This window comes from Castor canadensis, chromosome 15 (genome assembly GCF_047511655.1).
Source record: "Castor canadensis chromosome 15, mCasCan1.hap1v2, whole genome shotgun sequence".
NCBI classification, from domain to species: Eukaryota; Metazoa; Chordata; class Mammalia; order Rodentia; family Castoridae; genus Castor; species Castor canadensis.
The window spans coordinates 82,844,350-82,966,245 of NC_133400.1; the positions used below are offsets into that span (position 1 = coordinate 82,844,350).

At 42.2% G+C, this 121,896-nt stretch overlaps 1 protein-coding gene across 1 annotated transcript; it reads left to right on the top strand.

The window, feature by feature from the left end:
- Nucleotides 1–30,451: 30,451 nt before the first annotated feature.
- Nucleotides 30,452–117,628, top strand: Ccdc3 (coiled-coil domain containing 3). The gene is made up of 3 exons (XM_020185051.2): nt 30,452–31,308; nt 34,229–34,403; nt 114,668–117,628. Exons 1-3 carry the CDS (start codon nt 30,935–30,937, stop codon nt 114,938–114,940), a joined length of 822 nt encoding a protein of 273 aa, XP_020040640.2. The 5' UTR covers nt 30,452–30,934; the 3' UTR covers nt 114,941–117,628.
- The last annotated feature ends 4,268 nt before the right edge of the window (nt 117,629–121,896 follow it).

Here is a 121,896-nt window from a genome sequence, read left to right on the forward strand (position 1 = left end):
AGACTTTGATATGCAGATTTTATTGTAAATCTCTAATAGGATCCTTTTTCAAATCTTTTTTGTTTGGAGAGTCTGAAGAACACCATTTGGAGATGTCAGGGAAGACACAACTGCCCAGTCACTTCTTCCACAGAGGCTCAGCTCCCTAGCAGGGACATTCCAAGCTAGGGTACTTCAAATTTGGCTACTCACATCCTTAGGGGTACATGGAGACTTGCTAAGGGCACATAGGTATGTTAATTTTTTTAAATCCTAAATCCACAACTTCCACATGTTCTTTACTAAAATAATTCTGCTGAGAATTGGACAGCAAGGAACTGCTCCAGCAGAATGGAGGCTGTCTTTCCTGGCCTCCCTCTTTTCATAGTCACTTCACAGACAAAAGGCAGACCTCTCACTCCCTGTCATCTTCAGCATGTACTGTCTGGGTAGACAGATCTCTGCGATGCCAGACCAAAACATATTTTATTTTGAGCAAGTGAATGATAGTATTGATGAAGTAATAAATCTACTTGCAACTTGGGTGATTCCTAATTCTTCCCTTTCATGAAATTGGGTTGTCAGAGAATTAGATAATTAAATAATTTTGATGATAGATAACCATCCCAGAAAGAGCTGGAATAATTAGCATTGCTATGATAAAAATCCTTACCATAGTGACTTACTTATTTTATTTAGAGGGTTTCATAGTGCGAGTAATAGTAGCCTCACAAGAATTGTAAAAAAGGATTAATGTGACTAGGATCCCTGTCTATTTCAGTAGGAAGACTGATGAAGAGTGGGGCTTTTTTCCCAATAAAATTCTACTTTTTATGTTTAATAATTATTTATAAAAATTACATCTTTATGTTGTTTTGCTAAATTACATGCTAATAGTACTTATAATTAAGTCCTGAGACATTTCTTTCATACCTTGAACCTCAAGGACATAGGAAATTTTAAAAATTAATTTCAATCTATATTTGGATTTTTATTTGTAGATAATTATGGTGACCAGTATAAGAATTTCAGATGTAAAATATACCTCATTAACATAAAATTATATATAGGAAAGTAGAATGGAAATTTAAATTTAAGGATCAAGTTAAGGAAGTATTTTTTGGCCTCAAAAATGAGAGCATATTTAAATGAATTATGCTCAATAGGAAATTGATATGGCATTTAGACTCCACAGGAAATATTTTTTTGAACTTAAAATTTTTTGGTGAAACTTTAATTTTTTTTGGTCAATACTGGGGCTTGAACTCAGGCCCTCATACTTGCTAGGCAGGCATTCTACCACTTGAGCTACTCCACCAGCACTGCCTGAACTTAAATTTTTTTTTTGTTCATTTGCTTATGGGTTTCAGTATGATATTTTCACACATGCATAGAATGTTTTTTAAGTCATCCTCATCCTCTACACCCTTTTCCCCCTGCTCCCCCTCCTGCCTTTGAAAGTCATATAAGAATTTTATTTTTTAAATGTTTAATATTTCCAATTCACCAAAAGTTATATCCTTTGCACCTATGTAACATAAGGAAGAAATGTTTTAGATATTATCTTAAAAGCTGTGAAAAGCCACATACTTTTCAAAAATTATCTTAGGGCATAATAAAGCGAGATGTTGAAGGTCTAAGGCATCCAACAACACACAAGAAGAACGAAAATAATAAAAAGCCAGGCGTGGTGGTGTGTGCCTATAATACCAGCACTGGGAAGACTGAGGCAGGAGGATCTCGAGTTCAAGGTCAGTTTGGGCTACATAGTGAGACCCTGTCCTCAAAAAGAAGTAGTGAAAAAATAGGGATTCTGAGATGGCAGCAACATTTGGCCTAAATCAGGCTTTGACCTGATCTTATATTTATTTCATATTTGATAACCACCCTTGTTGACTTGGCCCTGGAACAATGCTCTGGTTTCATTGTGTTCCCTGAAAAACATGCATTGGAAACTTAACCCCAATGCAACAATACTGGGAAGGCAGTCCCGATGGAGGTGATTAGGCCAGAAGAGCACTATCCTCATGAATGGATTACTGATGCTGCTGTGGAGTGGGTTCAATGTAAGAGGAAGCATTCAGCCTTCTTTCAGCTCCCTCTCTCGCTTTGCCTTTCAGCCATAAGATGATTTAGCAATTAGACCACCACTAGGTGTCACCCACTCAATCTTGGACTCCCCAGTCTCCAGAACTGTGAGCCAATACATTTCTGTTCATTATAAATTACTCAGCCTCAGGCAATTTGGGATAGGAGCACAAAACAGATTAAGATTAACCACCTCATCAAAACTGTCCTAGGGGCGGAGTCCCTTGCCCCACACTTCCTACCTCATTTTTGCCTCCAGTCCTAGAAGGCCTCAGACCTAGAGAGCCCCAAATTCATCCTGGTTCCCAACCATATGCACCATCATCTCAACAATTGACACTGATTTGTGGATTGCGGTTTTCAAAGTGCTTCCCCCTGTGTATTATTGGATTTACTCCTTACCACAACTTACTAAGATAGATGAAGAAACTGTTTCTCAGGGGATTTAAGTGATTGCCTATGATTACACAGCAAGAAATGGCAGAGCTAATATTTGGATCCAGAATATCAGTCTTCATCTTTTTGCTTCTAGGGAGTCTATTGTAGCTCAAGGTCAAAGAAAATCAATTCAGATCTCTGAGACTGGGTGGTCCACTCAGCATCCTTAGCAAGCCCATCTTCTGAAGAAGGTGGTTCCCAGTTGTTTTGTCTGATGGCCAGGCTCTCTGGGATCCTCCATCGAGGTCCTCTCTCAGATACTTGGAATGAACTTGCAGACACACAGAGAGAAATAAACACAGACACTTATGTGGAACAAGATATCGTGGTGTGGAGCCAAGACAGGAAAAGTATAAATAAACATTCACGTAAAATGTGCAAAATTTGCCTTAAGTGGTGTTTTAGTCTGTGTAGTTGTACCAGAAATAAGACTCAGTTGGATAGCAAAACACTAGTCACATCAGTTTTTATTTTTAATTGAATGCAAAGAACTTTTTTATTGGCATGAATTAACTGTACAAAGGGATTTCATGATGATATTTCCACACACACATGTAATATACTTGGATCAAATTCATCCTTTCTGTTACTCTTTCTTCCTACCCCCAACTCTGTAATAGTTTTTAGTGGTTTCATGATGGTATTTTCACACACACACAATGTACTTTGATCATATTCTCTCCCCATCACCCTTTCTTCCCCCTCCCCGTCCCTTTGGTTCCCGTCCAAAGCAGTCCCGCTTTTGCAATTGTCATATTATCATTATTTCTTAGGACTATATTCTGCATATGAGCAAAAATGTGATATTTGTCTTTCTGTGCTTGGATTATCTTGCTTAGCATGGTGTTCTCCAGTTCCATCATTCTCCTACAAACAATGTAATTTCATTCTTCTTTATAGCTGAACGATACTCCGTTGTGTATATGTATCACATTTCCATCCATCCTTCCTTCCTTCCTTCCTTCCTTCCTTCCTTTCTTTCCAGTACTGGGGTTCGAACTCAGGGCCCACACCTTAAGCCACTCCACCAGTGCTTTCTTGTGATGGGTTTTTTCGATAGGGTCTCTCGCTACCTATTTGCCTGGGCTGGCTTCGAACTGCAATCTTCCTGATCTCTACCTCCTGAGTAGCTAGGATTACAGGAGTGAGCCATCGGTGCCTGGCTTGTACCACATTTTATTAATCCGTTCATTGGCTGATGGGCACCTAGGCTGATTCCATAGTTTGGCTATTGTGGATAGTGCTGCAATAAACGTAGGTGTTCGGGCATCTCTATTGTAGGCTGACTTACATTTCTTTGAATATATGCTCAAGAATGATACAGGGCCTCAATGCAACTCAGGTTGGCCTCAAATTCATGATTGTTCTGCCACTACCTCCTTCCCAAGGGCTGGGAGCACTGTCGTTACAGCTGTGTGCCACCATGCTCAGTCTTACAAATACTTTTTAAAACCAAGGTAAGTACTAATTCGGTTTCAACCTACTTCAAAGGACCTGAATGAATAATTACCCCTGACTGAATAAGTCGACTTCATGCTTTGTGCATTAGTTTTTGGAAATTTTTGAGACTTTTTTTCGTGTTCACTAAAAGGGCCACTAGACATCTATATTAGAAAAATAGTTACTCAGTCTGAGGACTGTTTACAGTGTGAGGCATATCATTTGAGTTGGGTACTTGAGAACATTATAAGGTCAATTGGGATTTCTAAAAAGAATTGATTCTCTAGGTCTTAAAGGAAGAAATCTGTACCTAAAATTCACAGTAACCAAGTTTTGTTCACTTAGTGCACACAGGAAATAACTTATGAAAGAAAGGGGGCTGGCAGAGGGTCTCAAGCAGTAAGAGCATCTGCCTAGCAAGTGGGAGGCCCTGAGTTCAAACCCCAGTATCACCAAAACAAAAGGAAGAAATGATGACAGCTTTGTACATGGTATAAAGTCACTGCCAGAGCTGGGTTGAGTGATGGTCAGGAGTTTAGTTACTTGACCTTCTCTCATGTATCCTTGGAGGTTGGCTTTCATTATTTCCTTCTGAGCACAGCTGGTTAATCAGACTCCACTTGGACTTACTTGGGTCCAAGTCTTTCTTGGGTTGGTGAATGTGTTAAGGCAAGTGGACAGTGTTACAAATACAGGTGCCCTTTGAGTTATGATGGGGTAATGTCCCAAGAAACTCATCATCAGTTGAAATTGTTGTCAAAAATGCATTTACTATGTCTACCCTACCAGACACCACCCTTGGAAGCATTGGCCATTCCCCCCATGACCATTTCCTTCCATCCATGATTATCTATCAATCATCTATCTATCTATCTATCTATCATCTATCCATCCATCCATCCATCCATCTATCTGTATTTCCCAGCTATAGCTAGCCTAAGAACAGATCAAAATTCCAATTCCAAGTTTGGTTTCTACTGAACGCATATCACTTTCACATCATTGTAAAGTCAGAAAGTTGTGAGTTGTTAGTTGAGCCATAGTGAGTTGGAGACCATCTGTATTAGATTCTATATAGCATTTAAAAGCAAATCTGTGTTGAAATAGTGGGGCTTTTCCCACACAAAATCTGGGTAGCCTGAAAACCTTACAATTAGCACCCTGTCTCCCTTTTCTCTTTTTCTCCTCTGGTTCTGAAACATCCTCATGCCCACCACACACGGGAAAGACAGTCTGCCCTCAGAATTTAATCTCTTTGTGACTGGATCTGTAGGGACTGATAGTCATAGACTGTCAAACGGGCAAGATGTTACAGATCACCTACCAGTGTCAATGACTACCCAGGGGTCACTGCATTTCAAGCAACGAGAAACCTTTCTGTGTAGGACATTTGTTCTTTCGTGTGTGTGTGTGTGTGTGTGTGTGTGTGTGGTACTGGGGTTTGAACTCAGGGCTTTGTGCTTGCTAGGCAGGCCTTCTACCACTTGGGCCATGCCTCCAGCCCCTTTTGCTCTGGTTATTTTGGGGATAGGATCTTGCTTTCTGCCCAGGCCAGCATGGACCATGATCTTCCTATTTGGTGGCTCCCTGTCGTCCTAGCTGTGATAATAGGTATGCACCACCACACCCAGCTTTTTTTCTATTGAGATGAGGGTCTCAAACCTTGTTTCTCAGGCTGACCTGATACCTGATCCTCCCCATCTCAACTTTCTGCATAACTTGGATGCTACTGCATTAGCATCCCAGTTATGCAGAAAGTTGAGATGGGGTCTTATGAACTTTTTGCCCAAGCTGGCCTTCAACTGTGATCCTCCTGATCTCTGCCTCCTAAGTAGTTAGGATTACAGGCATGAGTCAGTGCCACATTCTACCCATCAGCAATGTATCTGCCATAGTTACGACAGCTAAACCTACCCCTCTAAATAACGTAGAGAGAGGATGTACAGATCCCATAGCTTTCAGCTGACAACAATGCTGTGCACAGGGGAAACAGATTCAGGGAGGGACAGTAGTTTGCCTGAAGCCATAGTGAAAGTTTATAGTGAAGTGTCTCTTCACTTCACAGAAATGTCCCCCTGCTGCTATCTGAAAAGTAGGAAATAGCCTAACTTATATATGATGCCCGGTCAGTATTTGTGAAATGCTTTAAAATTCTTTTGTTCAAAAGATACTAAACAACTGTCTCAAATTATGCTATTTCTTTATACCTCAAGGCAGTATCAATATGACTATAAATCAATTATTATTTATTTATTTATTTATTGGTGGAGCTGGGGTTTGAACTCAGGACTTTGCACTTGCAAAGCAGGTCCTCTACTGCTTGAGCCACACCTCCAGTACACTTTGCTCTGCTTATTTTGGAGATGGGGTCTTGGGAACTATTTGCTTGGGCTGGTTTTGAACCTCGATCCTTCCAATCTCAGCCTCCCCAAGTAGCAAGGATTATAGGCATGAGCCACTGGCACTGAGCTGACCAATTAAGAATTTAAATTGTAGTCTATCTGGGAGTAGTTTATTTTTTATTTTAAAATTTCATTTTACTTTTAAATTAGCATACATTGATAGAGTGAGGGGGTTTTATTGTGATAATTCCATAAATGGGTACAGTGTGCTTTGAACAAGTTCACCCCTCCCTTATATTTCCTTGGCCCCTTTTTCAAAGTGTTTGGTGGGTTTCATTATGTAACATATGAAGTCATTTTTTTTTTAATCAAGAAATCAGGGATGGCTGGAAGAACCTAACTTTGTCCTTGGCTGAAAGCCCCTGGAAGGTAGGATGTAGCATAGTCTCCTTGTGCCTCCCAAGCTGGCACAAAGCTGTCACAGACCATTGTTTGCTGGACCAATGCTTGTGCATGTTGGCTTTGGGCTGCTCTCCCAGGGATTTTGCCAAGTGGCTTCACTTAGTGTTTCTCCTTAACCGCCACAGGCACTCCTCCTGCTTGGGCTCTGCAGGATTGAACCGGGAAGCTGAATCTTCTAAAGTAGCCCAGGGCAGAATGGGAGCTCAAGGTGCCACCTTGAGCAGGTGTACAAGATGGGGGGGCATAGACAGGTGCTGCTGGGCTGGGTGGTGTAGGCGGAGCCCCCTGTGAGCCGCAGGCTCTCCCTCCCAAGAGCAATAGAGGCTGCCTGTTCTGAGCTGCCGGCACCACAGGGCTGGCCCAACATCTGTGCTATGGCTTCCAGTCTCTGATCTGAGCTCCCTGTAAACACAAGAAAGGAATGGGGCTGGACAGAGGGAAGCCAATGCCTGGAGCACCCCAGCTGCTTCTTGTTGTGTGCTTTCCAACCAGAGACACTAAACCTCTTCAGTTACGCTTCAACAAGTCCTCTGAATCTGCCCATGGTCAGAGCTTCCTCTTCTGCAACATAAATGCTGTTGGGTCTTAAACAATCTGCTTTTGTTCTTTCCTCACCCAGCACTTACACCGCCCTAGGCTTCTCCTCTTTGGTGAGCCAGGGACTACTACCATTTGGGTTTTACAGATCTCCTTTGAAATTCTGTTAGAGACCTCTTCAGAGATGCTCTTTCTTAGGGTTCTAGCCATCAGTTCCATTCCTCTACCATGGATCCCAGGGAACACCAGGGTAGTGTGCACACTCACACTTACGTTGTCCAGTTTCACAGCTAGGAGGTGCCAAAACCCCACAAGATCAAAGGATGCTCCTCTGCAAATGTTAGCTAGCAATGGTGTTCAAAACTTGAGGAATGTGTTTGCCACCAAATTCAGAGTGTGTTTAGTTGGTCAAGATTAACGGACCCAGTTTCTTTAACTACCCAATGACATAGAAAGAAAAAGGGAGGTGGAAAAGGAATGTTCTAGTAATTTTAGTATGAAAAGAGACTTCAAAGACACAATAACTAATGTTTCAAATAAGTCCATGGCAAAAATTTATTTTAACTGGGCATGATGTCACAAGCCTGAGAACTCAGCACTCATGGGGCTGAGGTAGGAGTATTGAGCATTCTAGGCCAGCTTGGGCTAAATAGTGAGACTGTCTCAAAAACCAAGGGCTGGGGGTGTAGCTCAGTGGTAGAGTGTTTGCCTGGCATGACCAAAGCCATGGGCCTAATCTGTGACACTGCAATAAAAAATTATTATAGATATTTGGGGGATTTTTATGAAGGGTTGGGTATCAGATGATAAATTTTGTTGGGTATGTTAATGGCATTAAAATACTCCCTTCTTTTGAGATGCCCAATGAAGTATTCAGTGGTAAAATGACTGCAAAACTTGGATTGGCTGTAAAATCCAAGCTTAAAAATGCAGATGAAACAAGCACAGCAAAATGTTAATGGTTATTGAAACTGGATAATTGGTACCTCAGGGTTTATTGTACTCTATTTTGGGGAATGTTTGGAAATTTGTTTTTATTTTTAATTTTTTGGCAGGGCTTAATGCTTGCTAGGAAGGCACTCTACTATGGAGCCAAACATCCAACTGGAAATCTCTATGTAAAAATTAACAAGGAAGAGCCAGGCATGGTGGCTCACATCTGTAATCTCAACTATTTGGGAAGTGGAGGTAGGAAGATCCAAGTCCAAGACTGGCCTCAGCAAAAGCACCAGACCTATCTGAAAGGTAAAGTAGAAAAAAACAGAGCATAGGTGTGGCTCTGGTGGTAGAGTGCCTGCTAAGTAAGGCTGAGGCTCGGAGTTCAAACCCAAGTGTTGCCAAAAAAAGAAAAACAAAAAACCTAAAATCTGACCAGGAAGAAAATCATGCATTTTAATTTAAAAAATATTAGAATTAGTTCTGTGAGGATCTCAGTACATAAGGTCTTCGTTTTCAGTCTAGCTTAGAGAGAACACAGTTTTCTAGAAATTGCATGACTTCAGCTCTTTAGAAAAGAGAGTTCTATTTGCAAAGTTTGGTTTATTTGAAGTTTTATATATATATATACTTTATGATTTTTTGAAGGTTTTTGGGAAAGCTGCTAAATTCAGTGATGTCAACAGGTTATTTTTAATCTGGGCAATATTTATGAGAACATCTCTTACCCTCAAAGCAATATTTCTTCTATGTTGCCCTCTCCTTCTTTATACTGAAGTAGGCAACCTCTTCTTTGTGTTAGCAGACACCTCAGCTCCTTTCTGCTTCTTTCTCTAGATGAAAAGATTTTGCTTGCTGACCTGTCTGTTCAAGCTTATTTTCTGAAATGTCTTTCCAAGTGGTACCAATTCCAAGTTGATTTAAGTCAGGGAACCATAAATTGTATATGAATGGTGACCATAAGACCTGAATCTTTTTTTTTTTTATATTTAAAAAATGCCTTGGGATAATAAGACTCTTTCTCTAACGTGAATCAAACAAGCAGAACATGCTTGGCTCAATGAAACATGTACAAACACGAGATGGTTCCTTCCCTTAGCCAGCTCACAGGTGTAATAAAAAAGACAATGTAGAACCATACTACAGTTTTGAATGTATCATGTAGACTAGGAAATCTGTCCTGGCAAAGTGTTCCTGAAGATGTTGTTATTCATTGCAGAGCCAAGTTGAGACTTATCATCTATTAGGTAGGTTTTTTACTTGTTGTTGTTTTATCTCTGCTATTGATTATATAACTGCTAAGCTATAAGACCTAGCAACACGTTCACACCAAAAAGTGTAAATTTCTTTGGTATCACTTTCAGAAAGTTAGCAGAAAAAATCATGCAAGACATGAAAGAGCAAATACAGCAGAAAAACGCATGGAGGCCAAGAAGAGGTCACTTGTACTTAGTAAGGCCTCTGTCTGGAAGATTACCATCCGGAAATGGAGAAACGGTGCTCTCTAGTTGGGCATCCTGAAATGACACCAACACTGGGTTTTCTAGTGACTTCCTCTAGTCCTTTTTCTAACTGAATTGGATAAAATGAAAAGGGTTTCTCAGGTAGTGTCAAACAGCTTTCCTCAGGACCGGGAAGCTTGGGACCTGGAGATGAATCAGAGAGAACGTTACAGGGGCACAGGGCAGAGGCCAGCATGTCCCACCTGTACCCTGGTCACACCTTGGACACCCTGGTTAGTTGTAGAACATGCTGCTGTGAGTCAGAGGGAAACTTCATTTACTGATCCAATAAATATCTGCTGAATGTTGATGACACATCTGTTGTTTTGCAGGCACTGTGGTCTGGTAGGAAAAGAAGCACCATGCTTCCTGTCCTTGTGTCATTTATAGTTCAAAAATGTCTATAATACATTATTTTTCAAGAGGCAGTGCCTTGGCCTTGGTGGATTTGGCTATTGAACAATCTTATACATTTATTTATTTTTGTTTAGTGGTGTTGGGGATGGAACCCAGGGCCTTGCACATGCTAGACAGGCACTCTGCCACTGAGGTGCACCCCAGTCCTGACTGTTAGAAGCAGAGATGACACTCTTTGGCTTTGCCACTACAGTCCTTCTATTTCCTTAATATGTATATTTGAACGCCACCAATTCATCCTCCTAGGACTCTAACCCAAACCAGTTGTTTAGTGTATAGGGCTAAAGGGACACGCAAGAGGCTATATACGTCCACCAACATCACTTATTTTTTTCTGGTGGAATAGAATAATCCACTCACATCCCTAGTCTTGGGGTTCTGTGCTGTCACCTGTGGGTACTCTTGGAACTGAGAATTGAGTAGTTCTCACATTAGAAAAAATGAACTTAAATCCCAGTGAGAATGCTCCACTCTCTAGGTGCTCGGGTTTACTCACTTTCTAGATTCTGTTGTGAGTTATGCCATTGACTTTCTGGCATTGTGACACTAATATACTATGTCAGCTTGGCCACTATAAACCCAAGAGACCTGGTCAGACATGTGGTAAGCACTCTACTGTGGAGTAATAATATTCCCCAAGGCTAGCACTAACATTGGTTTTGATCATTAATTGAGGAGATGGAATATGGGATTTATATCATAGCTCCAGCATTTATTAGGAGTGGCCATAAGAGTGTAGGCAAGCTAATATAAGTGCTCTGAATATCATTTTAATTCATTATCGACAAGGTGTGTCTTGGTGGCACACACTTGTAACCCCCGCTACTCGGGAGGAAGAGACAGGAGGATTGCAAGTTTGAAGTTGAGGATCAGCCTGGGGAGTTCGTGAGACCTATCTCAAAAACAAAATACAAACTTTAGGGCTGAGTCTGAAACTGAAGTGGTAGAGCACTTGCTAGCAAGTACAGGGCCCTGGGTTCAATCCCAGTTTACCACCAAAAATCAACAACAACAAAAAAAACAGGGCTAATCACAGTCACGAGTAAGGCTGTAGTGATGAAATGAGCTCAGGTGCAGAGGGCAGATTGTTGCTGTATAACCAGGTTATTGGTGGCTGCTCAGTGAATGATAGCTCTTGGTGATTAGTGTCTTAATTAGTGTCTCAGTGCAGTGAGAAGTTAGAAAGCAAAGGACAAAGGGGAAGACTTCATATTATTAAATATGATACATCATGACAAATGAAAACCCTTTCTGATGGAATCTGCTCAATCTCTTTCCCATTAGGCTCTTCAGAAGAGTACAGCATTGTTCGTTGGAAGAGTTCATGTGAGGATATTCCCTCCCCATGTGTGCGTTGCATTCTGGGAAATGTGTTAGCAGCGGACTTGACCAACCTATACACTGACCCTTCTTCTAAACACATCTCTGATTATGGCTTCACCTTCCAACTGGCTGCTACACCAACTCACCGCCCTCCAGCAGTTTTGTTTCTAAGTTTGACAGAAGCAGAGCTAATGTCAAAGCAGCAGTTATAAGTTCTCTATAAATTACCAAGATTGCCATGGAAACGAAAGGCAACATGACAAAACCCCAAAGAGAGGGTGTCTCTTGCTCAATTGCTTATGAAGATGTGAGAGGAAAGGAAATTTCAGGGCTGATAAAATAATAGATTTGTTCAAAAGGAGGAAACATAGGTAACAACACTGTTGGGGAGATCCTAAACCTCACTGCTGAAACCACAAACTCTGTTGAAGCATCTTGATTAGAGAATTTTAATACCCAATTGTATTAAATAGAAGAGTGATCATTTAATTCTTCTTAAAGAGTAAAGTGTTGTTTTTTTTTTAAAGAAAGGTACCTCTCAGGATGAAGGATGGTATTTGGTGCTATTATGATGATGTCATTCCCAGAAACCAGTGATGGCCATATTCTGTTTTGTGACTCATTCCTTCTCTTCCAAGGTTCTTGATCTGACAGTGAGACTCAAAAGGTACAAGAACAAAATGGAAAACAAGATGCATGACCCTCTTCATATCTGAGGATAACTGATGCTAGAAAAAGACCACTTAAGTGAAGTTCACTTGAAGTGGGACCAAAATATCATAGCAAACAACATAAAACAGACTTGATAGTATTTCTGAAAAATAAAATGGTATTTTGTAAAAATAAGCTTGTTTTCCCTTATGATTAACAAAATGGTTTTATAATGATCATTGTGACCTAAATCATTTGCTCAACGAAAAATAAATCAGGCGTTTGCTTGAAGGATATGCTATAGACTTTGGTGGGTGTCAATGAACTACACATCTTGGCTTTTGCACACTGAGTCCCTTCACATACTGACTCTGGGGGTGGCTATGTGGCTAGTGACTAGCATTGGCCAATGGAACACTAGCTAGAGTGATGCTGTGCAGGATTGAGAAGTCCTCGCACACTGGAATTCTTCTTGGAACCCATCCATCGTGTTATAAGAAAGCCCAAGCAACCATGCAGAGAAGACCGTATGAAGAACTGAGGTCCCCCTCACCAACTCCACATGAGCTACCAGCTAGTAGCCAGCTGTGTACGCAAGGCCATTAGGATCCTTCTGGACAGTCCCCCTCCAAGTCAATAATATGTGAAGCACAATTACCTCCAGCTCAGGCCATAGAGTTTTGAGAAGTCATAAATTGTGATAGCCATTAAGTTATGGGGTGGTTTATTATGGAGCAATAGAAATGTACCTAAAAGCGGGGTCCTCCCATAACATGTGCATTGGCTTTGAGTCTGGCGGAGAGAAGGAGAAATTTGGAGGGAGAGGAAGGACACTGTTGGTGGGGGCTAGAAAGGAATGAGGAAATTCTTACTAGCAGCTGAAGAAAAGAGAACCCAAGTTAAGTGCTGGAAGAACAAATAGCACAAGAGTGGCCTATGGCAATATGGGAAATAAGCATACTTAAGACCTTGTGGACCCAGCAGAAGTTTTGTACCAGTCAGCTGGATGGGGTCCTTTTGCTCTACTCATAGCAATTGTGAGTAGGCAGGGAGTAGCTCTTCTAGCATTGGCACACCTGGGCCCTTGAGTGCTAAAGGCTTGTGGGCTGGGCTGACAGACTCCGAGGCTTCGATCTCCAAGTCCTTTGATTGCCAGTAGCCTGGCACTCAGCAGCTATGTAATCCTCAGCTCTTAGTGCCAGATAGAGGTAGCAGTAGTCAGGGCCAGCTAGTGTTATAGCTTCCAAACCTTGGGGTGTCAGGACCCACAGATCCTAACAGTGGCTAGTGTCACAGCTCTCAAGCCTTGGCTGTCAGGACTTTTGGCCACTATGGTGGTGAGTGTTAGGCTCTTGGGGCTTGGGTGTCTCTGCTCCCCAACCATTTCTGCTCCTGGCCACCCTCTGATGCCCTTTTGCTATTACTGCCACTAACACTGCTACTTCTGTTGCCTCTATTGCTCTGCTGTCCCCTCCTTATGTTACCAATTTAGCCTACTATATGATAAAAATCAAAAGTGGGCAAAAAAAAGGCCATGTTGGGGCAAATATTTTTGGGGTCCTAATGTTGCAGCATCAGGGGGTAGCTCAAAAGGTTATCTGCCTGCTGACTCAAAAAGGGAGCTGAATAGCCTGGTTACATAGCCTGGTGTAGCAAGAGTGTGATAAGCACAGGAAGAATTATATTTGCACCAATCACAGCCCAGCTTTCAGTTCCACCAAGCACAAGCCTTATATAAGGATCGATCATGGGTATAATATTGCACCATTCACCAGCTTGCTGATGAGCCATCAGTGGAAGTGCTTCCTTTCCCCCATCCTGGCCTGAGTAAGAAAAGTTGCAGGGTGAGCGGGGTCATCTAGAGTTTACTGAGCCTTGTCTTGGAGTGATGTCTGCCAAGACAGGTACAGGCTGTCCAGAGTGGTCATGACTCAATCAAGTCCTCCTCAAGCAGGAGTCCTGGTTGCAGTGGTTCCCTGCAGCTTCTGGAGCATTCTGAGTGATCATAAAGTATCCAAAGAAGAGAAGGGGCCACTTAGCTAATAGGTCCTCATTCAAGGCTGCCAGGCATAAGGGAAGGGTCTAGCCATTGCCATTCAAAGACCTGAATGGCCTGCTCTCAGGAATTATGCTCATTTACAGGAAAAACAAACAAACAAACATTATAGAATGCTTACAATAAAGCCCAATGCAAACTAATATTCTCGACAGCATGTAACAGTGCCTAACCCCTGCCCTAGTGCCCTAAGGACACTCTGAACCCCTGCCCTAGTGCCCTAAGGACACTCTGAACCCCTGCCCTAGTGCCCTAAGGACACTCTGAACCCCTGCCCTAGTGCCCTAAGGACACTCTGAACCCCTGCCCTAGTGCCCTAAGGACACTCTGAACCCCTGCCCTAGTGCCCTAAGGACACTCTGAACCCCTGCCCTAGTGCCCTAAGGACACTCTGAACCCCTGCCCTAGTGCCCTAAGGACACTCTGAACCCCTGCCCTAGTGCCCTAAGGACACTCTGAACCCCTGCCCTAGTGCCCTCTGATCTGACTCATGTTGGCAGTGTCATCTGGTTTCTCTTCAGCCAGCTATAGAAAAATACAGGAGGAGAACTTAAGCTAAAGAAGGAACTGTTCAGATTTCAAACGGAATTTAGAAGAACTGAAAAGGAGCTAGAATTGTTGGGTTTGACAGGAAAATTCCCATGCTTTCAAGAAAATATTTTCAAAATAAAAAGTGGTTTCATTAAAAGATGAAATCAGGGTGCTGGCAGTAAAATACAGAATTGGGGTTGGGATCTCTGTTAAGACATGGGGAGGATTTAAGAAGTATCTGGAAAATCCTCTTAGCCAGACAAAAGACTTGTACGAATCTTAAGGGTGTTCCCCCTTATTTTTAGTTTCCAAAGATGATGGTCTTGGAGAGACTGGGGAATGTACTGTTGTCTAATAGAGTGGATTATAGTTTCTTTTTTGTTGTTTGGGTTTTTTTTGGCAATATTGGGGTTTGAACCCCAAGTCTCATGCTTGTCAGGCAGGTGCTCTACCACTTCAGCCACTCCACCAGCCCTTTTTATGTATGTGTGTGTGTTGGGTATTTTTGAAATAATCTTGCTTTTTTTTTGCCCAGACTGGTCCTGAACTGTAAACCTCCTGATTTCTGCTTCCTGAGTAACTAGAATTACAAGTTTGAGCCACTGGTGCCCAGCATAGAGAACTACAAACAATTTAATGTAGTCATATCAGACAGGAATAGTTTAAGATGACAAGATTTGCTGGGTGTGGTAGCTTACACTTGTACTCCCAGCACTGGGGAAGCTGAGGCAGGAAGATCCTGAGTTTGAGGCCAGCCTAGGCTACATAGTAAGACCCTGTCTCAAAAACTAAACAAAACAAAACAAAAACTTGCCCCAAACCTCCATAAACCATTGACACTATTTTGGACTTTCTTGTCATTCTTGTTCCCCATCCAACAAGTGAAGCAAACTGGTGATCAGCTGACAGAATTGTGAGCAATACCACATCATTATCATTTGAATCACTTAGTATTGATTTTGTTATGCAGCATGAAATAAGCCCTATTGGAGGCTAATAAATTTTAGATAAATTCATATAATAGTAGGATAAAGAAATTTTCTTGGTGGCACTGGGCTTTGAACTCAGGGTCCTGTGCTTACTAGACAGGTGCTCTACCACTTGAACCACAGTGCTAGTCCTTTCTGCTTTAGTTATTTTTCAGATAGGATCTCATGTTTTTGCCCAGGGCCAGCCTCCAATTGTGATCCTCCCACCTATGCTTTTCACATAGCTGGGATCACAGTCATGTACCACCACACCCAGCTAAGTGGATGAGATGGAGTCTCACTAACTTTTTGCCTGGGCTGGCCTTGAAATGCAATCCTCTAGTCTTTGACTTCCAAGTAGCTGGGATTATAGGTATAAACTACATGAATGGCCAGGATAAAATACCTTTCACTTCACATTTGTCTTTTCCCATGTAATCATAAAATGACTGTGTTTTTATGAAAAAAATCAAGGATTTTCCAGTGCTTGATGATCTTTTGACATTTGAATCACTTCCCTTTAAAGTATCTGCTGTGCAAACCCTTGTTGATTTTCTCCTCACTTAACTAGCAAAATTATGTTATATCCTCATTTATTAATGGCTTGGCATATATGTTAAGCAGCTCTGTAGTATCATTTCTGTCACCTTAATAAAATATTGTATCTTTTGCAATATTTCCAGTTTCCACAGTAGGATTCCACTGTAGTTGAATTCACTATCTGCTGCAATATCGTAAGAGAGATGCTAACATTTTGAGATACTTGGCTGGGGATTAATTTTCTAAGCAGTAAACTCAACAATAAACAGTTTTGATTGATGATGACTTTGTTTCTGTTAAACATCTTCGATAATGGGTTCTCGGAGGAAGGGTCCCAGTACTACCAAATTTATAGCTGAGCAATTCTGGTACCAGCTGATGCTAGGCTTTCTGGTAAACATAGAGCTGAAGCCTGTGATTTGGGCTCTAGGTCTGAGAGAGATTTCTTACTTTTTGTCCTGAATCTAAATCTTGACATCAACCAACTTGGGTATAAGACTAGGGAGGGAGTCAGAGAGAAGTCTGAATTGGTCCTGGCCTGTTTTAGCATGCTGTTACAGGTACAGAAGGGGTGAAAACGAGAGAGTAGATGGTTCTAAGAAAACAGCTTCAGCATAGTTTGGGGAGCAGGTTGAAGACAGGACAGCTCACCAATGTTGTCCTGGCATCCTGAGCCTCTCTATTAGCAGATGTGACCTAGTAAATGTCCTTGGCTCTTGTCAGTAAAATTAGTCATTGTCGGCCAGGATGTGGCTCCGTTGTAGGGCACTTGCCTAGCATGTGCAAAGCCCTAGGTTCCATCCTCAGTGCCACAAAACCAAACAAAACAAAGCACAACAAAAAAGAATAAGCAGTAACTGATACGTGTAAAAAGAGAGGCTGGACATGGTGGCTCAAGCCTAGCAACTCAGGAGGTAGAGATCAGGAGGAGCAGAGTTCGAGGCCAGTCCATGCAAAAAGTTCACAAGACCTGGTGTCAACCAGAGGCTGGGCTTGATGGTTCATGTCTGTCATCCCAGCTACAGAAGCACAAATAGGAGGAGCATGGTCCAGGCTGGCCTGGTCGTAAAGCACAAACCAATCTCAAAAATAACCAACACTAAAAGGACTGGTGGAGTGGCTCAAGCAGTAGAGCAGGTGCCTGGCAAATGTGAGGCCCTGCGTTTAAACACAAGTACTGCCCTACTCCCAAAAGAGTAAAAAGATGGAAAGAAAACAATGATACCTTTAATTGGTTATTTTAAATTTAATTGAATTGGTTAATTTAAAAAAGTTTTTGCAGAAGTGAATCTACTTTTCTTAGTAAATGTTAAACTCAGTTATTTCCACAAAGAGTGACATTTTTGCAAAGAATGAGAACATTTATAGCGCTATAGCTATAATCTACTTGTCAAAGCCTACATTTTTTAGTTTGAACACAGAAATGAAGTACACGGTAAGAGAACATTTAAGCAGAATAAGCAGTTTTAATGCTGAATAATCCTCCCAAAGGCTGAAATTGTACTTTAATGGTCAGGGCAGAGCATTCATTGATTCATTCAACAAATAGTTGAGTGCCTATTCAGAACTAGTCGATAAGTGTAGTGTTCATATTATCAATGCAGGGTTAGAAAATTTACTTTAAAAAGCTGTAGTGTTTAAGTGGGGTCGCTAACACTAAGTTACGATATTTTTTTGAGCAGAACAAAGTAATAGAAAATTTGGAAAAAGCAGATCCTCTACAAAGTAATTTACCTTAGGGGCAGAAGTTGGTGAACTACCAATCGTAGGATACCTGTGCAAGGAGAGTAGAGACAGAAGGCTCCTAAATGATGAACGCAAGTGAAACTCACTTAGGAAAAAACACTAACTCTGATGCCTTTAGGCTTTGTTATGAATGAACCAGGTGAACTTTTTCATGAAGCCAACAAAAAAAAAAAAAAAGAGGAAGAAATCAGCATTGCCTAGTTTTATTTACGTTTCAAGGTAATCTTTATGAACTCTGTTAATGCATGTTTTTACAGTAAACATAAGAATGCCCAAATGTCTTCTACACTTTGTATCCCCATCACAATGTCCTAACTAACTACAGATTCTGTGGGATCCATCCTCCCAGAGGGGAAAATCTTCCTCTGCTGGGCTCCTGTGTGGTTGGTCAAAGCATGAAGCAGCAAATTGAACACACACAGCAGTATGTATGCTTGGGGTCTTTCTCACATATGCCATTTATTCTACTGGCATTCTTTGCACATTCCCTAAGCAGATTCTATGTCAGAGGTGAAGGCTGGTCTTGGATGCATAGTTTGTGCATTTGTTGGTTACCAAGTGGGCCCAGCTGTGGGTCCTCCCTCCAGCAGGAAGATTCCCTTCTTTTAAGAACTTTGCTCCTCTCCTCCTTTGGTCACTGCTCCTACCACGTCCCTAGGAGATATCACTTCCTATGGGAAGGCCCTGTTGGCACCATGCATGTCCCCTTCCTCCAGGTCTCTTGAACTTTGCCTTCCTTTTTCCTTTTTTTCAGTTTATTCCAAGGGCATTGTGGGGAATGGAAGGCCAGTGGGATCTGTCTTGCTCTTGGTTTGCAGGCTTGTTATGATCTCACTTAGGAGGGACGCTCAGCTTTTTAGCCCCGCCTGAGGCCCTGGCACGTGGAGCTTGGGCTTGTTGATTATGTGGACATTTAAATGAAGGCATTTCAGAGGATGTTGAATGCAATTTTCCAGGCAGTCTTTCCTAGATAAAGGTTATGTCTTCAAAGCCTGGTTCAGTTCTCCCTACCTCAGCAATCATAGCAATTTGACTACTGGTGATGCAAAAAGGTCAAAGGTCTCTGTCTTTTCTATTGCTGTCTCCCCAGTGCTCCACACATATTAGGCAATATTGAAAGTTATTTGTTGAACAGTAATCATAAAGTGTGCACGTCTACTTTTTCCATGTGCTGTGTAAAAATTTGAACAAGAAGATATCGGGAATTTGGTTTGATGGACTTAAAATTAAAACAGGAATTCTTAGCATTTCATCTCACTTCCTCAAAAAATCAACTAAGGCCCTGCTTCCATTTTGCCAACTCTGAAAAAGGCTTTAGCCATATCTTCATCCGGGTTGCTGAGTGAGGACAAAGTATATTGCTGAACCGAAGGGCTTACAGCAGTTGACAGTCATGCATTTCTGTGAGGTGCTTGGCAACTCCAAACCTCATTCATTCTTTGTGTGAAATGCAGTTGCTTAAAATGGCAAAGATTTGGTGTTAGTCAAGAATTCAATCACCTTGCTCTTATCCTCTCATGAAAGAACAGAATTATCATGGTCTTGGCACTGGAAATATGAGCTTGATATCTGTTCCCAAGCTGGATGAATCTGGAACTATGGTGTCTACCATTGTCTAATGGTCATATGTTCTAAACCACTTCTGAAAGCATACCATGTGTTAATGTTTTAGGGTAAGAAAAATGCATGTTTGGTCTCAACATTCCCCAAACAATCCTACTCTAGAACAAGACTCCATTGAAGGCTTAACGTACAATGTTATCCCTTAGGAAGGAGGCCCCATCTGGGAGCCAGGGGACCCCAGGCAGGGAGTTCTAACCTCAAATCCCATTCCCAGAACCCCCAGCTGCCTATAGTTATGTGACCCGGGGCAAGGCACTGGACCTCTGGGGACTCCAGCGTTTTTATCTATAAAATAACACTGGCTTCCTGCCTCCCAAGGATACCAGCAGAAGAAGGAGTTAAAGTTTACATTGTACACTGGGAGCTTCCAAGAAAGGTCCCACAGGACTAGGAAATGTGATATAGTAGAACAGAAAGAATGTCCTTGTTTCTGAGTTATTCATCTCTGCTTAGGTTTTCTTGGCCCATTTCTTATATACAGTATTAAAATATTAGGCAAAGGTAATAGAAAATATGAATTTAACACAGGATAACTGTGACTCAAAGATACTAGGGTTTTGTTTATTCTATTGTTAACTCTGAGGGCAGAGAACTTTGGGGTAGATAACTTAGTTACTACTGGAAGAAGTACCTGAATTGCACTGTTATGTAGACAACAGTAGTACAGAGAGATGGAGTGGCCTAAATTTAGAGTTCATCAGGATGTCAGACTCCTGGATGGTAGGAAGAGTGTCACGTGTCTTTCTGTCTTCACTGACTGACATGCAGCTGCTACTGTTTGGTCTATTTAATGAATGAATGCACTGGAATCAGAATTGCAGCTTCATTTCCTGCCAGCTGGGTGTCACTTTCCTACATTGTAAATTGAAGGTGACAATGCCACCTTTGTGCCTTGTTTGTGTGGGTACCAGGAGTGATCAGTGTAAATCATCCCATATGTGACTCATGATGTTATTTGTTCTCCCATCACTGATGCTGGGGGACCCAGCATGGACGGACAGACATCTTGGCCTTGTTACATATTGGCTTCTGGAAAACAATGATTTGACCCTTTGGCACTGGCCTCCTCATTTGTGTAAGAAGGTAAGTGTTGTATGTCATTTAAAAATCATTCATTGTAACTACATTAGGAGAATATATATTTATGGAACAAAATGAATAACCACATGCCTCCCAGCAAGGCCAAGCCATTGCCAGTATCCCACAAGTCCACCATGTGTTCATGGATCAATTACATTCCTTTTTCACTTATATACATGTATTAATGTGCTACAGTTCATGTACCACTCCCTGAATTTTGGCAGTTAGAGTTGTTGTTATATACTATGTTAAGTTCTTATAAGCAAAGGTCAATTTTGTTTTCTTGATGACTGTTCATTTACCAGGCTGTTTTAGGCATTGTAGCTCTATGATGGCAGCTATGTTATGGTCTTTCTTTCTTCTTTTTTTTTTTTTAACTATCTGAAAGGACAAATTATTCCTGTCAATTCTCTTTCAAAAACTCCTTAGCTATTCTATTTAATTATTACTTTTTCTTTTGTTTTGAAGTAGTCTCAAGCTTACAGAGAAGTTGGAAGTTCTATTCCCAGATTTTTTTCTTCCTGCTCTGTTTGAGAGTAAGTTGCTAGCGGTATTCCATCATCTGCATATTCTACAGTGTTTCCTACAATCAGGGCACACACATGAAAATTAGCATTGGTATATCACCATTGTCAAAATTTCAGATCGTGCTCAAATTTTGCAACTAGTCTCAAGAAAGTCCTTTAGTGCAAAAGAGTACAGCTCAGAATTCATTGCATTTAGCCTTTTGCATGTCTTTTTCATGTTCTTCAATCTGCAATAGCTACTGGCTGTTTTATTAACTGGTGAACTTGAGCCTTTCCAAGATTACAGGCCACCTATTGTGTAGAACATTTCTCTATTGTGTTTGTCTGGTATTTCTTCACATTTATACCTAGATTTTTGCATAATTTGTGGGAATGTCATGAAAATGATGCTATACTTTCCTGATTTCATTTTATCAGGTGGTGCATGATCCATTTTGTTCTATTTCTTGCGATGTTTAGTTTGGTGTAAGTGGTATCTGCTAGGCTTCTTCAACTGTAAGATTGTTCTTTATTACCTTGTAATAAATATTTTGTTGGAAGCTATTTGCAACTCTAAATATCCCTAAACTGTTCTATTTATTCATTCACACATTTGCTAGTATGGATTCATGGTTTTGTTATTTTATTCTATAGGTGATAATCCATTACTATCATGATTAATTTTAATTGATCAGTGGAAGGCCCTTCATGTGTGTGTGTGTGTGTGTGTGTGTGTGTGTGTGTGTGTGTATGTTGTTGTTGTTGTTGTCCTGTTCCACTTGTTCTTTGAGCACTCTCTCACCTTTTGGAAAAAAAATTGCCTGGTCTATTTGAGAATTTACATCTCCGCTCCCCACCTACTTTCTGGAATCAGTTCTTTCTCCAAGGAGCTCTGGTTCCTCTTAGTGATGAAGGATGTTTAGAAATCAAAGGGCACACACGTGAAAATTACCATTAGTATGTCACCATCGTCAAAATTTCAGATTGTGCTCAAATTTTGCAACTAGTCTCAAGAAAGTCCTTTAGTGCAAAAGAATACAGCTCAGAATTCATTGCATTTAGCCTTTTGCATGTCTTTTTCAAGTTCTTCAATCTGAAATAGCTACCATCTGTTTTATTAACTGGTTTCTTATTGCTCCTGCAGTGTTGTTGCTCCTCCACCTTGGTGAATAGAGCTAGGGAGTGTGTGTGTGCGTGTGTGTGTGTGTGTGTGTGTGTGTGTGTGTGTGTATCGTGGTGTCCCAATAGTCTTGGTGTACTTTTAGGTTTTAATAACATTAGAAGTATAAAAGCTATAAATTTACCAAAAATGATTAGGGAGTTAACTTTTTTCTTTTCTTTTTACTGGTATGATTTTCTTTTTGGCAGTACTGAGATTTGACTCTGGGCCTTGTGCTTGCCAGGCAGGTGCTGGCAATTCTTCATTTCTGGGGGGATATCAAATCATAATGCTGCTATCAGAGACATGAAAGAAGTGCAGGAGTGAGGTCATCTGCCCTTATCACATCTCATTCAACCTGCCGGCTTGGCCTATTCAAAAGTCATGTGGATCTTAAAGAATGAGTAAGTCCTACTGTAAACTTAGTGAGGTGTGACTAAAATCCCAGGTACTGTTCCTGATGTGGTGTCTTTTTAAAATTTTTATTTTATCATTTTTACATTTACTCACATGTGTAAACATTGTGTGGGCCACTCCCCCCACCGTGGTGTCTTTTCTGGAACAAATCAGCATGTCCCTTTGTCTTTGCTTTGTAGCTACTGACCTGACCTTTTGTCCTATACTGACGTGAAAAGACCAGCTTCTACTTGTTGGGGAGAGAGATCCACTTTCACACGCTTGCCTCAGTCACTTGCTGTCTATCATATTTATTCTGCAGAGATCTTGTCTTCACATTCCATGAAGATCCCATAGGGCACTCACTGATAACAATATGATGAATGGATCTGATGTTAGTGAATTGCCAGGTACTGTAGAGGCCTTTGGAAGACAGATATACATTAGAAGGTGGGAACATGCCATCCAAAGGGAAGGCCTGGTGCCTCAGTGCAGCTACTGTGGATTCAATGGTCACTCCTCAAAGATAAAAGTAAGGTGGTTGTTCTTTGCATCACCTAGAATGGAAAAAGAGGAAAATGCTTGGTAGCCTTTTTGTATTTGGGGGGCAACATGTGCCACATTCCAGTGTGCCACTGGCATTGCTCCTTCAAGTAGAGATGACAATGGGAAGATGTGCAGCCAGTCCAAGCCATCATAGCACTTGAGTCTCACTATCCTGTAGGTCCAGTGAACTTGGAGTGTCTATGGAAGATGGGAACACTGTGTGGGGTCTCTTGCAAGCACCAATAGGGTGATCTCAACACTGACCTCTAGGATTTTGGTGCAAATTCATGCCCTATTCTGAGTATGAGTATTTTCCTTTTGAAAAAGAGCATCTGTCTCGCCACCAGGACTTCGTACAGACTGAATGCCTAACCATGGTATGCAGGGTGATCATGGGAACTGAGCTGGGCTCAGGTTCACACCTGGCCATAGGTTGTGTGTACACAGCAGCAATCTATCACCAATGGAAATGGTATATGAGAGCTTGGGCTTGGGTACAAGTAAGGGTACAAGTAAGTTGCATGGGCAAGTGGCTCAGATTCTTTAGATTTCAAAGGTGCATTGCCCTCCTTCCTCCTGTAGTCAATGGTCTCTTGGAGATGTTCCTTATGACTGTGTATTAGTCCCTTTTCTGTTGCTATGACAAAATTCCAGAGGCTGAGTATTTTATTTAAAAAAACATTTATTCAGCTGAGTGCCAGTGGCTCACGCCTATAATCCATTTACTTGGGAGGTTAATATTGGGAGGACCAAGATTCAAGGTTGCTTGCAGGGAGTTCATGAGACCTCATCTCAATCAATAGCTGGGCATAGTGGGGTGCACCTGTCACCCCAAGCTACCCTGGAGGCTGAAATAGGGAGGGTCATGATTCAAAGCCAATCTGGGCAAAAAAAGTTTGCGAGACCCCATCTCAATGGAAAAATGCTGGGCATGGTGGTGCATGCCTGTCAACCTAGTGAGGCAGGAAGTATAAAATAAGAGGATTATGGTCCACGCTGGCCCAGTCAAAAAATGAGACCTGCTCTCATAGCAAAAAAGGCTGGGAGTGTGGTTCAAGTGGTAGAGTGCTTGCTTAGCAAGCATGAAGCCTTGAGTTCAAACCCCATGGCTGCCAAAATAAAATAAAAGAGCATGTATTCACTCACAATTTTGCAAGTGACAAGTTTAAGATCAGACAGCCTGGTAGGTTGAGCGTGTGGTGAAGGCCTGATGGTGATGCATCATTGTAGAGTATGTATATCAGGCGATGATCACATGCTGATTCAAGAAGCCAGAGACCAAGGGAGAGCAGTCCACTCTTAAGAGAACTTCCTCCCTCCTGGGGACCAGCATTAATCACTCCTATGACATAATTACTTCCCACTATGTCCTCTCTCTTACAGATTCTACCACCTTCTAGCACCGCTACATTGGGACCACACATCCAGCAAGGGAACCCGAGTAGGACAAACCACATCAAAACCATAGCAGACCATTGCCTAAGGAAGCACTAACTCAAGCCTTATTTATTGATTGTTCTGTATTACACACAATCCCACGTGGTTCCATTTGGGATGAACCTGAAGGACTATGGTGCAAGAAAATTCTCCCAGTGGATAGAATCTCAAGCAACACATTTAGTTGTGTGCAACTATTAGGTCAAATGACACTAACTCATGGGCAGTTGCTAGTGGTTTATTTGGATCTCTGGGAACTTGAAAGAAATAGCTCAGAAAATTGGAGACAAGGACATGTGGGGAAAAGAGATATGAATGGATCTCTCAGAATGGTCACAGATTGTGAGGACATTTGTGTCTCATGTGAATGATGACCAACGTGCATTTACTGAAGAGGAAGTTCTTAATAATTAGGTGCACATCTTGTGTGCTCAGTGGATGTAAGTTTCTTTTCCCAGCCACCCTTGGGAGCCCATGAACACAATGAGCCCACAAACACAATAGTCATGGTGAAAGGGAGACAGGCTATTCATTGGCTCAACCACATAGACTTCCCCTCATCAAGACTGGCCTGCTAACTACAGCTGAGAGCCAAATATATCAATAATAAGGACCAATAATGACCCCCCAATATGGCCCCATTCACCTGGGGAACCAATCAGCTACCTGGTGACAGGTAGGTTTCATTGAACTACATCCCTCTCAAGGGAGGCAGAGGTTTGTCCCCACTGGAATAAATACTTTCTGGATATGCATTTGCCTTCCCTGAGCATAATGTCTCTGCCAGCAGCACCATCTTGAATCCTAGAATACCTTGTCCACCATGATGGATTTTTCCCACAGCACTACTTCTGGCCAGTGACTCCCACAGTGCCATCCCCTCACAGCAATGAAGTGCAGCGATGGGTTTACGGTCACAGAATTAACTGGTCTGATCACGTGTGCCATCATCTGGAAGCATCTGGGCAAATTCTAAAAGGCGTAATGGTTTAGGGAAGTCTCAGTGACAGTGTCACTTGGTAGTGAGTGATGGGGTGCTATCAAGTATACCGTATGTTCTTTGGCTGGGCACTGGTGGCTCACGTCTGTAATCCTAGCTACTCAGGAGGCAGAGATCAGGAGGATCTCGGTTTGAAGCCAGCCTCGGCAAATAGTTCTCAAGACCCTATCTCAAAGAACCCCTCACAAAAATAGGGCTGGTGGAGTGGCTCAAGGTGAAGGCCCTGAGTTCAAGCCCCAGTACTGCAAAAAAAAGATACTTTATATTCTTTGAGAGAGAGAACAATATGTGCTGTAATCTCTCTCATATCTAGCATATATGAGTCTTGGAATCAAGGATGCAACTGGCTTGACTCACTATTAAATTGAATTAATTCATGGAATTTTTGCTTCTCTTACTGGCTACCTTGACCTCTGCTTATTTGGAAGTCTTAGTCCTCAGGGGACACACCAATGGCTCTACCAGGAAAGAAGCCCATTGGTGAGGCCCTCTGCCAGATCTTACAGAGAAGGAAAACGTGACCAACATGTCTGAAGAATCCAGGAGGAGGACAGTCTCTGGAAGGGGCTTCTGGAAAATACATTCTGGGTAGCACTGGAAGAGTTTTGATTGTCAAGTTTGTACAAGAAGAGAGAAAACAGCCATGCATACTGCTTTTTATTTATTTGCTGTCTAAATGGCAAAGTTGAGGCTTTAAGGTCAATAGAAGTAGACAAATCTTTTCCAGGCCTCTGCGGCACTTGAAGATGCAATTAAAAAGGAAACTTTCTTACTATCTTGTCTGCAGAAGTTATAACACAGGACTAAAATAGAACAGGGCTTCTGGACAGTACAAAATTAATGTCAGGTCAGTTACACACTCATTGAGCTATCGCTGAGGACTGTATTAATTTTGCATAGCTGTGACCAAAATACCTGAGAGAACAAGTTAAAGGAGGCATTATTTATTTTGGCTCATGGTTTCAGAAATGTCAGTCCATATGGCTCTATTGATTCAGGGCCTGTGTGAGGTAAAACATCAAGGAGGTGGGAGCTACAGTTGGGGGGGCATTGCTCACCTGGTGGTGAGAGGAAGCAGAGAGAGACTGGAAGGGGGCCCTGGGTTAAGACACAGCCCCAAGGACACACACCCCTGGTGACCAACTTCCTCCAGCCAGGCCCTACCTCCTAAGTTTCCAGAACCTTTCAAATTAGTACCACCAGTTGGGAATCAAGCATTCAACACATGAGCCTATGGAAGACATTTCACATTCAAACCACAACACTAACCATATTCTCTATGTACATCCTAGACAAAGGGCCAATTTGTGCCTTTAAAACATTTCCTATTTCTGTCCCTGTTCTAGAGTTGTTGTTCAGTGCATGGACGCCAGAGTGTGATTGCTGGAGTTTGAATCTTGGCTTGGTCAATTTCTCACTCTGTGATCATGGGTAAATCAATTAATCCGTCTATGCCTAAGTTTCCTTTTCTGTAAAATGAGGGTAATGGTAGTATCTACCCTGGAAAGCTGTTTGGAGACGTAATTAAGATAACATATAAAGTCCTTACAACAGTGTTTGGCCCATGGTAAACTGTGAATAAACACTGACAATTGTTAATATTATAATTTGGCAATGCTTGCTCTAAGTCTGCTTGCCAGGAATATAAACCATTTAATATTTTCCTCCTCTCAGTCTTTAGCACACTTGAAGAACAACTGCTAAGAAACTGTTATGACTAAATTCTGTCTGCCCTTTCATTGACATGCTAAAGCACTAACTCTACCAAATGACTATATTTGGAAATTGGGCTCTATGGAGGTAATTAGGGTTAAATGGGTTCATAAAGGTAGGACCCTAATCCATTGGACTGATGACCTTGTAAGAAGAGACACCAGAGATCTCTCTCTGCAGGGCACACAGAGGAAAAGGTCACCTCTTGCTGCGAGGACACAAGAAGATGGCCTTCTACATATTAGGAAGAGAGGCCTCACTAGAGACCAGTGTTTGATCTTGACACTTTGGCCTCCAGAACTGGGCGAAATCAGTATCTATTGTGAAAGCCACTCAGTCTATGGTATTTTGTTACAGCAACCCTAGCAGACCAACACAATAACTTCATAAATATTCGTAATTTAAATAGTCAATAAGAGACAAATTAGCAGTGCTGGTATCCTTGAATAAATACCACTTACCATAGAAACTCTGGTATCTCCCATGGAGGTCACAGCCCAGGAGCCATATATAACCTTGGATTGCTGTCCCTGCATTCACTTTGACAATGACTTAAGTTTTTCCTATAGTATTTATTGAGACCCCACCAGGCCAGTTGGTGCGGTCTGTGATCAGAATTTTTCCAAATTCTTTGTGTCCCACGTGGAAGCATCAGGCAGGACACCTGGGTGTAGTAAGGGAGTTAATGAGTTCATTAAAGATTAAGGCTGGGGTTGGGGATTTAGCTCAGTGGAAGAGTGCTTGCCTGGTAAGTTCAAGGCCCTGAGTTTGGTCCCTAGCACCGGGGGGGGGGGGGGGGGGGGGAGATTAAGGAAAGGAGTTACTGAAGGCCATGGTGGGCAGGTGGGAGCAGGAAGCAGTCTTTCTCTTCCCAGATGGTTTTAAAACTTAGGCTAACCTATGGGAAGAGAAGTACCTGGTGATTCCCAACCACCAATAATCAGTGGGTGGGGAGGGACGTGGGTGGTCACCAGGCTGGGTGTGTATAACTTATACACATTTGCCACTGAAAAGAAGGCTCAGAGAAAGAGAAATGTTCAACTTGAAATGCAATATTAAGTCATATATGTTTTAAGAGTCCTGGGCTTTTCCTATCCTAGCCTGCCTCCGTCCCAGCACTTGGGAGTTTGAGCCAGGAGGATTGAGAGTTGGAAGCCAGTTTGGGTTATGTAATAAGGCTCTGTCTCAAAAATAAATAAATAAATAAATAAATAAAGACTTTATTGAGGCTGTAGGCTCAACACCCAAAAGGCTGTTGAGGAACTTTCCTTCCTTCCTTCTGCTTTGGGGTCCATTACAGGGGTTGTGAGAATAAAACCTGATAGAGTGACTGAAGGAGTCCCAGTTCCTGTGACCCTCATGTCAGCTGTAGCCTAAGTCCTTCAAGAGGTGGGTTAGGCTGCCTAGAGTCACATGATCCCTCCCTTGTTTGAGGACCAAGTTTGTTTCCTCAGGATTCCTTGTCCCTGAGTCCATCCTAAAACAGGCTGCATTTGTATCCCAGAGTTGCCTTTCAAAACCACATCGTAACATCCACAAATCAAATCATCCTAACTAAAGTTTCAGGACTCTCAGGAAGATTTGGGGAGCCTGAGGTGGTGAGGCTAGCTTGGAATTTTCACTTCTACTTATGTATCTCCTTCCAGATTTTCCCAGGGACTCTCTTCCCTCCAAGTCCTGGAAGCACTTAGCTCTGTGTCAAGGCTCAAACTTGTAGAAAACCAAAATAATAGGATGCTTTCCAGAACCGTCTTTCATTTTAAGGCAATTTTGCTTATAAATCTATTGTAAAAATGTATTATATAGGGCTGGAGATGTGGCTCAATGGCCAATGGTTATGAGGCAGGCTAAGTTAGGGACTCAAGGAAACAAATTACATCTTGGACTAACCATGTTTTGGCTCAGGAACCACCCTCACCTGGCAGAGAACTGCCCATGCTCCTCTCCAATCATTAATTACTGGGTGGGAATCCTGTTCTCCCCTTCCCATGGGTTATGGTAGGTTTAAAAGCACCTGAAGAGCAGAAACAGCCTCTCTCAGCTTCATGCTTCCACCTAGGCCCTACCATGCTTCCCTTTGTATTTCTCTTCCCTAACTTTTAATAAACTCCCTTCACACCCACGTGTCCTGACATGGATTCTTCCTAGTGGGATACAAAGAATTTCGAAGTCTTCTGATCACAGACTGCACCAGTGCCATTAACAAAGTGCCTGCTTAGCAAGCACAAGGCCCTGAGTTCAAACCCTAGAACTGTCAAACTCCTGCCCCCAAAGCAACAACAACAAAAATCCACTCATGTTTCTTCTTAGTATACTAGGAGTAATAAAAGCAATTTAGAAAGTGGGAACGATGGAGTTTGACCTCCTCAAATCCACTCATTGACTAGTGAAAAGCTGTTTGGAATTTACTGCTAAATTTATTTCCCAGGTGTTAGATGTTCAGAACATGGAAGTTGAGATTATGTAAATCATGTAACAAAAAAAAATCAGGGGATGGGTTTTCAAACCTTTTATCAAGGCTTTCTGAAGATTATTAAAGAATAGTCAGAAACGGAGAAATATAGAGATATATAGATGAGAGAGAGAAGAGAGAAAGAGAGAGAATGAGTATGAGTCTATCTTCAAAAGTTTATCAGCGCACGCTAATTTAGGGGAAGATGGAGACAGATTTGACTTCTATGCGTTCTGACTCCTGATGAACTGCATAGAAAACGTAAAGACTTCTCCAGAGAGCACGCAAATTAAGCGCAGAACGGTAAAGCGCGGAGTCCGGAGCAGAGGGTACACCTGGCAGGCTCGTGCGGGCGGTGGTGGGCGCAGGAAGGTGGCTGGGCCCAGGCTCTCCTTGCAGGATTTAGTCCCCGCCCGGGGACTTCGGAGGCTCCGTGCGCGCGAGTCCCCCAGCCGCGCGCGGACCGCTGACTTCCCGCCCCCGTCGCGGGGGCAGGGCGAGAGGCGGGAGCTGGTCGGGTCCCCGCCCCGCGACCCTTTTAAAGGGTGGCGGGCGAAGGCTGGCCATGCAGAGCGCGGCGGCGAGAGCGGCGTAGAGTTTCCCCCAGCTGCGCCCAGGAGAGCGCTGCCTCTCCCCTCCTCCCCCACGCCGGGGAAGGCTCTCCAGGCTCCCCACGTCCCCTGAGCGACCAGCCAGGAGGGATCCGCGAACTTCCCGTGGCCCTGAATACCCTACCTGGAGGGATTTCCGCCTCCCCCGAGGGACCCGCCTGAAGGGATTCCCGCGACCCCCTGCCCCGAGGGCCCCCACTGAGTGATCCCCGCGTCCCCCGAGAGCCCTGCCAGAAGGGATCCCCGCGCACCACCCCCGCCCCGAGGGTCCCGCCTGGAGTGATCCCCGCGACCCCCGAGCGCCCTGCCAGAAGGGATCCCTGCGCCCCCCGAGCGCCCCGACGTAAGGGATCCCCGCGATCCCCCGAGGGTCCCGCCTGGAGGGATCCCCGCGCCCCTGAGCGCCCCGCCGGGAGCCCCGGGCCATGCGCCCCGGTTAGCGGCCGGTCGCCGGCATGCTGCGCCCGCTGCTGCTGGCCGCGCTCTGCCTGGCGGGCCGCCCGGTGCCCGCCGGCGCCTGCCAGCTGCCGTCCGAGTGGAGACCCCTGAGTGAGGGCTGCCGCGCAGAGCTGGCCGAGACCATCGTATACGCCAAGGTGCTGGCGCTGCACCCCGAGCTGCCCGGCCTTTACAATCACCTGCCCTGGCAGCATGAGGCCGGCCAGGGTGCGCTCTTCTACTCCGCCGAGGTGGAGATGCTGTGTGACCAGGCGTGGGGCAGCATGCTGGAGGTGCCAGCCGGCTCCAGGCTCAATCTCACTGGCCTGGGCTACTTCTCGTGCCACTCCCACACTGTGGTGCAGGACTACGCCTATTTCTTCTTTCTCAGGTGAGCCCAGCCTGTCAAGGCCGCCACCACCTTCTGCGCCACCTCTCAGGTCACCGTTACCTGTTGCAGGTCAGCAACTGCCATGCGCTCCTGTGCGCGCAGCACTGGAGAATGAATGCCTCGGGCTCCTAGCCCTATGCTTAATTCGCTCCTGCTCTGATTTCTCTGCAAAGATCTGAGCACCCTGCTAAGGCTTATTAAAATACAGGGGTGACTTGGGGCTCCTGCATCCACACAAGGGGAGGCCAGAGTACTTTTCAACAGCCCATGAGACTTGCCTCTCTTTAAACTGGCTTTAGTGGGAGCGGGTTGGGATGTGGAGAAAAACTGTGCGTGAAGGCAGTTCTTGGGGTTCTGCTGGGCCCTTCCTAAGTGTGATTTGGGGGCCAGTCGCTTATCAAGATCGTCCACATCCTCACCTGTATAAAGGGAAAAGCAACATTGGAACTCATGCAAACCACTTGGTGCAGCCAAGTTGCTTAACCAATGTTCACTTTCTCCACCCACTTCAGTGCCCGGATGCAGTCAGCTGCATTCCGGTTCACTCATTCCTACCAGATACCAGGTTATTCAAAATAGCAAAGGTTTATTGGGGGCCTGCTAGGGCTAACCCGCCCTCCCCGCCTCCCCGGCCATAATGTTTTAAAGAATATAGAGATAGATAGGGCAGGTAGAACTCTGATTCTGGACAAGGGCAGGCTTGTGAAGTTCCCTGAAATTCACCTGTGGTCTTAGAATCCAGTCAATTCTTATGATTGAATTCCCTCGAAATTTGAAATAGAGAACAGCAGGTGGAACGGTAAATTTGTTGATGCTTCCAGTTTAATCAACAGTCATACAGAGCCTGGCATGGTGGTGTGTGCCTATAATTTCAGCTATTCAGGAGGCAGAGGCTGGGGATCTGGAGTTCGAGGCCAACCCAGGCAAAGGCTACTTCCATCGTGAGGCCCTGGCTCCAAACCCCAGCACTGCAAAATAGGTAATAAAAATAGATGCAGAACTTCTAAGAGAAACATCAAGATGGGTGGAACCTAACCAGTAGGTTAGTTCAAGAAAGTGAATTAATCCCAGTGATTGTGATCAATAGTAGGTCCCATCTCCTGCCCCATGAAGCAGCCTATGGGTTTTGGGAATGAGGACTTTGATCTGGGTGGACATCTCATTTTTAGCTACCATTGCTCTGAGAAGAGAAGGGCTCCACAGAGGGGTTATGGTAAACTCATGGCAACATGTGTTTTCCATATTGGAGCCAGAAGCTAAGTTTAGAATTCATGCCCTGCTTTGTGTTGGCTTGAGTGGTTTAGCTGGATTATGTGTTTTTCTTCTTTTTTGGTTGTCTGGACAGTATAGTTTCTAACCAAAGTCCTCCAGAGCTGAGAGACTGTCCTCCTTGATTTGGGGAAACTTGACAGATTTTTCATGTTTTTATTTAGGAAAAATATTGAGAAACCAGCTATGAAACTATTCAACACTTTTTTTTCCCCCCAAAGAAAAACAGTTCAAGTACTTGAGCAGACATTGTTTTTTTTTTTTTTCTTTTTAATCATGAAATGCAGTTTTGCCCATTGGCTGTATGGTTGTCAGCCAACTCTTTCATCTTTCTTTCTAACATATTTACAAAAGTCAGGACAGATACAAAGTCAAACGGCAGGCTGAGACATTTTCACAGGGCTGGGTTCCCTGAAGTGTGTTAATGACTACGTACAAATCATTCCTCCTTTGTTCTGGGCGCACTGGATGAGGACCACTCCCCCTCTGTCAGCATGTGAGAGTGTGCCTACAGGTGTAGGTGTTGCAGTGGGGATTCTCTGGGGAGCCCACCATGCCCCCTTCTGCCTGGATTGTCATTCCTGCCTCTCCTTTTTTCCTGACTTCTTTATCTTTCTTTCCATCATCATTTCTTTGTTTTCATCTTCCTTTCCTTTTTATTTTGCCTGTTTTTTTTATTAGTGTACATTAATCAGACAAAGGTGTCTGTGGTATTTCCATACCTGCATCTAATGCACTTTGATTAAGTTCATACCTTAGTGACTTTCTCTTATCCCCCTCACCCGTTTTTGAACAATTTTTAATGCATTTCATTCTTTATAGAACAAGTGATTTATAGTTGATTCTTAAAAGGTACCCACTCTGTGCCAAATGCTTTATCTACTTATATTTTCTAATGAACTCCTATGATACCACCAATAAAGTAGGCACTGTTATAATCATCATTTATTTAACTTTTTTTTTTGTGGTACTGGGGTTTGAACTTGGGGCCTTGCTTTTGCTAGGCAAGCTCTCTACTACTTTGAGACATGTCTCCTTTTTACTTTTAGGTGGTTATTATTATTTTTAAAGATAATCTCACTTTCTGCCTGGGCCTCTAATCTGCTCACCTATGCCTCCTGCATAGCTAGGATTACAGGCACCCAGCTTGTTTGTTGAGATGGGGTTTTGCGAACTTTTTGCCTGCGCTGACCTTGAACCTGGATCCTCTCCATCTCCACCTCCCTCGAAACTGCAATGACAGGTGTGAGCCCATTGAGTTGGTCCTACAATCGTCTTTTAACAGATTTGTTTCATGTCATACTGAAGGTAAGACAATGGCAGGACCTGAACTCAGGACATTATAACTGGTCTGCCTCTCACTAGGAAGCAAGGAACACTCTGTCTGCAAGAAGGGAGGCCCTGGGTGACTTGGAAGACACAGAGTTAGGCATGCACACACACTTTCATTCCTTTTCCCAGACTTATTCTTTTGAAAGCCTGCAAGGTGAGGCAGAAAAACAGCTAGAAGTACTAGCTGCAGGGACTCCGTCATGAGAGCCAGGACAGACATCCTGAAATTGAAAGAACAATCCCTGTCCTATGACCTTGACTGAAGTCAGTCTGCCCGCAGCGGTCCCATCTACATCTTTTTTCCCTCTCTCCTGACTAGGCTGGATGAAAATTATAACCTCTTGCCTCATGGGGTCAATTTCCAAGAAGCCATCTTTCCAGATACGCAAGAAAACAGAAGGATGTTTTCCAGCCTTTTCCAGTTTGCTAACTGTTCCCAAGGGCAGCAGCTGGTGACTTTCTCCAGTGACTGGGAGATCCAGGAAGACAACAGGGTAAGAATTGGCTGGGCTATGTCTTGTATGAATTTTGTGACCAACAGAGTTAAGGAAAACCACAACCTTCCAAAACCAACACCAAAGATTATTACCCTGTCTCCCTCCCATCTGTTAAAAAAAAATACTGTTCATAAATTTTGGATAAGGGGTTCTTAACAATGTATAGAAACAAGATGAGATGAAGGTTTGCACCCTCTGCTTCAGTTTCCCCTTCTGTGAAAGGGGGACAATAGTACCATCTAGTTCATAGGGCTAACACAATATGGGTTAAACATGTGACGGTGTAAATATGAGTTGGGTGTGGTGATGACTGACTGTAATCCCAGCTTTCAGGAGGCTGAGGCAGACGGATCTCAAGTTCCAGGGAAGCCTGGGCTTGAGGGCAGACAGGACCGGTTTTGCCTTCCTATCCTTCTCTTTTGAAAGAAGACATTTTTAAGATAGCCATACAGGGAATTTCATTATTACTCTGAGAGGGAGAAAGATATAAGGAAAGGGTGCAGGAGGGTGAATGTGGTGGAAATATTTTGTACTCATGTATGAAAATGGAAAAATGAGACCTGTTGAAACTATTCTAAGATTGGGGGAAGGATAAAGGAAGATGATGGAGGGGGTTGAATTCAACTATGATATAGTGTAAGAACTTTTGTAAATGTCACAATATAACCCCAGTACAATAATATAATAAAAAACTAAATTTTAAGACTTTCAGAAAACAAACACTAAATATGTGAATCCTTTGACACAGTGCTTGAGTTGGCAAGCATTCACTGCACACAGCCATTCTAGACAGAATGTCTTGTTTTTGAGACAGTCTAGGGCTCTAAGGAATTAGAAGAAAAAGTGCTCAAGACATGAAACAAGTATCATAGCTAAAACTTCTATAATTTTAAAATACCTGAGACGTACAGGGTGGGCAAGGTGGCTATAGAATACAGGAGTCAGGGGTTTGGGATATGAAAATAGAAAAGGATTTTCAAGGGCTAGGGGAGTAGCTCAAGTGGTAGCGTGGCTGCCTAGCAATTGCAGGGTCCTGAGTTCAAACCCCAGTACTGATCCCCCTGAAGAAAAAGATTTTCCAATCTGAATAAAATACCCATTTGGGGAAATTTTGAGGACTGGCACTTTTCCAAAACAATGACAGTTGGGATGACAGTGATTAGGTGGGTTGGTGGCCTGTCACTCCCACTCCTCTGTGGAAGATGGTTTTAGGGCAACTTGGGGCTGCTGGAGAGAATTGTGATTTGGGTAGTAAAACAAATATGGAAGTTTGTCATGGGTTCAGGAACCTAGTGGCTCCCTTCTTCCCACCCATGATTGGCCTAGCCAAGCTGCCTTTTCTTCCAAATCTTATCTTCTGCCCAGGGGTCCCCAGCTCCCAGGGGCCTCTTCACGGTTTGTGAGATGGACAGGGACATCCCATCAAAGGAAATTATTCTTCCACATTTTCAGAGGTTTCTTGCTTAGCTCTGTCTGCCCTGTTGATAGCAGTCAAGAGTCTTCTAACCTCACCTTCATACTTTGCCAGAATTTTCTGAAAGCTTGTCCTATTTTGGTTCTGAGCACCTATTTTGTTTTTTCCTTCCTAATTTTGTTTTGTGAGACAGGGTCTCACTATGTAGCCTAGGTTGGCCTCAAGTTTATGATCCTCCCGCCTCAGCTCCCCGAGTACAAGGATTATAGGCATGTGGCACCATGCCCAGCTCCCTTCTTCATCTTTACCACTTTCCACTTCATATTGAATTGGGTGTACCAAGTGTAAGCCTGAGTACCCCAAGTTTGAATCACATCTAGTGCATTCCAAGTGCATCTTTTTAGATTTGTTCCATTTTTGTGGGAGCTTTGCTTTTATAACCAGATTCTTGATAACAATAAATTTATGCCAAGAGAGCAAACATTATTCTAAAAATACTTGAATGGCTTATCCCCAAAACTCTTTAGCTGCATAACTTATTAGCCTGATGGTCACATAATGAAGCTATTAGCATTTTTTGGAATTAGATTTTCCGTCATTAAAAAAAATAGCATGGAGAATTATTTCAGTGTGAAGCAGATTTATTTCTGCAGATCAGATGTTGATTTTTGGGGAGCTATTCCTGTCACCCTGGCCTCTTAGATAGGGAAGCATGGGGAGTGCTAGCTACACGGAGAAAGAGTCAGCACCGGAGGAGAGGGAAATAGTCATTCCAGAATGCTGTATTGCTGGGTGGTTGAATTTAGAAGTGCAATTGGAGGCACCCTGAACTTTTTTGGACCTTTCTCTGACTCTATTTTTATTCTCTGTTCACTTTGAAAGCAAACACGTTAGAGCTAAACTAACTGGAAACTAGACTTTATTTTTAAGAATTTTGTGATAAGCCAGGAGTGGTGGTGCACATCTATAATCCCAGCACTGGGTCGGCTGAGGCAGGAGGATTGCAAGTTTGAAACCAGCCTGGGCTACATAGTGAGCTCCAAGCCAACTTGGGCTACAGAGTGAGATCCTGTCTGAAGAAAAAAAAATTTGTGATGTTCCTTGCAATATTTTTACAGTGCCTGAAGTCTTAAATTGTTGTGAATGGCCCATTGCAGAGTTAGATGTAGACTTACTGACAATTATTTGCTCCCTCCAAAAAAAAAAAAAAAGCTAAAACATCTGTCTTTTACTGTGGGAAGGAAGCCTCAGATTATCCTAGCCTGGATAAAAATATCAGATAATGTCAGTAACATTCTATATTTTCCTTCAATCTTAAGAAGTCACCTTTTTATCCAGCAGAAATAGGTGCTAGGAGACTTCTGCTATGGGGGCACATTGATCCTTCACAGGATCTTAGAGCAGTTGGGGAAGGCCCTGGACATGGTACCCTGCCTTCTTACAGGCTTAGAGTGTGCTTTCCACTGTTGACTGGAGGGTGGATCCACACTCTAGGCACAAAGGCCTCACTTCACTCTCTTCACTGGCAGTTTTCCCTTTCTTTGTCTTGGAGGATCATGTGAATCTAGGACTCCAGGGAATATGTGGGTTAAGGGATGGAACAGGAGGAAAATCTTATATAGGGAAACTTTTGTGTTGCACACCCAGGGTGTCATTCAACTCAGTCCCCAGGAGCAAAATCCTCCCACACTTTGGTTCCTTTCCAGGGCCTCCTCCATCTTCAAATATCCCACCCACCCCTTTGTTAACAGAAAAACGGTCTTGCTTTCGAAAGTGGCCAAGAAGTCAGTGGCGTTACTAAGTGTTCAGTACCTCTCTGCTTTGGTGTCATGGTGTTAATGGCACTCTGGGGAACATCTTTGGCACACTGGAGCATTTACTGGCAGGATTCTCTCCATTCTGGCCAAAGACATTTTTTCTTCCTCCTTTCTCTCCTGTGAGGCGTGTGGACAGTCAAAACAGAAGCTGGGTGTTTCTTCCTCTCTGCCAGTTCTGGCCCCTAGCACCGAGCCCTGGCCTGACCCACACTTACATCAGTCTGTCATAAAATGTCATGGGATGGAAATGAAATCTGTGATGGTCAGACTGCCCTCTTGTTCTCCTTTCCTTGTTTGGAGTTAGGAAGCAGCTTCAAAAGGAAAGAGTTGGCCTTTTCCGAGCCACCATAGAAGGAATGCAAGTTTTTAATCAGATCTGCATTGGCCCCACTGTTTCTGGAGCCATGACCTTGGGCAGGCCCCTCAGTTCTCACAGCTTGGCTTTTCTCATCTATAAAATAAGAAACCAAGGTTGCTATGAGGACGCACTCAGAAAGTCCTTAGGAACCTATGGAGAGTGATGCAAGGGCTTATTACTGTAAATTAATCATTTTAAAGTAGTTTTAAAATGACATTTACATTTAAAAAGCTTTCTGCTACTTCAGGGGAGTCCTAAAATTTCCTGTGATTTGTGACAGCAGTAGGGATGGGGATGTGTGTTCGAATGGGAAGGATAAGAGGGAAGCCACTGTGAAGTTTCTAGCATTCAGTAGCATCAATACCTTCTTGGCAGGAGTACTAGATTTTGAACTCAGGGCCTCATGCTTGCTAGGCAGGTGCTCTACCACCTGAGCCATGCCCCCACCCTTTTTGCTTTTTTTAGGTTTGCTTTTTTCTTTATAGGTCTGTGTGAACTTTTTGCCTGTGCTGGCCTCGAATCTCAATCCTCTTTATCTCTGGGATGATAGGCCTGAGCCACCGTGCCCGGAAAAAGGGGCTGTTGCTTAAAAGTCAATTGTAGTGTGGAATCTCAGGCCTTCACAATGAACTTGTAGAATTCCTATATGAAAGTCCGTCAGTGCTCTGAATGGATTTTTTTTTTTAACCTACACATGGTTTTGTAACATGACTCATGGACCATTTGAAAAATATCAGTTCACTGAGTTACACAGATTTTTAGACACTTAATTATGTAATATAAAAATCCCATGAATATAATCATTGGTCTCATTGGGAAAGTCTGTCTTGGGAAGCTGTTAAACTCACAGTGGCAACTTTTAAAAAAATTCTACTTTTGCTGAACAGCACAAGTCTTATCACTGGCAACAAATACAGTTAGTTGTTTCTTTCAAAGTGGCAGGCTTACTTAATTCTTTTTTTTTGGTGGTACTGGGGTTTGAACTAGGGTTTCTCTCTTGCTTGGCAGACTTTCTACCACTGAGTCACTATGCTAGCTCTTAATTCATTTTTAAAGAATTATCTTTCAAATATGCAAACCTAAATAAAATAGCTTTTCATTCATTCTTTCAAGTCAAAATAGCGTTTCATGAAAAAAGCCTCTAGTTTGGCTCAGAGCGCTATCATGTGAACACTTCAACCTGTGACAACAGTGTACTTGGGTATGCAGCAGACAGGCTTCTGTGTAAACCCCATTCCTTCACACAGACCATGAGAAATTTGTATAAGAGGCAGGTTTTAAGGCCAGGGCATAGCTCAAGTGGTTCAGCACCTGCCTAGCAAGCATGAGCCCCTGAGTTCAAACACCAGTACCACCAAAAAAAAAAAAAAAAATCAAAACCCAGACCAAACTACCAAATGATTTGTGCACTTATTGGCTTATCATCGATGTCACCATGGTTTGCAGGGTATAAACTCCCCCTCACTCACTGTTTTGTTCCCAGGCCCTGGCATGGTTCCATGGACCTAGGAGGCACTCACACAGTTAAGTAACAGTATTACTATAAAGAAAGGGAGGTTCCATCTCATAGGAGTAGTGTGGGCAAGAGAAACTTGAGAAGGAAGGTCCCTCGAGTGGTAGGGGGACCTTAAGTATTCCAAGGGCTTGATCTACACTTTGTAGGATGACCTAGAATCTACTCTTTCCAGAGTTCTTTTGAGGTCTGTAGGCTCATGCTACTCAGTACATCTAGGTAAAGCCTGTTAACCTACTCCAAGATTGTCATTAATTTGACCAGACAGAGGCAAAGCTGTGAAGTGGGCAGGTAAGTGATTGTTATTTGCTCATCCATCCATCCATCCATTCATTCATTTTACATGTATGCACCAAATACCTATTAAATGTCAGGTACTGGCATTACAAAAAAAACCAGAGGAAAGAACTCTCTGCCCTCCTAGAGCTCACATTGCAGTGGGCTGGGGAAATACGGTTGGTAGATTGATAGATACAGAAAACACCAGGTACTGATAGGTTTTTGGCTCAGAATGAGAAAGGGTGAGATGGACAAGAGTAGCTGGTGGCTACTTCAGGTTAAGTGGATGACATTAACTGAAATCTGAAAGGCCCAGGCCAGCCATACAAAGATCAGACAGGAAAGAATCCCAGGCAAAGGGGATTGTCCCCAAGATGAAGTCAACCCTGCATGGTTGAGGGACAAAAAGCCCCCATGGAGCTTTGTTGGTGGTAGAAGAATGGATCAGGCTAAGCTTGGCCAGGTAAGGGGTGGGGAGCAGATAACTTAGAACTTTCTGGGCAAGATGAGAAGTTTAGATCGTTGTGATTCAGGGAGCCATTGAACCGGGTGATGTGATCTGGTTAATGTTTCAGAGAATCAAGACTCTGGTTATCCAGTGAACCATAGATTTCTGGGAAATCAAAGCTGGTGCAGGGAGGCCAACAAGAAAACTGCTAGAATGATCCAGGCAAGAGTGATCGTTGACTGGCACTGGCACTGGAGAGAGATGGCACGTTTAAGGATGCATATTGGAAGTGTAGCTTTCCCTGTGTTCTCATTTGTCTTTCATCACAGTCCACTCCTCTATCCTCGCTGAGACACTTAGCCTGTGTCATCCACCTAACAGGGTCTCAGCTACCTCTAGGATGCTGGCCAATGGCACATTTTTATACTACAAAATGTTGAACTTCCTTTGGAAATTTTTTTTTTTGGTAGGACTGGGTTTGAACTCAGGGCTTTGTGCTTGCAAAGCAGGTGCTCAACTGCTTGAGCCACACCTCCTGTCTGTTTTCTCTGGTAATTTTAGAGATGAGGTCTCAGAAAAATTTGCTTGGGCTGGCCTTGAACCATGATCCTCCAGATATCAGCCTCCCAAGTAGCTAGGATTATAGGCATGAGACCCAGCTGGGAATATTTTAAGAATTTGCCTTGTTGACAAAGTTTTAAGCAAGGCAGGCTCACAACCAAAAAAAAAATAAATAAATAAAAGGTTGGTGTAAACATCCTAATGGGGTACCAAGTATCATTTCCCTGTGATTCTGGTTGGCATCTCTAACGACTAATGATGCTGACCGTCTTCATCTTTCATAGGCTAACTGGCCATTTGCATATCATCGTTACAGATATGTCTATTTATATTCTTTATACATTTAAAAAACCAATTCTATCTTCTTGTCATTGAGTTGTAATAGTTTCTTCCATGTTTTGGATACTAGACCCTTACCATAAGTGATTTACACACACTGTCTCCCACACTGTGGGCTCTTTTCACTGTGGCTTTGATGTACATTTCTCTAAAGCTCACAGTGTTGATCATGTTTTGTCCCCGTGTTTACCGTCTGTGTGGCCTTGTTAGTGAAATCTGTGTTCGTATCTTTTGCCCATTTTGTCATCTTATGAGAGCTGTCCCATTTCCCTTCCTAGTGTGTTAACCATTTTTATTCTCTTCTTTGCAGCTCCATTAGGATGAACCAGGGACACAACTCTTAAACTATTCATAGTTTAAAAAAAAGTGATAAAAACACATAATTCATAATCTCTTATGAAAATTTAAAGTGTTCTACAGTATTGTTAACTGTAGTACAATGTTGTAAGCAGATCTCTAGAACATTTTTGTCTTGTGTGCTGTATTAAGTGCTAACTTCCCATCTCCTATTCCTCATCTCAATCCTACCCTCCAGCTACAGCCACAGCTGTGGATTTGGACACAGGCTCAAATCCATCTGAAACTCATTTTTAACGTATTGATAACCACATGATCTCATCCTGACTCAGTTTCTCCAAAAAAATAGGTCATAAACTTGGGAGTAACAAAAATCAGAGCTTTGTGAATAATTGGTTCTCTGTCTCAGCTACAGTACCTATGTCAAAAAATCGGAAGACACAGGAGAAAGCTCTCCCTTGTTGACTGAAGAGGTGTCATTGGGTGGCTTCATTTCTTCCTTAATTTTTATTTCTATTCTTTGTCATTAGTAGGAATTGAACTCAGGGCCCTAACACTTCCTAGGCAAATGTTCCACCACTTGAGCTACACTTCCAGTCCTTTTTCTTTCTTTCTCTTTTTTGGTTTATTCATTTATTCATTACATTGTGCATACATTGTTTGGGCCATTTCTCCCCCTGCCCCCCATTCCCTCCTTCTTCCCCCTACCCCCCTCGCTTCCAGGCTGAACCTGTTCTGCCCTTTTCTCCAATTTTGTTGAAGAGAAGACATAAGTGATAATAAGAAAGACATAGCATTTATGCTAGTTTGAAATAAAGATAGCTATATGAGAGATTCCTAGCATTGCTTCCATGCACATGTGCATTAAAACCCGAATTGATTCATCTCTATCAGACCTCTTTACTACTTCCTGGTCACCTTCCCATATTGACCTCTGTTGCTCTAAGGTTACTGTATTACTCCTCTGCAGTGGGGACATCAAACACTTTGAAGTTTTGGGTTTCCTACCTTTCCCTGTTCCTCCTGTATGTGTTCTCCCCTTAGTGTGTGACCCATGTCTGATAATATTACTGCATTTGTTTTAGATCTAAAGTCCGCATATGAGGGAAAACATAGGATTTTACCTGTGAATGACAAGATTTCATTCTTCTTCATGGCTGCATAAAATTCCATTGTGTATAAATACCACATTTTCTTAACCCATTCACCAATAGTGGGGCATCTTGGTTGTTTCCATAACTTGGCTATTGTGAATAGCGCTGCAATAAACATGGGTGTGCAGGTGCCTCTGGAGTAACCTGAGTCACATTCCTTTGATTATATCCCCAGGAGTGGGATTGCTGGATCATACAGCAGAACTATGTTTAGTTTTTTAAGAAGCCTCCATATTGTTTTCCAGAGTGGTTGTACTAGCTTACATTCCCACCAGCAGTGTACAAGGGTTCCTTTTTCCCTTGCATCCTTGCAAACATTTGTTGGTGGTGTTTTTGATGTTAGCTATCCTAAAAGGGGTGAGATGGAATCTTTGTGTAGTTTTGATTTGCATTTCCTTTCTGGTCAGGGACGGTGAGCATTTTTTCATGTGTTTTTTAGCCATTTGAATTTCTTCTTTTGAGAAAGTTCTGTTTAGTTCACTTGTCCATTTCTTTATTGGTTCATTAATTTTGGGAGAATTTAGTTTTTTGAGTTCCCTATATATTCTGGTTATCAGTCTTTTGTCTGATGTGTAGGTGGCAAATATTTTCTTCTACTCTGTGGATGGTCTCTTCAGTTTAGAGACCATTTCTTTTGTTTTGCAGAAGCTTTTTAATTTCATGTAGTCCCATTTGTCCACCCTTTCTCTCAGTTGCTGGGCTGCTAGAGTTCTATTGAGGAAGTCCTTGCCTATACCTGTTGCTTCCAGAGTATTCCCTGCTCTTTCCTGTACTAACTTCAGAGTTTTGGGTCTGATATTAAGGTCCTTGATCCATTTTGAGTTGATACTAGTACAGGATGATAAACATAGATCTAGTTCCGGTTTTTTTGCAGACAGGTAACCACTTTTCCCAGCAACATTTGTTGAAGAGGCTATCTTTTCCCCATCGTGTGTTTTTGGCACCTTTGTCAAAAATAAGGTGGGCATAGCTGTTTGGATTCATAACCAGGTCCTCTATTCTGTTCTTCTGGTCTTCATGTCTGTTTTTGTGCCAGTACCATGCTGTTTTTATTGCTATGGCTCTGTAGTATAGTTTGAAGTCGTGTATTGTGATACCTCCAGCATTGCTCTTTTTGCTGAGTATTGCCTTGGCTATTCGCAGTCTCTTGTGTTTCCAAATGAACTTTAGGGTAGATTTTTCAATCTCTGTGATGAATGTCATTGGGATTTTCTTCAGAGGTTTGTAGTTCTCCTTGTAGAGAAGCAAAGCTTGAGAAACAGGAGAAAATTGTCCCAGAGTCCTGCAGCCCAGGCAGTGGGAATTCTGACCATGGTTCCTGCAGTCTCCTGCTAGCTTCATTAAATTCGCTCTTACTCTCATTGTCCCCATTATGGACGCAGGAGCTGAATGTGATTGACCTTGCAAGGATTGCGCAAAGAGGATGGAGGTTCACAGGGTCTGTGTCCATAAAGTGTGGTTTTAAATAAGAAATATTTATCACCCCTCTGTCTTGGAAGCAGAAAATATAACACACCTGAGCTCTTCCTGTGGACATCCTGGCTCATGTTGATTTCTCTGGGGAAGGGGACAAGTATCTGCTTTTACACTTTCTTCTTCCCAACACCCCCCTCCTCCCTGCAGGCCACACTTGTGCATCATATCCAGGCATTAGCTTCTGCACTCCCCGTCCTCAGCAGGCCCTGGAGTTTTACAGACCCCTGGGGACATTCCTGGGAACAGGTCGCAGTTGTCACAACAAATGCTGCCTATGAATCTTGAGCTGGGGGCTGTCCTCCTTTCTCCCCCATACTACTTTGGCTGTCACTGGACAGACCCTCAGGGAGGCTGTCAGACTTCAGTTCCTCTGGCAGGCTCTCATCTTTCTTTTGGTTAAATCGGCTGTGACACATGGCAGAGTCCTGTATCCCCTTAGGGTCCAGACAAACTGTATATGCTGCCAGTAAGTTCTGGGGACTCAGGGCCCCAGAGGTCACCCCATGCACTCGAGGCTAAGTCTTGTTAACTTTGCCCAGACGCAGGATGAAGAATGTCTTGGTTGAAGTGTCCCCAGAGGTTGTCTCGTGCATCTCCTCACTGTAACATCACTAAAGAATTAATAGGAAAACGCAGGCCCCCCTCCATAAATAGGCCCCCCCATAGCTAATTCTGTTAGCATGCTGCCTCGTGGTACTATTTGGATGTTAAATATCTTGATCACAATTTCAATGATGTAACTAGTAAGAATATTAGTAGAGAGGGAGATAGGGTTTCAAAAATGTCATAGCTCTGTAGTAAAGCAAAATAGTCATATTAAAAGTCAATTGAGCTGGTGCAGTGGATTGTGACTGTAATTCCAACTATGCAGGAGATGTAGGTAAGAGGATCTTGGTGGAAGGCCAATTTGGACAAAAATGTGAGACTCTAACCAAAAAAATAGCTAAAACAAAAAAAGGCTGGGGCATGGCTCAAATGGTAGAGTGCCTGCCCAGCAACGAGAAGGTCTTTGAGTTCAAACCCTAGTACAGCCCCCAAAAAAGTCAATGGAAGGGAAAAATCTGTACATAAAACAGCAAAGGAAGAACATTTCTTACTCAATACCAGATGGCAGCATTGTGGGTGATTTCTAAGCTACTTCTGTTTCCCCTGGGTCAAGGGCCTTTCCTTATCCTGAGGCTGGGGGGGGGGGTATAGTTGGGCCTAGAGATCAGGCTGGTGTCTGTGTGCCATGTGACTTCCTTCCTTTCTGTCCTTCATGTCTCCTCTCCAGTTCTTCCTGCAGACCCCAGATTGGCCACCCACCTGCAGGCCTTGGCTGCCTGCCTTTCTGCCCTGTCTGGCCTTCTCTTTCTCTCTCTATCAGATTCCCCAGGCCCTACAACTTCTCCTTCTCCCCCAATACTTTGCTGACTATATCATGGAACTCTGAGACTCTACTAGAAAGATGATACCATGGAATAATTCAAGTTCAGGGTTATAGTAAAAACTTATTATTCCTCATAAACATTTACATTTTAAGACTTTGGTCCCTTAAATAATCCTAAGGTGTGAGTAGAACAAGTCAGAGGGCTTGTGTGGGGTTGAGGGAGGGGCAGTGTTAGCCTTCCTCACTAAGTCCTCTGAAATAGGCAGACACCTGCAAGGCCCTGTGTGGAGGACATTTATGACAGGGGGTGACCCCTGTGCTGGCTTTGGGCAGAGGTCAAGGATGGTGGGACCCAACACACAGCACTGACTGAAACATGGCTAGGGCAGAGTTGGTTAGTATGGACTGACTCCTGCCTTTGCCAGTTGTTTTACTTCTGGGAGTTCCCCAACCTTGGACACCTTAGAGTCTTTGTTTCATGACATACATGGTAGGAATAATATCTACCCAAAAGGGGTTATGATTTCATGAGTATATATAATATATATATATACATATGTATGTATATATATGCATAACCAAATACAAATCTCTGATGCTTAATGTTCAAAAAATAGTGACTATCAACTATGAAACTGGGGAGGAACATGCTACTGGGGAGACTGCTGTCATAAAATCGTACGGAGATCCAAATGTGGTCTTGTGTGACTACGATTCAAGAATTTGCTTGTGCGTGGACTGTAAGAAGACCGATCAAAGTGCCCACCATGTTGGAAGAACAAGGGTTTGCACAAAACCCTCCTGGTCAGGCCGTGATGTAGTACGATGGAAACCTACCATGTAGCAGGCAGCAGAGACCTGACTCTTGAGAGTGGGCACCTCCCTGATAAGTTGGCTCTGAAGGGTACTAGAGGGCTTCACAGGGCTGGAGCTACTTCTCTTTCTGACAAAAGCTCCCTTCAACAGGCTGCCAAACTCCTGTTTTATAGGAGTTTGTACTGTGTAGTGCAGGCTGGCCTCAAACTCATCATCGTCCTGCCTCAGCCTCCCAAATGCTAGAATCATAGGTGTGGACCACTTGGCTCCCTATTTATTTTTGCTTTTAATCATGGTAAAAATATGTGTCATAAGACTTATTTTAATCATTTCAGTGTATAGTTAAGTAGTTTTAATCATATTCGCATTGCTGTACAAGTGAGCTCTAGAACTTCTTTATCTTGCAAAACAAATTCTCTATCCATTAAATGAGAACTCCTCATTCTCTCTCCCCCAGCACTGGAACTCACCATTCTACTTCCCGTCCCTATAAATTTCGCTGCTCCACATACCACATATCAGTAGAATTGACCAGTATTTGTCTTTTTTGGAGGCCTAGTTTATTTCACTATTTCTTCAAGGTTCACGCATGTCATAGCAAGTGGCAGGATTTAATGTTCCTTGGATGTACAGGCCACATTTTCTTTACCCATCGATGGACATCTGGTTCACGGCTACCTGGTGGCTGTTGTGACTAATGTTGCCTTGAACACACTGGGACAATATCACTACGACACTCTGCTTTCAGTTCTTTTACTCAGCAGTGGGATTGCTGAATCATACAGCAGTTCTACTGAGGAACTGCCACACCATTTCCACTGCAGTGGCCCCGTTTCACGTGCCCACCAACAGTGCACAAGGGGCTCAGTTTCTCCACCTCATTCTACTTTATTTTCTGTTTGCTTCTCCTCTTCCTCCTCCTTCTACTACTTCTCCTTGTCCTCCTACTCATCTTCCTCCTTGTCATCCTCCTTTTCTTTCTATTTCTTCATCTTCCTCCTTTTTGTCCTCCTCCTCCTCCTCCTCTTACTATTTTTTCTCCTCGTTCTTCTCCTTCCTCTCTTCCACCCTCTTCCTATTTTCATCCCCTCTTTTGGATTTGAGCTCCAAGAAGTTTCTTAGCCAAAAGGCCAAAAAGCAATCCAAGACCTTTCTTAGCCCCAGGAAGAGAAGGGGATTGTTGGGACCAACTGTGTTGTAGAGCTGTATTCATCCTATCCTTGGCTCCCACTCAGCCACCTGGGGTCCAGCCTGGCTTTCTTCCCATGTGCCTGTGGAACTCAGGTCCTGTTTTCCATAAGGACAGTTCCTTCCATTTCAGGAGCTGACAAGAGCATCCACACTGGACCTGGGCTTTTGGGGCCAGGAGGAAGTGAGCAAAGCATTAGTCCTGGGGTGTACATGGGCTTCTCTGGGTTGCTGGGGAAAACATTCATGAACCACCCTCCTGATTCCCTTTTCAGGATTCAGAGAGGAATCCTTATCACTAGGAAGAACTCAGCCTCTTCTTGACCTTCTCTCCACCTTTCTCTCTAGAAGATGGGGGTATTATTGTAGCCTGGGGCATACAGCCTCATGTGAGTCTTCCTGGATGTGAGCTCAGCTCCTGGCACCACTGTGACTCATAAGTTGAACTCCATCAGTCTTCTGCCCCCACCCTCTGCTTCCCAGCACTTCATGTTCCTGCTGGGCAATAATTCCCATTCCTCTATCCCACCCATCCCCTGCCTTTTGAAGTCTATTCTGAGGCTGAGTTTAGGTGGAAAAAATGGCCACACATAATTTCCAAATTCCATATAATTGATATCTCATTAATCGATCAATAGCCGCCCCCACCTCAAAGTCAGCTCTATCCCCTCTGCTCAGGGAGATAACAACTGTGAAAACACTGAGAAAAACAGGAGAGGAATGTGGGCAGCCTGTGCCAGAAAGGCAGTGGAAACCTCTGGCCTGCACCCAGCTGCCCTGTGCTCTTGCTCTGTGGATTATGTATCTCATGGGATACGCCTACCAGTTGGGCCAGGTTCAGAAAGGGCCCATCTCACAAATGGAAACTCCAGACAGGAAGCGTGTGAGTTTGGTCCTACTTTCTATTTGGGATGAGGTTTTTGTTTTTTTTAAGCTGAAGTGTCAGGCCTTTCCTACCTAGTATATTTCATTATGGTTACCATACCCCACTATCTCCTACCACTAATGGACGATTGCCCGTGCCCTTTAACGATCTTAGGCTTTTCTGAAATGCTGCTTAGTTCCGAGAGTCTTTGTTTCTCTTCTCATTTGGGCCTTTACAATCACAGAAGTCAAGATTCCCATTTTATTGAATGAGGACATTGACATAAGTGATCCACCCAAGGTCACAGATTCTTAGTGGCTATGAAAACAAACCCCAGGTTTCCTAATGCTTGCTCTGGTACCTTTTTTGCCATATCACACTACTTGGGGAGAAAGCTAGGGTCATACTTGAGGCCTGGGGATATGGGACCTGGGTCAAGTTTACTTGAAAGCCCAAGTCCAGTAGAAATTAGGAGACAGGCACATTCAGTAAAAAAGAAACTTAGACCTTGTTATTAACATGGAGATAAGAGCACATTTTGGGGGTGCTGGGAACCTGCCCCCAAATCACTGGGCGAAGGGCTCTGTATTGGAAGACAGTAGCTGGATCCTTCTATGTTTTCATGAACACAGGGCTGATCCAGACAAGACAGAACCAGTGGTGTCCCCCAGAGGAGCACCTTCAGATCTCAACAATGAGGTCATTAGGCCTGCTGTTGCCTGCCTGGTCCTCCAGGTCTTGTCCATTGCTTACCTTCCCCTTTGGCTGGTCTCTGTAAAGCTGCCATCACCTCCATTTTGCCTGGGACATCCTGTGGATTGGGCTGCTGTCAGCACCAGGTCACGTGGCTGGGAGCAGTGCACTGTGTTATGATTCAAGTTTGTTTTCTGTATCTTTATGGGCAAGGTTCATCTGGTTGTCCTCCTGTGATCCATCAGCTATTTATGGATAGAGCCCCCAGGTCTTTAAGAAATGGAACAGGCCATGGGCTTTGCTTTCTGTCATCTTCTGGTCCCTGGCAGAGCACCTGGCACCTAGGGCTGAACTGATGGCAGCTCCTACCACTGTTTTTATTGTCAGCTTTATTCCTCACAATAATTCAAAAAGCTCGGTGACATTGTCACCTTTTTGTAGGTGACAAACTGAGAAGGCATCGAGAAGCCTGCTGTCATATATTGAGTTGCATAAAAGAGATTCAAACTCAATTCATCCACATCCAAAGTCAGTGTTCTTTCTCCTCTCACCCCACTTCTGACTAGGGAGACACCAAACCAAGCTGGCTTCTGAGATTCCTCACTTACCTAGCCTTCTGGAATGTGACCCAGAGTCTCTAAGTGGCTGTGGGTCAGGTTTCTCACCCATCCTGGGGAAAGGGGATGTGACAAGACATAGTAGGGTGTCAAGGCTCTAGCTAAGCTTGGGCCATGGCTCAGGGTGGGTACTCGGACCCCTCAGGACTCAGAGTGCCAGGCTGGAAAACAAGACAGGAGCCCAACATTATGGGTTGGATGTATGGTAAGATTATGGGCCAGTTGTCTCCACCTGGCCTTGGAAACTGGAGGTGATGTAAGAAGGAAACCAGAGCCTGCTTGGTTGTATTATGGCAAAAACAAAGAAGGAAATCCACAGGTGCAAATGATGTTGGTGATCAGGGTTCAGTTCAAGGCTTTGGGTAGGAATGATGAGTCTGGTACAAGGTGGTAGATTGAGGACAAAGCTTTAGTGTCCTGCAGGCCATGGGGTGAGAGGTGGAGAGAAGTCAAAGCTCTGGTTTGGTGGGGGCAGAGGGGCACGATTGTTGAAGTAATAAGGTGGAATGAAGGCTTAAGGGAGATGGGACAACAGAGGTGAGGCACAAAGCCTGGGGGACTTGGTGGCAGTTGGGGTAGAATGAGGGCAAGAATCAGTCCAGAAATGTGGAAAGAGCTATCACAAACATGAGCAGGAGATGAGGGGACCCAGGCTCAGAGGCTGCCGGACATGACAGGGCAGCAGTCTCAGCAGCCAGGGTTCAAGGTGTGGGAAGGACACTGGATCTGGCATGGAGGTCATTTCCAAGCTGGGTGCTGTTTCTCCTTTCCCATGAGTCCATCTGCAGTAGTGAACATAAGTCATCTCTGAGTGATTGATTTAAGGTCCTCAGAGTATTAGGTTCACCCTGGAGGACCTGTGAAGGCAAGAAAATGTCCTCGTTCATCTTAAAAAGAAAAGAAGCCACACGCATTTTCCTCTCAAGCTTGGTTTAACTGCTCACGGTGGCCCATTTCCTGCTCACTCCAGCTGGCTTTTTACTGGAGGTATAAACATGATGTACAACACCCCAGGGCCAGAGAGGGAGGCAGGAATCTGTGGACAGTAGATGGCTTGGGGTCTGATTATACATACGACTACTATTCTTTTTCTGTTGTTTTTTTCTTTTGGCTTTTTGAAACAGGGTCTCACTATGTAGTACAGGCTGGACTCAAACTTGTGATCTTCCTTCCTCAGCCTCCTGAGGGATGGGGATACAGGCATGGATCACCATATCCAGCAGTCCACTACTTTTCTTTCCTTCATATACTATAACTCTGTAGCTTTACATATTAGTTACCCTTGACATTACACCTTTAAGTAAATATTCCCACGTTAAATGCTGAACAGTGAGACAGAATGGCATAATGATTAAGTAATTTATGATTGCTTGGTCCATTAGTCCATTTGTGGGCAGGCTTTTTATTTGAGAAGTAAATATTTATTGTGTACAGCATGTTTTCACATATATACACATTGTAGCATGGCTAAATCAAGTTAATGGACTATTGTCTCAGTTATTTTTGTGGTAAGAACGTCTCTTAGCAATTTTTAAATGTACAGTATATCATGATAAATTATAGTCACCATGATGTATCAGTTTAAACTATTCCTCTTTAAAATGACAGCTATGTCTGTTGACCAACTTATATCCTCAGTCCCTCCAATCACGAGCCTTTGATCATCACCACTTTACTGTCTCTGAGTTTGACTTTTTTACATTCTGCATGTAACTGAGATCATGTGGCATGTGGCATTTGTCTTTTTTGTGACTGGTTTATTTCCATAACATATGTGACCATTTAGCAGTAACTTAGGGCCCAAGGATGAAAACATAGAATGGATGCAATCCAGCCTATTCACAGCACTTCCAGGTGCTTACTCTCCGCAGACTGTAACAGATACAGCAAGGAATATCTGGGGAAAAATCTTCTGAACCCAGATGCCTGGACTGGAGGATTCACCTTCTATGCTGGAGATGTGTAATGATTTATGGTCATTAAAAATTAACTTTTTTTTTGCTTTCATAGAATCCAGTGATTTATTGAATTATGAGTGAGTTACATTTTGAATCTCATTTGCTGTATGTTGGGTACAGACTACTTTTTCACAGTATGTATGTGATGAGACCTTTTCTTTTAGAAGTGAGTCATTTCAGGGTCCTGTTTTATATGATATCTCATAGCTAAAATCTTCAAACTGCTGGCATCTAAAAGTTAATGGCTTGTGATTACATGAGAAAAGAAATGTGACCAATGAACACTGAGTCACTACATTCTTTATACTTTGAATGCCGTGGTCTATCACTTAGGTCTTCTGAGAGGTACAGTTAAAGCCATTAAGTTTAAGAACAAGTAATATATTTGCCTTTCCATGTGCCTTGTGACACTGTCAGTGACTTACATCTATAATACCAACACATACACACACAAAAATATAGTAATCCTTGGCAGTAGGAATTAGATATCTATATTAGTTGGTGAAGTTGCTAGCCAGAATTTCAAGATTAGTTGTGGGGTGTGTGTGTGTACCCTCTTCACAGGAGGAGGGGAAGAGGGAAGTAGGTAACCTAGGGGAGAATAAATACTTAAGTGGCTTTGGAGAAAGAAGTATGAGCTGTTAGAAGAACAGACAGGAGATATGATAGGCTGTGGTGTGGTGTCAACTTCTAGTCTCCTCTCCTGTGATTGGAGCCACCCTTCCCTGGCTGATGAGGCTGCTGGGAAGAGATTAGTGACCACTGAGGAACTTGTGGTGGGTCTGTGTGTAGGCAGATGAGGAGACTCGAAGCCTGTTACTGCTTTGCTGTCTCTTTTTCCTGGTGATTTCAGCGTGAAGTAACCAATATCCTAACCTGGCATATTTGGGAGTGGCGTATTCTGAACTTCTTCACCCTCTCCCTCCTTTTTAATTTAAGGTACAGATTTAGTTCCTAAGGCTGCATGGTTTTAGTGCATTTACTAGCACAGCAGTGTGGTTTTAGGTAAGTCACTTGCCCTCACAGTCTATTTCCTTATCCATAAAATAGAACTAATTATATCAATTAAGGAGGCCTTTGTTTGGAAGTAAGAGAAATCTGGACTCAATTAATTTAAAACAGTGAGGAATTGTGTTATCAAGTAAGACCTGAAAGCAAATGCTATCATACTTCACCACCCAGGATGATCAAGGCTCTGCAGCAGTGCTTGCAACATGGGGAATGCTATCTGTGTGTTTGCCATTGTTGTAATCCATGTGTGGATTCGATAAGTCTCAGTTGGCCATACCAATGCAGTATTAGTCAGATGGTGCTGTTTGATTACAGATATAGGGAGAAAGATGGGTGCTACCGGAAAATAAGGGAGAAGACCTGGTTGATACTCGGAGGCAAAGAGGAGATGGAGCAAGCATTTGACCCATGTTTGGTCATAGTCTATGAGGAGGCGTTAGAACAGCCTCCTAAATAAAGTGAAAAGGTGCCTGTGTAATGTGTTAACCTGTTAACATGCAGAATGCGTTGATGAAATCCAATCTCAGAAGTAGCCTCTTTCTTACAGCTATTTTCTTTCACTAGTTGAAAGTGGTGGTTAGTAGAAGTATTTTTTACAATAGCCAAGGTCCCTTAACCAAATAAAAGGTTTAGGTTTTATTACTTTTAGTGAAGGAAGAATGGAAGTGGAAAATAGAGTGTTGTTATAGAGGTGTGTAAATTTAAATATCTCTTACACGTAACACTTCTAAGGAACCATATAAAAAGTGTTAGCAATTCTAGCCAAAAAAGGCAAAGATGAAAATTGGCCTCTGAAGAGCTTTTAGCTATAACTAAAAATAATCTTGCTAGTCTCTGTGTGATACAGTCTCAAGAAAAGCTTTTTCTGAGTGATTTTTGAGTTTTTCCCACATTGACTCAAACTGGGTCCCTGTTACGTGATGGCATTTTATACCACTTGGGACTTAAATGCCATGTTAAGTGGCCAAAACAAAAATCCAACAGAGACAACTGTAAAACTACTGTTGGTATCATTAAAAGAAAAAGCCAGTGCTAAGTATAAAAGCCTATTTTGGATTAATATATCAAGATTTAGTCTTGTATTCTTGGAGACATTTTGGAAAATGCTGATTTTTGTGTATTTTTCTTGAAATCGAGCAAATTACTTTAAAGGGAGCATGTCTATTTGATAGTAGAATCTGTCATATCAAATCCTTCTACTCTGGGGAAGCCAAAGAAGGCATGGAGTAATTTTGGACCTCTTGCCCTGGCATGGAAAATGACAATTTCTGTTTTCATTCTTCTTGGCCTTTTTCCAAATTTTACTTTTAGTCTGCTCAGAGAGCAACGTTCCATTATTCATAATCACCTTTATAAAACTTGATGTTTGCCAGTCTCTCTGGCACTTAGCATATCCAAATCCAAACAATCTTTTCTTCCTTTATCAGGTTTACATTCCCTCCAGTGCCTACCCCTAGAAAATGGTTCAAAGAGGTTCTCTACATTTCTTGAATTCAGCCTGCAGTGAGCTATTTGGAAGCTTCCCGAAGGGCTGATGAACACAAGCCTGGGTCACCAAAGGGGAGATCAGGGAATTGCAATGAAAATTGTGGTGGTTTCATCAGATTACTTTGTGATAGGAGGTCTTTTCTCTTTCCACCGGGAGATAAGCTGATTTTTACATATTTTTTCTTGACTACAAAGCAAATTAAAGGGACAGTGTCTCCATTAACTTTCTCTTGCTTACCGACTTTCTTTAGAGAGACCTCAAGTTCCCAAGTTGTCGAGGCTGAAGAGCACCCGGGGACAGGGAGTGTTTACACAGTGGCCCCAGAGCCTCAGAGAGAAATCCACAGAAAAACACTCCAAACTGTTTATACCCAGATCTTTTTAAGGCTCACAATGACTATTCCTATAAATAGTTTTGCTGCATTAGACTGTGACTAGGAGAACTTAGGACTGATGGAAAGTTTTTCTTTCTCTGCTTTGAAGGCTACTTGGATCCCATTTTATTTGACTTTGAAGGAAATCCTGGTCTTGGGCAATGAGTTGACCCATCTCTCCTTTCCTTCCCCGATTCAGTCTCTGGATGAGTTTGCTTAGTAGTAGGTAGCACTCACTGTGAGTCTAGATTTTTCACAACTATCTGTGACACAAGTCTCACAGATGAGAAAACCAGGACATGGTGGGATGAAGCCACTTGGCCAAGCCTCTGGGCTACAAGCAGGGCTCTGTGAGGTTGTAAGCCCTGCTCACACACGGCTGCACACAGAGCTGTCTCTGGATGGAGGCGCGCTTTGCTAGCTAGCTCTTCTGACGGTGTCCAGGTTTCTCATGGGAAGGTGGATTTCTAGGCATCTGGCCTGTTGCTAAGCACACCTGTTATATCTCCTGCCTCCTTTATCTCCTACTGAGATCGTATTCTAAGAATATGCAAAGGGAAGGAAAGTCTGAAGTTACCACCAAATTCTGTGCATGCTGAGTCCTTCGTAATCGACAGAACATTTCTTGTTTTATTATCCTGAGGGGCCAGGATGGCTCACTGTGGGAGTCAGGGGAGAATCCCCAGCTTGTGATCTGTAAAGTGAAGCTTGGGCAGCAGAGTTACTCAGAATCTGTGTTGACTTGTCCAGACTTTTGGCTGTAGGCGAGATCTCCTGGCTACTTTCCACGTTTCTCGCCTCACCCCACTGCAGACTGCACCCTGCCACGCCTCTTGTGTTGTTTCTGCCTAATTTATCATTGTGGTGGGAAAGCTTTTTGAGTCTGGTACAAAAGCACGGGAGGCGCGTTGAGGATTGTGGGCCTCAGTCTGTTTATTCAGCATAGATCAGGGCTGGAATGTCGTATAAATCTCCCCACTCCACAGCTGCCTTCTGTGTGCCGATAAGCCTTGCACCCAGGGATGGGGAATTTCTATCTCTTAGAGCCCTGCCATCTGTCTTCTGCCTCAGTCTCTCTATTCTGGCTTCTCTATCTTCTTCCCAAACATAAACAAAGGAACCACTAAAAAAGACTGAAATAATTTCAAAGGTCTGAAGAACTGAAGGATAAAAACAGAAAGGATGTCTAAAAGTCCAATGCTTGTGCTTTTCATTGCTTCTGGATGGGATAGTTGGCCAGAAACCAGTGGCTCATGCCTGTAATCCTAGCTATTCAGGAGGTAGAAATCAGGAAGATGGAGGTTCAAAGTCAACCTAGGCAAACAGTTAATGAGACCCCATCTCAACCAATAACTGAGCACAGTGGTTCATACTTGTCATCCCAGCTACTTGGGAGGCTGAGATTGGGAGGATCATGGTTCCAGGCCAGATTGAGCAAAAAGTTCTCAAGACTCCATCTCAACAGAATAAAGCTGAGTGAGAGGATGCATGCTTGTCCTCCTAGCTACTGTGGGAAGTGTAAGTGTGAGGCTCATGTGATCCAGCTGGCCCAGACAAAAAGCAAGACCCTATCTCAAAAATAACTGTAGAAAAAAGGGTTGGAGGCATGGTTCAAGGAATAGAACACCTGCCTAGCAAGCCCAAAGCCCTGAGTTCAAACCCCAGTACTGCCAGCTGTGCAGAGAAAACCCTTAGGAAAGGAGAGAAAATGATCATTTAATGGGTCTCATATGGAAACATTCTGGGTGCCACACATGCAGAGCACTGGGCTGGGAAGAGGTTCTGGCATTGACTCTGACCAGCCATGAGATCTAGGCTGTACCACTTACCCTCTCTGGGTTTCTGGTTGTTTGACTATAAACCAAGGAGTTTGGACTGAATGATTTGTAAGGTGCCTTTCAACTCCAGCGTTCTGTTGTTTGGGCACAGGAGGGTACCGTGTCTATAAATGATGGCTTCCCATGTGCTAATCCTTGGCTCACCATGACCCCTGTCTGCGCACATGGTAGAAAGTCGGGTAATGAATACTGGGTGGGTGTCTACTACAAGCCAGGCACTGTGCTAGTGAGTAGTAAAGCACATGCCTACCCTTATTAGCTTGTGAAATAATGAAGGTGGGTAAGGTGGAGGGGTGGTCATCTCCAATCTACTGTGACAAGGACAAGCATAAGATTTATTCATCTTTCCTCTCATTTGGTGGTATCAGTTGGTTTTGCCTCCTCTTGCTTTTGACAATGGTTTCCCAACTTTTCTTTGGTCACCCTTTCCCACTGATCATATCCTTGGGAACCAGGCAGAGCCAAGTAGAATTTCTCATATCTCCTAGCCATGCTGAGTGGTTAAGAGGTGGTAGAGACTTACAGCAGGCCAGTGAGACTTCTGTTGGAACCACAAGAAAGAGGGGTCCTATTCTCATGGGGGTTGCCAAGCTGGAAGAAGGTGGCTTCCTGCTGGTGGCCATCTTTGCTGTCACGAGAGATGATTCTCCTGAGGATGAGGTTGACATTGGCTGGGGAAAACTGAGCAAATAACAGTGAGTTAGGGGCTTCCCATGACCCTGAGTTCAGCTCTACTGGATCTACAATGAGGCCTGGATTTGTCAGGGATGTAGATCAATAGATCACTTTTTCTTGACCAAGTTTTAGATTGAGTCTCTGTTACTTAGTCAAGACCAAGGCTACTCTTTGGGCAGTGCTGCCTGCTTACTGCATTCTCGGGGCAGCCCTCGTGGTTGATGTGTTTGTCATTAAGCCCACGCCCAGCCCAGAGCAGCTTAACCAGCAGGGGTCTTGTTGGTATTCAGATAATTGGAAGCTGGGTGGTATGGCTCCAGGATTGGTTGTATAGTGTCGTCTCTGGCCCGAGTTGGCAGGGTTCTGGCACCAGCAGCTCCTGCCTTGGTCCTTCATGATACAAGGTTGCAGCTCTATAAATCACTGCCTTACATGGCTGCTTTATCCCACATGGAAATTTCTCCCCAAATTTTGTCATGGTCTTGGAGTTGTTGGGATTTTTCTTTGCTCTTGTTTCCTTGTGTTTTAAATCAGAGGGAGAAAACTCTACTAGCAATACCTAAGCAGACTTACCCTTATGTTTCTGTTAAAAACAAGCTGGATGCTAGTTAAAGGTGGTAAAGACAGATTTCATTCAGTACTACTGCAGTGTGGGAGAGAATTCGGTGTAGAACTGAGTTAAACTTTGACCCCTGTAGAGTTGATGCTATCTGATAGGAGAATGAGGGGGACATGTGGAACCTGAGCAAGTCAGGAAGTAGAAAATTACAAAAATCAGCTGTGGGATTTGGTTCATGTGATGAGGCCACCTGGGTAGGCTTGCTGATCCAAGCTGTTGGAGTTATGTTCCCACACTCTGAGAGACCAGGAGACACAGCCCTTATCCTTCTTGATGACTAATTTTAAAGGAATGGCTTTCAGGTCCTTGGGAATGGCACTTCTGAGTTTCAGGCAAGGCATATGCATGTCAAAGGAACAGAGAAAAGATTTACAATTGCAAGGTGTAGAAAAGGGAGATCAGGGGCCTGTGAAGTTGTTTGCTGGAATGAACAATAAGTTCTTTTGGCAGCCTTGAGTTTTTTTTTTCAGGTAGGAGCTCAATGGGGGGGATAGTTATCTGAGGGACTTGGCTTGGGATGCTAGCAGCCACATTACAGTTTCTCAAGTTTTTCTCTCTCTCTCATGAGAGCCTGATTAAAGTTTGGGCAAGGATAATCTTTGTTATTTCTTTGGGCAGAGTTGCATCACCAAGTCATTGGAAGCTCCAGGCAAAAGATATGTCATTTCTATCTATTATTAGCAGTCTAGCCTTAGATTTCATAAGATTCATCTCCTGCAGGTGGGGGAGGTTTTCTTCCCTGAGCACAAGACCAATTTCCATGGGCAAAATCAAGTTTCCATGGGCAGAAGAAAGATAGGGAGTAACCACTGCAGCTACCCCCAGGGCTCTATGTGCCACCTTTCTAGCTGGGTTAGCAACAAGACCCTTAACTTCCACCTTAGCCATAGTCCTGGTCCACAGAAATGTTAGCTAGATGAAAATTGGTCTAAAGCATATAGTGTGTTCAGTTGCCTCAGGCAGTCCAGCACGTTTTGAAAGGTATAGAATAATTGGATAAGAAAGTTTTCCTTTTGTTTTTGAACTGTGGGGATGTTGGATTGGCAGGATAGCAATATATTGGTTGCAGTTAATTGAAGTTAATGAATGTGGGTCTTGGGTACAAACCAGAGGATCCACGGGCTCACTTTGAAAATGCCTCCCTTTCCTCACTCCCAACACCCTGCCCTATAATCATGGTAGGGAGGCTTTGCCTCGGAAATGCTGTATTTTTTAGGCAGGAATCCACATCAGAAGTGTTGGAGTAGAATGAGGAGTGGAGTCCTAATTGAATTGCACTCCAATTGGAGAGTGAGGAGGACGATTTTCTTAAGGGAAATATTACTGGCTGCCCAACGTAGATATGTCCTTGAAAAGTTAAATTTGATTTCATTCACAGTAGGAGAACTTGGTACTTCAAGGACTCTCATAGGGAATCTTTCTGGAAATGGAAGTAAACAGTTTTATGACTCATAACTCTATTTGGTATACCAATATGTCCAAATGCCAGGTACATCTCAGCAGTAGAATTGCTGTAAACATTTTAAAAAATAAATGACTATTCACAAAATATTAACAAATACCCAAAAGAACAGCTTGCTTTCGTGGGTGGTGTGAGGTGACTGTAAAATGTGGGGCTGTGGTCACATGGAGGTGACCAGGGCACACCTCAAAATAGAGAGACAGATGGTTGTGGATGTTTTCAAGACTATTCTTGCAGTCATATGGGTGACATGTACATATTGATCATCTGGGCCCCTTCTGTGTTTTCACTGACAGCAGTCATTATGGATCACTGGATTGTAACTGGGTAATATGTTATATATCCCATTCTGCAATTTGGTAATTCCCATATTCAGGGAAGGAAACCCTGGTTCATTCAAATCAAAACTGTCTGAGTTGGGTCAAATCTTTTGTGAACACTGTGATTTAAAATATCCAGGCCCAAGTATGGTGGCTCACACTTATAATCTTAGCTACTTGGGAGACAGAGATCAGGAGGATCTCAGTTTGAGGGCAGCCTAGGCAAAAAGTTAAATCCCATTTCAACAAATAAAGCAGGCATGTTGGCTCATATCTGTAATCCCAGCTATGCTGGAGGTATAGGGTAGGAGGATTATGGTCCAGGTTGGTCCAGGGAAAAAAAGCAAGACCCTACCTGGAAAAAGTAACCAAAGCAGAAAAGGGTTCAAGGTAGAGTACCTTCCTAGCAAGTAAAAGGCCTCTGAGTTCAAACCCCAGTACTGGTAAAAAATCCAAATTCTAGAAATGCAGATAGTTTGGAATGGGTCAAAAAGATAATAAGCATTCTAGGTAAACTACTTTTTGAGTGGAAAATTTCAGATATTATGTAGCTTGATGTCTCTACACTGGATCAGAGGCAAGCAAATGACAGTCCAGGAGCCACATCTGGTCAGCTGGTCAAATCCAAATTCAGCCGGTTGCCTTTTTTTTTTTTTTTGCTGGCACCAGAATTTGAACTCAGGGCCCCACGCTTGTTGCCTATTTTTGTATGGCCCTGAGTTAAATGTAATTTTTACCTTTTTTTCCCCAGTACTGGGGTTTGAACTCAGAGTCTATACCTTGAGTCATTCCACCAGCCCTTTTTTGTGAAGGTTTTTTTTTTTTTTTTTTTTTTTTTTTTGGGAAGGCAACTTTATTTTTTTATTTATTTTTTTTTAAATTTATTTATTTATTTATTTATTTTTCATTTTTCTTTTATTATTCATATGTGCATACAAGGCTTGGTTTATTTCTCCCCCCTGCCCCCACCCCCTCCCTTACCACCCACTCCACCCCCTCCCGCTCCCCCCCTCAATACCCAGCAGAAACTATTTTGCCCTTATCTCTAATTTTGTTGAAGAGAGAGTATAAGCAATAATAGGAAGGAACAAGGGGTTTTGCTGGTTGAGATAAGGATAGCTATACAGGGCATTGACTCACATTGATTTCCTGTGCGTGGGTGTTACCTTCTAGGTTAATTCTTTTTAATCTAACCTTTTCTCTAGTTCCTGGTCTCCTTTTCCTATTGGCCTCAGTTGCTTTAAGGTATCTGCTTTAGTTTCTCTGCATTAAGGGCAACAAATACTAGCTAGTTTTTTAGGTGTCTTACCTATCCTCACCCCTCCCTTGTGTGCTCTCGCTTTTATCATGTGCTCATAGTCCAATCCCCTTGTTGTGTTTGCCCTTGATCTAATGTCCACATATGAGGGAGAACATACGATTTTTGGTCTTTTGAGCCAGGCTAACCTCACTCAGAATGATGTTCTCCAATTCCATCCATTTACCAGCGAATGATAACATTTCGTTCTTCTTCATGGCTGCATAAAATTCCATTGTGTATAGATACCACATTTTCTTAATCCATTCGTCAGTGCTGGGGCATCTTGGCTGTTTCCATAACTTGGCTATTGTGAATAGTGCCGCAATAAACATGGATGTGCAGGTGCCTCTGGAGTAACAGTCTTTTGGGTATATCCCCAAGAGTGGTATTGCTGGATCAAATGGTAGATCGATGTCCAGCTTTTTAAGTAGCCTCCAAATTTTTTTCCAGAGTGGTTGTACTAGTCTACATTCCCACCAACAGTGTAAGAGGGTTCCTTTTTCCCCACATCCTCGCCAACACCTGTTGTTGGTGGTGTTGCTGATGATGGCTATTCTAACAGGGGTGAGGTGGAATCTTAGTGTGGTTTTAATTTGCATTTCCTTTATTGCTAGAGATGGTGAGCATTTTTTCATGTGTTTTCTGGCCATTTGAATTTCTTCTTTTGAGAAAGTTCTGTTTAGTTCACGTGCCCATTTCTTTATTGGTTCATTAGTTTTGGGAGAATTTAGTTTTTTAAGTTCCCTGTATATTCTGGTTATCAGTCCTTTGTCTGATGTATAGTTGGCAAATATTTTCTCCCACTCTGTGGGTGTTCTCTTCAGTTTAGAGAACATTTCTTTTGATGAACAGAAGCTTTTTAGTTTTATGAGGTCCCATTTATCTATGCTATCTCTTAGTTGCTGTGCTGCTGGGGTTTCATTGAGAAAGTTCTTCCCTATACCTACTAACTCCAGAGTATTTCCTACTCTTTCTTGTATCAACTTAAGAGTTTGGGGTCTGATATTAAGATCCTTGATCCATTTTGAGTTAATCTTGGTATAGGGTGATATACATGGATCTAGTTTCAGTTTTTTGCAGACTGCTAACCAGTTTTCCCAGCAGTTTTTGTTGAAGAGGCTGCTATTTCTCCATCGTATATTTTTAGCTCCTTTGTCAAAGATAAGTTGCTTATAGTTGTGTGGCTTCATATCTGGATCCTCTATTCTGTTCCTGTGAAGGTTTTTTTAAGATAGGGTCTCGCGAACTATTTGCCTGGGCTGGCTTCAAACTGTGATCCTCCTGCTCTCTGCCTCCTGAGTAGCTAGGATTACAGGTATGAGCCACCGGTGCTCAGCTGTTTTTCACATTTTTAAATTGTTTTAAAAAAATAAAAACGCTGTATGACATAGGAAAATTTTTTGAACCTCAAATTTCAGTGTTCGCAAGCCTTATTGTCCACACTTTCTTGCTACGCTCATTCTCGGTGCTGCAGTGGCAGAGTGGAGCACAGAGACCATTGGCCCACCAAGTGGAAATATCTGCCCTCTGGTCTTTCACTGAAAAAGTGCTGACCCCTGCACTGGACCCTTCCAAAGACTTCTGTTCTTCTCTCCCCACGTTAAAGTTTCTTTCTCCTGAGACCAAGGGTATGAGTGTTCTCTGGGGCTGCCTTGCAGCTCCCTGTGGCTCTTTCTAAGTCATAGTTCCACAGGGATAAAAATGAGCAGGCTGTGCCTGAGGTGACTTGCCCCCTCAGCAAGTCACCATGAGATCTGGGGTAGAATAGTCTCTGCCCACCTTTTGACATTTGTGCCTGAGCTGTTGACTAATAACTTCTCTCTGGTATGCCTGTAAGAACAGAATTGGTCAAACAGTGCATTTCTCATTATACAGCTTCACTATGATACAACACAAGACTGAAATTAAGTTTGAGACTTGTCCTATTTCTTTATAAACTTATTTAATAAGTTCTCTTTGTGCCAAACTGTTCTAGGAACTGAAGATTGAACAGTGAACAAAACCAAGCCTCTTCCCTGTGATCTCACATTCTAGCCTGTGCCCCCTACACATCTGTGGCCATTGTTGGGAAACCCAGGTTTGATGAGAATCACACAGACCCATCTTTTATCTGATTTTGGTTCTGTTCTCTACGTACCAACAAGAAATCATTTCTATTCTGTACCTTTCTTTCCTAATCTCCCAAAAGGATAGTATCTTGGCCGTCCTTGGTATAAACACCAAAAGAATGAGGATGATACTGTGTAGATGAAGCTGAGTTCCAGGGATGGTGAATACACAGGAGATGTAAGATACAAGGGTTTCCCTGAGGATGCACACTACCACCGTGTATTCAGTCAGTGACTTCCAAACATTTTTGGCTATGGCACACAGAGAACATTTTATAACCCAAAGTGTCACGATATGAAAGTGATGCCTGATGCTTTCTTCTATTCTGCTTTATTTATAAATGCTGGAAGAAACCTTTTGAATCTCACAGCCTACTGTTCTGGATTATGGCTTCCAGATTAAGACATTTGTTGAATTATATTGAACATTCTTTGTTGTTTAGGACATGGTTTTGAACTTCCTTTTATTTCTCACAGGGTACACTAGATATTTGTAGATGAATGGTTTCACTCCTGCTTGGCTTTTTGTAACCGAAACAACTGTACAAATACAGCTTACTACATGCAACTCAGCGTGTGTAGTATCAAGAAAACTCCATCAAACAGACCCCACTATATACTCTGCTCTCCTTGAGGCAATCCAGGCTGAGCTGTCATCATTATGCCGGCATGAAATTGGGTGTGGAGGGGCAGAAGACCCCTCCTTTCTCTTTCTTATTGAGGGTGCTGCTGTTGGCTTTGAATACGTGACCAGGTCATGCTGCCTTTCTCTGAGGAAGACCACAGGTCTGAACTTGTGCATGGGTTCCTCTAAGGGTTTCTGAGATGGGTGGGCAAGGAAAGAAATTTAGTCAGAAAAATCTAGAACAAAGGGAAAAATGAAAATCAAGTACAAGTTCTTCTGTACTTGTTGCAAAGTATGAAAGCATGTCATGGTGCTTGTTTGATTAGAGTACACTGCCTTGTTCTGTTCTTGGTACTTGAACCAACCTCAGTCAGTTCTCAGGCTGGAATCCATCTTTAGATGCGTGTTTATCATTCCAGCAGAGAAGTATTCCTTCCTTGTGCACAGCAACCTGGTAAACCCTCAGGTTTACTCACACACACATTGCTTTCTGGCTTCGGAGGTGGTTTGGAGAGTGTTCTATTAGTTTGAAATCTTAGGCCCAAGGCCTAAGTGACAGTTTACCCATTTTGTACTTACTAAGCTCCAACCTGCCTGTGTAAGCCCTTGGGTTATTGGTATAAAGATGAGAGCTTCTGTAGACCAGACCAAAAAAAAAAAAAAATAGCCATGTGGCCTGGACTAGGTGAGGAAGGCTTCCAAAAGGATGAGAGCGTCTGGAGGAGTGGCCCAAGTGGTGGGATACCTGCCTGAGTGCAAGGCCCTCAGTTCAAACCCCCAGTACGGCCCAAAAAAGGAGAAGGGGCTGGCCCTGTGTCTTAAGGAGAGTAGCAGATAAAGGGAAAGGAAGGGAAAAGCTGGGGGTGTGGTCTGAGTGAAGGCACAGGAAGGAGCTAGCACGGGTTATGATATGCTTGGGTATGACAGGTGGCATCAACTCAGGTGTGTGAACAGTAGGCTGATAACTTTTCTATGTGTACCTGTGCTCGCACACCTGGGTTCAGGTGTGCACCCAGAGAGTTCGTAGAACTAGGCAGACAGCATGGTTCCTAGTCCATTCTCTATGCCATTTGGCTGTGTAACCTTTAGAGTCACCCAACGTACATGACCTCAGGTTTAATTTGACTACCTCATTGCTTGACAATCTGTATCCACAAAAGTCACAGTTACACTTTTCTCTGGCCAGAAAACCTAGAATAGTGGTATTCAGGGAGTAGTCTTTCATCCAAGGCTATGATGTGATCCTCTCAATAGCCAGGCAAGGCTGTACTTTCATCGACTTGGAACACTGAGCCTGTGATGGAAAATTTTGTCTCGGTGAGCAAGAAAACCAGTCATGTCCTGGTGGGAAAACTGGGGTATCTTCTTTAGTATTAGGTTTAGCTCAAGGATCAGAAAACGGCACGGTGCCTCAGATAGATGTTTCTCCTTCGTGCGAAAGTCAGGGAGGCAGCCAGGCTGGATGGATCTCCATGATGCCGAGTCCTTTCATCTGCTTGCTATGCCATTCATGGCCTTCATGGCCAAGTTCAACTCATGGTCCAAAATGTTGATGCCAGCCACCACGTCCACATTGTAGCTAGCAGGAAGGAAAAAAGGGCAAGAAAAGGATATGCTTTATCTTGGTTTTGTTTTTTTTTTTTTAATTTGCATCTTCATTTTTTAGGTCTACATTTCACCTGAGAGAGAACATATGCTATTTATCCTGAGTCTGACTTATTTTGCTTAACACAATGATCTCCACTTCCATCTATTTTCCTAAAAGTGACGAAATTTAATTTTTCTTTATGGCTGAATAGCACACTATTCTGTATATACATCACATTTTCTTTATCCATTCATTTGGTTGATGAGGACCTTGGCTTTTGTGACTATAACCGGGGTGAGCAGGTATCTCTAATGTATGTTGACTTATATTCCTTTGGATATGTGCCCAGGAGTGGTATAGCAGGATCATATGGTAGTTACACTTTCAGTTTTTCAAGAAAGTTCCGTACTGATTTCCACAGTAGCTACACTAATTTACATTCTCACAACAGTATGTAAACGCCTTACTGGCGTTTGTTGTGTTCTTGATAATTGCCATTCTGACTGGGATAAGATGGAATCTCAGTGTTGTTTTGATTTGCATTTCCTTGGTGGCCAGGGATGTTGAATATTTTTTTTGCCATTTGTGCATCTTCAGTTGAGAAATGTCTATTCAGTTAACTTGACAATTAAAAACTAGATAATTTGTTCTTTAGAGTTCTTTTTACATGCTGGATATTAATCCCTTGTCCGATGAATAGCTGGCAAAGATTTTCTTCCATGCTGCAGGCTTTATTCTGGTTACTGTTTCATTTGATACAGTCCCTTTGTTAATTCTTGCTCTTATTTCCTGAGCTCCTGGAGTCCTATTCAGAAAGTAGTTGCCTGTGCCTGTATTTTCCAGTGTTTCCTCTGTTTTCCCCTAGTAGTTTCAAAGTTTTACCTCTTATGTTAAGGTATTTGATCCACTTTTGAATAGGGTGAGAGACTTTTGAATAGGGTCTAGTTTCAATCTTGTATATTTGAATATTCAGTTTTCCCAACACCATGTTGAAGAGGTTGTCTTTCTTCAGTGTATGTTCTTTGTTGGAAATGAGATGGCTGTAGCCGGGTGGGCTTTTTTCCTGGGTCTTCTGTTTTGTTGCTCTACATGTCTGCTTTTGTGCCAGTGCCATGCTGTTTTCATTACTATGGCTCTGTAGTATAATTTGAAGTCCATTACTGTGATACTGCCAGCATTGCACTTTTTGCTCAGGATTGCTTTGGCTATTCAGGGTCTTTCATGCTTCCATATGAATTTTAGGATTGATCTTTCTCTCTTGAAGAATGACATTAGAATTTTGATGGGATTTGCTTTTGATTGCTTTTGGTAGCATAGCCATTTTCACAACATTAATTCTGCTGATTCATTAACATGGAGGTCTTTCCATCTTCTGGTGTTTTCAGTTTCTTTCTTCAATGTTTTATAGTTTTAATTTTAGAGGTCTTTTACCCCCTTAGTTAAACTTATTCCTAGATTTTTTTTTTCTTTAAGCTACTTTGAATGGTATTGTTTTCCTGATTTCTTTCCCAGAGTGTTCATTGTATACAGAAAAGCTACTGGTTTTTGTGTACTGCTTTTGTATTCTACTTTGCTGAAAGTATTTAGCAGATCTAAGAGTTTTCTGGTGGAATCTTTACAGCCCTTTAAATATACCATCATAACATCTACAAATAGAAAAAGAAGTCAGTTTATCCCTGTTTGTATCCCTTTTATTTTTACTTTATTATGGTACACAAAACAAGTAGAAGATCTGGACTCCTGCCCACAAGGACTGTACGATGTTCTTGAGAATACACAATCCCATAGGTGGTAAGGTGAGCTTTAGCTGAGTGATATGTTATAGTGTAGAATAGGAAAGTGAGGTCAGGCATGATTCCCTTACCACCTTCTGGACTTCTTGTACTCAGCACTGAGGTATATGGATACATGAGCAGATGATAAATACATGAAAATGGTATCTTTGGCTGTCCTGGACATAAACAAGGAAGAGTTCATATCCTACACACATTGGAGACTCAATTCCAAATCATATTTACTGAACACCTGCTCTGGGCAACACCCTTCACAAGATAACCCCAACCTGTGCTCCATGTCTCCCGATATCTGAAATATGGTATTTCCTAAAAGTTATACCAGGTACATCAGAAACTGGACAGGAGGCAGAATTTTTAATTGACAGAAAATAAATTTGAACCAGAAATGGGAGGGAAAACCAACAATAAGAAAGCTGGCCTGGTCTTTTGCTTTTTGTTTGGCTTTCTATGATCCATTTCCTCCTGTTGGCTTTTGTCCTCTCTTACCCAAGTGGAGGAGAGGGTAGGCTGTAGTGATGGTGTGGTCAACATGGGAACTATGGAAAAGACTGGAGTTTTGTGGTGGCATAGGATGAGCTGGAGCAAGTTGGCCCATTCCCAGTAGTAAATACGCTAAGAGGAAAGGCAGAAAACAGAATGAGCAAGGAAATCTCACCTTGCCACAGTAGCAAATGGAGTTTGTGAGTCATGGAACCATGATGAAATTTAATACCTCTTAAAAGAAAAACTTCAGACAACTTACACTTCACAGAGTGATTCATGAGTAGGGCAGGATTCAGAAGCAGAGTAGATTCAGAGAGTTGTACCCAATGGTGTGAGAAATTCAGGTTTGTTTTTTTTTTTTTTCTTTTTCAGGCAGTGCTAGGATTTGAACTTACTATTGCAGGTGCTCTACCTCTTGTGCTATACTTCTAGCCCAGCAGTGAGCATTTATAGACAGGACAGGAAGCAAAGTAGTCACCACTTACTTGGCGACAGCTATGCATTAGCCTTGTTTGGCACAGGACAGCCTCAGGTTAATGGACTCCTGCTTATTTACCAATTCTCCCCATATGGTTAGGCTCTTAATCTTGAGAGATTGACTAAAACCCTGGGCATTGGCCCCACTCTGTCATGTGATAATGGACTTGTTCCATTTTCAACATGGAATGATGTAAGGTCAGCTGAATAATCTTGTTATCTTTATGGTTTTGTTCTAATTGTAATGAGATGAGTTGACATACAGGGAATGGCTGCATTACTATCAGGAGGGCGATACCAAGAGACTGACATATGCTCTATGACAAGGCCCCACAAGCCAAACCAATTAAAATCAAATAATTATACAAGAGAAATCTACTTGTTTTACCCAAGTAGACTGCTGATTTCTTGTACCAGAGTTTCCTATAATACCAGATCTGTTTCTCCATGTGTACTAAGAGTCCAAGGCAGTCCTGTAACTTTAGCAAGGCAGTTTGGACGAGTTTCTTGGATGACAATAGCCTTTTCAGTAATCAGCTATAATAGCTAATGTTTGATTTCTAATCGTTTACATTTATGACAGTAAAGGAAGGAGCATTATATCAAGGAATAACCATATTAGAGGATGTGCACTGACTGGATCTATTTATCCTGTAGTGAAAATTAAGAGGTAGAAACCCGTGTTTCTGATCAGCTAGGAAGTGAGTGAGGTGGCACCATCAAATCCCTTATCCACGTTGACCTCTTATTTTCTACTTATTGAGACTAGGAGTTGCCAGTACATATGGTTGTTAAATTTTCTGTAGATAAAAATATGTCCTTGAGAGGCTTAACAGGCACGTTCTTGCTGTATGCATTAGGGGGTCGCTGGTAGAGAAGTCCTTCCAGTATTTATCCAGTGTGCCACTATTAAATTATTACATGGTTGGAGGCTATTGACAATTAGAGACTTAAGGAGATAAATTATCTTTTCCACTGGTTTTCTTATTCAGTTTCTGGTTTTACTACTGTTAGATTCATGTACCGATTTCCTTGTTTAATGGACTAAACCTATAGAGAGGACCAGAGGTGCAATTTGAATAGGCAATCACACAGAATCTCTGTGAAATTTGTCACAGGGTAAACTAGAGGATCTCTGATCATGTAAGGATTGTTTAGGATATTCAACATTTGGTTCAGTTCCCTGCAGAAGCTATAAATTATGAGCTTGTAGCCATACCATTATCTTGCCATATACAAGCAGAAATATGACACAGATCATGGGAATCTAGTATGTTGTATGTTTTTACAGAAAAATCTCTCTTTTGGTCTTTCCTGGAGACTTTTTTACCTTAAGGTCTCCAGATGGGTATACAGTCCTAAGAGTCTGGAGAAACCTTCTGGAGACCCAAGAATTGAAGCCCTGAAGTTTTGCTACAGAGTAGGTGGTAAGAAGAACTTGGTGTGGTCCCTTCCAACTGGGTTCAAGGGCAGGCTTTCTCCAGTGTGGTCTTTATGCAACCCAACCTCCAGGTTCCACATCATGAAGGGTCTGGTTGTCACCACCGATGGGTCATGTAGGGCTCCTTTTACCTGGTAAAGATACACTTTGGAATAATTCATTAGAACTTTCCAATATGAGTCATTTTATTAGGGGCACTGGTCTTCTAACCATTATTTCATGAGGGGCCAATCTGGATTTTCCAGTACAATCTTATTGCTAGCAAAGTCACTGGTAATACCATTGGACTAGGCAATCTGGTTGATCCCTTTGGCTTTGTCAAATTCCATTACATTAATAATACATTGACTGTCTTACAATTTCTCCTGGAATGCCTCATAAGGTCAACATATTTTCTAATAACTTTTTAGCTGCTGTTACATCATTGGTCTTCCTACATGGGAAAACTTCTATCCAACCAGAGACTATATAGTATATTAAAAGGGTAGCAATTGAATAAAATCCATCTCTAAGTATTAAGAGTAGTCTAGCAGGTACACAAAATACGTAATCTGAAGTTTTGTTTGTTTTCCCAAGTTTATGGGTTTGACAAACCAGACCTTGGTTACAACCCATTTTAGAAATTTTAGAACAGTCACCATACCAATTTTTGAAAAAGAAATTAGTCTGTATTTTATCTACTCATCTACTTTTTGAGTCATGGAGGGCAAAATTTTTAATAATGGAAGCTTGAAGGACTTACTGGGCCTCTATGTTTAACATTGAACTTACCTCCTGTTAAGGATTAACTTTGCTTCTCCAATTCAGTTGCATAGCATTGTCTGTCAAATAGATTATCATTGGTAATTTGAAGTGATTGAAGTTCTGCAGTTCACTCAAATTATATATCTTGCAGTTTCAGTAGGATCTGACTTAGCATGAAAATATGCCAAGGAATTTCTTTGGTGTTCACGTTTTGTTCTTCTTGCTGTTGGAGTTTTAGTTTTATGAACCAATTAATTTCTTCATTGGATTTCTGGACTTCAATTGATGACAAGACTTAAAATGGCCATGGTTAAAAATCTGACAAGAGTTCATTTTAATGCAAACGACAAGGAAGTTTCATTAGTTCTGTGACATAAAAATATTTTGAGATAATTACTATGATAGCATTATACCAGGAGTACCGGATTTCTAGGAATTTCACACAATTTCTGAAAGACATTATTAATAACATATTAAAGTTCAGAGTTACTTACTATATGGTTGTGTTTCTCATGTAATCTAATATATCAAATAAGCCTAATTGGTTTAGCATGTCTCTTTTTTATAAGAAGAGAGGACAAAGTCTTTTGAGACATTCCAGGGACCTGATGGCTCCATATGAGGTCAAAGGATCTTCATTTAAAATTTGATTTTTGGGAGTTGTCAAAATGCCAAAAGGTTTAAAACACTTGATTAAAACAGGACCACAGGTCACTGTAAAACAATACGTATTCATTTAACCTAAGTGATAATTAAACTCCACAGGCAAATACAGCTAGCCAACTAGTTATGGAGAAAGCTCGGCCCTTTTATTAGAGAGGACTCAGTTTCCTAAAGCAATCAAAAACCTGATAATCTTGATAAAATAGAATCTGTGTCCTATGCCAATTTCTTTAAAGGTAAAGAAAAAACTTTCTTATAAAAAGCAGACTGATACTCTCAGAAAACCTTGTTTTAACACAGGACCAAATTCTGTTTCGTATCAATGTACTTTGAATATTAATGGGCTACTTTAAAATGCCCTTAAATTTTAGCTAGCTTGATCACATTTTATTTCCACAAACCTACAGCTTCTTTTTATTTAGCCACTTAAAAATATATCTTTTATTAGCATGTTGCTGTACTGGGGGTACATTGTGACAGTTACAAAAGTTCTTACAATATATCACAGTTGAATTCACCTCTCCATCCTTCCCCTTTATCCCCCTTCCCCTCATTCCTGGAAGTTTCAACAGGTGTCATTTATTCAGTTTTTGTCATGTATTTTTCCTTTTTATCATTGTGAAACAACTAGTCATTCTGTTATTGGATGGGTGGTCTCTGAAGACTGGCCAGAAGACTGCTAGGTACTTGTGTCTGCCAAAGAAGAATTCAGGCAGGACATGAAAGCGACAGTGAAGTTTATTGGAGATGAGGGAAAGACACCAAGAGCGAAAGCAGTGGGCTCTGGCCAGATGGCACAGAAGTGCCAGTCTCTTTGAGAGGGCCTTTGTAAATGGAAAGGGTAAGCTGCAGGGTCTGGCAGTCTTTGCAGGATGGGGCACTCTGTGCGTGCACTTGTGCTAACTCTCGGGTATTTTCGTTACATCTGTGAGGTATACTCAACATCACGTTTTAAGCAAAGGACTTTTAACCTGAGAGGTAATCCAGGGCAGAATTCCCCCAGGGTTTCCTATTTTGGGGAAATTTGGGCTGAGAAGAGAATGCACTGAGAGGAGTCTGATGGTTCCCGAAAGTCCCACGCTCCTTTCCCTATTTTCTAGCCTGCCTCACTTCTAGATTAGAACAAAAATTGCTCATTTTCTCTTAACAAAACACACTCATACCTTATAGTTTTCCTTGCCCAAAACACATCTTACCTTCTTTGTGTACAGAATTATTTCTGATAATTTTTAGTTATGTATATATTTCTAATGAAAACTAGGGAGCAAGAAACTGAACTGTGTGTGTTCTAGTTTGGCAGATCTATGAATCATAATTTCTAGAAGCAAGTGTTTTCTCATAGCTGGTTTTGTGCCACAGAGAAATTATGCTATCTTTAATCACTCTGAAATAAGAATGTTAAAAACCTTCTGGTATATGGAGGATGTCTCTCACATGGGAATTTTATCTTACACCTATTTAACTCACTTGTTCTCAAGAATTATGCTTGGATTTCTCATAACACATTGAACATCCCCCATCATTTTACTTTTCTTGACATTTTATTCTATGGAGGTAAATGAACATATTAAAAATTCTATGTAGAAAAACTCGTCTATTTTATAGGTAATGCTGACAACTCTGAATATTACTGGATCCCCTGGCCATCAGTCCTGGCTCTAAGCAAATACTCATCTGCATTAAGAGAAAATGACATAATACATTTAAGTGGAAAAAAGGAACTTATTTATAGGTTTGACCCAAACTGAGGAGAGAGATTCTGTCTTCGCCTTGCCCATAGCAGTGTTACAACTTACAGAAAGGATGAAGCAAAAGCCAGGAAATATGAATATGTAGATTTAGCTACGGATCCAGTTACCAAGGCATTGGGGACCATTTTCACTCCCAGCAGGGCATTTCCTGAAGGAAGCTAGAGCCAAAAAGACAATTTTCAACAATGGGTCCTAATTCTTAGGGCCCCCTTACATGAGGACATGCCTGGTTTTGTTTGTTTAAAAAAAAAAAAAAAAAACTGATTAACTTGCTTTAATCTACTAAAGATTGTAACTTAAAACACATTATAGGGTAGTTTCTATTCTAAGAGCTTAAGGAGAACTTAATTTATGTAAATACCTAATTTTCTTTAAGATAATTAAAACTCTTCTAATTTTGGCAATACCATCCAAACAAGGTAGAGACACAAGTTGATCTTAATGGCTTTAATTATAGAGTTTTAACCATGTGCCAGGTAAAATAAAACCAAACCCCCTAGTTTATGAAATATCTGAATGTAAATTCTGTCTTTGGCACATGGAACAAGTTAAGATTATTCAGTGAAGTAAAGCTTTTTACTAATATTTGTGGACATGACTAAGATATTTTTCACTGGCTGGGGATATAGCTCAGTGGGTTCAACTCCCTTAACTTTGCATTTTGTTTGTTTTTAAGTTAGATTACTGAGTCCAGAGTAGAGCTCACTGAAGAGTAAGATGAACAGTTCCTGTTCTGGGCTCATCATGGGTGCTTCCAGTTTTGCCTTGTAGCCAGAGCCTGCCTCCATCTTTGTTTTTTTGCTTTTCTCCAAGAAAGAGTTTTAGGGCAGTGCAAAGATCATGGCAATATGAAAGAAGTGGACAGAATGGTTCCCATTGATGAAGTAGGATTGAATGGAGAAAACAGGACTACTTGTTACAAACTTTTTTTTTTTTTTTTTTAAATGATCCAAGTGTCAATTGGACAGGTTCAGACACAGGAACCTTTAGGAGGACTTGATTTGAAATCTTTACCACAGAAATGTTCTTTTCTCTTTGAGAGATCATTGCCCAAGAGTCAGGCCCGTGGGGTATTTTTAGTGGGGACACAGTCCAGGCCAAAAAGGAGCAGGTGCTTCAGATGTAGTGTACACATGGACAGCTCTTTTCTGATGGTCAGACAATTGCCAACAAAATCAGGCAGGCAGCTCAGGTCCTTGAGTTCAGGGCTCCTTGGTTTTTGGTTTAAAATACTATGAGGATGTCTGCTTGTCCTTACTGCTGCTGATGGTATAAATATATGCACCTGTTTGCCTTTTGTAACATTTTCCCTGCTATCATTCTAGGTTACTTTTGGTAAAGACCCACCCTTTCTCTAGAAAAGCACAGGTTCTAGGTCCATATGTCTTATGCATGAACTGGTTGGTTGGAATCCCAAGACAGGAGAGGTAAATCCCTTGGATCCAGATGAACCCATGATTCCGTCTTTCAGTAAGCTGTCTTCTAATGAGAAAGAAATTGTCCACCTTTACTTTAGCCATGTGATTGCACCTCCTGTCTTGGCGTCTTACTGAACCTAGTTCAGTTTCTTTATCTCATCCACTTCTAAGTCCAGTCTCATCAAAGGACTGTGCAAATAAAGTTAGCGAACTCAAAATGCAAATTTGCAAAAACTCTTATTTGAGAGGATAACTCACCCATGACCTCCAGTAGAGGTGAGAGCAGTATGCACAAAGGGCCTGGCAGGTGCCCTCACTTGGTCACTCAGCTCCCCTGAGAGTTTCTGCATGTCTTCTTCAGATCCCACTTCTGATGCTAAAAATTAACTGCAAACAAAACAAGTTGAACAGAGTTTATCTGAGAAAAATATGATTCATGAACTGGCCAACACTCAGAAGTAAAGGAGGTTCAATGCGAGGGGCCAACTTTTACAGGCTGAACAATAGAATCAAGTAGAGAAACCACCTATTGTCTACAATAAGCATCTGCCTTATTTGGGAATGGTCTGAACAGTTGACTGCCCGTGATTGGCTGAAATTTGGCTGTTTGTCTTTAAAAAAAACTGTACTCTCAATTTGGGTTTAGTTTATGTACAGAGGCTCTAACAAACCTCAGCTATCCTCAGTGTCTGGTGTAGTGGTCTCAACCTTTTCTCAGTCACAGTCTCCTTGGAGACTTGGGAGAACCCTCTGCCAGAAAAATGTGTTGATAGACATGGCGTACTTCTAGTCACTGTGACAAGGTGCTCACATGTCTCTGAACATCAGAGGTTCAAAGATCACCAACTCCTGTTCAGGGATCTAAATTCAGCATCTCCCTTCCTCTCACTGGCCAGTGCTGGATAAATCTTGTTAAATCCATAGATCCCTGTTCCTGCCTCTCACCAGGATGCTACCTGTTATTAGTTCTTTCCTCAGAACTCTTTTGTGCACTTGACTTATTAGCTTAGTCCTCACCACCAATAAAGAAATAAAATCTGAGTACACTACGCTAAGTCTCTAAGAAGTTAAGTTACTGGACAGTTATTGCAACTCGTTAGTAACTAAAGTCTAGGTTCAGATCCATTTGAATTTGAATCCTACTTATTTTATTTCTCTTATACTGAAGGACTAAGGAACCACCTGAGGGCAACTTCTGCAGCCCCTCCATCATTTGGCCATCACTGGTGCAGCATTTAAATTCAGCCATTACTTGGACTTCACTAGGTTAACTATCCAGGGGCCATGGGACATTGCACATCTTTCCCTTATAGCGGCCATCTCCATCTCATTTCCCAGTGATAAATCACTTTCCCAGGAGAAATAATAAATTTGTTTCAGGAGGAAAAAAAAAAAACCAACAACCTATTTCAATTATTCTTTTCCCAGATGCCTTATTTTTTTTTTTCTTTTTTTCTTTTTGGGTGGCTGCCTCTGTAACTGAAATAGTGTGATATATTTTGAGCTATTTTCTTTTTTTATGTAAAACATCCACCATGAGAGTTCTGGGCTTTATCAGGAGAAGCTTCCTGTTGCAGACACTTAGGTCTAATGTGTTAACATAACAGTAAAATTACAGAGGGTGAAGGCTCTGGGATGAGCTCTCACCCATCCTCACCAGCTCCATCTTATTTTTAAAGGTTTCCATTCCCCTTTGATGAATAAGTCTAGTACCTTTATGGTCAGAACATTAGAATTCACCAAGTAGTTAATATTTTTATTAAATGATTGGATCCGAAAAGCATGAATTTATTTAGTTCTGTTTGGCAACTCTGGTGAGATTGAACAGGCTTTGATTTCATCACCCTTTGAGATAATTACGATGATTTTATCAGAATCTCTAGATACCGTGCAGTAATTTTTCTGTATGGTCCCCATGTGGTACTGGTTTTCCCAAACTGTCCAATGTAGAGAGCAGCTAACAACTGCAAAGAACCGACCCACTTCTACCACTTATTAAATAGTAATAACATCTATTATAAGGTGGAAAGCTTCCTTCTCAGGCAGCTTCAAGTTAGATAGATTGGATAGAAGTTAGAGCAGGAATTTACCTCACTCAAAACCAACAATAAAGTAAAAGCATTGTATCTAACCAGTGAGATTTATACCAGATACACAAAACTATTTTTTACATGTAAACATCAACTAATGAGCAGGTAGTACACAGCAGTAATCCCAGGTACTCTGGAGGTGGAAACTGGGAGGATGGTTGTTTAAGGCCAGCCTGGGGAGAAATGAGTGAGACCCCCCATCTCAATCAACAAGCCAGGTGTGATGGCACCTGTCTGAATCATAGCCATGCAGGAGGAATAGGCAGAAGGATCATGATCGGAGGCTGACCAGGCAAAAATGTGAGACCCTATCCAAAATATAACTGAAGCAAAAAAGGGCTGGGGTTGTAGTTCAAGTGGCAGAAAGCCTTGAGGTCAAATCCCAGTACCACCAAGAATAAGAACAAAATTCAATTGTATCATATTAATAGCTAAAGAAGAAATCACATGATTACATCAATAGATGCACAAAAAGCATTTGAGGAAAAAAATTCAACACCCATTAATGAAGAAAATTCTCAGCCAACTCAGAATGGAGGGGAATTTCTTCAACTTGATGGAGAACATCCACAAAAACCTATGAACACCTACAGCTGACAGCAAACCTAATAGTGAGAAGCTCGAAGCTTTCTTGAAGCTAGGCTGTCCTTGTCATCACCATGTCTCAATCTTGTATTGAAAGTCCTAGCTAATAAAGTAAGGCAAGATAAGGAAATCGAAGGCATACAGATTGAGAAGAGAAGGAAAAATGGAAACTATCTTTGTAGAAGGCAGGATTGTTTATGCAGAAAATCCAAAAGAATAGATTAAAAACTCCTGAAATTAGTGATCATAGTAATACAGTTAACAAAAATCATTTTCTTATATACTAGCAACTAGAAAGAAAACAAGTAAATTTGAAATTAAGACACATCATATAATTTAAATTAGCATCCCCCCAGAATGAAATAGTTAGGTTATAATCTAACAAAATATGCATGAGGTTTGTATGAAGGAAGCTATAAAACTATGATTAAAGATATCCAAGCATGAGATAAACAGAGAGACAGTCCACATTTATGGATAGGAAGTCTCGGTGTTATCAGGGTGTCAGTTCTTCTCAACTTGGTACATAGATTCAATGCAATCTCCATCAAAATCCTAGCAAGTTATTTTGTGGAGATTGATAAACCAATTGTAAAGAGTAGATACAGAGCCAAAACCTCAGAATAGCCAACAGAATATTGAAAGAGAACAAAGTTGTCAGATTGATACTTTCTGACTTTAAGACTCACTATAAAACTACAGTAACCAAGGCAGTGTGGTATTGGCAAGAGGACAAATAAATTAATAAAATAAAGAGCCCAGAAATAGCCCCAAAAGACCGACTTACATTTGACAGGGAACAAAAGCACTTCACCTGGGCAAAGACCATCCTTTCAACAAAGGGTGCTGCAACAACTGGACATTTACATGCAAAAAAAAAATTCTAGACACAGACCTTATACTCTTCACAAAAATTAACTCAAAACGAACCAAAAATGCAGGAGGCTGAGGCAAGAAGATCATAAGAACTCTGAGTATTTTCAATGGAACAAAGGCCCTTTGCCACACCCAAACTGGCTCTGCAGGGGACTGACACTTTACAGCTGCTGTTCCAGGGCTGGCGCAATGACAACCTGGATCCTTCACACTCCACCTCATTGCACCCATTTCATGCAAAAGCCCTTTAGCCTCATGGATAGGCTAACAGATTAGTCAAATAAGATGAAAATGATGACTCGGCTACTAGCATGAAAAACTTAGAGTTCAAGAAGGTTTCAGAGATGATCAAATCTCTCTTATGGAAGAGAGAACTTTGGTGGCTAAATATAGTCCCGCTGAGAGGCAGGAAGATGGATCACTCACGATGATGCGCTCATATTGGTTCACTTCTTTGACTTGCTAATGCATCCTACTGGGGATGCCAGAGACTCTCATTAGGACAAAGACTAGATGGAAATCTTAACAGAAAACTGCTGAGAAAAAAATAATTTCATGCTTTCTCTCTTTTCCTTTCATTGTATTCTTTATGCTATTCTCTCCTGAGCCTGGGTTTTTGAATCTTCCAAGATTTGGGCTTTCTAAGCCCTCTCATAAGCATCTCCTGAGTATGTCTGTACTAAGTTGTATTTGGACAGCGTTGCCATGCCATTTACTTGGCAGCGTCTTAACGTGCTGAGGCCCTGGGTGGGCACGCCTGTGTTCCTTGACATCTCCCATAGGCCCCAGTATGCCTGGAGGTTAGAACAAAATTGTTACTGTGTCTTGGCAGCGTTTATCTCATACAGACTTAGGGCTCTGAAGTTCCTTCTCCATTGCTGGGCCTTTCCCAGATTGTCCCCTGCAGTTAGATCGGTGACACCTGCCCATCTTATGAGTGCTTTTGAAGTGCAGATTGAATTTCACTTGAAATTGAATTGAAAAAAATGTCTACCTCAGATGATTCCAAGGGAGCCCTTGGGGATTCTACTGTTCAAAGTGGCCTAAACCGGTTTAGTGTAGTCACTGGGAAATGAGACACAATCCCTTTGGAGTGTTTGGATACAGACTATGTATCAGAGAATTCACTCCTAGACTTCCACAGAAATGTTCTTTATCTACGTGATGGTCAGTCATACTTATTTGTAGAAAGGTATTGAGTTAAAAAGAGACTTTTTGCAGCATAAATGACCCAGTTTTTCTTAAGAAATCAATGGCTTTTTTAAAAGAAAAAGGAAAGAGGATGATTGTGACATAAAAAGACTTAGGAGCTGAAACGGTGCAATCCCTGGGTCTTATTTGAATCAAGATTTAACAAACCACATATCGTAGGACCTCCAGGTTCCACATATCTGTTGATTCGACCTGCAAATGTTCAGAAAAAAATGATGTCAGTACTGAACACAAACAGACATTTTTCTTATGATTATCCCTCAAACAATATAGTATAACAAGTATTTACACAGCGTTTACATTGTATTAGGTATCATAAGCAATCTAGAGGTGATTGAACACAGGAGGACATGTAGATTACATGCATATACTATGCTACTTTATGTAACAGACTTAAGCATCTGAGGATTTGGGTGTCTGTAGGGAATTGGTTCCAGGACCCACCCCCCCTTCCATCAGACACAAAAGGTTGACTGTATAAAGAACACCTGTCAAGCAATCATATGGGTATTAGCTAATATTGAGCAATTATTAATTCAAATGTGCTGATGGTATGGCGGTTATGCTTTTTAAATGTCCTTATTAGCTAGAGATGCATATTAAAGTATTTACGGATGATATTTATATACTGAAATACTTCCCTTAAAAATACTGTTGGAAATAATAAGCCAGTGGATAGACATAGTAAGAGGCTAGGAACTGTCAAAGGTTGGTGGTAATGGCTACAAGGAAGTTTGCTCTACTATGCTCTTTACCATGCTGTTTGTTTGAAAATTTTCATAATTAAAAGCTTTTTTTACAAAGAGATTAATTTTCTTGGTGTAAATGGAAAACAGTACTGAGCAAATATATCAGCTGATGTGACCTTGGGAGCCTTTTTCTTTGCTGCTAAAAATACTTGTATTTTTACAAGATGGAAGTTGGAGGTATGTTTTTACTCACCATTCTAATACCCACAGTGAAGAATAAATGTTCTCTTAAGTTTTTTTCATATTTTTTGCCCCTAGGAGTATGGACACTTAATGTCTTCATGATAAGATAACTCTTGAAAAAACATTCTATCCTGTTATCGCTAGTAATACTCCACATCCTGAAGTTAACTTTGCCTGATACCAGTGTGGTTCTACAAGCTTTCTTCTGCTCAGTGCTTACAGGATATAGCTAAATGCTTTTTTCCATCTTCCTACTTTCAACCTGTTTGTGTCCGTATATTTAAAGTCCATGTCTTTATATATGTATATGTGTACATACATATATAATTTTTTTGGCATTACTTGTGTTTGAACTCAGGGTTTTACTCTTGTTAGGTAGGCACTCTACCACTGGAGGCACTCCACCAGCCCTTAAGGTCCATTTCTTGAAAGCAACTTTCATATGCAGTTTGATAATCTCTGCCTGTTTATTAGTTTTTGGTCCATTCATATTTAATGGTTGGGTTTAGTCTACCATCTTGTTATTTGTCTCATCTGTTATTTGGCCTTTGTTCTTACCTTATTAGATAAACAGGATACACACCAAGGAAAGCATGACCTCTCAGCATGGGTAGATGCAGAATTCCAGAACCATCATTATACCACATATGTTGAAAAGAGTGCTTCTCTAGGCACAAATCCAGTACATCATCAGTAAGGAACCTTAGAGCCAGCCCTGCCCATTTTTGTCTGGATTGCACAGCTAAGGCCACCACTACCTGCCATTTTTAGATTTAGCTTAGCGACGATTCTTGACCTACCTGGGAAATAAATAAGCTTAAATAGACAATTTAGTATCCCATCCAGTGACATCTATGGCTATGCCACTTTTCTAGGCCCAGAAAACTCTGTGCATGGAGTAGAAATCAACCTGTTTTTGCTAACTCACTGTCTTTATACTCTATCTGTGTCTGTTTTCACCCTACCCAGTATCCTAGTCACCATCCAGAACTGGAGCATTGTCCTGCACTCCAACTGGATCATCAGGTGGCCAGCTCACCTCTGTTCCTGCCCAGGTTCTCCTCTTGGGCATAGTATATCAAATATCCCATTGCACCTAAAGATTTTGCCTATGTAACCCAGTAAGTCCTCCTAGGCCTAGTGAGCTGGTTCTTCTGCCTCTTCTTTCTTGCCTTATACATAAAGTTTGAGCTACAGCAGTCTAATTGAACCATCCCTTAAGCACAGTACTCAGCTCTGGGCTCCACAATTTTGTAACTGGAAAATTTTTTCTTTCTTTTTGTGAGAATTTCCTAAGATGTGGATTCAGACCATGATGGATCCAGGAAAATGTACCATGAGGAATGGTCCTGGAAGCTGGGGATGTTTGCCTGGGATACAGATGTGTTAGAGAAGATAATTGATGGCTGTGTACAAACTTTTGACATGCTATCTGAGAGAAGAATAAATGTATTTATTCTGTGTGACTCCAGAGGCAAGAGTTAAACCATGCATGTTTTATTTCCTTATAAGATACAAAAGTGGGTTTACCTTTGGGATAGTTAAACCCCCCCATCCCAAAACAAAGTTGTGTTTAAGAGCAAAAAGAGATAAAGTGGACTGGATGGCAGGAATGGATAGAGTGACTTGGCACAAGATATTTAGTTGGCACTTGTTGGAGAACTTGCACAGTATTTGCCTTCACTTGGTAAGGGGTTGTCTACAGGGCCTCAAAAAAATGTGATACAGTGGGTATGGATTTTGAAATCATTCTAGATTAATAATAGGCCACAAAGAATTTTAAAGACAGAAAAGGAGATCTTGATTGTTTTTTGACTAGGATTGGTGGCGTATTGAATATAAACCAAAGACAAAAAAAGTACAAGTGAGCTGGGAACCTTAACAGCTCTCCCACTGGCTGAATTTCTCAGCCCTTTGGCTTCATATTCCTCTCTCTGGAACCCCAGGCTTTCTGCCCCCCAGGTGGGCTCCCCATGTGTTCATGGTCCCACTTAGAACATCTTAGCACACTTACAACATCTCTGACTCTCAAACCTGCTTTTACCCCTGAATAGTAACAGTAGCTGGCTCCTCACCATCAGTACACAGAAGTTTCTGGAACTTCAGGCTTCATTCACAGTCCATACCTGTGCTCGGTATTACCACTCATAAAACTACAAGCCTTCATTGAAAATCTCTAGTTACTCTCGCTTTATTCTCTTTGATTCCTTCTCCGCTCTTTCCAAAGCATGCAAAACTAACTTGACCATAGATCTTGGAGAGTCTCCTACATATTCCCACACAACACGTGACAGAAAAGTTGACATTGCAGTGTGGATGCTCCAGTATAAAAGCCCATGTTCCCACTATGACATTCAGAAGTAGGAGTCAGGGATTTGTAGAGATCCAAAGAAAGGCAATGGATTAAGAGCTGGAAAATGGATGCTAACCCTAGGCCCCTTGTGGAGTCTGCATCTGGCTGTTCCACTTAGGTTATTCTCAGAGTCACCAGGGTTTAGATATTCTTAGGCCAAGTGAAATGTGACAGATTGGCTGCCATGGCAACGCAGTTATAAATTCCATTTTGGCAATGAGGCTTCACTTCGGAAGGCATTCTAGGATTTCTCTTTCAACCCACAGGCATAGAATTTCCTAAAACATTACAGAAGACTAGAACAAGCTCATTTCTGCTCAAAAGTGGTTGTAGCCTACCAGTGCAGTCCTCAGTATGACAAGGTGATTTAAAGACAGAATTGGAAATATGAAATGTCCTGCTCTTTGTCTCCGTGATAGCTTTCTGGGAGATTCAGAAGAATCCTAAAAACTCAGAGCTTCATTTAGAAGGTTGCATAGCTTGTGCTAATGATACCACATACTTACAGCAGAAATGGATCATGGCAACTCCATGGCATCAAAACTAGTCTCTCTCAAGGCATAAAACCAAGCTCACAAATGAATCACACCAAACCTAGTGTTTCGTTAATCCACTTTCTCTTGGTTATACTGCATCCATTCCGTGGAATTTGGGTGTGTATGTGTTGAATTGCTAAATTCAGGCACCTGGATCAACATTTGCAGAGATATATGGCGGAGGAGGTTGTGTCCAAAGTCTTGTATGCTTGGAGTAGCATCGTTGTCTTGTAAAGCAGAAGCTAATGTACCCCAGTGTTCTGGATATGAAGCCAAGGTGGTGAGTGGTAGATGGGCATCAAACAGAGGTGCTGCCCTCACAGAGCTCATCCTGGTGTACAGAGGTAAGAATCATTACATAAATGACCACCATGCATATCCCAAAGGTAATCCATCTATGTATCTTATAACAAAATATATCATAATTGCTTTTAAGTCTTGCCTCTTCTGGATAAACGTAAAAGGGGAGGTTCTAGGAGCCAAGGGAAGCCAGAGGTCGTTGATTACATGCAATTGAGGGATCCAGGAATGGCTGTGTGAAGGTGGCATCAGATTGGCCTTGGAGAGGGGCCCATTTCAACTGGTGGAGGTGAGGAGGAAGCATCAGAATAAAAACTCAGAAGTGATGTTCGGGTGTGTTCGGGGAACAGTGAGATTAGTTCAGTGTGGCTGTGACTTGCGTACTTATGACAAAGTAACGTCACCGAAGCAACAAAGCTAAGTGAGTACCACCTATGTCATGACAGCCTCCAGGTGCTTTTGAAGGTTTCTGAGCAGACACATGACATAAGCAAGTAGACCAGCGTGTTCCCCCAAGCAGGAGAACATCCCAGAGATGACATTCCCTTCCAGAAGATTAAACTTACAGACGGTGGGCCCGCGGGGAGTCTGTGGAAGGTTATTCCAACTTGGTTTTTTCTACCCAGTTTCTTTTCTTTGTTCTGAGGCTTTCAAAGCATCCAGATGGTCTGCTTCCCCCGACTGACTTTTAAAAATAAGTGATTTATTCTTCAAATTCATCAAGGGATTGTCTTTCTTATCTCATTCACAGAGGGGGAGGGAAGGAAAGGATGTCATAAGTTTGTATACTGAACATTTGGCAAGAATCAGAACAAAAAGCTGTTTTCCCAAGTCCAGAAGGCCCCAGGCTCCCTTTCCAGGCTGTAATTGGCATTTGGGGAAGTGTCTCTGCACATTCCAAACTATGAGACACGACATCTAAGTCAGCATTTTCTGCCAGATTCAGTCCAAGGAAAGAGGCTACATAGAAAGTGGAGCTCATTCAGATTCAGATACCAAGAAGCCTGATTCCTACTTTGTACCATATCCTGGGATAACTTATACATTCCGGGTTCCCACCAAGGCAATGTGTGACGGGGTGGGGGAGGGTGGAAGAGGATGTGGAGAGAAGGAAGTGAGAAAGGAGGCTGGCAGAGAGGGCCACAGATCAGGATAGCTTCAGAAACAACCAGACAGCATCTAACATGGCCTTCCAGGGGCCTGGCCCTTGCAAGCCTGGTTTCTGATCCTCACAATCACACTAACAGTAAGACGTCAGTTGTCCCATTTTGTGGCAAAGAGAATAGATTCCATGAGGTTTGGTAAATTGCCCCAGGACATTCAACTGCTAAGAAAGGCTCTGGGTAAGTTCCAACCCAGGCATCCCTGGACACAGGGAAGCCTGTGGTAGGAGGTGGCTTTGGGGACAGGGATGCTGAGCAGGGAGATCTCACCTGGGTCTGGAGTAAGGCCAGGAAGCCCATCAAAGCAGGGCCACTTGGGAGCCTGTGCTCCATTGGCAGGTCATGCCGATGCCACATTCACGAGCACAGGTCCTCCTGTGCTATCTGGATGAGAAAGCTGGTTTGTAAGGAAGCAGAGCTGAACAGCTGCTGGGAGTTAATCAGTGTGGGTGGAAAGGGAGTGAAGATAAGGCGTGGGAGGTGGATGGTGGGGTGACTGCCTACTAGTGTGAGTGCCCCTCGTGCCTTTAATTGTGTACTTGACAGTGGTCAAGATAGTACATTTTATGGTCTGTATTTTACCACAATAAACACTCGTTACAGTTTTATAAGATGAAGAAAGTTCTGGAAGTTGGTTGTACAATGTGTGCATGTACTTAACAGTTGAATTGTACACTTAGACTGGTTAAGATGGTAACCTTTATGTTATGTGTGTTTTACAATAAAAAAAAATATTAAAAAAAAAAAGATAAGGCCTGACCTTTCCCTGGTCTGTGAAGTCTGGCAGTGAGCAGGGCTTCCTGGTTCAAGTTCAGTAAGAGGACTCTGGGCCATGGGTTGACCCTCCCAGCAGATAGCACAGGCAGCCTTGGGGATGGGAACACAACACAGAGGCGACTCCAGCACAGAGGATGTATAAAGTTTACAAGTCAGAAGGTCACCTCCTCCCAGACTACAGTGGAATTTGATGTTCATTAACTCTGAGTTTTTTAAAAGTATAGAGTGACCTTCTTTTTCACATAAGTTGCCTCTTTAATTCGTTTTAAATTGAATACCCAGACTGCTTACAAGTAGGATTATGGAAGAAGATGAGAAGCCAGTCAGTCATCTGGAATGGTGGTTTTAAGGTTTATTTTTTGGTGACTAAAACCACCATCTCTGGCAAATCTCATAACACATAATTTGCCCATGTTTTTCTTGAGAGTAGGTGGAAGGTAGCTGTCCCTGAGCAGACTTCTCTCGTATGTGCTGCTGGGGTCAGGAAGAGCCGAGGCCACCACAATCAGCCCTTCCAAGCCTCTGGTTTGCAAATTAAACTTGCTTATTTTTAAGACCACGAGTGTTCGCATAGGTATCTAGGTCCATCACAGAGCTTCTGAGCTGGGGGGATGCAACCCTTTAAGACAGATGGCCTACTTTCAACTTCCAGCTCCAGCCCTTAACAAATGATGTTAACTCTCAAAGCTTCATTTGTATAATCTATAAAACAGGAAAAATAGGAAAAGCTACCATATGGGTTCAAGGTCAGAATATGTCCAAAACTCCTACACAGGGCCTGGTACACAGTGAATGGTCAGTAAGTGAGATCTATGACACCAGAATCCTCACAAAGAAGGTGCCAAGTATAGGGAGCTTTCTGTCCTGGAGAGGTAACCACTGCCTCCCACAGCCCTAGCCAACTCTGAACAGCTGCATTTGATGTCCCGATGCCTTGGTGTGCTTAGCTACTGTTCCTTTTTCATCTGACAGGACACAGTGTGGGAACCTTCCTGGCCCGCTGGGTGGAAATCGTGACTTGTGTTTGGGAAGCACAGATTCTGCTCATGACCAGGCTCCCAGTCACTCACTGCCTGTCCCTACTCAAGACCCCTCTCTTTCCTGAGCAGAGCTTTTCCTGCCTAAAGTGGCAACTGCAAAATCATTATGATTTCTGTTGGGTGAGGACTTAGTCACAGCACAGGTCCCTGGGAGATGAATGCCATCTCGTGCTAATGTCTTGGTGTCGTGTGGGGTGCCAGTCTGAGCTGAGCATGCACAGAAGGAACTGCAAGAAAAATGCAGCTTTAAACACCACAACTCTAACGATGTCCCTCATTTCTAATTACACAGTGAAGTGTGTGTGACGGTAACATCTGTGTAACAATGTAAGCATTGTAAAAGCACTCTCAAGTCTGGACCTCTCCACAGAGACGGTCATCTTAGCAGTAAAGACCCTTTCAGAGCTCTGACCAAGTCTTTACCCATGTACACATAGACCTTTTAAAAAGTTATGTGGGATTTTTTTTTTTCATGAGTCATTCTAAAATTTACTGGTTCTTCTTTATTCACTTGATAATATATGCTAGATCTTTCCGTTTGTTTTTATTGCACATGGTAGACACAGGGTGGATCGGCTATGGTGGTTTATTTAGCTGTTCCTGTACCAATGAGCATTAAAGATTTTCCTACTTTTTGATCTGCAATGACCATCCTTGCTTATCTACCTTATAAACATCTGTTTACATTTTTCTACATAGGTAACGAGAAAATGCAACTTTTATGGGTTAAATCCATAATAAAACATAAAATTACATGGCTTTCTTTCCTGACTAGGAATCAGAAAAAGAAAGAATCAAGAGTGGACTTAAGAAAAACTACTGGACAAGGAGATGATCAGAGAAGCATATAGTTTGCATTAATATTTAGAGTATAACTTTGTAATAATCAAATATTAGTCTGTGGGTTTTGATTCATTCAAAATATGTAAGGAACTATATACATTTTGTATTATATTTTAAGATCTTTATTGAATCCTTCTGTATTTAACAACTTTTGACTGAGAAATTTTTGAAAAACAAATCATATCACATGTTATATTATGTAACTAATAAAAGCCTTATGGTATTCTCACACTAACCTGTCACTAAACAGGATGAAATATGTTCAATCAGACCATAGTCTAAATCCTATAATAAGAATCCCAAAGAAGGAAGCAATATAAGTGGGAGGGGACTAGTATTTAATAAAATACGGGTGAATAACTGATTTCCTGATTGGAAGAGTTTTACCTATGGACTCACTTTATACCATATACCTAATGCTCTTTACTTTGAACTAGTAATTTCACTTTCAAGTGTCAATCCTAAGAAATAATCCTGATAAAGAAAAATGAGGTATGCTAAATTCTTTAACATTACTTAAAATAGTACAAAATTTAGAAACAGCTTGAGCAGGGATAGGCAGCGACTGGAAGCCCAGTCATAAGCAGAATCTTGGCTTCCCAACTGCAAGTACCAGGGCCTGTCTAGTACTATGCTGACTCCTGCAGACACAAATTACAGATCTGACCCACCCCCAGAGCAATCCCTGTGGCACCAGACTCCAGTGGACTCTGGGTCCAATCCCACTCCACAGACCCAAGTGCCAGTCTGCTCTTCTGGATGGAGTTTCCATGGTCCCAGGACCCAGGCCCACCTCCATGGACTTGGAATTCAGGTCCATCCCAGTAGACCCAGGAACCAAACCTATTTCTGCAGCTGGCTGGCCCCTGCAGACCCAGGCTACCACAGCAACACTTCAGCTCCTGCAAACCTAGGTTTCAGGCCATCCCCCAAGGACCCAAATAACAGGTCCACCCTAGTGAATCCAGGTGCCAGACATAGCCAGCTTTCCCAGAGTCTCTGAGAAGAGATTCTACTGTACTGGTGAAGAATTTTCACAGACAAAACTAGTCTTTAGAGACTGGAATAAGTTCCTACTTCCTCCACTGTCATCGCCACATATGACAACAAGGTTCAAGAACAATTGGGAAAACATGAAAATATCAATGAGCAGTGTGAAGTCCCAGTAACTGATCCTTAAGAGATAGAGATATGTGAACTGTCTGACAAATAATTCAAAATAATTGTTTTAAGGAATCTTAGCAAACTTAAAGAAAATACAGAGAAACAATTCAGTGAATCAGTAAAATATTAAATGACCAAAACCAGAATTATGAATTATGAATTATTGAATTATGGTTCAAAAAACTCTAGATCTGAAGCTGGATGCCAGTGGCTTAAACCTGTAAACCTAGCTACTTGGGAGGGTGAGATCAGGAGGATTGGGGTTCAAGGCCAGCCTAGCAAACAGTTCACAAGACTCCATTTCCAAAATAACCAAAGCAAATATGGACTGGAGGTATGGCTTAAGTGGTAGAGTGCCTGCTTTGCAAGCACAAAGCCCTAAGCCCTTAGTTCAAACTCCAGTCCACCAAATGAAAAAAAAACCTAGATCTGAAAAGTACAATGAACTTAATGAAAAAGGCAACAGAGAACCAACAACAGAATTGAGTGGAAGAAAGAATCTGTAAGCTCAAAGACAGGTTATTTGAAAACATATAGTCAGATGAAATCAAAGAAAAATTACAAAGGCATGAAGAAAGTTTGGGGGATTTATGGGATAGCATCAAAAATTCTGATTATAGGAGCTTGAGAAAGAGAAAAGAGGCAAAGGAACATAAAGCTTATTTAAGGAAATAATAGAAAATCTGAACAAAGATGTAAATATTCAGGTACAGGAAAGTCAAAGGTTTCCAATAAGACCCAATCCACGTGACTATGCCAAGACATGATAGACTCAAACTGTCAAAACTCAGAGACAAAGACAGGATTCCGAAAAAAAGAAGCAAATCACATACAAGGGAGTGACAATGAGGGCAGCAGTAAATTTCTCAGCAGAAGCCTTAAACACCAGAGGGAGTGGAATAATGCATTCCAAGTGCTCGAGGAAAAAGCCACCAACCAAGAACACAATATCCAGCAAAGCTATCTTTCAACAATGAAAATGAGATAAAGATTTCCCTAGACAAACAAAAGCTAAGGCTACTCATCTTTACCAGACCTTATGCTGAGAGATTTCTTGAAGCTGAAAAAATAGGACACTACTTAGTAATACAAAAATGTAAGAAAGTTATAACTCACTAGTAAAAATAAGTAAACAGTCAAATTCAGAATAGTCTACTACTGTAATGTGCTATGTAAGTCATGTACATCCTTAGTGTGCAAGTTAAGAAAAACAACTCTTTAAAAATAATAGCTACAATATTTAGGGCTAGACACAGTAGCACATGCTTGTAATCCCAGCTCTTGGGAGGCAGAGGCATGAGGATTATGAGTTTGAAGACAGCCTGGGCCCATGATGAGTTTGAAGTCAGCTGGGGCTATATATCAGACACTTTTTCAAACCAAAAACCACAATAAAACAACAAATAGCTACAATAATTTGTTAAGGGGTTCACTATATAAAATAGATATAAATTGTGACAACAAAAAACATAAGACATGGGTTGGGGTATGGTAAAACTAGATTTTTAATGTGATCGGTTATTAGTTTAAAAGAGCATATTTGTAACTATAAAATGTGTTGCATAATGGTGACCACAAAGCAAAAACCTACAGCAGATACACAAAAGATAAAAAACAAGGAATTAAAGAACACCACTAGAGAAAATCATCTCATCAAAAAGGGAAAACAGCAAGACAGAAAGGAACAAGTTCACAAATAAGCAGTAATAAGCCTTTACATGTCAGTAATCACCTTGTATGGAAATGGATTAAATTCTGTGATCAAAAGACAGAGTGGCTGATTGGATTTAAAAGAAAAACAACAACTATAAGTTGCCTACAAGAGACTCATTTCACCTTTAAGGACATAAATAAAAGTGAAGAGACAAAAATAGATATTCCAGAAAAGAGCAGTAGCTACACTTAAGTAGAGTTTAAGCCAAACACTATAGAAAAAGTCAGTTATTACAAAATAACAAAGGGGTCAATTCATCAACAGGACATACTGTTGTAATTATATACGCATCCAACATCAGAGCACCTAAATATATAAAGCAAGGATGAATAGATTTGAAATGAAAGAGACTGCAAACAATACACAGGAGCTTTAATGCCCTGTCTTGAGTCATAGAGATATGCAGATGGAAAATCATCCTTAAACATTTTAGACAGAACAGGCCAAACAGATGTATGGAACAGTCTAAGCAGTAGGAATAGTATAAAGTGGAAATCAGTATAGGGGTAATCTCAGAAAAATTATAGATATGTGGAAATTAACCTTCTGAGTATTCAAGAGGTCAAAGAAATTGAAAAGGAAGTTTGTCTTGAGATGGTTAGAACAACAATGTACCAAAACTTACCATATAAAGTAAAAGCAATTTTAAGACAGACATTTATAACAATAAATGCCTACATCCAAAAAGAAGAAAGATCCTAAGTAAACCTAACATTACCTTAAATAACTAAAAAAAAAAAAAAAAAAAAGAACAAACTAAGTTCAAAGTTTGTAAGAAGTTATAAAGGTCAGAGCAGAAATACATGAGAAAATAGATGATACAAAACATTATTGAACTAAGTGGTGGTTTTTATGAAAAGATAAGCAAAAGTGGTGAATCTCTCACTAGACTAAGAAAAAATGAAGACTCAAAGAAATCAGAAATGAAGGAGAAATTACAACTGATACCACAGAAACAGGCTAACATAAACAGTTATATGCCAACAAATTGGATGATCTACAAGGAAGGGACAACATTCTAGACACATCTGACTATCATGACCAAATCATGTGGAAATAGAAATCTGAACAGACCAATGACAAAGAAGGAAGTTGAATCAGTCATAAAAAGTCTCACGATGAAGAAACGTCAGGACCTGATGGCGTCGCTACTGAATTCTATGACACATGTAAAAAGCAACTAACATCAGGTCTTCTCAAGTGCTGTCAAACAATTGAAGAAGAGGGAATCCTTCCAAACTCATTTTACACAGCCAGCATTACCCTGATACAAATGCTACACACTGACACTACAAAAAAAGAAAAATCACTGACCAAATTTCCTGATGAAAATGGATGCAAAAATCCTCCACAAAAATACTAGCAAATTGTACTCTACAGCATATTAAAAGGATCCTTCACCAGGATAAATGAGATTTGTCCCAGGGATACAAGCATGATTCAATATACACCACTCTAAATGAGATCCACCATATTAATAGAATAAAGATGAAAATCTTAGGATCATCTCAGTAGGTACAGAAAAAGCACTTGACAAAATTTAAAATCCTCTCATGATAAAAACTCCCAACAAAATAATAGAAGGAACATACTTCAACACAATAAAAGCCACATATGACAAACCCACAGCTAACATCCCACTCAGTGGTGAAGAGGTGAAAGCTTTTCCTCAAAGATCAAGAGTAAGACAAAGATGACTCTCACCACTTCTATTTAAAAGTCCTAGCTACAGTGGTTAGGCAAAAGAAAGAAAGAAAATGCATACAAATTGCAAAGAATTTAAGTTGTCTCTTTGCACTGATACAATCTTTTTTTTAAAATTTTTATTTTATTCATATGTGCATACAGTGTTTGGGTCATTTCTCCCCGCTTCCTCCACCCCCTCCCCTATACCCCCACCCCCTCCCTCTCCTCCCCACCCCCTCAGTACCTGGCAGAAACTATTTTGCCCTTATCTCTAATTTTGTTGAAGAGAGAGTGTAAGCAATAATAGGAAGGAACAAGGGGTTTTGCTGGTTGAGATAAGGATAGCTATACAGGGAGTTGACTCACATTAGTTTCCTGTGTGTGTGTGTTACCTTTTGGTTAATTCTTTTTGATCTAACCTTTTCTCTAGTTCCTGGTCCCCTTCTCCTATTAGCCTCAGTTGCTTTAAAGTATCTGCTTTAGTTTCTCTGCATTGAGGGCAACAAATGCTATCTAGTTTTTTAGGTGTCTTACCTATCCTCACCCCTCCCTTGTGTGCTAAAGCTTTTATCATGTGCTCAAAGTCCAATCCCCTTGGTGTGTTTGCCCTTGATCTAATGTCCACATATGAGGGAGAACATATGATTTTTGGTCTTTTGGGCCAGGCTAACCTCACTCAGAATGATGTTCTCCAATTCCATCCATTTACCAGAGAATGTAACACTTCGTTCTTCTTCATGGCTGCATAAAATTCCATTGTGTATAGATACCACATTTTCTTAATCCATTCATCAGTGGTGGGGCATCTTGGCTGCTTCCATAACTTGGCTATTGTGAATAGTGCTGCAATAAACATGGGTGTGCAGGTGCCTCTGGAGTAACCTGTGTCACAGTCTTTTGGGTATATCCCCAAGAGTGGTATTGCTGGATCAAATGGTAGATCAATGTTTAGCTTTTTAAGTAGCCTCCAAATTTTTTTCCAGAGTGGTTGTACTAGTTTACATTCCCACCAACAGTGTAAGAGGGTTCCTTTTTCCCCGCATCCTCACCACACCTGTTGGTGGTAGTGTTGCTAATGATGGCTATTCTACCAGGGGTGAGGTGGAATCTTAGTGTGGTATTTTTCTTTTATTATTCATATGTACATACAAGGCTTGGGTCATTTCTCCCCCCTGCCCCCATCCCCTCCATTACCACCCACTTCGCCCCCTCCCTCTCCCCCCCCTCTCCCCCCTACCCCCTCAATACCCAGCAGAAACTATTTTGCCCTTATTTCTAACTTTGTTGTAGAGAGAGTATAAGCAATAATAGGAAGGAACAAGGGTTTTTGCTGGTTAAGATAAGGATAGCTATACAGGGCATTGACTTACATTGATTTCCTGTGTGTGTGTGTGTTACCTTCTAGGTTAATTCTTTTTGATCTAACCTTTTCTCTAGTTCCTGGTCCCCTTTTCCTATTGGCCTCAGTTGCTTTTAAGGTATCTGCTTTAGTTTCTCTGCGTTAAGGGCAACAAATGCTAACTAATTTTTTAGGTGTCTTACCTATCCTCACCCCTCCCTTGTGTGCTCTCTCTTTTATCATGTGCTCAAAGTCCAATCCCTTTGTTGTGTTTGCCCTTGATCTAATGTCCACATATGAGGGAGAACATACGATTTTTGGTCTTTTGGGCCAGGCTAACCTCACTCAGAATGATGTTCTCCAATTCCATCCATTTACCAGCGAATGATAGCATTTCATTCTTCTTCATGGCTGCATAAAATTCCATTGTGTATAGATACCACATTTTCTTAATCCATTCATCAGTAGTGGGCATCTTGGCTGTTTCCATAACTTGGCTATTGTGAATAGTGCTGCAATAAACATGGGTGTGCAGGTGCCTCTGGGGTAACCTGTGTCACAGTCTTTTGGGTATATCCCCAAGAGTGGTATTGCTGGATCAAATGGTAGATCAATGTCTAGCTTTTTAAGTAGCCTCCAAATTTTTTCCCGAGTGGTTGCACTAATTTACATTCCCACCAACAGTGTAAGAGGGTTCCTTTTTCCCCACATCCTCGCCAACACCTGTTGTTGGTGGTCTTGCTAATGATGGCTATTCTAACAGGGGTGAGGTGAAATCTTAGTGTGGTTTTAATTTGCATTTCCTTTATTGCTAGAGATGGTGAGCATTTTTTCATGTGTTTTTTGGCCATCTGAATTTCTTCTTTTGAGAAAGTTCTGTTTAGTTCACTTGCCATTTCTTTATTGGTTCATTAGTTTTGGGAGAATTTAGTTTTTTAAGTTCCCTGTATATTCTGGTTATCAGTCCTTTGTCTGATGTATAGCTGGCAAATATTTTCTCCCACTCTGTGGGTGTTCTCTTCAGTTTAGAGACCATTTCTTTTGATGAACAGAAGCTTTTTAGTTTTATGAGGTCCCATTTATCTATGCTATCTCTTAGTTGCTGTGCTGCTGGGGTTTCATTGAGAAAGTTCTTACCTATACCTACTAACTCCAGAGTATTTCCTACTCTTTCCTGTATCAACTTTACAGGATATTAAGATCCTTGATCCATTTTGAGTTAATCTTGGTATAGGGTGATATACATGGATCTAGTTTCAGTTTTTTGCAGCAGTTTTTGTTGAAGAGGCTGCTATTTCTCCATCGTATATTTTTAGCTCCTTTGTCAAAGACAAGTTGGTTATAGTTGTGTGGCTTCATATCTGGGTCCTCTACTCTGTTCCACTGGTCTTCATGTCTGTTTTTGTGCCAGTACCATGCTGTTTTTATTGCTATTGCTTTGTAATATAGTTTGAAGTCAGGTATTGTGATACCTCCAGCATTGTTCTTTTGATTGAGTATTGCCTTGGCTATTCGTGGCTTCCTGTGTTTCCATATAAATTTCACAGTAGATTTTTCGATCTCTTTAATGAATGTCATTGGAATTTTGATGGGAATTGCATTAAACATGTAGATTACTTTTGGGGGTATTGACATTTTTACTATGTTGATTCTACCAATCCATGAGCATGGGAGAGCTCTCCAATTTCTATAGTCTTCCTCAATCTCTTTCTTCAGAAGTGTATAGTTTTCCTTGTAGAGGTCTTTCACATCTTTTGTTAGGTTTACACCTAGGTATTTGATTTTGTTTGAGGCTATTGTAAATGGAATTGTTTTCATATATTCTTTTTCAGTTTGCTCATTGTTAGTGTATAGAAATGCTAATGATTTTTCTATGTTGATTTTATATCCTGCTACCTTGCTATAGCTATTGATGATGTCTAGAAGCTTCTGAGTAGAGTTTTTTGGGTCTTTAAGGTATAGGATCATGTCATCTGCAAATAGGGATATTTTGACAGTTTCTTTACCTATTTGTATTCCTTTTATTCCTTCTTCTTGCCTAATTGCTCTGGCTAGGAATTCCAGTACTATGTTGAATAGGAGTGGAGATAGTGGGCATCCTTGTCTGGTTCCTGATTTTAGAGGGAATGGTTTCAGTTTTTCTCCATTAAGTATAATGCTGGCTGTAGGTTTGTCATATATAGCTTTTATAATGTTGAGGTACTTTCCTTCTATTCCTAGTTTTCTTAGAGCTTTTATCATGAAATGGTGTTGGATCTTATCAATGGCTTTTTCTGCATCTATTGAGATGATCAAGTGGTTTTTGTCTTTGCTTCTGTTAATGTGGTTTATTACGTTTATTGATTTTGGTATGTTGAACCACCCCTGCATCCCTGGGATGGAGCCTACTTGGTTGTGGTGAATAATCTTTTTGATGTGTTGTTGAATTCGGTTTGCCATTATTTTGTTGAGGATTTTTGCATCAATGTTCATTAAGGAGATTGGCCTATAGTTCTCTTTTTGGAGGTGTCTTTGCCTGGTTTTGGGATAAGTGTAATATTGGCTTCATAAAATGTGTTTGGCAGTTTTCCTTCCCTTTCTATTTCGTGGAACATTTTAAGGAGGGTTGGTATCAGTTCTTCTTTAAAGGTCTGATAGAATTCAGTAGAGAATCCATCAAGTCCTGGACTTTTCTTTTTGGGGAGACTCTTGATTGCTGCTTCAATTTCATTTTGTGTTATAGATCTATTCAGGTGATTAATATCCTCTTGGTTCAGTTTTGGGTGGTCATATGTATCTAGAAATCTGTCCATTTCTTTAAGATTTTCAAATTTATTTGAATACAGTTTCTCAAAGTAGTCTCTGATGATTTCCTGGACTTCCATGGTGTTTGTTGTTATCTCCCCTTTTGCATTCCTGATTCTACTAATTTGGGTTTTTTTCTCTCCTCATTTTAGTCAGGTTTGCCAGGGGTCTATCGATCTTGTTTATTTTTTCAAAGAACCAACTTTTTGTTTTATTAATTCTTTGTATTTTTTTTTGGTTTGTATTTCATTGATTTCAGCTCTTATTTTATTATTTCTCTCCTTCTATTTGTTTTGGGATTTGCTTGTTCTTGTTTTTCTAGGAGTTTGAGATGTATCATTAGGTCATTGATTTGGGATCTTTCAGTCTTTTTAATATATGCATTCATGGCTATAAACTGTCCTCTCAGGACTGCCTTAGCTGTGTCCCATAGGTTCTGGTAGGTTGTGTTTTCATTTTCATTGACTTCCCGGAACTTTTTAATTTCCTCTTTTATTTCTTCGATGATCCATTCTTCATTAAGTAATGAGTTATTTAGTTTCCAGCTGTTTGCATGTTTTTTATCTTTTTTTTTGTTGTTGAGTTCTACTTTTACTGCATTGTGATCAGATAGTATGCACGGTATAATTTCTATTTTCTTATATTTGCTGAGACTTGCTTTGTGCCCTAGGATATGATCTATTTTGGAGAAGGTTGCATGGGCTGCTGAGAAGAATGTATATTGTGTAGAAGTTTTATGAAATGTTCTGTAGACATCAACTAGGTCCATTTGATCTATTGCATATTTTAGATGTTGGATTTCTTTATTGATTTTTTGTTTGGATGACCTATCTATTGATGATAATGGGGTGTTAAAGTCTCCCACAACCACTGTGTTGGCGTTTATATATGCTTTTAGGTCTTTCACGGTATGTTTGATGAAATTGGGTGCATAGAGGTTGATAATTATCATTTCCTTTTGGTCTATTTCCCCTTTTATTTGTATGGAATGACCTTCTTTATCTCATTTGATCAATGTAGGTTTGAAGTCTACTTTGTCAGAGATAAGTATTGCTACTCCTGCCTGTTTTCGGGGGCCATTGGCTTGGTAAATCTTCTTCCAGCCTTTCATCCTTTGCCTATGCTTATTTCTGTCAGTGAGATGGGTCTCTTGTAAGCAATAAATTGTTGGATCTTCCTTTTTAATCCGTTTCGTCACACAGTGCCTTTTGATGAGTGAATTAAGTCCGTTAACATTAAGCGTTAGTACTGATAGGTATGTGGTGATTCCTGTCATTTAGTTGTCTTAGTTGTTTGAAGGTTTGATTGTGTGTACCTAAGTTGAGGTTACTCTCTACTCTCTTGCTCTTTCTTTTCCTGTGGTTTGGTGCTGCCTGTCTTTTCATGGTTTTGTTGGATTTCACTTTCTGTGTGCAGAATCCCTTGCAGAATCTTTTGTAATGGTGGCTTTTTGGTCACATATTGTTTTAGTTTCTGCTTATCATGGAAGACTTTTATTGCTCCATGTATTTTTAATGATAGTTTTGCTGGGTAGAGTATCCTGGGGTTGAAGTTATTTTCATTCAGTGCCCAGAAGATCTCACCCCATGCTCTTCTTGCTTTTAAAGTTTCTGTTGAGAAGTCTGCTGTGATTTTGATGGGTTTACCTTTGTATGTTACTTGTTTTTTCTCTCTTACAGCCTTCAATATTCTTTCCCTAATTTCTGTACTTGTTGTTTTAATGATGATATGCCATGGGGTAGTTCTATTTTGATCTGGTCTGTTTGGTGTCCTGGAGGCCTCTTGCATCTGTATGGGAATATCTTTTTCTAGATTTGGGAAATTTTCAGTTATTATTGTGTTATATATATTACGCATTCCCTTCACTTGCACCTCTTCTCCTTCTTCGATGCCCATGATTCTCAAGTTTGGTCTTTTGATGGAGTCGGTGTGTTCTTGCCTTTTCTTTTCACAGGTCTTGAGTTGTTTAATTAATAGTTCTTCGGTTTTTCATTTAATTACCATTTCATCTTCAAGTTCTGAGATTCTGTCTTCTGTTTGTTCTATTCTGCTGGATTGGCTTTCTGTTTTGTTTTGCAGTTCTGTTTCGTTCTTTTTTCTGAGGTTTTCCATATCCTGGCTGTTTTCCTCTTTTATGTTGTCTATTTTTGTCCTGAGTTCATTTATCTGTTTATTCATCGTGTTCTCTCTTTCACTTTGGTGTTTATACAGTGCTTCTATGGTTTCCCTTATTTCTTCTTTTGCTTTTTAAAATTCTCTAATTTTTTGTCTTGGAATTTCTTTTTTTTTTTTTTTTTCATTTTTCTTTTATTATTCATATGTGCATACAAGGCTTGGTTCATTTCTCCCCCCTGCCCCCACCCCCTCCCTTACCACCCACTCCACCCCCTCCCGCTCCCCCCCTCAATACCCAGCAGAAACTATTTTGCCCTTATCTCTAATTTTGTTGTAGAGAGAGTATAAGCAATAATAGGAAGGAACAAGGGGTTTTGCTGGTTGAGATAAGGATAGCTATACAGGGCATTGACTCACATTGATTTCCTGTGCATGGGTGTTACCTTCTAGGTTAATTCTTTTTGATCTAACCTTTTCTCTAGTTCCTGGTCCCCTTTTCCTATTGGCCTCAGTTGCTTTAAGGTATCTGCTTTAGTTTCTCTGCATTAAGGGCAACAAATGCTAGCTAGTTTTTTAGGTGTCTTACCTATCCTCACCCCTCCCTTGTGTGCTCTCGCTTTTATCATGTGCTCATAGTCCAATCCCCTTGTTGTGTTTGCCCTTGATCTAATGTCCACATATGAGGGAGAACATACGATTTTTGGTCTTTTGAGCCAGGCTAACCTCACTCAGAATGATGTTCTCCAATTCCATCCATTTACCAGCGAATGATAACATTTCGTTCTTCTTCATGGCTGCATAAAATTCCATTGTGTATAGATACCACATTTTCTTAATCCATTCATCAGTGCTGGGGCATCTTGGCTGTTTCCATAACTTGGCTATTGTGAATAGTGCCGCAATAAACATGGATGTGCAGGTGCCTCTGGAGTAACAGTCTTTTGGATATATCCCCAAGAGTGGTATTGCTGGATCAAATGGTAGATCGATGTCCAGCTTTTTAAGTAGCCTCCAAATTTTTTTCCAGAGTGGTTGTACTAGTCTACATTCCCACCAACAGTGTAAGAGGGTTCCTTTTTCCCTGCATCCTCGCCACACCTGTTGGTGGTAGTGTTGCTAATGATGGAATTTCTTGAGTGTCTCCTGTACATTTTGGATGACCCTGTCCAGTATCATCTCTATAAAATTCTCATTGAGTACCTGTAGTATGTCTTCTTTTAAATTATTCTTGTGGGCTTCATTGGGTCCTTTGGCATAGTTTATCTTCATTTTGTTGGAGTCTGGATCTGAGTACCTGTTTTCTTCATTCCCCTCTGGTTCCTGTACTGATTTTTTGCTGTGGGGAAACTGGTTTCCCTGTTTTTTCTGTGTTCCCATCATTGTCTTTGGTGTTGTTACTGTCCCTGTACTGTGTGCAATTAAGTATTTTCTAGCTTGTAATAATAACAATGGTAATATTTAGAATGGAAGGGTGAGCTGAGATGGAAAGCAAGAAGTTAAAGAAATGGGAAAATCAAATACACAGACTGGAAGGAGAAAACAGAACAAGGTGTCAGACACAAAGGTTTCAAAGGTATAAGCAGGGAGCTTTAGTGTACTAATCGACAGTAAGCTGAACAGACATTAGAGAGACAGAGGATTGAAAATAAAAAATAAAAAAATTAAAGATAAGAATAAAAATAAAAAAATAAATGAAAGAAAAATCTATAAATAAAAATGTATTAAAATGAAAAAATAGAAAATTTTAAAAAACCAAAAAACCAAAAAAACCAGAACACCTCCAAGTTCAAATGCAATTAAGTTTCAGTCGTAATAATTTGGGTGTCCGTCTCAGTCTCCAATCCTGGAGATGGTGCCTCAGATGTTGTTCTGTAGTTATCTCATCAAAGGGGACGCATAAAGTAGAACAAAACTACACACCCACACACAAAAAAAAAACCCCACCAAGTGTCCCAAGTTCAAATGCAATACAGTTTCAGTAAGTTTTTCGGCTTGCAGGTGTAATTCGGGTGTTCTCTCATCAAGGGTAGGGAGAAAAAGAAAAAAAAAGAGTCTGGAGACAGTTCTGAGAATGGTATCTGTAGCTGTGGCTTGCCTGCCCGCTGCTGTCAGCCTGCTGTTGCTGGAGGCGTTATTTATGCAGATCTCTGGGGTGAGCTTAGCACTCACCTGGCCCCGCAGGCTTTGTTTACTCAGAGTTCTCCTGTGCGTGAGCCTCTTCTACAAGCTTTCCTCTTTCCAAGCACTGGGAAAGGTGACACTGCCCCTGCATTCTCAGGCCTGTGTGTTTATTTACAGTTCATGTGGGAGGTGCATCTTCCCCCCCTCCTGTGGAGTTTTCCTCCCACTGCCACTTTCACAAGCTTTCCTGCTCCTGATTACTGGGCGGTGCTGCTGCTCCTGCCAGCCGCCATGTTTGTTTACAGCTCACGTGAGAAGTGGGTCTTCCCTCCTCTCCTGTGGAGTTTTCCTCCCTCCGCCACTCTCACAGGCTTTCCCGCTCCTGGTTGCTGGGCGTGCGCCCCCGCTTCGACTAGAGCCTCTCCGGCCCGTCTGGCTTGTTTATTTACAGTCCCGGGAAGGATTCCCTTCCCCCAATCTTTGGCGCTCAGTGCGCCCCACCCTCTTTCCCGCGTGTCTTTATTGTTCTTATTGCTTATTACTCAGTTTCTCTTTTTTCCCCTGGTGGAGGTCAGTCTGTCCAGGGGGCTATGCTGCTCTGGCCCAGGCTTGTCTGTGGGGCTACCACGGTACTGCAAAGCTCACCTGGTCCTCGTCTTCCCAAGCTGTCTGGGCGCCAGCGACTGGCGGCCCGGGGCCCTCCTGGTTTCTCTGTTTAATGTGAAGTGGAGATTCTCTGCGCCGGCTGTAGGTGTGTAGGGGTCAAAGTTATGCCTCTTCTCAGTGATCATGCCTGCAAAGTGTGTCTCCAGCGTCTCTCCAAGATTTCAGTATAGGAGGCTTGCTTTCTGCTTCCTCCCTCTAGCCGCCATCTTGGAATCCCTTAGTGTGGTTTTAATTTGCATTTCCTGTATTGCTAGAGATGGTGAGCATTTTTTCATGTGTTTTTTGGCTATTTGAATTTCTTCTTTTGAGAAAGTTCTGTTTAGTTCATAATGAAATCTTATATATAGAAAATCCTAAAGACTACCACAAAGTCTGTTTGAACTAATAAATGGATTCAGTAAAGTTAAAGGATATAAAGTGAATATATAAACTAACAACAAATTATTTGAAAAAGAAATCAAGAGAACAATCCTATTTATAATAGCTGCAAAAATAATAAAATTCTTACATATAAATTGACCCAAAGAGATGAACGATCTCTATGATGTAAACAGTTTAAAACATTGATGAAAGAAGTTGAAGATACAAATAAATGGAAAGATATCCTATGTTCATGCAATGGAAGAATTAACACTGTTAAAATGTTCCTACTACTCAAGGTGACTGACAGATTCGATACAATCCCTATCAAAATTCTAGTGACACCATACAGGAATGGAGAAAACAGTCCTGAAATTTGTATGGAACCACAAAAGACCCTAAATAGTCAAAGAAATCCTGAGCAAAAATACCACAACTAACAGCATTGTATTAGCTGACTTCAAGATATACTATAAGACAGGTGAAAAGTGGGTCTGTATTTCCAGCTATACTGGTGGCAGAGGCAGGAGGATCATCTGATCCCAGGGGTTCAAGACCAGCCAGGGGAATATAGTGAAACCTCATCTAAAAAAAAAAACACTACAAAGTTATAGTAATCAACACAAGCATGATACTCGCATAAAAAAAGACACATTGAACAAAACAGAGCACCAAAAAGAAATCCACAAAAGCGGACTATGTATTTTTTACATTGATGCCAAGAACACGCAACTTAAATGTAATACCTGACACTGTGTACCTATTGGAAGAGTGCAGAGAGGAAGTTCCATGACATCAGTCTGGGTAAGGATTTTTGGAATGTAGCCTCAAAAGCACAAGCAACAAGCAAAAATAGACAAATGCAGTTGCAAGAAGCTAGACTACCTCTTTGTGGCCAAGAGAAAAACAGACCAAAAAGAAAACCTATGAAATGGGAGAACATATTTGCAAACCATCTATCTGATAAGGGGTTAATATCCAAAATATATAAAGAACTCAACTCAATAGCAAGAAAACAATTCCAATTAAAAAATGGACAAATGACCCTGAATAGACATTTCTCAAAAGAAGACATATAAATGGCCAACAGGTATTTTAAAAAACGCTCAACATCACTAATCATCAAATTAAAATCACTGATTCGTCACCTCACACCTGGTAGGATGACTATTATCAAAAGATGAAAGCTAAGTGAGATGTGGAGGAAAGGGAGCCCTTGTACACTTGATGGGAATTAGCTATAAATTAGTACTGTCATTGTAGAAAACTGGAGGTCCCTCAAAAAATTAAAAATAAAATTACCACAGAATCCAGCAGTCCTAGTGCTGAGCATCTGAAATGGAACAGACATGTGTGAAAAAAAATGAAATGAGCATGTCAAAGAGAGACCAGCACTCCTCATTCACTGCTACATAATAGCAGAGAAATAGACAAGATGTGAAATCAACCAGTGTCCATCGATAGCTGATAGATAGATAGATAGATAAAATATGGCACACACAATATACTCAACGGATTAATATTCAGTCTTTAAAAAGGAAATATTGTCATCTGCAACAATGTGGATAAATGCAGATGACACTGTGACATGAAATAACCCAGGCACACAAAATCACCCAACCTTACTTATACTTGGAATCTAAAACAAGACAGAAGCAGAGAATAGATCGGTGCTTCCCAGGTGGTGGTGGTGGGAGTGCAGGTGAAAGGGCACAAAATTTCAGACAGGAAGAATAGGTTCAAATAATGTACATTGTAGTGAGTATGTTTAATTACAAAATATTTGAAAATTGCTAAAATAAATTCTATGTTGTCATTTCAAAAAACAAGTACACGAGGTAATGATTGTTAGTTAACTCAATTTAGACATTCCACGATGTACACATATTTCAGAGCATATTATACATGGTATACCACTAAGTGTGGTTGCTCATACCTATATTCCTAGCTCCTAGGGAGGCAAAAACTGGGAGGACTGCTAGTTGAGGCCAGCACAGGCAAAAAGTTAGCAAGACCCCATCTCAACCAACAAAGCTGGGCATGGTAGCATGTGCCTGTCATCCCAGTTACATAGGAAGCATAAATAAAAGATTGTAGTGCAGGCTGGCCAGGGCAAAACTGAAAGCCCCTATACCCAAAATAACAAAAGCCAAAAGGGCTGGGAGGTATGACTCGGAGGGTAGAGCACTTGCTTAGCAAGTGGTAAGACCCTGAGTTCAATCCAAGTACTACCAAGAAAAAAGATCTCATCGTTAAAAAGAAAGTTGTCTTTGGTGAAATTATACGTGACTATTTTTCTACTGTTCAGTAGCTTCCAATTTAAAAAAATAGTTAGAATAGTTTTATAATTCACGGTTTCAGCAATCACTCTTGTGAGGACTTGCTGTATATTAGGCACTAGGACTATAACAGTAAAAGTGACACTTACAGGCCCTGTTTCATAGTCACCACTAATAAATGCCTGAGCTAATACTGCTGGCACACAAGCAGGGGAGAGACACAGGAGAAGCCTCTTTCAGGGTGGGGAGGGAGCCCTCTGAGGAGGTGACCTAGGAACTTGGATGAGAATGAGCCTGCCGAGCAGTTGTGGAACAGCATTCCAGAAAGATGGACCAGCAAACTGTTGAAGTGGTAGCTAAGAATAACTCAGAATATTTATAAAAGCATGTTTACATTTCTTCTCAATGTCCATCTTTCATCTGTCACAGGATCCAGCCCAAACTAGGTACTGGGTAGGGGTTCTGTAATTGAATGCCTACCACAGAGAAATTTTTCCCTGTGTTATTAAAACTTTCAAGTTTGCAAGGAATTGTGACAGATCCCAAGCCAGGAAAGACAACCCTTGAATTGGCAGAAACACATCTCACTGCGATTCAGTATCTGTTTGTCATCTGTTGTTTACAGTTTTCCAATAATATTTTTACCAAATAAGTATTAACTGAGAATTGATTCTGGGATGTAAAATTACTGACTGAGCCTGGCAGTCTGTAACAATAGCCACACTCAACCTTTAGTGCCTTAAAACTTCCCAAATACATCTCTTTCTCATCAACATTATCGTGCCTGAACTTTAAAACAAAAGGAAAACATCCCACATCCAGGTAGCCAGCAAGTGGAAAGGCACACTGAGAGCAAGGTCTTAATAATCCCACCCCTGCTCTCTCCAACCTAAGGAGAGCCCTCTAGGGCCATCCTAGCTCCAGGGTCACTGGTCTTAGTTCAGCAGCAGAAAAACTATTTATGTTCGATAAACTCTCACAAATAGCATCTCAACTGAGTCAGGTCCTGAAAGTGGCCGTGTGGACAAGTCACCTATCTCTGAGAAGTAAACAGAAGCAAGCTCACAGCTCATAAATTTCCATTACATTCCCCAGCAATGGGGGTGGGGGTGGTGGCAGCAGCTCTTGGGGTTTTCAGCCAGTAGTCACGACGATGTTGGGCAGATACACCAGACATGAGGATGAAAAAGCAGAGCTGTACTCCCCGCTGCCCTTTTCAGTTAAAGAGCTCCAGACTGGGGCAGGGCATGGTGGTGTATTCCTATAATCCCAACTACTCAGTAGGTAGAGGTAGAGGGAATGCAGTCCAAGGATGGTCCCAGGCAAAAGCACAAGATCCTATCTGAAAAATAACTAAAGCAAAAAGGGATGGAGATGTGGTTCAAGTGGTAGAGTGCCTGCCTAGCAAACACAAGGTCCTGAGTTCAAACCCAAGTACAACCAAAACACAGGAAGAAGAAGAGTTAGAAACCTAGTTACCTGATCCATAAGACTGTGGAAGGCATTTGATCAAAGCGGGGTCAGGCCGACCCCACCAGTGGGATGGGAGCAGGGGCAGAGCACTCTTGCTTCAGGATCCCCTGCTTAGTGACCTGGTACCTAGACTGGCCCACTCTGCCCTGCTGCAGCCAGTCTGCTCAGCAGCCTCATTGCTCTGCCCTGACATCAGAAGGGGCCACCTTGAGCTCTTCCTGGACTGAGTGAGGGCTTCCCAGGGCAAGTCACAGGTGTTGATTTGGCTCGCGATGACTCTTCCCTTGGGTAACAACAGTAACCCATATGGAGATGGCAGAGCCAACTGGTGGCTTGGGCAGCTCACTCAGCCAGGTCAGCATGCCAGGGACAGAACAGGAACAAACACGCCCCCCCCCCCGCCCCCAACCCCTCTAATGGCTGCAGGGTCAGCTGCTGGAATTTTGGGAGGACACTTACATCAACAGATTCCTCCTGTCACCCAAGGTGTCATGGAAGCTGAAGATGCACACATAAGGTCCATGGTCACATCTTTACAAAACCCTGAGATTCCAGGCCCATGAATGGTAGCCATCCCGCCCAGGGGAACCTAATAAAAAAGTAAAACATCATCCTCCCCCTTCAGCTGGGAGCCTTTTCTCCACCCTCCATGGAAAGGTCAGCATGAGGGTCACGATTTCAGTATTTCCTTCCCTTGGTCGGCCTAGAAAAGCACTGGGGGTTGGAGTCAGCACCCTGTGATCTAGCATCTCCCAGTCTTCCTCATGCCATAGACCAGAGAAAACCTACACAGCTTCTGGAGGGATCTGCAGAAGGCTGATCATAGCTGAGTGGTCAGGTCTCACTGTCCGAGTCAGTTCCTGTTGCCTGGTGAGGAGCTCTGCTGTAGTCCTGTGAGATCTGAGAACAACAGAGCTACAGGGGTCTGTAGCAGGTTTCCTAGCTTCACACTGGGCCTGTGTGATGGCTAATGAGAATTACATCAAAAGGGAAGACAAAAGGCACAGGATTTCTGAACTTTATTTGACCAAAAAGACCCCAGGTAAGCACCACAAGAGATGGGCTTTCTGTAGACTCCAGGGTGGGATAGACTTGGTAGGAAGTTAGGGGCTTCGTTACCTACCCTCTGCTGGTAGGGACTTCTCCCAAGGCAGCGTAGGCTTTTCTGGTTTTAATCCTGGAAAATTGAGGATTTAAATCCCGGCCATTCAAGAGTTGGTCCCCTTCCTCCTCATTTCCAGTCATTGTTGCTATATGTTCGGGTCATGGCAGGGCTGGCCTGGGCCCCAGCTTCAGAAATGTGATCCCTTTCCTAAATTTAACTGTGTTTTCTGTAATCTAGCATCTCGCTTCTAAAACACACTTTCTTTTCTCATCTCTGACATGCTCCACAACTTTTGTGAGATTTGGTACGGGGTGTACAAAATAACCCAGCCAGCTTGGGAGGGGCAGGATTTAGAGAAGGAAAATGCGCTAATCCAGCTCTAGATCTTATCAGAACGAGTTGTCAAGACAAAATTTATTCTTGGGAAACAGGGCCTCCCAGGGATGATGGCAAACCTTATACACTATTCAAAAGACTGCTCCTGATACTTCCTTAAATGCCCATCTTCAAGATGTTGAACTTGTCCCTATTCCAACCTGCCAATCCTCCTTCCTTAAGAGCTTACTGTGTGTTAGGTCTGGGAGAGAGGCAGACGATGCACTTGACAATGGAACCAGGGAAAGGCTCCGGGCACCGCCTTTCTCCGCCACAGAAAAGGTGGTTCTTGAACTAAGACCTGGAGGATATGTAGATCAGTGTCAGGTGGATAGAGATGGAGGAGGGAGGGGGTCAGTAGAGAATTTCTAAGCAGAAGAAACTACATGTACAGAGGCCTAGTGGATACTGGAGAGGACCTAGTGTGGCTAGGGAGATGCGATCCTATCAGTAAAGGTCAAGTTCAGGACGAAAAATAATAATAGTTGCCTGTACTGTTTATGTCCGTGCCATGTCAAATACATTACCAGCATATCTGACTTAATCTTCAAAGCGGTTCTATGGAAGAGACAGCAATATGCCTTGGATTATATACTAGGAGACTGAGCTCAGCAGGTTCAATGAATTTTCCAGACTCTAACAGGTAGCTGGTATGACACTCCTGTCAAGCCCTGTGAACTAGGGTTGAGTCTCAGCTTTGTCAGACGCAAACCCCTCCCTACCAGTGATGCTTGCTGCCTCCTGCTTGGGCAGCATGGTGGCAAGAGAAGTGGGAAAAGCAGCTAGGCTGGGCTCAGCTGAGGGAGGGGGCCATGGGGCTCTTGAAGCAGTGCTGCCCACCGAAAGAACTCTCTCTCCAGCTCTCTCCCCTGAACTCCTGCCCAGCCCCATCTCTGATCTCCTCTCCTTGCCTTCCAGCCACAGCTTGTCTGGGCGTATGCATTCTCTTCTGTTGGGCTCCTGGCCCAGGAGACCCAGCTCTTTTGACTTTGACTTTGGGTGGAGCAGAGAACCTACTGCCAAATCAAACAGCCCTCAGAATCTCAGGTTGTTCTCTAGAGAGTTCTTGGAAGAACTTTCCTGTTGTCACTTCCGAGGTTTGGGAATTTCTTCAGCGGCTCTGGGTGTCATCCAGCCTGGTCCTGCCGAATCACTTGGGGAGCCATTCTGCATTGACGTGGCTCTCCCGCCTGCCTCTTCACACATCTTTGTCTCTAAAGGGATTCAAACAATGGTAGAACAAAGCTGCATTTCCAACTTGTTCATGAAAGGGCCAAAGAGAACTACGGGGGACCTTGGCTGAAGCCAGCAGAGTTCCCTAATCACAGGAATTCAGGAATCCTTGCCTCTGTTGGCTACAGTTTCTAGAAACTCTGTAGTAGAAAGTTCTAGAATGCTTACCTTTCCAGTGTTGTTGTGGTAAGCATTTTACAAACAGTTATTAGTTGCCTTGTAAAGAGCTATGCTACCTTCCATGGGGACTTTTGAAATTGGCAGGAGTCCATTGAGATGGGACTCAAAAGACCTTTGACAAGGACCATGGAGACCTTGGGCAATGATCTCATAGCCCAAGGCAGGAGTTACAATCTGTTCCAAAGTGGATGTAGAAAGGGTGAGGTATGCCAGGAAGGTCCTTGGGAGGCTCTGATACCAGGTGTTTTTCTGATCCATTGCCTTTCCCTCATTCTTCAGCCATAGACCATCTTCCTTTCAAACCGATCCACTGTCAGATGTTATGTTTGTACTTTCATTTGTCTTGAGTCCCTCCTGAGGTCAGGGTTCAGATTTCTCTTCCCTATAAAGGGCCAGATAGTAAATATCTTAGGCTTGTGGATTTTATGGTCTTGTCACATTTACTCAACTCTGCCATTACAGCACAAAAGCCACCACTGGCAATATAAAAACATACAAGTTGTGATCTAACAAAACTATTCATAAAAACAGGTAGGGGGCCAAATTTGGCTGTAGACCATAGTTTGTTGATTGCTACTCCAGATTTTCTCTCCTTTTTTTCTTCCTTCTCAATCCCAAGAACAGAAATGAGGTGTTAAGAAGGCAAGCTGTTTATCTTTGCTTTGCTTTTGGACTGTCCTTTCTTTGTTTTTACACTTCAGAAAGTACACTTTGTCTTGTCTTTATAGGTGGGTATTTCAATTGAAAGCAGCTGTGAAGGCAAAACCCTCTCAGTGATTATTTGCTGTCATAAAATAGTAATTTTTAAATGCACTAATTTTTTGTTTAGCTAGATGCAAAGCTTACTGGTATATTGCAGAATGACCCAGGAAAACTTTTTGTACCTTACATACCAGGTGCAGAATAATAAATGCTTCTTTTTTTTGTTTGTTTGTTTTTTGTTTTTGTGCTAGGGGTACATTGTGGCATTTACAAAAGTTCTTACACTATTTCAAATATATCCTACAATAAACGCTTCTTGCCTGAACAAATGAATGAACATATGGAAACCAAAATGGCATAGACATGACAGAGGTTATTCTAGATGGGAACATGGATACAGTTCCTTAACCTCCGAAGATCTTGACTGTGAAACTATCTCACAGCACCTGAGCTTCCTGGAGAAATCAGAAATCAGATAGGAAGACAGAGTTCAGGGGAGGAACTCCCTGTAGATTTGTCCTGTCATTGGAGGCAGGTGACCAAAAAGGCTACAGTAAGGTCACTCAGCCTCAAGGATGTGCTAACAGCTATCTGGTCATCCCTCTCCCTTGGCCTGTGACCCTAGGATAACTAGTGACCCAAGAACTTGCAGTTCATGATGGGAAGGGGAGCTACTGGCTGCTCCCTCTCCCATCTTCCATTGAGATACTCACTGGAAGAAGTGTACAGACTAATGCCTGGAAAAGTCATGATAAAATGTCAGGTGGAAAAACTAGAATAGGACGACTAATAACTGTGTGATTCCAATTTTGCTTAAAATCTTTATACCCACAGAAGCAATCCTAGGAACCTATTAAAATGACAGCAGTGGCCATCTCTATGCAGTAGAATTATGGATGATTTTAATTTTTTATTTCTTGGTCCCTTATTTTTTAAGAAAGTTTTTCTACAGTCAGCATGTTGCTTTCATAGATTTAAAAAGCATTATTTTTAAAAGATGAGGAACAGATCTCCAAGCCTAACTTGTCTTGTTGAAAATAAAAGAGGACCCTCCCCATGGCAATCTGCCCATCTGCCCTGCAGCAGGCATCCTGTCAGCCACATGGAAACTTCCACAGAAACACTCTGCAGCAGGAGAATGGCGGAGGTGCGCAAGCATCTGGCAGTCAAGTGTTTTCTTGGCCTTAGCCCATGGGAAGTGGTGGGATGTGGCCGGAGGATGGGTCTGTGTGTCTGGAATCTGTAGCTCTGGGCTGCCCTCCAAGACCGTTTCTCTTTGGTTCTTCTTCAAAGAAAATGTGGCAATACCTGTTTCAGCCTAGTCTGGCCTTTCTCGTCCTTGTCTCAGTTTACTGAAAAATACCACAAAGCTAAAAGAGCAAATAGCATGTCTTGACCTTTTATTATTATTTTTTTAACAGCAGTTTTTAAAAAGAGATTGATTTCATTTGGAAGCCATTCCAGAGAAAGGAGAGTTTCTTAAAGAAACACACATATTGGAAAAGCATGTTCTCTACAAATTCTTACTTTCCTAACTGAAAAAAAAAAGCAACTTTCTTTTGGGTTGATGTTCAGGGCTCACGAAGTCTCCTTTGGATAGCATGGCCAGTGACTTCACTGCCTTGATTCCCATGACCTGGGCTCTCTTTCCCTCAGGGCAGTGTCCATTTTGCTGTACATAGAGACCTGTGCTGTAAGGAGTCCTGGGTTGGCTTTGCTGGTGGTGATGCAAGAGAAGTTACTAGAGACCTCTGATGTCTTATTTTGCTCTCACTCATGTTAAAAGAAAGGCTACGAGGACCACAAAGTGACATATTTACTAGGGGTCTCTGTCATCCTTCCTTCCTTGTCCCCTCCCTCCCTTCTGATCCAGGGTCTCGCTCTCCAGCCCAGACTGGCTTTGAACTTATGATCTTCCTGCCTCAACCTCCCAAGTGTGAGATTACAAGCATGATCTTCCTGACTCAGCCTCCCAAGTGCTGAAATTACAAGCATATTTCTGTCTTAATGATCACACACATGTACACACACACAGAGAAAGGCATCCTCTGTCCCATCAGTCATCATCTGAATTCAGGTTGTTATCACGTTGTTCTTCGCTGGCTTTGTTAGTCTTGCTGAGATAATGAATGAATGAACATTTGGAAACCAGGAGGGCTTACACATGACAGAGGTTATTCTAGATGGGAACATGGATACCGTTCCTTAACCTCTCAAGATCTCGACTATGAAACTGTCCTACCACACCTGAGTCTCCTGGGAAAACCATGAATCAGATAGGAAGATTTTTGATAGAGGTTCAGGTGAGGAATTCCCCATAGATTTGTCCTGTCATTGGAGGCAGGCGACCGAAAAGGCCACGTTAAGATCACTCAGCCTCTAGGATGCATCAGCACCCATCCTGTCATCCCTCTTCCTTGGCCTGTGACCACAAGGATAAAGGAATATTCACAACAGTGACTCATGAACATGTAATTATGGTGGTGAAGGGGAGCTACGAGATGGTTCCCTCTCCTAGCTTCATTGAGATACTCCATAGAGGTGAAGTTCTTCCTCTTGCCCTAGGTTTCCCAGAGTAGAGAGTGGCTGGCCCTGTGGCCACAGGGATGCCAACCAACAGTGTTGGTATCTTAGAAAAAGCTCTGCTCCCAAGTGATCACTAAGCCCACTATGGTCCCACCATGTTGGCTTTTACTTATTATTTTAAAAGCTAGCTCTTGAAGAATGTCCTAAGCATGCCTTAAGCTCCTCTTTGATGTGATATCCCAGCACACTGGTGGATGCTGCCATCTGAAGACCCAGACCTCTTGTTTTAGTAGACATTGTTTATCCTTTTATTCTGTTCTTGGTTGAAGAATCTACCAAAACTTATTGAAAGATCATGACTCAGTGAGAGTGGATATAAAATACTCATTCTAGCAACGTAGCCATATTCCACCCTAAGTTATATAGGTCATTTCTATTTATATACAATAGGAAAAATACGAGTTTTCTCAGAAGGTTCTTGTCCCTATCTACCTTCTTTTTTGGGGGGGGGAGGTGTCTCATTTTGGCCAGAAGAGGGCAGTGTTGCATGTGTGGGCTCCCTGCAATGGTGCCATCCCCAGGGGTCCAAGGTCTTTATTAAATGGCATGTGTTTTTGGAAAAATGGCTCCAATTTGTGTGTGTGTGTGTCTGGGGTTTTGAACTCAGGACTTTGAGCTTGCAAAGCACATGCTCTATCATTTGAGTCACTTGGACCTCCAGTTCATTTTGCTCTGGTTATTTTGGAGATGGAGGGTCTTGCAAACTATTTGCCCAGGCTGCCCTTGAACCACGATCCTCCCAATTTCAGCCTCCCAAGTAGCTAGGATACAGGCATGAGCCATCAGATTTTTTATCATATGCCTAAAATTACCAGAGAAAAAGGTACAAAGACCAACGTGAACTATACCTTAAAGAGTCTGTGATCTGTCAAGGGTATTGAAACATACTCTTCCTAGTATGAGTAACTTCAGTGTGCTATGTAGACCTGAGAGGAGGACACAGATTATGGTTAGTGGGAGACCCCTTTCTCTATGAGAAAGTGGACCTGCAGAAGATTGATACATTTCCAGACAGAGCTGGGGGAACAGAGTGCCTGGGGCAGAAGGAAGAGCATGACAGAGACCCTGAGATGGTAAAGGGATGACCAGGTACCATTTTGCTTTGTGCATAAACTGTGTGAAGCAGACATGTGAACAATCAGACTGGAGTTGGAGGGCGAGGTCTGACCACAAAGGTGAAGAGTTTTAAGAGTCTTTATCCTATTGACAATGAGTGAACATTTGCTATGTACCAGGGCATGCGTCTAAGCACCTTTCAGGTGAAACTCATTAAATCCTCCTGCTTCATGATTATCCCATGGTACACAGGAGGAAATTGCAGCCCATCAGGCTCCCTGAGAAGGATGTGCAGAGGTTTTACAGAGAGTGCTCCCGGGATAAGAGGTGCACCTGGTGACAGGAGGACAAGTGAGGTAGCAGGACCCTACAGAGGGAGAAACCAGCCTGTCATGACAACTCAACAAAGGGCTTAGTCTAACCCCTATGGGACACTGAGGCTAAAAAGGTGCTTCACAGATGTTCCAAGTTGGGATAAGGGGTCCTGGTTTTTCTACTCTTGGGTCAACCAGTCTTTGGATTCAGGTGCCACAGTGAAGGGGGTGTGACCCAAGGATAGGTGCTGGAGAGACTCAGCTGAGAGCCTGCAACACTCCAAGAAGCTGGGGGAACAAATCCTCTATCCCAAAATGGGTCGGGCAATATGGAGTCCACTACCTTGAATTTGAGAAACCTATCCAAGGTCACGGGGGAAGCAGAAGATGCAGAATGTGAACCAAGGCAGCTGGCTTCAGAGTCTGTGCTTTTAGCCACATCAGTGCATTGCAGTGGAGGTGGAGGTGCTCCATGGATCCAGTTCTACCACAGCATCCATGAGGCACTAGTAACAGGACCTCCTCAGATACCAACATCTGTGCATGCGCAAATCACTTATATGAAATGGCATAGTGTTTGCTTGTAATCATCGTAGATTACCTATAATAACCAATGCAATGTGAACCCTGTGTAAATAGTTATTCTACCGTGTTGCTTAGGGAATAAGGACAAGAAAAAAAGTCTACATGTGCCCAGTACAGACACAACCATCACAAGCTTAACTACACAGTACACAAACGCCAGGAGAACAATCCTTGAGCAATGAGTGCTGGAGAAAGGCTGAGGATCTGAGAGACAGAAGGAGGCCACAGCTGGGGAGGCCTGTACCTCATTCATATGGATTCAGGGCCCCAGAAAAGTTTTTATATTTTGCTTTTTAGAACTTTCTGGGTTGTTTTGTTTCGCTGGTTTTTTTTTTTTTTGGAGACAGAGTTTCATTATGTAGCCCAGGCTGGCCTCGAACTTTCCATCCTCCTGCCTCAGCCTTCCCAGTGATGGGATTACAGGTGTGTGCTATCAAGTCCAGCTTTAACTTTCTGGAATTTTTTGACCAAATACTTTTAATCCATGGCTAGTTGAATCTGCAGGTACAGAACCTGCAGATTGAACTCAGGTCCTCTTCGTTGCTAGGTAAGGGTTCTACCAGTTGAGCCATGCCCCCAGCCCTTTTGTTATATTGTCTTTGAGATAGGATCTCACTAACTTTGCCCAGGCTGGCCCGAAACTCTAGATCCCCCTGCCTCTGCCTCCCAAGTAGTTGGGATTACAGATGTGTGCCACCACACCCAGGAGAGAGCATAACTCTTGGTAATGTAAAACAGGTAGGAACAGAAAGAGATTGGGGGAGACCTCTTCAAATATCTGTGAGTATAATACTAGCATACAGCACAAAGTTGAAAGAGTACACAGTAAAAATAAATCTTTCCACTCCCATCCCCTCTGTTCCCTGAACACAGCCATTGTTACCAGTTTCTTATATATTCTCTCAGAAAATAGTGAACACATATTTAATCATAGACACATATGGATATCAATTTTACGCTCTTGGAACCACGTTATCCACACTGCTCAGCATCACGTCTCTCATAGAGACACCAAAACAAGCACCACTACTGGCATCGAGATGGCCCTGCCTTTCACTCTTAAAGGCACAGCCTTTTCCTCCATACAAGGGTTTACTATAACCTGCTGAACCAGGATTTTCTTGATGGGTACTTTTAGATTGCTTTCAGCTTATCTTTTATTTGTTTTTTTGGCAGCACTAGGGTTTTGAACTCAGGGTTTCATACTTACTAGACAGGTGCTCTACTGCTTGAGCCATGCCTCCAGCCCTCAATCTTTCTAAGTAACAAGTAGTTCTATGTTCAAACTTTTTGTTGCCTGTGACAAATACCTGAGAAAAAACTTACAGGGAGGAAGGATGTATTTTGGATCACAGTTTCAGAAGTTTCAGTCCATGGTCCCTTGGTTCCATTGCTTCTGGACCCATGGTGAGGTGGTGAGCTCACCTCATAGCAGACAGGAAGCACAGAGAATGAGAGGCCTGAAGGGGCAAGGGAAGGTCTAACCCCAAAGGATACTACCAGTGACTACTTCTTACAGCTAGGCCCCACCTCCTAAACTTTCCAGCACCTCCCAAAATAGTGCCACCAGCTGGGGACCTAGGCTTCAACACATGGATCAGTGGGGAGGGCATTTCATAGTCAAGCCGTAACAAGTGCTGCCATATGTTTGTACATGTGGCCATGTGCACACGTGAGAGTACTGCTGTGAGATAAAGTCCAAGAGCTTCTTGATCAAAGGGAATATGCAGTTTTTATTTCAAAAGAGCCAGATTTTTTTTTTTTTTTGTGGTGCTGGGGCTTGAACTCAGGGCCCCACACTTGCTAGGTAGGTGCTGTACCACTTGAGCCACTCCACTAGAGCTGCCAAATTGCTTTTTCTTGAGGTCTACAACTCTGCATAGTATAGGAGAGTACCTGTTTCCCCAAATCTTGGCTTTTTGAACAATTACAATCGCCCTGGCTTTAACTCACTTACTCTTCATGAGAGTGGGGTTGAGAATCTGTTCCTTTGTGTCAGAGCCAGCTTACTTTCCTGGGAACTACCTATATTCTCTCTGCTTTCCTGCTTTAGGCTTTTGTCTTTTACTTACTAACTCACTTAAGCACTTTCCCTTTTTCTGCGAACGACGAATATTTAGAGTATCTTTGTCAAACCTTTCCAAGAAAGTCAAGTATAGAGAGCAAAAGCAGAGCTCTGTATTTGAGATCAGGACAGGATTCCCAGGGTGGAGGGCAAGAAAGGTCATGGTCAAGGACATGACCTGCTTTGTCCTTAGCCGCGCGTGGGAGGTATGGGGATGTGGGGTTTCTGCTCCTGGGCTGCACTCGGAAACTTGATCCTCACCTGCACGCAGCACAGCTACTGAGCCTCACCTGCCTCCTCTGTCCCCAGCTCATGTGCTCCTCGGTGCAGAGGGCCCTGTTTGAGGAGGAGGACCACGTGAAGAAGCTGCAGCAGAAGGTGGCCACCCTGGAGAAGAGGAACAAACAGCTGCGCGAGCGGGTGAAGAAAGTCAAGCGGTCCCTGCGGCAGGCGCGGAAGAACGGCCGCCACCTGGAGCTGGTGAACCGCAAGCTGGGCGAGAAGCTGGCAGCGGCCGGGGCGCTGCCGCACATCAACGCCCCGGGCCGGGAGCCCGCGCGCGCCCCCTACCTGCGCGGGTAGCGGGCGCGGAGTGCGCTCTTGTGCGCCTGGGAGAGTCCGTCCAGCTGGGTAAAATGGGAAGTCTGGCTTTCCCCTTGTGTGCTGCCTTTGCTGGCCTCAGCATCAGACCCCAGGCGCTGCCCCTTCCTGGCCCCAAATATGGCACTTGGAAGTCCAGAGGCGACAGGGTCCCTGAGAGCTGTGTCCTCCAGGATCTGACCTCAGCTTCTGGGGGACATCCTGGAAAGGGCCCTGAATTGTGGAAAAAACATTCCAGGACCTCAATGTACAAAATATCAATGGGCTTAACCTTTATTTCAGAAGAGTCAGTGTGGGTTTTGGCTCCCTGGGAGCCAGGATAAGTATGGATCCTGAGGAGTGAGCTAATGCCAATTTCTGGAACCTTCTGGGCCACATCTTTGGAAGGCAAACGTGCAGGGCACCCCTACTCCAGCCAGTAGTCCCCCTCACCGCTAAGGCAGGTTAGGACTTAATGAGCTCGTCTTGAGGGAGGGAATTGAGTCAGAAGAAGGGTAGCCAGTAATTAAACAAGATGATGCATTGCACCTGATTTTCAATGCCAGCGCCCCTGGAGTGATGATACTGATGGCTTTGCTTTAATCTAGAAAGTAATTGCTTTTATGGGCCCACCATGTTTCATCACACTGCATTCCCAAGTTGGAACGTTGCTCAGCCACTGCTAAATTCTAACTTCTTGTTTGCTCTTTGTCATGAGTGCCCCCAAAGTACTGGGAACTTCTGTCTGCAAAGACACCTCCCTGCCAACTGGGATCCAGTGTCCTTGCCTCCAGGCTCTCACAGGGCTTCGTCCAGGCACTCCAGTCTCTGCCCCATTATTCAAACACGTCAACCCCTCACCCCCAGCCAGCCTATCTATACCCTGAGGTAATAACTGCACATTTGCACTTGTCTCTACATTAGTTCCTTAGACAAAGCCTATGGAAGAAGGCTTTTAACACAGTACAAGTAAAAAGGAGAGTATTCAGTATATACTTAGCACTTAGTCATGCTTGATCAAGTCCCAGAAGTGTTATCAAGAAATTAAGGGAGGGCTGGAGACATGGCTCAATTGGTAGAGCCCCTGCCTTGCAAGCTCAAAGTCCTGAGTTCAAACCCCAGTACCACCAAAAAAAGAAATTAGAGATCAGCCCTGGTGGTATGATCCTATAATTCCAAATACAGGCAGGAGGATCATGGTCTGAGGACCACTCAGGCAAAACCATGAGACCCTATCGGAAAAGAAGTAACTAAAGTACAAAAGGACCGTGGCTGTGGGTCAAGTGGCAGAGCACTTGCCTAGCAAGTGTGAGACTCTGAGTTCAAAACCCCAATATCACACACACACAAAAAAAAGTTAGCTTGGACACTTCTCTTGGTTATTTACTGATGATGGCCTCCCAAACCAAGTGCCCTTCCCTGCTACTCCACCAAAAGCAGTCTCTGGCCCCACATCAGGATCTGCTGCTCAGACACTGCAGTGCCTTTGATGTTGAGTTTACTCTACATGCAGACATTTCATCAGTTTTGCTCCCACCCCAGGGAATGGCAAACCTAGGGCTGACTGACAGCCAGGGCTTGGAGAATGGTGGAAGCTAGGTCCCTACAGATGCTTTCTGTTCTGCTTTTCCAATAAATTTGAACAGTAATTTCAACACCAGCAATGAGGCCCTGAGTGTTTCTTTGAGTCAGGAAGTTTTCAGGACTTCCAACTTTGGCCTGGAAAAGTGATTTAGAGAAAATGCCTGTGAGTAACTCCTGGGACCTTTAGGAGTCTGACTTCAAGCCTGCTCTGCTTATCCCCATCTGGAACTCCCTGGGTTCCCATCTCTCAGCACACCTGGAGCAAGTCAGTGTGATCCTTCCTTGCTCCTCATGGGGGACAAGCAGTGTCATTAATCAGTGTCTTCAGAGGCTCATTGTGGCCTATTGCCAAAGGAGAATCCCCAGGTCCCCATTATCAGCTGCTGGGTCATCTGGCTATAGACCTTGCCACCTGTTAATTACACCAGCAGGAATCTTTAATGCTTCATAAAGTGCTGACTCCAAGAATCACTCAGAACTCGACATGGCTTGGCCAGCTTGACCTAGCACCCTCCGAGAGTGGCAGGCTGTTGTATAGTTCCCCTTCATGGTACCAGGAGGCCAAGTGACCCTTCCAGAGCCACACAGCAAGAGGCAGGCAGAATCATGAATCATTTAACTATAGTCCCCAGGAGTCACAGGCTGGCAGCACGGAGATGAGCCTTCCTTGGGCTCCACCACCATGTGTTGAATGTGAGCATCTTTGTTGGCTTTCTTATTCAGGCCTCTGTCTCTGCTGCTACTAGTTCCCTTTTTTTTTTGATTCTTCAGTGCAGAGGATTAAATTCAGGGCCCCAGACTTGCCAGGCAAGCACTCTACTAACTGAGCCATGCTTTTAGTTTATTTTTCAGATAGGGCCTTATGCTCTTGCCCCCAGTGGTCCCAGAACAGGGTTTTCCTACCTCCGTCTCCCAAGTAGCTGGGCCACAAGCATAGCCCACCACACTCAGCCTATTTCTGAGAAAGCTCTTGCTAACTTTTGCCTGGTCTGACTTCGAACCATGATACCCCTATCTCTGCCTCCCACATAGCCAGGGTTGGTTATTGACATTTGCCACTGACTACTTATTAAAAAAAAAAAAAACACAACTGTTTTTTTCATACCTGGCTGTATCACACACTTTTGATACCAGCCTAGCATCAGAAATTATGGGGATCCTTGCTTTTGTGGTACAAGGTCACATTTTATTTTGGGGAGAGAGGATACAAATTCAGTCACAATGACTTTGGATTAAATGGTTAGCTCAAAGACAATTTGTATTGGATGATTTTTTTTTTTAAATCAAGTACCCATTATTTGTTAGGCTCTTTCATACATATTATCTCACTTAGTGTTCCTAATTGTATAACATAGAGATCCCAATCCCTATTCAGAAAAGGAATCTGAAGTTTCAAGAAATTAAGTAAACTGCCCAAAGTACACAGCTATATAGATGGCTAAGCAAGCATTCACCTCTATTTGTTTCTCTCTGCACGTGTTCATTTGTGAACCGGGATAGTCATCCCTCCTAGCCCCAAGGCTGGCCGGAGGATCGAATGAGATCATGCATTCAAATGTGTGACGCTCTTCAAGCTCTCTGTAGATGTATTATCATTTTTATTACCAGTATTCACCAAAAGGTATAATGTGAGTTATAATAAGAGTATCTATTTGTCAGGATTCCTTAAAATTCTCTTGTCAATCTCTGTCTCATAGACCTCTTTTTACTCACCACAGAACTTCTCTGGCTCTTTTGTTGTTGTTGTTGTTTTCTTTATTCCTCAGCCTCCTCCTTTTCTTTCACCCCAGTGTACCTATGGATTGTTCCTCCAAATTCACTGAGAAAGTATAATTCACCGTAAGTGTGTTCCCTCCACTCCCTTGCCTACTCATGCTGTCTGGTTTTCCCACCCTTCTTTCCTCCCCACCATGTCAAAGGAAGGCTCAGGCAGGGTTAACAGAATGCTCTTTCCCTGTCATGAGTTCCCATTGCTCTCCTCAAACCTGGTGCTTTGGTTTGAATGTGTCTCCTAAAAGCTCACGTGCAGGAAGCAATCCTAAAATTCATATGCTGATGATATTTCAGGGTGAGGCCTTTGGGAAGTAATTAGGATCAGATGAGGTTCTGGGGGGGGGGGCGCCCAAGACAGCATTGGAGGCTTCATAAGGAGAGGACGAGAGACCTGAGCTACCAGGCTTGCTCTGCTCACCATGTGATGACTTCCACCATGTTACGATGCAGCATGAGGCTCTTACCTCAAGCTTGTGCCACGCTCTTGGACTTTACAGCCTCCACAACCATGAAAAGTAAACTTCTAGTCTTTAAAAATTACAGTCTGTGGTATTTTGTTCTAGCAACAGAAAACAGGCTAAGACACCTCACTTTAACATTCCCCTCTTTTATCATAAATCTGTCTGTGTCCTACAGCTGTTTCCAGAGTTACTCATCCCAGGAAAGTAGCCAAAAATAAACATTCCCCAACACAACAGGGTCATCCAGGGCCTTGATTCTTCCTCAGGCTCTGTCCTGTAATTAAGTAGAGAGAAGTCTTAACCACAAGTCATCACCGAGGGCTGACTTTCTTTTTCTCACTTCCCACTGTCCCCCTCAGCCCATCAGAATGAGGTGTGAGTCCAGGCCGCTGCTCTCAAGGGATCAGATTGCCAAAGTCACCTTCTCCCTGGTCTCATCAATCTGAAGAAGTCCACATGGTTCACCACTCATTATTAAACCTCCTTTGATCCATTCTCATCCCTCCTTGACCACTGTTGAACTGATATTCTAGCTTTACCACCAAATCTTTAAACTTAATAATTATAAAAACAAAATACCAATAATAAAATGTTGTGTGTTATTGGAAGTCAGTCTTGATTGGAAGTCAGTCAGTGATTACCAATAGAACTTTCTGCAATAATGGAAAAAAAATTATGTGTGTGTGTATATTCTAATATGGTAGCTGCTAGCTCTTAAAATATCACTAGTGTTGCTGAAGAAATTAATTTTTACTTTAATTTTAATTACTTAAAATTATGTAACTACATTGGCTAGTGGCAACCATATTTAATAGTACTGATTAGAAATGATTCACCATTGTTAGAGTTGTTTCCAGCTTTTTTTTTTTTTTTTTTTTTTTTTTTACTGACAGGGCCCCTAGCTTGTTTGGGAGGGGCAATATAGTACATTTCCCAGCCTACATTTTCAAGCCTATCCTTGGATGGCCAATTAAACAATAGCCACTGGGTATATCTTGTAAGAAAAACTAAAGTATGCTTTCTTAGCTGTCCACTCTCTTTTTGCCCTTCCTTCTCTTTCATTTTCTTCCTTCCTGGAACCGTTATGTGATGGCTGGAACACAAACAGGAATATTGAAACATGAAGCAACCTTATAAACAGGAGCCACACACTATGTATGATGGAAAAGAAAGATGCAGGAGTGTCTGACAATGTGGAGCTCCCTTCCTAACCTTGAAATGCCCAACTCCAGATTTTAGGATCTGTGAAAGAAAACCTCTACCCTAAATCATTGTTATCTGGTTCTTGTCACTAATGATTTGGTAATTGGTATCAGAAGAGGTGCAGGTAACGAACCTTCACAGCATGTAGAATCTAGAATGGATTTTGTAACTCAATTGGCTTTAAAAATGGTAATTTTAGGTTAGCTTTAGTGGGGGGGGTCACTAAAAGTCCAGATACACAATGATAAAATATTTTTGTAAATTACCACCTGGGTTTCCTGAAATGAAATGCAACTGAAGTCAGGGCTTTGGTAGACAGTATCGCTGCTATAATAAACCATGAAAAACAGCAGGAGGAAGATAAGAAATATGGCACTGAATGGGATCTTCTAACTGTACTAGAGATAAAAAAGAGAATGACAGGCTTAGGTTTTAAATTCTTGATCTAAGCCATGACCCCCCCCGAAAGTTCTATTTATCTAACCACAAAACCAACACAGTCAAAAATTAGACATAGGACAATTTGCCAGAACTCATACAAGAACCTGAGGAACTTATTTAAAATAAAGTGGATTCCAAAAATCTTAATGGAGACATTGAGGCTGATCACTCTGAACTCATTAACCCTGTCAGGCTTCCCCTGCTAGCAGAGGCAGCAATTTGTCTGGCTGATGAAGCTGATTCCAACTTACAAGTACCACATAATGGCCTCACTTGAAATAATGACTTCACATAAACAGCCCAGTTCTCTTCATGCCCCTCCCTCAGAGGTGGCTGTATAATTTACAGAACCCCAGTGCAAAATGACATCTCAGGATTCCTTGTTAAAGGGTTGCTCAGAACTTAAAGGTCATGAAAACAAGTGAGACCCTTCTGAAGAGGAGGCTTAGAGTGACTGCACCATCTCTACTGGTGGCAGTTCGTAGAACTGACCCTGCCTGCCCTACCATCCCTCTCTACATCCAGACCCATAATTAGGGTAAATGCACACAAAAACACATCATCAAGTCACACTTGGGAGAAGGCTTATGTACCAAAACTATTTCAATATTGTGCTAATTTATATTGGTTAAAGCCTAGGGATTATATGGTATCAATGGATACTTCATGTCCCACCTAGATTGGAGGAGATTAATTTCATGTTAAACAGAATTTATTTACAGGAGTGCATTAAAGCTTCTGTATTCAATGTGCTAGCTAACTTAAGAAGCTGAGAGTGGCTCTAAATCTTTGTTTGGTTACTTAAACTATGGAATCAGTGATATCATTCTGAATTAAGTTGGATGCCAGAGATTCCTGGCTATAATTTAGATAATTCAAAGTATTAGAGAGATAAGGCTCAAAATCCTAGTCTCCAATTTGACACCTGAAAAGACCCAGAACACATTTCCTTTTGAAAGCAAGGAGTGTCAGCATCACATAAAAAGCACAGAGATAGACACCCTTTGAAGGTTGGAGATGAATGTGGGGGATGCTGCCATTAAAATGGATCTCTGACCTCAGTGTGAATAATGAAGTCCTAGGAAAACCATGTAGCAGTGCTCAACTTCTAGAGACAAAGTGGGTTTATTAGCTGTAATAGGAAGCAGGACCAAAGAGGTCACCCAAATGGTTGATCATGGAGTTTCAGGACTGAATAATAGATGGTCTTCCTACTGAACACCAGACTGATTTCTAAAATGGAAATCAATCAATCTAGATCTGGCAAACAGAAGTCTGATTTGAGTGTCCAGTTACAGGAGAGTCATAGCCCTTCAACTGACTCTAAGACCTGAGATAGTTTCTAGAGTCCCTTGAGGGAAGGGAGGTCAGGGCTCTCGAAGAAAGACCCCTCGGTAATATTGTATGACATCGTGAACTTTCTAGACTTGTGTGAAGGCAGCCGCGGGTGTTCACCAGTATAAATGTGCACAGAGAAAAGAAAACCCTAAAGTTTTT

Excerpts from the sequence above, each read along its gene's own strand:
- Ccdc3 (XM_020185051.2), top strand. The coding sequence starts at position 30,935 with ATGCTGCGCCCGCTGCTGCTGGCCGCGCTCTGCCTGGCGGGCCGCCCG. Across the intron at positions 31,309-34,228 it reads GCCTATTTCTTCTTTCTCAG|GCTGGATGAAAATTATAACC; the intron begins GTGAGCCCAGCC and ends TCTCCTGACTAG. Across the intron at positions 34,404-114,667 it reads AGATCCAGGAAGACAACAGG|CTCATGTGCTCCTCGGTGCA; the intron begins GTAAGAATTGGC and ends CTCTGTCCCCAG.